General features: G+C 39.9%; 1 protein-coding gene across 2 annotated transcripts; it reads right to left on the reverse strand.

Annotated features, from left to right (window-relative positions):
- Positions 1-14,188: 14,188 nt before the first annotated feature.
- On the reverse strand, positions 14,189-117,782 carry LOC126185412 (nonsense-mediated mRNA decay factor SMG9). 2 transcript variants are annotated; one of them, XM_049928129.1, is made up of 9 exons: positions 117,504-117,782; positions 101,061-101,245; positions 82,416-82,474; positions 81,471-81,666; positions 68,083-68,376; positions 56,405-56,552; positions 46,750-46,897; positions 26,143-26,263; positions 14,189-14,428 (listed from the first exon to the last, which is right to left on the reverse strand). In XM_049928129.1, the coding sequence occupies exons 1-9, from the start codon at positions 117,552-117,554 to the stop codon at positions 14,350-14,352; spliced, it is 1,281 nt and encodes a 426-aa protein (XP_049784086.1). In that variant the 5' UTR covers positions 117,555-117,782; the 3' UTR covers positions 14,189-14,349. The 2 variants fall into 2 exon arrangements, with proteins under 2 accessions (XP_049784086.1, XP_049784085.1); XM_049928128.1 differs by having other exon boundaries at positions 117,495-117,782.
- Between the last annotated feature and the right edge of the window lie 26,397 nt (positions 117,783-144,179).

The raw sequence follows: 144,179 nt of genomic DNA on the forward strand, positions 1-144,179 counted from the left end.
GTAAATAACTAATAAAGAGTTGTTGCATCTTCACCAGGTCCCACCTCTATTGTATCCACAGCCTCCATCTTCAACAGAGAAACCAGCTCAGACCCAGAGAGCCTACCTCTCTTACCATTACAGAATATTTAATTGGTGCCATATTAACTGTTTCCTTCTTCTGCACCCTCGTAGACTTATCATAAAATCAAACAGCTTGGAGAAGAGTATCAAACATCTGTTTGCTTGTTGACAGAATAGAGAAGTCTGGTGGAGTCTCATCAGTGGCCCCTGGTTCATCAGTACTGAGACTTTTTATACCTGCGAGTTATAAAACGCCAGGGAAAGCAGATAATTCTTCAAAAACTTGATGTGGCCAATCTCCAGCAATTCATGAATAAGCTGTTGCCATTCTGTCTATTCAGTCAAGTACATTGTCTGTAAAAAAGTAGTTTGCAGCAATCCAAAACCGTTTTAGAACTTTTGTCTTCCCCCTTTGCTCTTGGATCCTGTGTCACAATAATCTGAAAAGTGGTTTTTGCTGGAGAGGTTGAATGCTTGAACTATGTTGCTTTTCTGTCCTAACCTTGGTACTTATCACGATTTGCAGAAGCTGGAGCAACTATAGATGCTGTTTCAGTATCACTTTCAGACTGCTCCGTTGCTGTGTCGATCCCTTCAGGCTGACTGTGCATCAGTTTCTGAAGACATGTCCTCTAAGTGGATATTCTCATCTAGTGGTTTCTCTAGTCTTATCAAAAGCAGTTCATCTGACATGTCTCCGGTCTCATAAAATTTTACATATTTTCACATCTAACAGAGCACGTCATGTACTCAGTGCATGTAACTGCTTCGTTCAATAGCTAAAACCCAAAAACAACACTTTGTTTATAAAAGCTGTAATATACTTGTACAATGTAAACTTTCACAGCCAGAAATGTCACACTTAATAAAATGTTCCATGCTATTATGCTGTGGTCAAATGGATTTTGGATTTAAACCCAATGTTTTGTCCCCAGCTGTGTGGCACATGCTCAAGGGGGATCTTAGCATCTCTGAATGTTCAATTCACATCCTGTCTCATTACCAATTGCAGCTTCTGCATAGTGGCATGACATCACATTTTGGATACCCAAGTGCATTGGCCATTGTCAATTGCTGTTGTCCACTGATGCTTTCATCCCATGGTAGAAGACTGGTACACATCTTTTTCAGCACCAGGATCCAAATGTCATTCAGTTTCACGACCCCTTCCTCCAAACTAAAATTCCCAGATTGTTTCACAGTCTCTATGGCCTCTCCATATAGCCTTTCATGGTATCTGCCTGTGGCTGCCAGTATTTGAATCCTATCAAAATGAATGTGGTGGTCTCCTGGTTGCAAAGCACATTTCACAACAGCTGATTTGTCAACCTACCCCCTAATGCAATGCCCTTGTGCTCTACTAGTTGTTTTTGTCTCTTCTTTTTGTAGTACCCACATACACCTCTCTGCAACCACATGGAATCCTATAAACCCTTGCTTTCTCAAGCAGTTTGCATGCATCTTTGGCCAATTTTAGGTGATCTTGTATCTTCCGCGTGGGTTTGTAGATTACAGCAGTGTGTGGATTTTTTCTATGCATTCAGTAACATCCTTAACTGAAAGGCAGGAGAACTTTGGATTTTACAGGTGCTTGTGCATCACTATGATTTTTGTGCAGAGGCCTTAACACTCTATTTACCTCAGTGGATGAATAACCATTCTTGAGCAACGCATTGGTGAGAGTTTCAATTCTGCAGCAGCTCTGGTTCGCAGATGTTCCTTGCTTTATTGCCAATGTGTTTATGATGCCTTGCTTTTGTTGTGGGCAGTGGTTCAAATCCCAGTGCAGGTAATTGTGTGCATCGGTTTTCAGTAATCTGTGTTGCCTATTCTACCATCTTCTTTCTTTTAACTGAAATGGAACATACACAGAATACATCCATTACTATCATAAAGGAACAAACTAGAAGAGGAGCATGGCAGTGTTTCAGGAAAGCACACGAAATTTCTTACATAATAACTCCTGTATCACACTGCTTAAAAGCCAATAGGAGCACAGTTCACTTGTGTTTGACTGACAAAAGACCCACAGAGTGCAGTTAGAGATATCAAAGAAAGCACTGCCATATGAATGCTTTAGCATCTTTAAAATACGTTGAAATGTTTCAATAAAATCATGAACATCAAATTTTTTTCCCAGGCATGAGTGACCAGGAGTAAATTTCTATTTACTTTTTGTGCATCGGAAATGGACATCTGCTTGCAATTGACATCTGATGCAGTGATGCATAAGTCTTAAATTTTCTTTAATAGAAGCTGTGAAATAAATGCTGTAGAGGTATAAAAAAACTTTCCTGGTCTGGTACAATAAGCTCTTATGCAAGCAGAATTTTGTTTACTGGAGAACTCTTTGGAAGTTTCCCCTAGCATTTCAAGAACATGAATGCAATAAAATTTCTCTAGGCAACCTCCAAAACCAGGTAATTAAAGTTTCCGAATAGCTTTCTTTGGTGTCTCAATAATAGTTGCATTCTGGGAATAGGTGATTAAATATAATTTTCTTCCATTCATGGAATAAATGATGTACTTTTAATTTTTCTACTTCTCGTACTAAATAGATATTATACCATCTGAAATCAGTGAGTGCAGTAATTCATCTGGAGAGAAGTTTCAGAGTCAGGATCTCTAAGTGTTTGAATACCTTTCACACCTTCTGTCTATATTTTTCATTCGTCATTCAGATCCAGCTTTTGACTGGCACAGACGAAGTTAAAAACAAATTTTTGTTTATTTGTTTTTCTTTTTCATATAGTTTTAGAGACCTATCACTGTACTATAATTGGATAATGCCTCAAAGTAATGCCCTCATCCTCAAAGCACCTTCCTCTGCCAACTTTTCACTATTCTGTGGCATAAGCTTCAAGAATTTCTCTATCAGAGACAGATGAAACTCTACTTCGTTGCCTTGTTACTACTTGGTGGAGAGCATGAGCATTTAAAATGCACATGCTGAGTAAGTGAAAAAGAAAACTTTTTATATAGTTTCACAGTCATCCACACTGATTTGACTGAACTCAGTAGCACGTCAGCACGGTCAACTGTCCCATACTCGAGTTATAACAATACGTTGAGGTTTCTTAATTCTTTCACCGGTACTTCTATCAGTCTTTGCAGTCTAAAACATTTCTGCAGTGTTACAAGTGTCAACATCCACCCTTTCCTCCTGTCACAACACTTTACAGCAAGCATTATATCAGCAGACACAAACTGGGATTCTCCTTCTTTCAGGTCATCTTGTAGTTTTGGCATGTTGTGCTTGTCCCTGAAAACAGTATCACATGTTGTTATGAAACGAGAGGAACAGGTCTGGGCTTGAATACCAATTGTCAACATAAACAGTGTGTCCTCATTTCAAATATGGGTTCATGGGTGTTGCCACTTTCCCCCAAATTGTGGAAGCCAAATGCAGTGTTTTTCATATGGATGAAATGCACTCTGAAATGCTGTGAAAACTTCACCCACAAAGTTTATAATTTTGAATAATCTGTCTCCTTTATTGCTGGCAGAGATGTCACTAAAATGAAGTACTCTCAAAATTAAAAGAAAACAGTCTTTGGACATAACTTTGCTGAAAACTGGTGTGTTCAAGGCAGTGCCCATGGGCCAATACTACCTAATTTTCAGCTTTCTCACATGAGCCATGAGCAGACAAATAGCAAGGAGGGGAAAGAGTTCCTCTGATCCCATTTCTTTCTAACTTGACACATGAGAATGCTCTGATTCTGGCATATTTGCCACAGTGTATAAATAAAATCTGTTTGTTTCATCTGCAATAGAGTTCATCAGGCTTTTTGTTAAAAATATTAACAAAAATGGCAGAATACTGGAATTCTGACCTAATCCACACTTGTGTCCTGGAGCTGAGTCATGATGCATGCACAAATGGATGAAAATAACTTTTCTTTCAGTCAAATATGTCACTAAAGCATGGTCTTTCACCAAACAATTAATTCATTCTCACCCTTACAGACTTCGAATTCTGAAGAACTTTCATCTCTTGTACAGACAGAGGGAGGTATTGCACCTGATGTACTTGGCTGAGGACTGTTTCTTCGAGATTCTGTTGAAGAGTCATCACTATCATAGAGTTCATTGTCATTGTCACTTCTTGTTAGAATATCTGTGATTTCCCCCTCTGTACAGCCACGAAAAAGTGTCATTTTCTCAGTCAAAAATGAAGGTGAAAAATGACAGGCCATAAAATCACAGCAGCACATGCACAAAGGCTAAATGTTGGAAAGTTACCAAGCACTCAAGGTGGCTGCTCTTCCTGGCCATATGTGACTCGTGTATTAACGTGTCCGGAGCACACACAGACCCAAGCATTAACCCATCTTCAGACTTCAGGAGCACAAAAGCACCAGCAAGAGGGCGCACACAAACATGTTTAGAGCATCTGACGGAGTAAATGCCTGCATAATCACATACAGAGCACCTGAGACAGGAGCAGTAGTGCATGTTAACATGTCTAGGGAGTCAAAGGGTTAATGGAAAACAAGGAATCAGTAATTGTAGGGCTGTTATAGCCTCACTGACTATTACTGTAAATAGAAATGTGAAGATAGGTAAGAAGATATTTCTGCTTACCAAGCTTGAGAAGAAACTGATTTCAGATTATCTAAGCAGGCAAAATGAGATTTTTATCTTCAAGACTGAAAATTTTGAGCATAAATAGACGCAATTGAGGAGCCATAGTTTAACAGCCATAACATAAATCTGCTACATTATCAAAGAGAGATTCATTGCAAATTCAAACATAGTCAGTGCATCATTGTTGTTGTTGTTGTTGTTGTTAATGTGGTCTTCAGTCCTGAGACTGGTTCGATGCAGCTCTCCATGCTACTCTATCCTGTGCAAGCTTCTTCATCTCCCTGTACTTACTGCAACCTACATCCTTCTGAATCTGCTTAGTGTATTCATCTCTTCATCTCCCTCTATGATTTTTACCCTCCACGCTGCCCTCCAATACTAAATTTGTGATCCCTTGATGCCTCAGAACATGTCCTACCAACCGATCCCTTCTTCTAGTCAAGTTGTGCCACAAACTCCTCTTCTCCCCAATCCTATTCAGTACCTCCTCATTCGTTATGTGATCTACCCATCTAATCTTCAGCATTCCAGTGCATCATAGACAAACAATAACTGAATTAAGTCAATAATAGCATAACAAGAGCACAAAAAATTCGAAAGTAAAATTCTGTCTACAAATCTGGCAGATATTTTGGTCATGTTAAATCAGTAAATAGATAAAAACAGTTAGTGAAGGATTGATAGGTGGCTCTCAACATAAACAACTTCTAAAAAAATTAGAAGCTTAAATACCTGTGAGTCTGCAACAGGAACTACTTAAAGTGGAATGACCACATAAAACTAACTGCAGTTAACATAGACTCCAAACTGAGATTCCCATGAAGAACCCTCAGGAAGTGTAATACAACCAATCTCATTCAACCAATATCAATATTTGAGTACTGCTTGTCAGTCTGGGATCTTCACCATATAGGATTAATAGAAGAAATAGAAAACATCTTAAGAGCAGCAGCCTGTTTCATTACCAGTTAATCAAAAGCACTATGGAGGAGCTCAGCCAACTCCAGTGGCAGATGCTCAAAAAATTTCATTCTGTAGCATGGCATGGTTTACTGTTAAAATTCAGAGACCATACACATCTTAAAGCGTCAGCTGATATATTGTTTCTTCCTACATATATTTTGTGGAAAAACCATTAAGGTAAAATCAGAGAGATTCAGGATCACACGAGGGCTTGCAAACAATCATTCTTTCTGCAGACCAGTCAAGACTGGAACAGGGAAAAATTGGAGGGGGGGGGGGGGGATGTGTACTGATGGTGATACACAAAGAACCCTCCACCACACATGATAAGATGGCTTTTGGAATATAAATGTAGATGTAAAATGAGCCAAAAGAAACAGTTATATTCCAGTGTCTCCTCCAAAGGAAAATATTTTGCACTACATATCACCTGCAAAACACACAGTGGACATTGGAACAACTGTGAAGAACGTAAAAGAATTGTTTGGAAAACCAGATTGTTATAATTGTCATTCTGTGAACTAAGCAAACCTACATATCGCAGTCATTTTATATGAAAGATCAATGGGACTGTCCTCATCAGAGTGCCAACAAAACAAGACACCCAAATTTTTGCTCTACACCATAGTCTGTGCTGATTTGAAACTTTCCAAAACCGCACACCAGACCAGGACTCCAACCTGGGACCTTTATCTTTCACAGACAAGTGCTCTACTGACTGAAGTATCCAGGCAAGACTCATGACCCATCCTCACAGCCCACTTGTACCAATACCTCATCTCACACCTTCCAAACTTCACAGTTCTCCTGCATATAATGCAGGACTAGCACTCCTGGCAGAAAGGATATTGCGCAGACCTGGCTTAGCCACAGCCTATAGGATTGCTCCCAGAATGAATTACACCTCTGTAGTGGGGTGTGTACTGGCAAATTAAAACTGTTTGCCAGGCTGGGATCTGGATCTGGACCTTTTGCTTTTTGTGGAAAAGTGCTCTACTCTTACTTCACTTGCAAATAGAAAATTCATTCTGGAAACAGTCTGCTAGACAGTGGCTAAGCTGTGTTTCTGTAATAGCCTTTCTACAGCTCAGTCAATAGAGCACTCGTCTGCGAAAGGCAAAGGTCCCAGGTTGAAGTCCCGGTCTGGCACACAGTTTTAATCTGCAAGGAAGTTCCAAAACCGGCACTATCACAAACACAGTTGCAGGATGAAAAGTGATAAAAATGGAAGGTCACATGTTCTGCAATATTAAATACTTTTGCCATATATGAGAAGGAAAAGGAGATAGCTCACCAAATAGCAGACATGTTGAATAGCCAACAGGCACACACAAAATGGAAAGAAAATTTGCTAGCTTTTGGAATAAATCATTTGTCAAGCTAGAGTACAAATTTGTACTCTAGGTCGACAAAGGATCTGTTCCAAAAGCTAGCAAGTTTCCTTTTTCTTTTGTGTGTGTGCCTGTCAATGACTCAACACTTCTGCTATTTGGTGAGCTATCTCCTTTCCTCTTAAATCATTTACATTCCAACAGAACTTTCCTACTATACAGTATTATTTTAGCATTGAATAAAAATGGATAATTTGTCACTGAACTGTCAAATTTTAAGAATGTTCACACAACCTACACTATGTATTCATGACTCTTGTCTTCCACTAATGTTGGGCCCTGTTCTTCAGTTGTTCTTTGGCTATGCAGACATGCTTCTGTTTGTGGCAAGTGCTTCCTTAATTTTCACTCCAAGTTTGTTGCAGCTCTTGAGCTTTCCTTCATTATTCTCAAACAACTGTTGTGCTGTACTGTTCAAGTAAAAGTAGACTATGATGAGATGCATCATGAAATCCCAAAAGTTGTGTTTAGCGACATGGTCAAATTGCTTTAGGCTCTAAACACTGTTAAGTGTCTGATGAGCATCTGACTCACTGATCCTTTTGTATCCAATGGTATCTTCACAATTTTGGCTGTAGGAGGAATGTATTGTTTGCATTAAGATTCTTGCCCATGAAGGTGACTGCTTTCACTCAGCCCTATTGGAGCCAATGCAGGTTTGCCATCAAGCTCTAACACTTTTCTTTTACAGGATGTTCATAAAGCACATATCTGCTAAGTACATATATAACTGAACTGCTTGCTGCAGCAGAGTGCTCCTATTTATATGTATAGAATGATAATAAGTCCCAGAACCTTCTACAAATTACAAATCTTAAATGATAAATAATTGCAAGAGGCAGCAACAGAACTGGTGATCTGCACATCACCAGCCAGTGACTATAATCACTAAACCACCTGAATGACATTCAACATGTGGCAATATTAAAACAGTACAATGTCATTCTATGGAACAAATCCACAATGGACCACAGAAAATCCTTTGAAGTGTCAAATAAAATGCTCCAATACTTATGAGTGCATTTGAGTCTAACGTGAGGCTCCTTACTAATATGACTGGGCAACTTTCATCAAATACTGGCTGCTTTTCTGGGATAATGAGCAACTAATCACAACCCTTGACTATCTGACAGCACGTGATGAAATCAAACCAACTACAAATATGACAGCACAAATCTTAGGAGCCAAAACAACACTAATATTTGCCAAAAATTTCTCCACCAACCTAGCAGATAAAATATGTGGCCGAATTGAACTGACGAATTGTTGAAACACCAAAAATTACACCAACTCAGAATGGCTCTGTGAAGGCTTTTCTAGTGACTAAAAATAACATGGTCAATGACATTAATGAGACAGTCCCAAGGTCATGCTATGAAAAAATTTGCATTTTGATTGACACCCTGACTGGGGAAAACCAAAGTGGAACTTTTTCTACTAAATTTTTGAATTCATTGAGTTTGTGCAGCTTGAAATGTCACTGCACTGTCTTAAACTGAAGACTGGCTTGCTGGTCATTTCATTGAAGAATTTGAACTCACCAAATTTGTGCAAAGAATTAGACTCTGCAACAAAAATCTACAGAATAACATTGTTGAGCCCAATATAATGAACAGTAAAGAAAAAGAGAAAACAGTATTTAGACTGTGAATACCTTTAACCTTTATTGACTTGCCCTTGAGTTTTAAATGACTGTAATTTCCAGTGAAGTTGGTCTACAGTATGACAATCAACAGACCACAGGGCTAAACATTCTGAAATAGCGGCATCAACTTGAAGGCATCATGCTTTTCACATGGTCAAAATTATGTCGGGTGCTCATGAGTTGGATCTCCTGAAAATTTATTCATTTCCATTCCCAACAACAATGCTGTTACTGACTGTGCAGAATGCCGTGGCCTGTAGATGCACATACAGCAGAGCACACGTGGGCAGACCAGTAGTGGTGGGTGTTATGGGCAGGCATTTTAGGGGAAATACTGAGTGCTGGAGGGGTAGCGCTATTCTAAACTGAAGCCCGCACTCACATTTTTTGTAAAAATTAAGTGAGGACCCTTCACTCCCACACTTGCATGGTGACCACTTAAAAAAATCTACTGCCACCTCCCCTTTCATTAATATTTTGAGTAAAACTTACAAATTTCTCTGGTTGCCATGTTAAAATTTGCTTCTTTTGCCGAAACACACCAGAAGTTATACAGTCTCACCTCACTAACATGTTGAGCAGACACAATTCAGAGAGAATTCCGAAACAGTGATTTATTAAGTGAGGAACTGAGGAAAAGTAGGGTCATTAGCTTGTGAAAAACCATATCCTTGGTATAAAAGTAAATGTGTAATGTCTTCACTTATGTTTTTCCGAAACCCAGAGCATTTCTCGTTTCACCAGCTACTGACAGCCCTTAAAAATTACATTCTTTCATCAAAAAATTCTGTAGTTATTGGAATAACATGGTAATAATGAAGTTTTACATAATAATGATATGGTAAAATACTCTCCTCTTTGTACACTATCATTTGCCAAAATCTAATTTTGATATCTGAAGCCGTTTATGAACTATGAGGAATGTTTCCAGAATGAGATTTTCACTCTGCAGCGGAGTGTGCGCTGATATGAAACTTCCTGGCAGATTAAAACTGTGTGCCCGACCGAGACTCGAACTCGGGACCTTTGCCTTTCGCGGGCAAGTGCTTTACCATCTGAGCTACCAAAGCACGACTCACACCCGGTACTCACAGCTTTACTTCTGCCAGTACCTCGTCTCCTACCTTCCAAACTTTACAGAAGCTCTCCTGCGAACCTTGCAGAACTAGCACTCCTGAGAGAAAGGATATTGCGGAGACATGGCTTAGCCACAACCTGGGGGATGTTTCCAGAATGAGATTTTCACTCTGCAGCGGAGTGTGCGCTGATATGAAACTTCCTGGCAGATTAAAACTGTGTGCCCGACCGAGACTCGAACTCGGGACCTTTGCCTTTCGCGGGCAAGTGCTTTACCATCTGAGCTACCGAGGCACGACTCACGCCCGGTACTCACAGCTTTACTTCTGCCAGTACCTTGTCTCCTACCTTCCAAACTTTACAGAAGCTCTCCTGCGAACCTTGCAGAACTAGCACTCCTGAAAGAAAGGATATTGCGGAGACATGGCTTAGCCACAGCCTGGGGGATGTTTCCAGAATGAGATTTTCACTCTGCAGCGGAGTGTGCGCTGATATGAAACTTCCTGGCAGATTAAAACTGTGTGCCCGACCGAGACTCGAACTCGGGACCTTTGCCTTTCGCAGGCAAGTGCTTTACCATCTGAGCTACCGAAGCCTCTCAGTATATTTACTCCTTGATTAAATTTGTCCTAAATAACATATCTCTTTTTCCAACAAACAGCTCAGTTCATACATACAATACCAGGAACAAAAATGATCTGCACAAGGACTTAAAAGCACTTACTTTAGTTCAAAAAGGGGTCCACTACTCAGGAACACACATCTTCAATAATTTACCAGCAAACATAAAAAATTTAGTTACAAATAAAGATCAGTTTAAAAGGAGCCTGAAAGACTTACTAGTGGCCTACTCCTTCTACTTCATTGATGAATTTTTTAACAGAAACAAATGATGTATTGTATATATTCATACTATTAGTATTGTTATTTCAGCACAGATCTATGGAACGAAAAACTAATCTAATCTTCCATGTATGTATCACAATAACTATGATCATTAACAAAATGATGGGCACATCATCATGAAACTGACATATAAAGCTATTGTTGTTGTTGTTGTGGTCTTCAGTCCTGAGACTGGTTTGATGCAGCTCTCCATGCTACTCTTCTTCATCTCCCAGTACCCTCTGCAACTACATCCTTCTGAATCTGTTTAGTGTATTCATCTCTTGGTCTCCCTCTATGATTTTTACTCTCCATGCTGCCCTCCAATACTAAATTGGTGATCCGTTGATGCCTCAGAATATGCCCTACCAGCCGATCCCTTCTTCTAGTCAAGTTGTGCCACAAATTTCTCTTCTCTCCAATTCTATTCAGTACGCCCTCATTAGTTATCTGATCTACCCATCTAATCTTCAGCATTCTTCTGTAGCACCACATTTCAAAAGCTTCTATTCTCTTCTTGTCCAAACTATTTATCGTCCATGTTTCACATCCATACATGGCTACACTCCATACAAATACTTTCAGAAATGACTTCCTGACACTTAAATCTATACTCGATGTTAACAAATTTCTCTTGTTCAGAAACGCTTTCCTTGCCATTGCCAGTCTACATTTTATATCCTCTCTACTTCGACCATCATCAGTTATTTTGCTCCCCAAATAGCAAAACTCCTTTACTACTTTAAGTGTCTCATTTCCTAATCTAATTCCCTCGGCATCACCCGACTTAATTCAACTACATTCCATTATCCTTGTTTTGCTTTTGTTGATGTTCATCTTATATCCTCCTTTCAAGACGCGATCCATTCCATTCAACTGCTCTTCCAAGTCCTTTGCTGTCTCTGACAGAATTACAATGTCATCGGCGAACCTCAAAGTTTTTATTTCTTCTCCATGGATTTTAATACCTACTCCGAATTTTTCTTTTGTTTCCTTTACTGTTTGCTCAATATACAGATTGAATAACATCGGGGAGAGGCTACAACCCTGTCTTACTCCCTTCCCAACCACTGCTTCCCTTTCATGTCCATCGACTCTTATAATTGCCATCTGGTTTCTGTACAAATTATAAATAGCCTTTCGCTCCCTGTATTTTACCCCTGCCACCTTTAGAATTTGAAAGAGAGTATTCCAGTCAACATTGTCAAAAGCTTTCTCTAAGTCTACAAATGCTAGAAACGTAGGTTTGCCTTTCCTTAATCTTTCTTCTAAGATAAGTGGTAGGGTCAGTATTGCCTCACGTGTTTCAGTATTTCTATGGAATCCAAACTGATCTTCCCCGAGGTCGGCTTCTACTAGTTTTTCCATTCGTCTGTAAAGAATTCGTGTTAGTATTTTGCAGCTGTGGCTTATTAAACTGATTGTTCGGTAATTTTCACATCTGTCAACACCTGCTTTCTTTGGGATTGGAATTATTATATTCTTCTTGAAGTCTGAGGGTATTTCGGCTGTTTCATACATCTTGCTCACCAGATGGTAGAGTTTTGTCAGGACTGTCTCTCCCAAGGCCGTCAGTAGTTCCAATGGAATGTTGTCTACTCCGGGGGCCTTGTTTCGACTCAGGTCTTTCAGTGCTCTGTCAAACTCTTCACGCAGTATCATATCTCCCATTTCATCTTCATCTACATCCTCTTCCATTTCCATAATATTGTCCTCAAGTACATCGCCCTTGTATAGACCCTCTATATACTCCTTCCACTTTTCTGCTTTCCCTTCTTTGGTTAGAACTGGGTTTCCATCTGAGCTCTTGATGTTCATACAAGTGGTTCTCTTATCTCCAAAGGTCTCTTTAATTTTCCTGTAGGCAGTATCTATCTTATCCCTAGTGAGATAAGCCTCTACATCCTTACATTTGTCCTCTAGCCATCCCTGCTTAGCCATTTTGCACTTCCTGTTGATCTCATTTTTGAGACGTTTGTATTCCTTTTTGCCTGCTTCATTTACTGCATTTTTATATTTTCTCCTTTCATCAATTAAATTCAATATTTCTTCTGTTACCCAAGGATTTCTTCTAGCCCTCGTCTTTTTACCTACTTGATCCTCTGCTGCCTTCACTACTTCATCCCTCAAAGCTACCCATTTTTCTTCTACTGTATTTCTTTCCCCCATTCCTGTCAATTGTTCCCTTATGCTCTCCCTGAAACTCTGTACAACCTCTGGTTCTTTCAGTTTATCCAGGTCCCATCTCCTTAAATTCCCACCTTTTTGCAGTTTCTTCAGTTTTGATCTACAGGTCATAACCAATAGATTGTGGTCAGAGTCCACATCTGCCCCTCAAAATGTCTTACAATTTAAAACCTGGTTCCTAAATCTCTGTCTTACCATTATATAATCTATCTGATACCTTTTAGTATCTCCAGGGTTCTTCCATGTATACAACCTTCTTTCACGATTCTTAAACCAAGTGTTAGCTATGATTAAGTTGTGCTCTGTGCAAAATTCTACCAGGCGGCTTCCTCTTTTATTTCTTAGCCCCAATCCATATTCACCTATTACGTTTCCTTCTCTCCCCTTTCCTACTACCGAATTCCAGTCACCCATGACTATTAAATTTTCGTCACCCTTCACTATCTGAATAATTTCTTTTATTTCATCATACATTTCTTCAATTTCTTCGTCATCTGCAGAGCTAGTTGGCATATAAACTTGTACTACTGTAGTAGGTGTGGGCTTCGTATCTATCTTGGCCACAATAATGCGTTCACTATGCTGTTTGTAGTAGCTTACCCGCATTCCTATTTTCCTATTCATTATTAAACCTACTCCTGCATTACTCCTATTTGATTTTGTGTTTATAACCCTGTAGGCACCTGACCAGAAGTCTTGTTCCTCCTGCCACCGAACTTCACTAATTCCCACTATATCTAACTTTAACCTATCCATTTCCCTTTTTAAATTTTCTAACCTTCCTGCTCGATTAAGTGATCTGACATTCCACACTCCGATCCGTAGAACGCCAGTTTTCTTTCTCCTGATAACGACATCCTCTTGAGTAGTCCCCGCCCGGAGATCCGAATGGGGGACTATTTTACCTCCGGAATATTTTACCCAAGAGGACGCCATCATCATTTAATCATACAGTAAAGCTATTAGTATAGCAAAATTGATTTTTTTTTTTTATCGAATAGTTGCTGTAAAATTGTTTGAGAAAAATTTCAGGGCATGTGCCTTGATTCTGTCATCACTGAATAGGCAAAAGTTGGAAAACACTTGTCAGCCTCCCCTTCTGAATAAATGAACGAACTTGGGCAGTGCTTTGGACAAAAATTGGTCACTGTGTATCGGCCGCTGTATCCTGCACAGGCTGTTATAGAGTGTAAAAGCAACTGTTGTAGCGAAAATGTAAAAGAGTGACTGTGATGAAACAAAAATAACTCTTTTATTTAATAACAACCAAAAATACTCTTCTTTACCAGTAACCCTTAACTCTACTCTCACAAAACCAGGTACATGCTGCTAGTTAGGTTAATAATAGCTATTTATGTACTACAAAACTGAAAACAAATAAAATAAATAGTGTTGTCATACTGGTAAAAAATTATTTAATGATCTGTTAACATGACCTGCTGTTAACACAATTACAGCAAGTAACATAAATCACATAAATTCTTCCTGAAATACAGATACTGCCAAGTATATACATGTCCAAACTTCAATAAAATTATATCAAGAATTTCATGGCAAGAGCCTGTAATATTCCAGAAAGAATGAATTCTTTTTTATTACATCCCACATCCTTGATGCATACTGGAACCTACAACAGAAAGAAAAGGAAATTTCAGCTGTTGTATGACAGTTGCTTTTAAAGTAAGTTGCAACATAGATTTTTAACAAAATTTTGCAATGACACATCTAAACAAAGGTGGCAAAAATGTTTTGTGTGTTGAATATCTTACTAATAGCATCTCACTATGATAAAGCATGCAAGCAGTCATTGAGACACTGGACATGTATTCAGGAGGAGCAAAATTTAAACAACTGTCTATCAACACACTGTAAGTTGTCTGCAGTTTCTCCAAATTAAATCATATTGCAAGAGAACGTGTTATCCTTACTGATACTCTTTTAAAACATTTAAGTGTAAATCTGTTCTCTAAGAAAATATTAGGATATTTGCGTACTTATTTACTTGAGACAAGGATCATACACATAAGATTCTGTAAATTTACAATTTTGGGTAAGGACAAAGAAAGAGTTTATACATATGCACACATACAAAATTGGGATCAAAAAGTCTTTACCCAGAAATGAGCAACTGGTACAGCATTTTCTTGTGCCTTGAACAACTTCTCCTCACTGCAAAAATAAAGGCAACATAAACACTGATGTTTCATTGTCTCTGCTTCTCCAAACTTCCACACAGCGGCTCTTGCAAGTGTCCTGTTTCACTGGGTTGTCCTTACATTTGCCAGCAGCTGCTCATAACCTGTCCAGTGATCTCCGTGTGGTCCAGTGCAAGTTGCGTCTAGCTGGGAATCATTCTGCTGGATTTACTACTGGCTGGAGATTACTTACTTTGGCTGCCAATAGTTTTTCTTTGAGTTTCTTGGATGATGTATTTAGTGCAGATACTGACTTTAAAAATCTCTTCTTAGACTTCAACCTAGGTCTTGATTGAGTATGTCCATGCAATGGTTGAAACTAACATTCTTTGACTTTTTTCCTTTTGGTATTTGGGGCTACGTCTCTGGGTATGTTAGGAGGAGCACTGCCTGCCATACTGTACAATTTGTCAGCAAGAATTGGTTTCAAACATCTAGTAATTAGCTTTGCAACTTCATTAAGAGCTATGTCTACTTCTTTCATGTAGGTGGATTAAAACCATAATGGGCAGGGAAATTCACCAGCCAAGAAGCAGTGCCACAGCAGAAATGCAGACTGTCTGGCATTGAACATCCCAATTACTACCAACAAGTTTCCAGATGAAGATGTTTCAGGCTGTCACCTCATGTTTGTTATTAAGATAGTACTGCCACTAAGTGCGTTATTTGTCTAAATGCCTTCAGTTGGTTCTTATTATAGGAATCAAAAACGATTTTCAGAGCACTTTCCACCTCCTATTCTGCTTCTTCAAAATCATATGTCAACGCATATATGAAACTCTTGCATGTATTGGATCTTGGATGATCATCTGTGTAAATGCTAAAGAGCATGACAGACAACAGAATTCCTTGCGGTACAATTTCTTTGGTTCCTCCAAGAGTGGTGTCTCAACACAGACTGTTCAATTGTGCAGTAAAGTACCATTTATTCTAGTGAAACTGTAGTTCTAGATCAGACTGTAGATCTTTGAGTAAGGGTGCAGTATTGTCGAAACACTGGACGACAGTGAATGCGTGCATGAAGTGTGGATGGAGCACTGAAACACACACTCTGTTGGTGGATTCAGGAGGTGCTAAGATGCATGCTAGTGCAGTGAGAACTTAGGTACATTTCCTGAAAATGTTAGTTTTGAACTTTTTGATGGATAGGCAATTACATCAAAAACATTGAATTTTTCGGTAAAGTTTGTGTTAATTAAACACAGATTAAAAAGCTGCAAACAAAATAACTTTAACCAGCAGTAGTTACACAGTGCATAGATTCATTAACCAGGCATTATTCTTACCACAATACACTGAAGAGCCAAAGAAACTGGCACACCTGCCTAATATCATGTAGGGCCCCTGCAAGTATGCAGAAGTGCCGCAACACGACATGGTATGGACTCGACTAATGTCTGAAGTAGTGCTGGAGGGAACTGACACCATGAATCCAGCAGGGCTGTCCATAAATCTGTAAGAGTGCAAGGAGGTGGAGATCTCTTCTGAATGGCACACTGCAAGGCATCCCAAATAGCTCAATAATGTTCATGTCTGAGGAGTTCAGTGGCCAGTGGAAGTGTTTAAACTCAGGGGAGTGTTCCTGGAGCCACACTGTAGCAATTCTGGATGTGGGGGTGACACACTGTCCTGCTGGAATTGCCCAAGTCTGTCAGAATGCACAATAAACACGAATGGATGCCTGTGACCAGACAGGATGCTTACTTACATGTCGCCTGTCAGAGTCATATCTAGATGTGTCAGGGGTCCCATGTGCTTCAACTGCACACACCCCACACCATTACAGAGCCTCCACCAGCTACCAGCTTAAACAGTCCCCTGCTGATACACAAGGTCCATGGATTCATGAGGTTGTCTCCATTCCCGTACACATTTGTCTGCTTCATACGATTTGAATTGAGACTTGTCTGACCAGACAACATGTTTAGAGTCATCAACAGTTTCAATGTCGGTGTTGACGAGTGCAGGCGAGGCATAAAGGTTTGTGTCATGCAGTCATCAAGGGTACATGAGTGGGCCTTCAGCTCCAAAAGCCCGTACTGATGATGTTTCATTGAATGGCTCACAAATTGGCACTTGTTGACTGATGGCCCAGCATTGAAATCTACAGCAATTTGTGGAAGAGTTGCACTTCTGTCACACTGAATGATTCTCTTCAGTCGTCGTTGGTCCCTTTCTTGCAGGATCTTTCTCCGGCCACAGCAATGTCAGAGATTTGATGTTTTACTGGATTCCTGATATTCACGCTGTGTCCCATCGCTCGTGCGCCATGTTCAAATTCACTTAAATCTTGATACCTTACAATTGTAGCATCAGTAACTGATCTAACAATTGCGCCAGACATTTGTTGTCTTATATAAGCGTTCTTGAGTGCAGCACCGTATTCTGCCTGTTTACATATCTCTGTATTTGAATACGCATACCTGTACCAGTTTTTTTGGTGCTTCATTGTATAACGTGGAGTCAGATTTTCTTTACAATGTCAAATTTCACGAGTTGTGAACATTAAAAGAACATCTACAACTAATATTTTTGCATTTTCCAATTTATAATCTTGTAACTGTTTTATATGAGTAATTGTCAAATGTGATTGTTTTCAGTAGAGGGACTTCATATTTTGAACTAAAATAAAAACTAATACTAGAGGTACTTTGATTTATGGTTCTAATTTCTGTAGTGTACACCTATTAATAGTATTTAAGCTGAGCAAAATTACAAACAAAAGCAATAGAGTTGTACTACCTGTTGTTAATTAGAGTTGGACATAAAGTGTCTCCTCCAAAGTTTTTGCACCTTAGAAAGAATCTTGCACACAAAAGCTAAAGAAAAACAACACTAAGAAGAAACTTTACCATAGGAGGGCAGAGCTTACAAAGTGACGTTAGCTAGTTCCTTCAGCAGGATGTGGAAGGGCTATAAATGACAAGTCACAGGTAGAAAATGTATTTAATACACATTTCTTAAACATAGTAGAAAGCACAGGGACCAACAGTTCAAGAGAAAGATCACAGCTATATATTAAAGAAGTAACCCTCAGCAAATTACATCATACGTATGTCCCACCAACTTCTACTTCTGAAATTAAGAGGGTCATACATTCTCTCAATAATAAAAGCTCTTCTAGTTTTGATGATGTTTCCAATAGAGTACTAAAGATTTGTTCCCATATAATAAGTCTGGTATTGTCCGAAACATGTAATGCATCACTAACGCAAGGCATTTTTCCAGAGAGACTAAAATATGCCATTGTTAAACCCCTCTTTAAGAAAGGTGATAAGAGAGACATCAGTAACAACTGACCTATTCCACTGCTGACATTTTCCCAAATTTTTGAGAAGGTGATGTATTCTAGAATAGTATCTTACCTTGGTAACAATAATATCCTCAGCAAATCACAGTTTGGGTTTCAGAAGGGTTGCTCTACTGAGAATGCCATTTACATGTTCACACACCAGATATTACAAGCATTAAATAACAAAATAGCACTGGCAGGTATTTTCTGTGACCTATCCAAGGCATTTGACTGTGTGAAATGTAGTATAATCCTAGATAAATTGAAGTTTTATAGGATTGATGGTATAGCCAACCAATGGATCATGCCATATCTAACCAAAAGAATGCAGAAAGTTAATAGCTAACCAAAAGAATGCAGAAAGTTATACTTAGTAGTAATTCAACCAACAGAGTCCAGGGACATAATTCTGACTAGGGAGAAATCACGTAAAATGTACAATAAGCAGATATATATATATATATATATATAATAGAGGGAAACATTCCACGTGGGAAAAAATCCACGTGGGAAAAACTGTCCATTCGCATGAATGGACACAGGCAGACAGTGTTTCTTGGTAATGAGGATCACCCTGTGGCTAAACATGCCTTGGTGCACGGCCAGCACATCTTGGCACAGTGTTACACCGTCCGGGTTATCTGGATACTTCCCACTAACACCAACCTGTCAGAACTCCGGAGATGGGAACTTGCCCTTCAGCATATCCTCTCTTCTCGTTATCCACCAGGCCTCAACCTCCGCTAATTTCAAGTTGCCGCCACTCATACCTCACCTGTCTTTCAACAACATCTTTGCCTCTTTACTTCCGCCTCGACTGACATCTCTGCCTAAACTCTTTGCCTTTACAAATGTCTGCTTGTGTCTGTGTATGTGCGGATGGATATGTGTGTGTGTGCGCGCGAGTGTATACCTGTCCTTTTTTCCCCCTGAGGTAAGTCTTTCCACTCCCGGGATTGGAATGACTCCTTACCCTCCCCCTTAAAACCCACATCCTTTCGTCTTTCCCTCTCCTTCCCTCTTTCCTGATGAAGCAACTGTTTGTTGCGAAAGCTTGAATTTTGTGTGTATGAGAAAACACATTTTGGAACTCCTAAACAACTTAGTTCAGCCACATTTGCACTTAGAATCATAGCAAATTTTGGGGAGAGAGAAATCAGTTGCTTATCTTCATTCAGTAATGTCATATGGAATAATGTTCTGGGGTAACTCATCTTTAAGAAAGAAGGTCTTCATTGCCCAAAAACGTGCTGTGAGAACAATATGTTGTGTTCTCCTGCAATCATTTTGTAGACATCAGTTTAAGGAGTTTAGCATTCTGACTACTGCTTCACAGTATATTTATTCCCTCATGAAGTTTGTTGTAAATAATCCACTACAGTTCAACAGGAACAATAAGGTACATAATTACAATACTAGAAGAAAAAATTACATTCATTACTCAACATTAAGGTTGTCTTTAGCACAGAAAGTGGTGCACAACACTACAACAAAAAATTTTGACCCCTTACCCAGTGATATAAAATGTCTAACAGACAGCAACATAAAATTTGAAAATAAATTGAAACAGTTTCTCCTTGACAACTCCTTCTATTCTGCAGAAGAATTTCTGTTTTTTAATGTGTAAAAGTAATGGGCAGGAACTGCCAACTCAATCTGTATATCCTGTTTTCTTTTGGGGGATTGGGGGGGGGGGGGGGGAGGGATAATTATATGGTGATGTTCAGAGCACAAATAGATGTACAAATTAATTTGCAATATGAATGTAAAATGACTCGTTCCACATCATGATGATTTCTTGTGCAAAATGATCCATGGTACATGACAGTAACTAACTAATTAGTCCTTACATGGCCATGCAAATGACTTGGGGCCTATAAGATACTGAAGTTTGACCAGTTACCACTACCAGCTAATGGACAGTGCAGACATGCCTGGGTTTGCAAAGGGCATGAAGTGTGATATCATTGGTTTTATGAAACTTTACAATTGCTTGACTCTGAACAAGAGTAAATGACATCAAACTTGAGGCCCACAAAACTGGGCATGCATGAATTAAATTGCACATGGAACAAAGAAACATTATGAACCACTAAAAACACAGTGAAGGTCAGTAGCACCATGTTCAACATCTGAGAGAAGAGACCTCTTGGTACTAAGCAGTTCTCTGAGTTAGTTGTGGTTTGGTAATTATTGGCATCAGAAGGCATTAATAAAAAATCAAATTCAGCATAACCACTCCCACATAATGCCAATTTTATAAACAAAGTATCATTTGACTGCACCAGAGTAGTGTTACCAAATGACAGTTTCAAACACTGTCCCATAACTAATTAGCTAGTTACAACTTCCATATGGACTAACCATCAAAGATTGTACTGTGTGAAAGATATTACTATTCCACATCATTTAATAATAGGCATCACTGAGTAACAATTGTTTGGTTAGGAGTAAATCAAATTTTGATTAATGAACCAATTAATTACCAGTTGTATACCAAACCCTATACCCAATCAAAAGTCCAAGAACACAATGTAAAAGCTGGCAAGAAAACAGACAAAATTCAGCTATAACACTTTTTGTAGCAATGAGATTTATATTAATTTTATTCAATACTAACCATTTCCTTACGGCTTAACTTGCTTTGTGTTTGACACATGTATTGCATACTTCTCCTTCACCCCCTCTATGTCCACCTCTTCCTGTCCTTGTCTCTTTTACAGCTTAAATGTATGTTTGTACGGGCCCAAAGTTGTTTAAAAATATGAAACTGTAGGATATAACAGATTGGAAGAAGGAAAGCAGAGAATCTTTACTGTTCAGGAGTAACAGCGTTGGAAGTTAATATTGTATTAAACGCAACAACACACACGGAACAATATCCTGAATCTGATATGCCCGAGAAAGCTTTTTTATCTACCTAAGAAGTAAAGAGCAATTATACAATTTTTACGTGATTCTATAGAAAAAGTAAAGCCATCATCAACACAAGGATTGCACAAAAATGTTCCTGGTTCACTTGCCGCATGAGCATCAGATATAATTCCAAGCTTTCAATGATATCCCCCATCATCTTCATCGGGGACTAAAACTGATGGTGGATATCACCAAAAGCTTGTAATTTTATCTGAATTTGATATGGCAAGTGAACCAGGAAATTTTATGCAAGGACTCCATCACAAAAAGCTTTCTGGCAACATGAACATCAGACTGAACACCACAGTGCATGATCCTTCTGGAGGCAGTATGCTGTCGTCTTCCTCCCCTTATCCTGCTCGTTATGTGGGGTTGAACATGGACTCAGTAGCACAACTTAGCATTTTTCGAGTTACCAACTACTGTTAGAAGTGATAAGTGACTGATAGGAATCCTAAGAATGACTGGTGAAGTAATTTTTATGAGCATTAGAAACTGCATGCATTATGGTTTGCTACAGTCAAGCAACAATCTGTTTTCAGTAAGGCACAGGATATTACTCATTGAGGAATTTGCTCTATTGCTTACAAATTTGGGTCATCAGCAAATGCATTTTGAGAATCAGCTGGGCTTTTTTGTGGTAGCCCACTGATATCACAGCAGGCAGTGAACAAACACCAGAACCCCACAGATTTTCAGTCAGATTCAAAATTGTGTCTTGCATGTAGGCACAGTGGGATAAGCTTCTGCTTCTCATTTTATAGAAATATGTGGATTCATTAGCGACCTATTTCTCAAGCTGTATAATACTCTGACATAACACGGCCCACACTATCAAAGGGTTCTGTCAATCCACAGAATATATTTATTGTTCTCTACAAGTTATAGTTTAGCTTTTGAAGAGCCTCACATGCCAAAGAATAAACTTCACTTCCAGATGCTCCTTCCCTAATATCAAACTGTGAGTCTACATGGCAGAGTAGTAACACATTGCAGTGTGCCTACATAAACCTTTGAAAACACAGATTGCAAGGAAAAATGTTTGTAATTGTTTCCACTATCTCTTTCTCTCTTTTTGTAAAGTGGTGCCTGTAATACAAATAACTCAGGTGCAGAGTAAAGCATCAGTTTATGGTTTACTAATCTTCAGTAACCTGTGTGATATTCCATCATACCCATGTGAGTCTACTCTTTAATTACTTAGTATTTAATCCAGACTACTACTCACCTGTTTACTGTCATGCAACAACAGCTTGTAAATGTTCAGAATACTTGGCTGCACCAATAAATGGAACATGCAAACTGGCAGTGTACTAAGATTACTGAACTGTGTAATTGCATTTCACCCTTGATTACGGTGGTACAGAGTGCTTTTTTATAATTTTTTTACTAACACTACCATAGGTTTGATGATGGCCTTGTAAGCTGAAAGCTGGATTAACTAAATAAATTAATCCTGTAGAATACAGATAATATCATGCTTTTCATTTACAGAAATGAAGAGACAGGCACTGTGGACAACTTTCAGTTCTTAGGTATAATCCTCTCTTCATATATCATCATATGCCAAGATATAGACAAAAGAATACAAAAAGCTTCCAAATTATGTTATGTATTAGGCCAGGTGAAATGAAGTCCCTCCATTCTTACATACAAATAAAGATTAAATATATCATAGAACAGATAGGACTGGAACGAAAACCTGCAGAAGATCCTTCAAGCAAAATTATTACAGTAGTATGTTCACATGAAGAGAATGGCTCCCCATACAACACTAACGTACACTTGCAATAAAATATTTTTAAAAAGAGATCTAGACAAAGACCCCATAAGGGCTAGATGAAGAAGACCGGCAAGGACGTCAAAACTAAAGATGGCAAAGGGCCTCAAACACATGATCAAGAACCACACTCCTCCCTCCTCCTGTTAAGGACTGATTACTGTGTCACCTATCTTGATCTGTGTGTAAATTAGGACTTTCTGCCAGAATAATTTCAGGCTTATCAGCAGCATTTTATCATTATCTTCATCAAGTATTAGTCTTGTTAAGTCAAAATTGGTCTCTATATCTTTTCTGTAGTCTTCCTCTACTAATATTTCCAAGGGCTTTGCGTTTACAATCATACAGTATTTTTCTATGTATGTTATTGGTTATCCTTTTAAGATAATTTAACAATTTTATCGGAACGTACTTCAGTTTATTCTAATATGCTCTTTACATCTAATGAGAATTTTATATCTGCATTTCAGATGCAACTGCCTCTTTTTTTATCCCAAAGTGGAGTATAGAAAGTAGGCTTCCGACGGATGAAGTCTTCATTATTGTTTTTCTGTCAGGTTCGAATACCCTGCTATTTAAAGTATTGTAGAGACTATCATGGTTCAATAAAATTTTATCACTGACTCAACAATATAGCCTGATTAAGATTACTTGATAGTTGACATCTGTCACTTGATGCAACAGTGTTGCCACATCGGCTGCTGGCTACTGCTCAGTCACGAATGTCACAGAAACATGGCAGGTCACTTCACAAATGCTGTTAATGTGTAACGTGGAGCAACACTGGAAGCAGCCACCATGAGGTAATACAGAAATGAGAGATGCTTTGATGAAAGCAGATTTTATGTGAGCGATGACTAAACTGCGGCAAACAAAGCATATTGTAGCTCTGAATTTAAACTCATGTCCTAACCTAACCACAACCTCATGATTTGCAATGTATCTGAGAAAACAGTGGTTAACCATCTGTGGCAGAACTAAAATCATGATCTCTCTGTTCACAGTGATTAAAGCTAACCTCTACAAGCAAACTCAAGACAGAAAAATTTCAGTTTTAGCACTGAAAAAGAAACTGTAATTTCTCATTATCATTCATTGGCTACCTGAAACTATCCTTACACTGGCTAAATGAACTGTTGCTTTACCAGACGATGAGCAGTTCTGTTTGGTACTTGGTTGTAGATTGTACACGATACTGGCAGATTCCAAACAAAACAATAATGATAGGAAGACAAAAAGATGGTAAACAAAAAATTAGCATAATCAAAATGGTGCAGCGAAGTAGTAGCAATTAAAAACTTATATTCAAATGGATTAACTGAATAATGTAATAATGAAAGCCTTTTGATTAGATTCAGAAATAAAACAATTTCGCTAGCTTTCACGAGTTTCAAACCTACGACCTTGTGCACGACAAGTTCATACGTTGAACATTATGTTACAATACTATCATGCACATTTATGACACATATTATGGTAGAAATGATGAATCGTAGCCTTCAAAAATTTGCCTTGACATAATGTTGTGTGAAACTTTTCTAATGTAAGCCAATCTCTGTGATTACAATAACTGTATATGTGATGCTGAATTGTGTCTAGTGCGAAAGGATCCAGTAGGATTTGGTTAGTTCTGTGTGTGAAATATGTTAGGACTGTCGATATTTTTATAAACATTGGGAATACAATATATCAATATTTAAAAATAATCGTAATCAGCCCACGATATAAATAAAAAAAATCATCGATATATCGATGGAAAAAATATCAACGTACCAGCCAAAAGAAACCTTGGCTGCACAGTGTACATATACTGCCAGTTTTAGAGTTGTATGTTTAAGTCTGCTTATCTCTCTTAGAGCAAGAACTGAAAGGAAAACGATGCATGTTCATAACTGACAATAATTACTATGCTAACAATGGTGTCGACTTCCCTGTTTTATCATTTCTGCAAATGCCACCAAACTAGCAGTTGTGTCAGAACTGCATGCTGAAGTTAAATGTTGCAGTTTCTGTTGGTGGCACTCAGTGTGAATAACGTCAGCATTTCCCCTTACATGTCTCTGCCCACCGCAAAGACCAATCTTGTCATTTAGATTTTTGTTCATCAGTTTCACCACCTGTTTTTGCAGAATGCTGATGTGAAGAAATACCACAGCAGTTGCATTAAAAAAACATGCACTAATCGCTATGCTACAACACTACCATACTTCATACTAGTTGTGTTAAAAAAAAAAATTAAAGCAATTGGTGTGCTATTTCTTCACATTGGAAATTTTGCTATTCCATTTACACCGCAACCCCGCAGTTCAACTGGACTACTACTCTGTGCCATCTATACTTGATTCACACAGTCAAAGAGGGAGACTGGATGTAATGGAAACTCAAAAAGTAATAAGACTCTCTCATATACTGAAAGTAAAATTATGTTCTACTGAAATTCAAAAGAACAATTTCAAATGTTCACTGAAAATTGTGATAAAAGTATAATATAAAATAAAAATATAGGCATTCAATGTTGCTCTTTCGATATTGATTGTGTGTGTGTGTGTGTGTGTGTGTGTGTGTGTGTGTGTGTGTGTGTGCGCGCGCGCGCGCGAGCGCAAGGTGATCAGACCAAGTGTTAGAGACAGTTTGGCCATGACGTTGAGCACTCTGATTGGAGGAAACCCCCTCCAACCCATGAAGTGTCGACTATCAAGTGATTTTAATTAGATTATCTCATCATCATCAGAAATTCTTTTAACTGCACTGCGTAAACTAGGGAAAAATTTAATTATGGTGCCAATGTCACTGGAACTGTCTTAAATCAGTGTCATTTTACCTAGAATTATTTATTTTGTAAGCAATCATTTGGTACATGTTGTCTTTTGGGTTGGTGTAACATTAAGGTTCATTCTATAAAATAAGACCAATAAGAGTCTTTATTGTGCTGGCACAATGATATCATTCAAACACAGATTCACACTGTAGCTGCAGCTATTTAAGGTTCTTCTTTTGATCATGTAGAATATGCGAAACAAAAAGAAATGTGCCACTTAAGCCATAAGCAGTGTATTGAATATCTACGAAACAATATCTGAGTGATGCTCTGGATGTTACAAATCCTACCCTTCACCTATATCCAGTTTATCAATAGATTTATTTTTCTTAAAACTTACCAGTTTTTTTCCGTCAGCGGTGAGTGGGTAAGTGCATTGCGCTCCACGCTCAGTAATTGACTACGTAGATTATCAATCAATGTAGTGAGGCCAGGGTGTCCATGATACAGCAAACTTGATTCTGTAGAATTATGCAAAATCAGTTACCAATTATCAACATAGTTCAATGTGTCCTCATATAAGCAATACAGGCTCATCATTCCACCTAATTCTCACAGTACGACATACCATACGAAACAAAGGTGAAAAATGATTTTCATTTAACTTTTTGTGAACGAAGTTAATTAAAATCAATGACAAAGTTTTTTATATTAAATAGATTCTGAACTGTGTAAGGTTTTAGTGAACAGAAGTGAATTTCAGATAACCTGAAGACACATTATCTCCTTTGTTATATCAAAAAGTAGTAATAGATGCATCATGGGTGATTTATGAAGGAAATAGTGATGAGAAAAAGTTACTAAAATCAGATAGTTATTATAATTTAAAATTAGCCTTTAACTAATTAAAAACATTCATTTGATTCTATTTTCAGTCTAAGTCTTCAAAAAGTTTGTGAAGCATTACTCTTTTTAGCACTTTGCATCTAGTATTTTCTATTACTTTTACTATCTTTAGTCTACCCACTTCTGCTACTTTCTAAAGTTCTCCGTCTCCAGAACTCTGTGACTTATGTGTTTTCTAATGGAGCTGTATCTATTCACTCTCAACTTTCAAAAGACTGTAAATAGTAATATGCAAGTTAGTCCTCATCCCCCCTCCCCATCCCCATTCCTCTTTTTCGGAAAATTATTTATGTATATTAATGGAAAATGAGAAATGAATACCCTGAAGCGGCAGCTCCGCACAAGCAAACTCTTATTCACACATTATACACATAGTACATCATAATCACACTTTTGGCAGATTGCCTATGACCACAATTTCAATCTAAAAAATGCAGTCCAGTAACTGGTCTCAGAAGATAGGTCCTAAACTATTATGTCCAGAGTATTTCAGTGTAACTATCCAGCATCAATGGAATGGAAAACATCCCAGTGACATCTATGTGGCAATGTAATTCTGATCAGGCTTAGTCTCTGCAACTCAATCTTGCTGACAGAGGTGCTTACTGTGAGACTTCTGTAATACTGCATCACCTCTGTGTGCAAGTTTTTGGGACTTTAGCTACAAGGCACCAATCAGTTTCAGGAATCCCGTCCTGTACAAACAGGATAGAAAAATTAGCCTTTTTATATATATCATAAAATTCTACTACAGAAACTAAAATGTTATGGCACTGTAGGCATCTTCCTTGCATGGATATAATTGTAAATTATACATACGAAACAAGGGGGTTTCATTAACAAATGATATTACAGGAACAGGTAATGAGGTAACATTAAGTATGGAGTCCTGTAACATTCGGTGCTTGGCTCATTGCTATTCTTGACCTGTAAAAATGATTTACCTAGGATTTTGAACCACTCTTCAAAAACTGTGATGTCTGCAGTTAACACAAGGACACTGATAAAGAGCCCAAACATATCCATAACTCACACAGCCAAGAAAGATACAACTGGTTGACCAATCTGTTTAATTTAGCAAAGACCACCTACAAGCTGTCCATATACCAGCAAAATGTGCTCTATATTGAACATTTAGAGTTATGGGTCCAAATATTCCAATATATTGTAAACCAGCTAAAAAATCATTCTTTTACTTTATTTTGATTATTTGATGATTGTCTATTTCCCATCTGAGTTCTGTCAGTAACCTGTCATACTGCATTGCACCAGCATACACTGATCAGTCAGAACATTCTGACCACCTACCTAATGCCAGTGTGTCCACCTTTGCCACAGACTACAGCAGCAATACATCGTGGTATGCAAGCAATGAGGCCTTGGTAGGTCGCTGGATGGAGTTAGCACCACATCTGCACACACAAGTCACCTAATTCCCATAAATTCTGGGGTGGGGGGCGATGAGCTCTGACACCACATTCAAAATCCCAGATGTGTTTGATTGGGTTCTGATCTGGCAAGTAGGAGGGCCAGCACTTCAGCTGGAACTCGCCACTGTGTTCCTTGACACACTCCTGGGCTTGTGACATTGCACATTATCTTGTTGAAAAATGCCTCTGCCATTGGGAAACATCATTGTCACGAAGGGGTGTACGTGGTCTGCAACCAGTGTACGATATTGCTTGGCCATCATGATGCCTTCCACAAGCTCCACTGGATCCATGGATGCCCATGTCAACATTCCCCAGAGCATAATGGAGACACTGCCAGCTTGTCTCCGTCCCACAGTACAGGGATCACAGAGCTGTTTCCCTGGAAGACAATGGATTTGTACCCTACCATCTGTATGATGAAGAAAGTATCAGAATTCATCAGACTATGTGCAACACTCTGCCACTGTGCCAATATCCAGTGCTGGTGGTCACATGCCCATTTCAGTCGTACTTGCCTTTGTCGTGGTGTTCACACTGGCACATGCATGGGTCATCGGCAGCAGCGGCCCATCGTTATGAGTGTTCGGTACACTGTGTGTTCAGGCACACTTGTATCTTCCGAGCATTGATGTCAGATGCTAGTTCCACCACAGTTTGCTGCCTGTCCTTTTTTACCAGTCTGCCTAGCCTATGATGTCAGACACCTGTAATGAGGGGCGTCGGCCCAGTCCCATGACATCTAAACGTGGTTTCAGCTTGGTTTTGCGACATTTTGAAGATGGTCACCACAGTACTCCTCCAACAACCAACAAGTTGTGCAATTCCTGAAATGCTTGTACCAAGCCTCCAGGTCATCACAATCTGACCTCAGTCAAACTCAGATAGCTCACTAATCTGCCCCATTCTACAAGCGGACAGCACATTCACTGATACGACATGCACTGTGTGTGCGTCTGACTTGCAATCATTCCTTGCCAGATGACGCTGCTATCACCTGGGTGGGTTTACGTTGATAGCAGGTTGGCAGTCATAATGTTCTGGCTGATTAGTGTATAAAACTCCAGTCTAAAATATAAAGAGGTATGCACAGTCTATATGGAAATCACTTTTATGTCTTATATTGTGGTTGTGAACTGCAGAGTCCTTTACAAATTCTTTTTTGTTATTAACTACAAGTATCTTTAGAGAATATATGTATGGGCACTAAAGTATAATAATCTGCAGGTTTCTGTGAGATGTTTGGTTATCAACTTTAAAAACAATATCCACATAGCACACTTCTGTAGAAGAAATACTTTTTTGATCTTCGCTACATTGCCCCAGAAGAATATGACATAGGAAAGTATTCAGTAAATATATACAAAGTATGCTAGCAATTCTGTCTGCAGGTCAACATATTGAGTTCAAAGCAGGCAGAACTGAACTTTTCAGTTAATTTATCCACCTGGATGTCTACAGATTCCACATGTGGAATTCAATTCCATGTGTGCCCATTGATTCCTATTTCTGGTATGTGTGAATAATTTTGATTTGTTTAGAAGTGTAATGTAGGTCTTTAAAAGTGTGATAATGAATTGCTGGTAGTCCTTGCCTTCAGGAGGCTGTTAAAACACATATATAAAAATACGTACACCAGCCTAGCATTCGGAACTAAGATTTTGTTCCTCAGGGTGGTGGTGGTGGTGGTGGTGGTAGTGTGTGTGTGTGTGTGTGTGTGTGTGTGTGTGTGTGTGTGTGTGTGTGTTATGGGTATTCAACAGTGAAGTTATTAGCACCCTTACAAACATTAATTGGAACAAATGTGATTAAAATGTCGTAATACTAGGCAGAGTAAGTCTTACACAAATATACACACATTCAGGATCATCCATACCTGCACACTAGCTCACATCTATTAAGACAGTGTAAAAGTTGGCAGATATTCAAAAACTGCCAATTGAAGATGAAAGAAGATAAAAGGACAGTTAAATAATTACACAGGGAACACGACTGGCTGATCACTTACAAAAGAGCCCGGATGGGACAGCCACCCTAATAACACATTGAAAACCTCTTCCTAAAATTTTAGGGAGCAATTCAAACATTTGACAAAACTTTAAAATTCGTACCATATCCATTTGATTGTCAGTTAAAACAGGTGGCAAATCTGTTGGTAGATGAGCTACTGCTTTCTTGTCTGAAAATAAAACACAGTCTACTAGATAAAGTAATTGGAGCGATGATAAATCTTCTCACCAAGCGGCGGCAGAACAATGCACTTATAGAGGTACCGCAGTTTGCAAGCTTTTGGAGCCAGTGCCTCCTTCTTCTAGCAGAAGGGTTGAAGGGAAAAAAGAATGATGAAGAAAAAGGACTGGTGAGATGTAGGAAAATAGGTAGAGTTTGGAAAAGTCACCCTGAACCCCAGGTCAGGGGAGACCTACTGGATGGGATGAAATGGAAAGACTGATTGTTGGGGACAGCACAGGACAAGGCTTGAAAACCTGAGAGCTTAAAGGTGGAAGACAGGGTAATACAGAATACAGAGATTACTGTCAGAACATCGTGCACGAGTTAATAAGAGCTGAAAGCTCAAAAGCATTGTATGTGATACGAGGTCGGAAGAGGATGGCAAAAAATAGACAGGTCAGCAAATGAAAGCTATGGGAGTGAAGAATTGCTGAGACCAAAGAAACTAATGTAAGAAGAATTATGTTAATTAAGAAATTAACATAAATTAAGACCAGGTGCGTGGCAAGAAAATATGACATGTTACGTCAGTTCGTACATGTGGAATTCTGAGAAACTGGTGTCTTAGGAGGAAGAATCCCAATGGCATGTGTGGTGAAACTGGCATCAAGGTCTCAACTGTCGTGTTGTGGAGCATGCTCTGCAACAGGATAATGTATATTGCTAGCAAACATGCTCTACCTATGCTCACTCATCCTAAATGATAACCTGATGCTAGTAATGCTGATGTAAAAGGCCAAACAGTGTTTACACAACAGCTGTTATAAGACGTGTCATTTCACAGGTGACTCTCCCTCTGATAGTATACATTTTGCCAATACAGGACTGATGTAGTTGGTAGTAGGAGGGTGCATAGGGCAAGTCTTACAGTGGGGACAATCACTAGGTAGGAAGATAGGTGCAGAAGGATCACAGGGTCTCGCAATAATATTGCGGAGACTGGGAGGGCAACAGGAAAATACTCACCACAACTAGAATGGCCTCAGTTTGTCATGAAAGACTGGAGCTGAATTCAGAACAATGACGCTCTCGTGCACTTGACACAAAATTGAGGAGTTGAATGGTGAGTGGTGGTTCTCCAGCCTCATCACAGAGACCGGGTTTTGGGGCTGCTCCTGTAAGCACATGTGGTCAGTATTATCCCCTATTGGTGTCCTTCGTGTCCTTTAGGTGTGGCAACCACAACAGTTTGGAATAAAAAAGATGAGTCCAAGAAACTTCACCACGTCTTTAAAAAGGTAGAATGATGTCCTTCATATGCAAGTCAGATAAATTAAAAATGTGATGAGAATGAATAAAATTATAATACACTCATGCGCGCGCGCTCCCACACTCACCCCCAAGCATGTGCGCACTCCCACGGTTGCCCTCAAGCGCGCGCGTTCACATGCACACATGAACACCCGCGTGCGCTTGCGCACATCACACACACACACACACACACACACACACACACACACACACACACACACACACATCCATGCACGGGCACTCGCACGCACGCACGCACGAACCTATGCGCGCGCGCACACACACACACACACACACACACACACACACGCACCTGTGGAAAATGTTGCTGCCCAATCCTCCAATCTCCTCATGTAAGTTGCAACTGACGAGTCACCATTCCAGTGTTGGTGAAGGAACACAACACTGCAAAATCAGCCACAAATAAGGATCACTGCACAGTGCTTCTTACCATACATTTTACGCTGTTTATGGCTATGGCAAAGAGGATAAAACTTAAAACACTTCCTAGTGAACACTATCCTCCTACTCAAAACTATGCAACGGCATGTTAATAACTTGGTGCCTAAAAATGTGCTTATATAAGAAGGACTGAATGAATATGGGGAAGTGAGCACAAAGGCCCCATCGATGGGGCTGTATCTCGAAGTAGTGTCATATACCTCATTAATGCGAAATAATATACCTATACAATGAGGTTTGTGTGGGAAGCTTGCTGGATAGACGCGCCTCTAGCAAGGTTAGGTTGTCAATAGTGGATTGAGGTCTCCTGAAATCAAACTGAGAGCAGCTATGGAACTGTCTAGTCTCTTAACATCCAGAACAGATGATGGTTAATCTTTCACTCCAAGGTCTTCCCTACACAGCTTGTAAAGGCAACACTTCGATAACTACAGGACAAGTTCAGTCTTTTCCTGGTTTAAGGAGAGGTATCAAAATTGCTCCCCTCAAGAATTGGGACATTGGCCTGTCTACCACATTGAATTAACCCACTGTAAGAGGATTTCCTGTGACACGGATTTCAAGTTTCATAGCATGTTGTACCATATTTGGTCATGAGCAGGCATATCAGGAGCCTCAGACAGCCTTATTCCAGCTCCCACATGGAGAATGGGGAGTTATAGGACTCAGAATTGTTAAACCTGAAGTCCAACTCACCCGTTTCCATGGTGGCAAGGTAATCACAGAACTCTGGATCTTGGGTGGCAGTGGCAGTAGTCATCACAAAATGGTTAGCCATCGTCTGGATTATGTCTCTGGATGTTGTTCAGGGTGTGTACACAGACAAAGTTAATTAATTAATTAGTTCCCAGATTTTACCCGGACTTTCTGCCCCCCCCCCACATGAAAATACGCTTTTTCCATGTTAAGTGGTAATATACTTTCCCTTGGATCTGTAAAAAACACAAATCCTTTTAATGGTAAAAGTATTATATACCAGCAGAGAACTTTAGGAAATGAAACCCACCAAAAAACAAAACGTTTTGGAAACATCTTTGATGTGTGGCAAAACGTACACTGCAAATTTTTGTTTTACAGAAGTATAAATACAAATTCCACCAATCACAGCATGGTAATTTCCAATGTACTGAAATCGAGACTGTGATGCACTTTCGTCAGTCAATCATAGCTCAAGTTATGTTATTCATCAGCCAATGTCAGCAGATATTCAGAGCAGAGGACTTGTGATGTAGTCAGCCAATGGTAACATCACTGTTAAGTAGTGCGAACACACAAACAGGAAAAATTAATGGTTTAAATTTATATAAATTCAATACAGCTACATGACAAGCTAACTTTCACCTATAATTCTGGTCATCAAAACTTCTTTGCTGTTTCCTCCAAGGGTATGGTTAGGCTTGATCCTATGAGGACAGCTTAAATTGCAGCAGCTGAATTTTCTGACAAGCCCGATTATAAATTTCACTGCTGTGTACTGAACATTTTGTGGGTTATCTGGCTGAAGTAAGTTCTGATGAGTACTTCAGTTTTCTACAAGAAAGTCAGTTCCACGTCAAATTTCTGAAGAATTCACCTTGCACTTTTTGTCTAGGATAATTATAGTTTTTGTCTTTGTTATTGCATACTTTTTAATTTTTGAAAGAACTAAAATAAATATGAAAAGCTTATCTTGAAGCTTGGTCTTTTTCAGCATGTTAACCTTTAAAATAATTACATCAAACACAAATATGCTTCTAAGTTATAAATAATGACATAAATGTCTGGTCTTCTGGGCCCAAAATTTTTCTAAGTAGCTGGTTCTCAAAGTGTTAAATTTTGAATGAGGGTCAAATGCTCCATGACTTAAGAAATTAATTGCACATTCTCCCACGTAATATAAAACAACTTGCGTAAAAGGAAATTTACTTTGAAAGTAATGCTCCTCAAATGATCAATCACATTATTTTCCCATGAGCTGTTATAACAGTAAACAACTGTGATGTAACTTTCAACAAAAGCAGTATGTTGTTATGAAGTGTTGCATAATCTCCATCCTACGGCCTTTGCCCCATCTTGCTGTCAGCAGACACTTGGATGTGCAGTTTGTTTTGTTGTATTTTCTTTCAACTGAAAGTTTATTTTGGTGTTATTCTCTCATTTACATTTCCTTGCTGCAGTGGCAAAGTAAAATCCTTTGTTAAAGTACCAGTTATTACCAGTCAAAATGAGAAAAATTGGATGAAAAAATTCCAAGGTTTTTCCCTGATTTCCTGGAGTTTATAAGCCTGACTATTTGAAGGCACCCCTGTTTCAACACTGCTGCCATATGACTGCTTCTGCCAGAAATTTTCCTGATGGCTTCCCATACTTCCATAGAGCAAGTGGAGTGGTTGAGAGTCCACAAACACTTGCCATGACCTTTTACTGCTCCCCTTGGTGCAATGAGCTTTGACTCTTGCTAATCAAAAGACTGCGAGGTTTTCTGCCATTGGGCAGCAGAGCTGCATGTTTGACCTGGATTGCTGAGTGGCGATGCACAGCTCCTGAGGCACCATGAAGCACTCTAAAACTTGACTCCTGGCACAAGTAAAGTGTGAGCCCCATAATACATTACAAGCACTGGAATCTTCCAGTTGGAGAAAAGGGCAGGGGAGTTGCTCTATAAGTCTCACAATATGTAACTATCTGTGGTGGTAAACAGAGAGCAGATTGTAATCCATTGACCCATGACAGGTGGCGTTCCTGAGCTAGGAGTTTCAGTTCCTCCACATTTATTGGCATGTGTATATTATGAGGGGGGGGGGGGGTACTTTACCCTGTCTCTCTTGTGGGATGAGGAGTCTGCTACAGTTGGAGCCTCAGTCTGGTGACAAAATGGTTGCCTCAAGCAGAACTCATACTCCATTGGCTCTAAAGCCCAATCATAAGAATCATCAAATAGAACGGGTTCTACATGGTCTGACAGTTTATGACCTGTCTTCTTCTGAAGCTGATGCTTCTTGTTTGGTCCGTTCACCACAAAAGGTGTTATAGCAACAAACATGAGAGGGGTAGTGTCAGTGTTGGTCTGTTTACTGGAGTCTGTCATTTTGAGATGCTGAAAGACCCTCAATGTTGGCAATCATGGCCTTTTCTGATGTCCTGGGATGGAGCCATGGGTTCCAAAATAAGAGCCCTTTTAAAACAGCACTAACAAACGCGCGTAGTAGTACCGACATTAGCAACCTCCTTTTATGTAGAGGCATTGTGTTCATAACATTATTGCATGGAATGATATACAATGTGCTACTTGATGTATATATTCATTCTTGGAATGACATGATATTGATATAATTGTTCAAAAAATGACGATGTCCAAGACTGTAAAGTTAACATGGACAAATAAACATTATTGTTATTTCTCTCCCCTCTCAGACACCACGTCTGGTCAAAACTGGAAAGTGATGCGGACCTTGATCAAGCGCGACTTCCTTTTAACTGTACGGTATATGTTACATTGCATTTAGGAACTTTCAGGTAATTGAGCATGTATCAATAATTACAGATTTCTGTAGTTGTATATATAAGTTTGGATGTAGCTGTATTGCATTGATGTACTGGTGGATATTGTGTGGTATGACTCCTGTAGTTGATAGTATAATTGGTATAATGTCAGCTTTATCCTGATGCCACATGTCCTTGACTTCCTCAGACAGTTTGATGTATTTTCCAATTTTTTCTCCTGTTTTCTTCTGTATATTTGTTGCATTGGGTATGGATATTTCGATTAGTTGTGTTAATTTCTTCTTTTTATTGGTGAGTATGATGTCAGGTTTGTTATGTGGTGTTGTTTTATCTGTTATAATTGTTCTGTTCCAGTATAATTTGTATTCATCATTCTCCAGTACATTTTGTGGTGCATACTTGTATGAGGGAACGTGTTGTTTTATTAGTTTATGTTGTATGGCAAGTTGTTGATGTATTATTTTTGCTACATTGTCATGTCTTCTGGGGTATTCTGTATTTGCTAGTATTGTACATCCGCTTGTGATGTGATCTACTGTTTCTATTTGTTGTTTGCAAAGTCTGCATTTATCTGTTGTAGTATTGGGATCTTTAATAATATGCTTGCTGTAATATCTGGTGTTTATTGTTTGATCCTGTATTGCAATCATGAATCCTTCCATCTCACTGTATATATTGCCTTTTCTTAGCCATGTGTTGGATCCGTCTTGATCGATGTGTGGCTGTGTTAGATGATACGGGTGCTCGCCATGTAGTGTTTTCTTTTTCCAATTTACTTTCTTCGTATCTGTTGATGTTATGTGATCTAAAGGGTTGTAGAAGTGGTTATGAAATTGCAGAGGTGTAGCCGATGTATTTATATGAGTGATTGCTTTGTGTATTTTGCTAGTTTCTGCTCGTTCTAGAAAGAATTTTCTTAAATTGTCTACCTGTCCATAATGTAGGTTTTTTATGTCGATAAATCCCCTTCCTCCTTCCTTCCTGCTTAATGTGAATCTTTCTGTTGCTGAATGTATGTGATGTATTCTATATTTGTGGCATTGTGATCGTGTAAGTGTATTGAGTGCTTCTAGGTCTGTGTTACTCCATTTCAGTACTCCAAATGAGTAGGTAAATATTGGTATAGCATAAGTATTTATAGCTTTTGTCTTATTTCTTGCTGTCAATTCTGTTTTCAGTCAATTCTGTTATTATTATTATTATATTATTATTACTATTATTATTATTATTTGTATATGCCGATAACAGTCCTCTTTCTCAAGGACATGGTGCAAAATGATGAATGAGGCTCTCAGTTTTATATGAAACTTTGATTATTTCAAATGTATTTGCTACTTGGTAAGTGATGTCCTGGCAATCTTTCATGCACATTTAATACAAAGGAACCAGTGTAAACTGTTATGAAGTTTGTTAATGTAATGTTTCTGGTAAAGTTTCACACATGACACAGCATTGTTTGGCTGTTTTTGTATGTTGTATTTCCATCTTAGAACTGCTGAAGACAGAATTGTGTTTGTAAATCATAGCTGTGTTTGTAATTGTATCAGTCAAGGGACCTGATGTGTTAGTAAAAAAGGAACTTCTCATGTGTGTGTTCAGAATCTAGAAACTAACGTATGACATGAAGGTCTTAATGTTCATGTACTTGTTTCCATTTACCTCATCAGAACCACTCGAGTATGTAAAAACATTAAAATCTGAAGGTGTCGCCCTAGCTTCACTGTAAATAGTTACAAACTGTACTCAAAGACTGTAACACAGACAGTTACATTAAGACAAAGACTGAAAACACAAATGCCCACTGTAGCATTCCACATCAGTTTTATTTATCTGTGGTCATGTAATTTTTAAGCTCTCACTGTTAAATGAGTTAAGTAATCCTATAAAATAAATAAATGTGATTGTGAGCTGTTCTGTTTAGTTGACACAAAAATCTGTCCACTTCTTAATAAATACCAGTAGTTACTTCTAGTTGGGCCTGCTGATGCCTGCCCCATTCTAATCACAAAATACCTCGCTGACCACACAGTTGTAATCATATGACTGAGGCATCCACAGCCATATTTCTCCAAATTTGCAAGATTTCATTACTCCCAGGAGCATGTCAAATGTGTACCAAAGTTTCCTACTCTCTGTAAGTATTCATGAATGATAATATGACACAGCACAGTTAAGTTGGCAGATATTTTTCTCACTGAGTGCAGACAGTATGTTGTTTGGTGTTGGGAATGAGACAGTTATTTATTTCCTTAGGGCACTCATTTTGATTAAAAGATGAATACTTGTTGGCACTGTAATAAAATGGAATCATAGATCAGGCTTCCAAGGTATTACTTTCCAATGTATTTGAAAATCTCTTGAACAACATTAAGTGATAAGTTCACCTAGTTCAATTGTGATGACATTGTAGTTAAAGGATAATTTGACAATGCTGCTACTGAATATATTCAGTGGCTTTGCTTCATGAAGGCTTTTTCAATTCCAGTCACTCCATAGTATTGTGACTGCATGTACTAAGCAACCACTAACTAATAGGTCATGTTTAACTGAAACCATACCACACTGTCAACACACTCTCTTGGAATCTTCTGTCACAATTACTGTGACGTCTTAGAGAATAACATATTAAAAGTAAATCAAACAATGGAAAATCCAGGATGGAATGTAACAATATTGTGAAAAGAAAAGTTGCACCATATAGTGGAGATGCTCAGTCACAGATAGGCATCACAAAAAGACTGTCACAAATATTGCTCTCGGCCAGTAAGGCCTTCGTCAAAATCAGATGACAAACACACACTCATGCAAATGCAACTCACACACACAGCTGCAGTCTCAGGCAACTGAGGCCACACTGCAAGCAGGAACACTAGTGCATGTTGGGAGTGGCGACTGGGAGGGGGTAAGAAGGAGGCTGGGTCAGGAGGGGGGGGGGGGATAGTAGGGTAGGGGTGGCAAACAGTGACGTGCTATTGGGGACCACTTAGGGACAAGGTGGAAAAAGGGTAGGGTAGGGTAGCTATGTGCAGTCAGGAGGTTAGATGGAGGGGAGCAGAGAGGTGGGGGTGGAGGGGGGGGGGGGGGGGGGAAAGAGATAGCAGAAAAGGAGAGAAGTACAAAGACTGGGTGTGATGGAGGAATGAGGGCTGTGTAGTGCTGGAATGGGAACACAGAAGGGGCTGGATGGGAGAGGACAATGACTAAATAAAGGTCGAGATCAGGAGGGTTACAGGAACGTAGGATATATTGCAAGGGAAGTTCCCACCTGTGCAGTTCAGAAAAGCTGGTGTTGGTGGGAAGGATCCATATGGCACAGGCTGTGAAGCAGTCATTGAAATGAAGGATGTATGTTTGGCAGTGTGCTTGTTTCTTGGCCACAGTTTGTGGCCATTTATGCACACAGATAACTTGTTGGTTGTCTTGCCCACATAGAATGCAGCACAAAGGTTGCAGCTTAGCTTGTAGATCACGACTGGTTCCACAGGTAGGCTTGCAATTAATGAGATAGGTGACATCTGAGACTGTACTGGAGTAGGTGGTGGTGGTGGTGGTGGTGGTGGTGGTGGTGGTGGTGGGAGGATGTATGGGACAGGTCTTGCATCTAGGTCTATTACAGGGATAGGAGCCAAGAGGTAAGGGGTTGGGAGCAGGGTTGTGTAAGGACGAACATGTAGGTTTGGTGGACGGCGAAATACCACTGTGAGAGTGGTGGGAAGGATAGTGAGCAGGGTGTTTCTCATTTCAGGGCATGACAGGAATTAGTCGAAATCCTGGTAGAAAATGTAATTCATTTGCTCTAGTCCTGGGTGGTACTGAGTTATGAGGGGAATGCTCTCCTGTGGCTGGACAGTGGGGCATCGTGAGGTGGTGGAAAACTGGAAAGATTGGAAAGATAAGGCACAGGAGATTTCTTTTTGTACAAGTTTGGGATCATAATTACGGTCTGTGAAGGCTTCAGTGAGACCCTCGGTATATTTCGAGAGGGACCATTCCTCACTGCAGATGTAATGACGATGAGTGGCTAGACTGTATGAAAGGACTTTTTGGTATGGAATGGGTGGCAGCTGTCAAAGTGGAGGTATTGCTGGTGGTTAGTAGGTCTCATACAGACAGACGTACTGATGTAACCATCTTTGAGGTGGAGGTCAACATCTAGGAAGGTGGATTGTTGGGTTGAGTAAGACCAGATGGAGCACATGAGGGAGAAGTTGAGGTTCTGGAGGAATCTGGTTAGGGTGTCCTCGCCCTCGATAGAAGTTACACAGATGTTATAAATAAATCGGAACCAGGTGAGGGGTTTAGGATTCTGGGTGTTTAGGAAGGATTCCTCTAGATGGCCAATGAATAGGTTAGCATAGGATGGTGCAATGCGGGTGCCTACTGTCGTACCCCAGATTTGTTTGTAGGTAATGCATTCGAAGGAGACGTAATTGTGGGTAAGGATATGGTTGGTCATGACGACTATGAAGGAGGTGGTTGGTTTGGAATCTGTCAGGCATTGGGAAAGGTAGCGTTTAATGGTGGTAAAGCAATGGACATTAGGGATGTTAACTCTTTGCCATCCACGTATTTCGTACAAACTGATTCACCTGGTGCCGGCAGCACTAATTCAGATTACTTGGCTTGTCGCCGGCCGTTCTTGATGTTATCGGGAGATTATAAATTGTTAAGTGATACTAATCTCATCGTTAGTTCTTATAAGTTGTCAACCCTCTTCCCCTACTTTTGTGGAATTTCGAAGATATTCATAAGTAAATAAATACAAAAATTCTTTGGTCAAATATTTGTTTATTTGAACTTTTTGGAAAAATAATCAATTACGCATTGCACTTTGAAAAGCCGGTCAGGATTATCCAGTTTATTGTTGTTGTCGGAAAAATGTAAAAATGATAATATTTGACTGAATCGGATGCGGGACATAGTTTTGCGAAATATCGGTGCGTCTATGAACTGATTCAGTGACCAATAATCATTGACCCTTGCCTTTTTTACAATTCCCATACAGATAGCATGCCCAAACCATTTTCTAAGTTCAGGTGCCATAACGTCGACAAATTTGGCATTTTTTATTCATTTTCTTCTATTGCAATTTTGACTGTAGTACTTGTTGGTTTCATTACTAATATATTCAAATAGATTGTTCCTAATATATAATTCGACGATATCCTCAACGTTCTCTGTATCTTTGGGAAATATGTTTGGACCTGAAGATCCTTCAAATTTATTATTGGTCCTCAGTAAATCAAAGTCTGACCACTGTGCACTGTCTTCTTTGTCTGATTCAACCGAATCAGTTGGCAACCGAAGAGTTTGCTGAATTCTTCTTGGACGTATTTCACTATCTTCCAATGCTTCTGCTCCACTTTCATTTTTTCAATATCCAATGTATTGTTCCCAATTGGCCAAGTCGTCCAGAACATCAGACAAGACATTCACGCATTCATCGTAAATGATCGTATCGTCTCTTTCGTCTGCCATTATGAATGGGCACAAGTACTTATAAAAACAAAAAACTTGTTGATGTGTGTAACTTATTGTTACCTAAACAAAACACCAACAGAATGCAAAAGATACTAATGTGCTGTCACCGACCACTGCACGATACTATGCTCACGACACCACTGTGGTGTCGCCGGCAGTTGACTGCTATTTCGTGCACGACACCACTATGGTGTCGCCGGATGGCATAGTGTTAATGTAAAGGGAGGTGGAATCAATAGTGATGAGCAGGGAATCATGTGGTAAAGGGACAGGAACTGCGGAGAGTTGGTGGAGAAAATGGTTGATATCTTTTATATAGGAGGGTAAGTTCCGGGTAATAGGTTGAAGGTGTTGGTCTACAAGAGCAGCAGAGATTCTCTCAGTAACTGGCCACTTGGGGGCATCCTGGGTGGTTGGATTTATGAACTTCAGTAAGCATGTAGCAGGTGGGAGGGTAGGGAGTGGTAGGGGTGAGCAGAGAGATGGGCTCCGGGGAGGAGTTCTGGGATGGGCCTAAGGATTTGAGGAGTGACTAGAGATCCTGTTGGATTTCTGGAACGAGGTCACTGTGGCAAGGTTTGCAGGTTGATGTATGTGACAGCTGGCGGAGTCCTTCTGCCAGATAATCCTTGCGGTTCAAAACAAAAGTGGTGGAGCCTTCATCTGCAAATAGGATTATAAGATCAGGATCAGTTTTTAGATGGTGGCCTTTGGTTCTTTCAGCGGACGTAAGGTTAGTTCGCATGTTGAAGGATTTGGGGAATGATGGTGAGGTATGGTTCAAGGTTAAGAAATTCTGGAAAGTTATTTTCAGGGGCAGATTTGGGAGCAGGGGGGATGGATCACAATTGGATGGAGGAGTGACTGAGTTAGGCAGGGTTCAACATTGGTCCTTAGTTGAGTCTGATTGGTAGGGTTGGTGGCAAAAATGTTTTTCCACTGAAGGGACTGGGAGAAGGAGAGAAGGTCTTTAACAATCCTGCTTGATTGAATTTGGTAGTGAGACAAAAGGCGAGGCTTTCGGAAAGGACTGATATTTCTGTGGGGGCTAAGAATTCTGGAGGAAAGATTCGCGGCTGTGTTTCAGATCTGTTTAGGGTCTGGATTCTGTTTGGTGGTGGGAGGAAATTTTGGAGGGTGAGGTAAATATAGTAGGTCTGCGAGACAGGGTTTGGCAGCTATGGGGGAAGGGGGGGGGGGACGTGGAGGAGGTTTGGAGGTTGTTGTAGAGCGGATGGATAGTGGTACTCCAAGACGGGAATAGGGAGTGAGCAGGGTGGAGAGATTTTTGAGTTGGCCTTGTAAGTAGAAGTAAAAGTATCTTGACCCTATCATGGCTCCCAGTACAGTGAGATGAAGTATTTTAGTCTATCCTTTCTTGCATTATTTTACAAGGGTCGCTCCAAAAGAAATGCACACTATTTTTTTTTTAAATATCCATCTTTTATTCTACATGTATGAATGTTTTACAGTGTGTAGATACATCCTTTAGGAACAACATTTTCATTTCCAATCCCTCTCAATTGCCTTATGCCATCTTGGAACCAGCGCCTGTATACCCACATGGTAAAATTCTGGACCAACCTGTTGGAGCCACTGTTTCACAAGGGAGTCATCATCTTGAAACCTTGTTCCATGAAGAGAGTCTTTCAGTTTCCCAAAGAGATGGAGCAGGGGCAGGACTGTAAGGCGGGTGTTTCAGTGTTGTCCATCCAAGTTTTGTGATCGCTTCCATGGCTTTTTGACTGACATGTGGCCATGCATTATCATGCAACAGCAAAACATCCTGCTTTTGCTGATGTGGTTGAACACGACTCAGTCAAGCTTGAAGTTTCTTCAGTGTCGTCACATATGCATCAGAATTTATGGTGGTTCCACTTGGCATCATGTCCACAAGCAAGAGTCCTTTGGAATTGAAAAACACCGTAGCCACAACTTTTACAGCAGAAGGTGTGGTTTTGAATTATTTTTTTTTTCTTGGGTGAATCTGTATGATGCCACTCCACTGATTGCCTCTTCATCTCTGGTGAAAAATGATGGAGCCATGTTTCATCACCTGTCACAATTCTTCCAAGAAATTCTTCTCCTCCATTCTCGTACTGTTCCAAAAGTTCGCTGCATACCGTTTTTCTCGTTTCTTTGTGAACCACTGTCAACATTCTGGGAATCCACCTGGCACAAACCTTTTTTAACGCCAACACTTTCAGTATTCTGCAAACACATCCTTCCCCTATCCCAACATAGCATGACAATTTGTTCACTGTGATGCGTCTGTCAGCAGTCACCAATCCATTAACTCTCTGCACATTGTCTGGAGTGTGTGCAGTATGAGGCCTGCCGCTGCGAGGACAATCCTCAATATTGCCGTGCCCACTTTCATTGAGCAACCTGTTTGCACACCGACTAACTGTACTGCGATCGACAGCAGCATCTCCATACACCTTTTTCAACCTCTTGTGGAAGTTTTCCACTGCCTCGTTTTCACAGCACAGGAATTCTGTGACAGCACATTGCTTCTGACGAATGTCAAGTGTAGCAGCCATCTTGAAGACATGCTGTGATGGCGCCACTCACGGGAACAGGTTGAACTAAGTTTGAAAACAAGTGGAAGGATGTATCTAAACACCGTAAAACTTTCACACATGCAGAATGAAAACTGTATTTTTACAAAAATAGTGTGCATTTCTTTTGGAGTGACCCTCCAGTTTATTCCTGATGCACCAATATGTCATCCCCTTCAGAGCACTGAGTGAGTGCCCAAAATGCATGTGGTTCAAATCTTTCGGGCAGTCAGAACATTAACAATCTCCCACTCTCCCTCCCCTCCCCCTCACATCTCTCTCTCTCTCTCTCTCTCTCTCTCTCTCTCCCCCCCCCCCCCCCCTCCATCTCCTTCCCCCAACTATTGCTTGTATCAAGACGAAAATATTTAATATTGCAATAAATGTCTACACTATTGTTTATTTCATAGATTTACTTGCACATGGATTATATTTTTCATCATTGGGTAATTCCGTGACAGGATACAGAACTACATTTTATTTCAGCTATTATCTTAAGGTTATGTCCAAATACAGTATAGCGTTTATCACTGTCCTCATCCCACAACATGTTACAAGGAATTTTTATTGTTCACTCCATATCTTATTCGGCATAATTCATCTGAGACAGCAGACACAAATTGTATTGTAACATAATATATTTGCAGTTTTTGAGGATTAATTTACTTAAATTGTTTTACAAATTTTATTTACAATTTCAATAGTTTTGTGACACGAAAACACAAATTTTTCTCCAACTTGAACAACCTAATTTACTGAAGACATTGCATTCTCTATGTGTGGTTTTAATGCTTAAGTACTGAAAAAGGGTCTAGTCCACAGTGAACAAGGCCCCCTTGTGTGACACGGCTCCATGACATTACCTATTACACAAGTGTCCTAAACCCTTGCCAGTGGCTGCCACTTGAGTGATTTGGTCTTCACAGGCCATACCACGGTCACTCTGCAATCCTGTCACCTCATCACCGTGACTCATCAAATCACACTACCATAACACGGGGCTTCAAACCCTTGCACATGCAAGAAATAACCAGCATCTTTTAACTCGTTACCAATTACACCCTCTTTTCGACTAAATTATGGGATTGTTGAATACACTTAATATCCCCAGCAGTAAGCCTCCTCACCTCATGGTTCTTTTGAATTGTAACTTCATCCTGCCCCAGCCGTTCTGTGATCTTTAGGTCCCCAATTTGGACAACACATCTCTCCATGAGTGTGTCATAATCTTTCATCAATGTAGTCAGCAGTTCCATGGAATGGGGAAGCTTTATACAAGCTACCATGCACTTAGTGGGTTACCAGGACTAGTGCATACATAATTTTAAAAAAATCTCACTGCTGGTTTTGCAGTCCATACCTGGCACACTTTCCCATGACCTAAATGCCAAAGTCAGCCTGTGTTTAAGGATAGAAGCAGTTAATTCCAGTTGGGGCTGCTGACAGGCAACACTTTTCCAAGCAATATCTGTAGGCAACCATAGGATGTGTGGGAAGTGACTCATGTGCTGTCTGCAGTGACATGGTGATAGCAGCCAGTGAGAGGAGCTTGGTCCTTCTGGACTCGGTTTCCAGGCTGGCAGGATGTGATTCTTCCTCTTGCTCCTTTCCTACTTTTTAGACTTCAGTCCATCTCAGTACAGCTGCAATGGCTCTTCCAGGTGGTTTGTGGCTTATGTACCTTCCCTAGGATGTGCCCCTTGCATTCTATCTGCTGAATATATAAGTTTTTAATTGTCAAAATCCATGTTTAATTTTAATAGAATTTGGATGCCTACATCCTTCAGTATGCTATCAACTATTATTACTCAGCTCCCCATGCACTGGTACACTAGCGACAAAAACTGGAGAGTAAAATCTGACTCACAAACAAGGAAACAGCTGTATATATGGCTGTTTCTGGTTATGCTTATTCAATACAGATGCAGATATCCAATGAGTAGAACAATGGTACTTTGCTGGGCACCATCATAATAAATATGAAACAGCAACTACTGATTGCTAAACTGGAATATATATTCAACAGCTTTTTGAAAGAATTTAAGATAAGTGGCCTAGGGCAGTGCTGTATGGAACTCTTTACACCACGTTCATGTTCCTGATCACAAAAGAGCTTAAGCATGCCAAACAGCGACCTGTGATTTCTCTTTCTTAGGGAAATGAAATGATTGTGTGGCACTGTCGACTGGGAGGCCCTATCCACAACAGAACTTTGGTCGCTGGGTTGCAAGTCTTATTTCAGATGACGCCACATTGGATGACTTGCGTGTCAGTGGTGATGAGACGATGAGGAGGACAGCATAACACCCAGTCCACATGCAGAGAAAAATCTCCAACCTGGCCAAGAATCAAATCCGGGCCCACTGCATGATAGGCAAACATGTTACCACTCAGCTAAGCAGGCAGACACTTTCTTAGGGAAAAAATAGTTCATAGTTGGGAACCATTTGGAGTCCTCGGAATAAGCTATGAAAGGTAGAATCATTACATCTAGTGTATAAGGAAGGACTTCACAAATTTGAAAATTCATACAAACTTATTCATATGAGTTATAGCCTTCGTCTTGGTGTCATCCTGAAGGAAAATACATCAAGTTTTGATTCAGTTGGTACCCTAGTACAGAATTTTGTGTCTCAAGTGGTAGCGGCAGTTGCAGCAAAGACTCTAACATGCCTCTAACATGCCCAAGCATGCTCACTGTGTGTTTTGGATTAGTGTGCTCAGGTATGCTGGAAAACCTAATGCTGATGACCAAGAATTGAGAACACAGATCATGCAAGATGTAGAACTCCATGCTACCTCTCTGAAGTTCGGGATTTCCCAAATGTTCACTTTCCAGGCCAAGAGGATGCCAATTGCATGGCCCCCCACAGCTACTGGACCGAAACATTTGACTTTTTCTTTTGAGGATTCATCAATGATACCATGTTTGTTACCACCCTTATTGGCTTCTCTACCAGAGATCAGAGCTAGAATCTGTCTTGCAATTGAACAAGTCATGCCTGACATGCTGCACCGAGTTTGGCAATAAATCCGCTTCAGATGGTAAGTGCACCACATGACCAATGGAAGTCACACTGAAACTTTATATATTCATTAATAATGACACAAACTATTTCTGCAAGTTAAATGACTAAATCAATACGAATTTTCAAAGTTGTAAAGTCTTTTTTGACACAGCCTTCATAATTAAAGTATTACCTTCTTCATCAAGATCTGGCAGAAGAAACATGTTGGTTGGTTCCCCACAGACCTCAGGAGACAGTATATTGATGACACTTCCATTAGCAATACCCAGGCCACTCTGCAATTGTAAATTGGACCTGGCAAAGGTTTGGCTGTATACATCCTGAAACAAAAAACAATGTGTATGTAGGTCTTTACTTTTCAATATTCTTTTCTGTTCAGTAGCTCAGTGCTAGAAAACAGAACCAAGATTAGAGGTTCAATCTGAGTCACTCCAGAATTTTCCTGTGTCATTTATCACTTCTGTCACCTCTGGTAATGATTATTAATGTGAAAAATGCCCAATTGCACCATAGTTTGGAGTTCACATTATATCATGTGTCCCTCTACCAATGGCAGAACAAGTCAGTTCAAATGTCAGGGGGAGGCAATGGCATACCATTAGCTAAAGAGCCACACCTAGTAAAGCACTGAGGTGTTCAAGCCAACCTTCAGTTTGGTGACAGATTTACTTTATACAGAGATGCTTCACTCAAACATGAGAGAACAGGTACTATTGTCTATTTTATGGATCTAGGCTATTTGTATGCAATTCATTTATTTATGCCTTGAGCCACTATCCTACCTCTTTTTTACACTGTCTAAATTACAGTGGGTACAAACAGTCAAATTTCCAAAAGTACTGCACAGTAGTTTCTCCTCCCTCCACCTATACTCCCAAACAGTATTTCTGGGAACTCTTTCTAAAATTAAAATAATACATAATATAGCATTTGTAGTACATGTATTCTGTTATAAAATTACATCATTATGTCAAACAGTCAATATAGTGATAAAATTGGTGGAATTGTGTGATATGGTAGAATCCATGGGATCAGCATTGAAAAGTTGTTCTTTTCAATTAACTTTTTTTTCCTCAGTGCAGCTTCAGTAACCTATGCTGCTATTATTATCTACATCACTATATCAGAATGTTAAAAAGTATGTAATAAGTCAAGAAAATAGATAAACCTGTTCGCAACTCGAAGTCTAGTTTGAACATTGCAGCACTTTACTAGGCTTCATCCAAATGCAGGTGGTACCCAAGATGCCACTACTTAGATACCGTATTTACTCGAATCTAAGCCGCACTTTTTTTCCGGTTTTCGTAATCCAAAAAACCGCCTGCGGCTTAGAATCGAGTGCAAAGCAAGCGGAAGTTATGAAAAATGTTGGTACGTGCCGCCACAACTAACTTCTGCCGTCGAATATATGTAGCACTACGCACGCATGCTCTGTAGGCACAAAGATAAATACTGGCGCCAAAACCTCTGCGTCAGTAAATAAATTAAAAAAAAAAAGTGGAAGACGAGTTTTTTTTTCTCCGTCGCGAGTTTCGACCACTGCATTTTCATACATTATCCAACGAAGTAAATACAAATTCCGTATTGTTCATCTTCGAATGTAGCACAATTTCAGTGTACTACGAAAATCTGACTGGCAAGACTGTTTGGGATGTTTGTCAATATGGCCAACTCTACATTCTGAATTTTTTCCTATCTGTGAGAAGAGATGGTTGCTAATAGGAACCTGATGAAATTTGAATCACATACAGTATTCTCTTCACCATAAGAATAATACGGATATAAACATTTTGCCATGTATTCTTTCGTGTTTGCTGCTCTCTCATTTAAATCCTGTCTGCCTAATAAACTACGAAACTAGAGTGAGACAACAGCAAACGCGGAAGAATATACGTATCGTGTCATGTTTATGTTCGTATTATTCTTATGCCTAACAGCGATACAGTCAGAAATGAAGCACGGTAAGTGACTAGATTTTTAAATCTAAGATGACTCTAATTTCTGTGCAGAATTTGATGTAATAAAGAAGAGGCCGCAAAGATTTTCAAACGGAGAAAAATTTTCGCCTAACTCTCGTTCAGAACATGTTCTATCATACGCAGTCTATTATTTGATTCTTGTTGATCATTATCAAAGAAAGCAGCAGTGTAAGTAACAACAAATAGCAGTCTCTTGCCATTGTTTCGCTAATGAGACGATTCCTCACTTTTTTTTAATTGTACGCGGCGGTAGCGCGCACAAAAGCAAGCCATGCCGTGAGCCGCGACAGGCCGTAAACACGCACTATCAGAATGCGACAAACAATGCATGACACAGTGCAGTAATGCATTTTCAGCTTAAGAGTGACGCAAACACCTATAACAAAGAAAACGGCACTTGTCAGCTCAAAGCAAAATAAGCAATCGATTCAAACCAGACGAAGCACGTGAAAAAGGAAGGGCACCCGTATAAATACGGACGGAGCGCCTGACGCATAGCAATGGCTACGTAGTAAAACTTAACTGCTAAGCTTACGACTTGAACCAAACTACTGTAGCAGTATCGTAATTCATTCGACCTAAATTGTGTCTCATATTACAATGGACCAACTTTGTTTCGATTTGGAGGTGCGGCCTAAAACTTTTCTCTCCCCTTGAATTTCGAGTCTCAAATTTCAGGTGCGGCTTAGATTCGGGAAATTTTTTTTCCCTTTATTTCGAGTCTCATTTTTCAGGTGCGGCTTAGATTCGAGTGCGGCTTAGATTCGAGTAAATACGGTAGTAAAGTGAATTTACTCCCCCACTTTTAATGGGACATTAGATGATAAAGGTAAAAAGAAACACAACAGCAGAGCTCCACAAATTTCCTTGTCTTGTGCAACATCAAAATGAAACTGCAATGAAAACTCAATCATTATAAAATGTAAGAGTGTGACATGTGATGTGCATATACCGTATTTACTCGAATCTAAGCCGCACTCGAATCTAAGCCGCACCTGAAAAATGAGACTCGAAATCAAGGAAAAAAAATTTCACGAATCTAAGCCGCACCTGAAATTTGAGACTCGAAATTCAAGGGGGAGAGAAAAGTTTTAAGTCGCACTTCCAAATCGAAACAAAGTTCGTCTAATTGTAATATGAGACACAATTTAGGTCAAATGAATGACGATACAGCTGCAGTAGTTTGGTTCGAGTCGTAAGCTTAGCAGTTAAGGTTTACCAGGTAGCCATTGCTACGCGTCAGGTGCTCTGTCCGTATTTATACCGATATCCTTCCTTTTTCACGTGCATCATCTGGTTTGAATTGATTGCTTATTTTTCTTTGATCTGATAAGCGCCGTTTTCTTTGTTATAGGTGTTTACGTCACTCTAAGCTGAAAATGCATTACTGTACTGTGTCATGCATTGTTTGTTGCATTCTGATAGTGCGTGTTTACGGCCTGTCGCCGCTCGTGGCATGGCTTGCTTTTGTGCGTGCTACCGCCGCTTACAAATAAAAAATAGAGAGGAATCATCTCATTAGCAAAACATTTGTTGTTACTTTTCACTACTGCTTTCTTTGATAATGATCAACAAGAACCAAATAATAGACTGCGTATGATAGATGATGTTCTGAACGAAATTTTAGCGAAAATTTTTCTCCGTTTGAAAATCTTTGCAGGCGCCTCTTTAGTTCATTACATTCTGCACAGAAATTAGAGTCATCTCAGATTTAAAAATCTAGTCAGTTGCCGTGCTTCATTTCTGACTGTATCACTATTAGGCATAAGAATAATACGAATATAAACATGACACAATACGCATATTCTTCCGCGTTTGCTGTTGTCTCACTCTAGTTTTGTAGTTTATTAGGCAGACAGGATTTAAATGAGATAGTAGCAAACACGAAACAATACATGGCAAAATGTTTATATTCGTATTAATCTTATGGTGAAGAGAATATTGCATGTGATTCACAATTCATAAAAGTTCCTTCTCACAAGTAGGAAAAAATTCAGAACGTAGAGTTGGCCATATTGACAAACATCCCAAACAGTCTTGCCAGTCGGATTTTCGTAGTACATTGAAATGCCGCTACATTCAAAGATCAACAATACAGAATTTGTATTTACTTCATTGGATAATGTACCAAGATGCAGTGGTCGAAACTCTGGGCGGAGGAAAAAGGCTCATCTTCCACCCCCTTTTTTTTTTTAATTATTTACTGACGCAGAGGTTTTTGTGCCAGTATTTATCTTTGTGCCTACAAAGCATGCCTGTGTAGCGCTACATATATTCGACGGCAGAAGTTAGTTGTGGCGGCACTCACCAACATTTTTCAGAACTCCCGCTTGCTTTGCACTCGATTCTAAGCCGCAGGCGGTTTTTTGGATTACAAAAACCGGAAAAAAAAGTGCGGCTTGGATTCGAGTAAATACGGTACTCAAAGTTAGAGACATTGACACTACTCAGTTGTTGGAGAAAGTTGTCCTGAGGTTTATGAAGGATGACTCTTTTTGTCATCTGTGGTTGTTCAAATGATGTCATTATCAATGAAGGTTTCCATGCTGTTAATGCCTTAAGAAAAGCTCCACAAAACTGAAACATACAAATACAGTTTTTCGACATGCTCCACAGTATGATGTAATTCAAGCTCCATGTGTTGACACGGCAGTAATAATTGCAAAGTAAACATTATTCAGGTATCTCCAATAGTTTTCAAATTTTTAGTTGACATACATACAAAAATTTAGTGGTGAACTTCACACTAATCATAGTCTTCACCTTAAAAGGCACAGAAAAAACTTTTCATTAATTCAGGTAACAAGTGCCTCAACAGTAAACATGTTTTGAACAGATGGCTCATCAAAAGTCAAGAAACTTTTTAGGAAAAGGCAAGCTATCTTGGACAGGTGGCTTATGAGAAAACAGTGTACTGAAACTTTTTACCACTCTTCCACTACATGCAAACAGGCAATTTCAACAAATGGTTGACAAGAAAAAATAATACAAATACCCCTCTCTAGTCACTAATCAAGAGTTTTTTAGAACATTAGAAGCCTTTGCAGTAATGTCAATGAACTTACAATGGATGTCTATGATCAAGAAGATTTTGATTGCACCAATATTCTACATTTCAATGAGGACCATGTTACTCATGGTCTAGGAAAATTAGCAATGAATACTTCTAACTTGAAAACTTCATTCTGTACAAAAACTGAAGAAACAGGTGGTGTTGCTATCTATGACAGGAACAGTAACAAGTGTAGTGCACTAAGAGCAACATTTCAAAGTGTATGTTATAGACAGCATACACATATTCTTATTTACTGAATGTAATAGTGTATGAGACACTTTCAAGATATTTTAGCCTCTTTTTGAAGCAATTAGACACACTACTTGTGTGCATGTATAGATGTGACAGGTGTGATGGTTCTTGGGTATTTTGTTGTCAATTTTCTGACACATTCTAGTGGCAGATCAGACTCAGAAAATTTGATGTCCACATTTAACCTTACTTCCACAGCCAAATTGTTTACCATAATGTAACACTGTGGTACACTAATTGACACTGTATATACAGCTAATGTAAGTGTTAGTCAAATTCTGAAATGTTTTTCTAATCACAATGGACTAAAACTCATTATTAATTATGTAAATATTAGGAAGAATCTAACTGAGCCTACTGGAATATAGTATGGAGGATAACTGAGGAAACTATCCAAGCCTTTAAATCATATATACAAGATGCATATTGTATGCTTGCATATGATGAACACAATTCCAAGTACTATTTCTTCAGTGATTAAATGACATTAATACCTAAATGCACTTTTTCTCAAATAGGATGTGTAGGGTACAAACCACAGAATCCACAAATAAGTCAGGGAAGAATACAGACTTCACATAAAAGAAAGTAGGATGTGAATACCAGAGCAAAAATTTCAGACAATCCAGCATAGCTAAATCACTACAAAAAGTATTGCAAAATACTAAGTCAGGTTATTAATATATCTCAAAGTTTGTATTTAAGCTGAAAAATAAATAACTGTATCAATAAAATCAAAATTATATGTAAGGTAATAAATAGTCAGATTGGTGCTGCCCCTTTAAAAAGAGGTGATGCTGCAAATGTTACAAATTATTGTCCTATTCACCTTCTTGCAGCATTATCTAAAGTCCTTGAAGAATAGCTGTATGCCATGATTATGAGACCTCTTGACAGCTTAAACATTACTAATAAAAACCAATACAAGTTTCAAAAAGATATCTCTACAACTGAAGCCATAAATTCATTCAAAAATGATGAGCTGGAATGCCTAAACAAGCAGACATTGCCAGTTGGTATATTCTGAGATTTTCCAAAAGCTTCCAACTGTGCTGGTCACAGGATATTTCTTGAGAAAACAAGTCACTTCAGATTCAGCTGACAAGTGTATAGCTAAGTAAATTCTTACCTGCAGGACAGTCACCAAACAGTAGTTTTAGATGTAAACAAACTGGTGGAAGGGTATTCTGACTGGGGAATGGTACTTTTTTCAGTCCCACATGGATTTGTCCTTGGTCCCCTACTATTTATCATTTATGTTAACAGCTGTCTTTGTCATCCAACAAAGCACATAAGTTTGCAATGTTTAGCAAAAAAATGAGCGTTGTGATTGACAGCAAAATATTCGCTAACTTAAAATACCACAGACAACCAACTGCTTACTAATAATCAGAAGTGGTTTACAGTACATCCACTAGCAATAAACCTATATAAAACTGATTACATCTAGTTCCATTCTGACCATAAAAGCTCCCAGAAGACTGTTATTGCACATGGACATCAGCAGACACAGTAAGCATATTGTTCAAAATTCTTAGGTGTCCATATAGGTAGCAAACCTTAGCTGAGACATCACATCGTACCTTGCAAGGACTGGACTCATCAATATTTGTGATCAGGTTAACTTCCAGTGCAGGGATTTCAGTATCTCAAAGCCTGCCTCTTTTCATTAATTCCACCCACTTCTGAGAGATAGTCATAAAGTTTTAATTATCACCACAAAAAATTAGGCTGAGACCATGAAACATGATGACAGTGTTAGTCATGCTACATGTTCACCGTTCAATGCAGCACATCTTTCACAATGATGGATCTCGGCTGTGGAAATCTATGTCAAGGCTGTTCAGGAAATGTTCCATCACAAAAATCACCTTGTTGTCATTCTAGAAATGACTGCCACATGAATGGTTTCTTCATATTAGGAAAGAGAGAAGTTGATGGGTGCCAGGTCAAAAGAACATTTGCAGTAAGAGCTGGGGAATTGTTGAGGAGCAAAAGCAACCCCTTGGACAGCTTTCAATAACCCTTCATATTGACAGCCTCCCATAACGTCATCAGGAGATTTCAGTAGCATGCTACTGTGATCTTTTGCCCCTTGTGAGCAAAATCTGTTATCATTACATCATGGCACTCACGAAAAATACTCAGAATCGATTTGCCTGATTATGGTTGGGCCTTCATGTTCTTTGCTGCTTGTGAATCCACATGTATCCATTGCTTGTTTTGCTCCTTGTCTTGGTGTCATAGTGATGCACACAGCACTCGTCCATGATGATTAGGTGGTGGCTAAAGAAGTCATTTGGATTGGTGTGACATTTCACTGCTGCTTTGCACCCTCCCAGACATTTTTCACCAGCTTTTAGAACTACTAGTGACAGTTTCTTCCATTTTTTATCATCACAGAAAAGTTATCCAGCAAGGAATGATATATGATGCAGACAGAGGTACAAGCTGAAACTTTCTGGCAGATTAAAACTGTGTTCCAGACCGAGACTCAGACCCTTTCATGGGCAAATGCACTCCTGACTCAGCTACCCAAGCACGACTCATGACTTATCCTCACAGCTTTAAGTTCACCAGTACTTAGTCTCCTATCCTCCAGACTTCACAGAAGTTCTCCTGTGAACTTTGCACGACTAGCACTCCTGGAAGAGAGGATATTGCAAAGACATGGCTTAGCCACAGCCTGGGGGATGTTTCCAGAATTAAATTTTCACTCTGCAGGTAGGGAGGTAAGAGACGAGGTACTAGAGGAATTAAAACTGTGAGGATGGGTTATGAGTCATGCCTGAGTAGCTCAGTTTGTAGATAACTTGCCCACAAATGTCCTGAGTTTGAGCCTCGATCCAGTAAAAAGTTTTCATCTTCCAAGAAGATGCAGAGTGAAAATTTCATTCCAGAGATACAAACTGTTGACACTCAAGATCTGCATTTTTATCAGAATAATGAAGTTCTGCCTCTGATGGTTATGAAAAATTATTCCAATACATGTATGGTATACAGCTAAGCATTATTGTGCATCTGATGAATGTTTTCAAAAACATGGCTATACTGACTGCGGCACACAATTCTACGACACATTTGTGTAAATAATATTGGATTTGGGCATACATTTTATAATCAGCACTCACTATCTGCTGCAAAAACACAATACTTAAGATCTATGTTCCAACACATTGTCACAGCATTGTCTTTTTTGACAACAATGAGTACTTTTACTCCACAGACTTGCTTTTCATTTTACTTATCAGGGGCTACATCAATGTCCCATTCCTCACTAACAACATGATCCAACAATTTGTCACTACATTCAGTCCAGAAGAACAGTGCAGCTGAATGTTTGCCATCTAATAAACAGCGAGTCCCACCAAACAGATCATTTAATATTTCCTTCTGTCATAGGTGTGTACACAGTACTATCAAAATGCCCACTCTCACAGACATCATGTGTTTGTGAAATTTCTGATAAGTGGAACACAGAATATTCTCTCAATCTGTCCTACCCAATTCTCACTCACTTTTGATAGCACTTAACATACATTTTTATATACTCAACTAAAAATTCACATCCATTTACGGACTAATGAGCCACTAAATACCTCGTCCCTGTAAATCTCTGATATTTGGTGGAAATTTCTGTTTGTCTCGTTCAAATGTTCAAATGTGTGTGAAATCTTATGGGGCTTAACTGCCAAGGTCATCAGTCCCTAAGCTTACACACTACTTAACCTAAATTATCCTAAGGACAAACAAACACACACACACACCCATGCCCGAGGGAGGACTCGAACCTCCGCCGGGACCAGCCGCACAGTCCATGACTGCAGCACCTTAGACCGCTCGACTAATCCCGTGCGGCCCTGTTTGTCTCGTATTTTACATATTTTTTGTTCATATTCACAAAGACATAATCATTACACATTGCTCAAAACTACAAGTAAATAGTGTATAGTTCTTGCCAAAACATTCACTTCTGTGTGGCAAATGCCCAAAATGGCAATCCCACTGTAGTCTCTCATGTTTCTTCGGTGGTATATGCCCCACTGATCTATTATTCTTGAATATTTTTGAGGTGATTTAGAACAAGGGATGGTAATCTCAGTCTGTGTGGGAATACTGCCACTGAAATCAATACACTCCATATGGCCTACCAAATATAAATTACAAGCATTCATTTGATTGGTGAAATTAAAGAAAAATCTTAGATATTCAAAAAGAATCAAGAACAAAGAGTTCTCAAAACAAACAGTTTTTGAGATACAAAAAATTAATTAAACAGAAAAACACACACACACACACACACACACACACACACACACACACACACAGAGAGAGAGAGAGAGAGAGAGAAATATGCTGCTAGTGAAAATTTATTAGCTTTGGTTGAAGAGGAGTGGAATGTAAAATGCTGGTGGTGGTGGTGGTGGTGGTGGCAGTATAATTTTTTTTCTTGTAGTTCTGATTCATGGTTGACCCATTATTTAAGTACAAACTAGATTCAGAAAGTTTTGTGAGTGGCACATGAATAAATTGATTATTACCTGCATCAGGCTTACATTCCCTGGATTATAATCATCTGGGGATGTTTTTGTATGAACTAGCAAGAGATGAGGATAATATTCTACTAGCTCATCATCAGCATTGAAGACTGTTGTTGAAGGTTTGAGCATCTCTGCTGTCTGTATAAACCTAGAAATATAAAAATCAGTAGTGCATTAGAGGTATAAGAAAATATTAACTGAAACATTTAATTTTCATTTACAACGATAAATACACTGCTCTGAAAAATTTAAGGATGAGATGGATAAAGTAACATAACACACTAATTATTTTCTGGAAATGAATGAAAGTGTTCAAGTATGCTGCCAGAAGTCTTCCAGTCATGTACGGATAGCTGGGTGTCACATGGTGTGAGGTGGACGTGTGTCCACGTGTGACTACAGCACCAAATGGGGCTGGTCCCACAACACAAGGCAGATGAAGGAATGGGAAAAGACAATGGGTGTAAATTAGTGAGAAGTTTTGGTGCACTGGGGTAGTGTTCTTATAATTACAACATTGCCCGGAGACAACATATGGATGACTTCCCGTGGGGAAAAATCATAGAAAATTGGTCACAATAAATTCCATGGTATACAGTCACTGTAAAGAAACTTCTAAAGAAACAGAGATTACTGCATAATAGATGTAAAACAAAGTGTACAGCTACAGGTAGAGATATGCTGAATGAAATGCATTTGGCTGCCAAGAAAGCAATGCATGAACCTTTGTAGGACTACCGTAGCAGAATATTGTCAAATGATCTTTCACAAAAGCTGAAGAAACTCTGGTCATATGTAAAGGCTGTTAGTGGCACTAAAGTTGGTGTCAAGTCACTCACAGACAAGGGAGGAACTGAGATTGAGGGTACCAAAGTAAAAGCAGAAATACTTAATTCTGTTTCTAAATGTTCCTTTACAAAAGAAAATCCAGGAGAACTGCCCCAGTTTAATCCTCATAGCAGTGATAAGATGACTGAAACAAGTGTGTGTCAGTGGCATTGAGCAACAGCCAAAATCATTAAAATTGAGCAAAAGCTCCAAGGCCTGACGTAATTCCTATCAGATTCTATACTGAATTTTTGGCCATGATAGCCCCTGTTTTAAATATAAACTGAAGTGACCCAAGGTAAAGAACCACTTATGTGCAGGGTGGGTTGTGGCAATGAATCATGGTGAGGGTGCAGCCATTATCATCTCACAAAAACAATATCAGAAAGTTAAACATTTCATCAAGATACATGTTAGTACATTCGCAGCACTGCAGTGTGGCAGTGATACCCCCTTTTGCACTTGGCATGGTTTACTCTTGTTGTGCTGCAATTGCCAGCTTTTGGCCAAGATGCCCAGAAGCCCACTAGGCAGCAGGTGCCCTATACAGGGCAAGGTGTGGCTTCTCACAGAAGGTGCCAATGGCATGGAAGCCTGCTGGGACTCTTGTATGGGATCACAGCCTCCAGGAGAGGAACTTGCCCCTGCAAGTGAAGTGGCAAGTATAGGAGTGTGGCAGCTGTACCACCATGGGCTCAATCTGCTGTCCCCCAGGGCAGGAGACTGGCTGCTGCTGAAGTAAGCCTGGAGCCAGCTCACCTATAGAAAGACACCATGTGTAGGGAGGACGACTTGGTGCTAGAAGACAGCCCGGGAGTGACGGAGGCTCAAACTTTGGATGGCTGTTAGCTCACCCATTGCACTCTGGCACCTAGCATAGTCCTCTCATCATAGTAGCTGCTGCAGGACTGTGGATACCTCTGTGAGGATTGAAGCTTATTTATACTGGCCGTGTCAATGTGCTGTTTCCAGCCACAAACGAAATTACAAATCTGTGGTTTGACAGAGTAAAACTTGCTGGACCCACCCTTCAAGAGCCTGTCCTCTGCATCGACAGGATTACAGTGCTCAGGCTGGCGTGCCTTGCAATGCACAAACAGCCTCATTGCTGCAGCCAGCATGCCAGCACTATGGCGTCTGCTGGCTGCTTATGGCTTCTTCAATTGTTGTGCCTGAGCTGCCATTTTCCACAGCAAGGCCCAAAAAATTATGATGGCACTACAAATCTGTTGCAGATGCCTTGAACAAAAAACTGTGTCCTGTAGTTGGAAAAAAATACAGGTCACACCCAATTGCTAGAAAGGTAGCAGAAATGATCCACTAAAGTACCATCCCACATCCTTGACATCTATTTACTGCAACATCTTAGAACATATTCTGTGCTCAAACATAATGAGGAATCTGGAACATAATTAGCTCCTCGATTGCAATAATAACTCAGACTTTTTACAGATGATCAGTTCTCTACAACGAAGTACTATCTGAAAGAAGGTGCATAAATATTCAGTCAGATCTTGATAAGATTTCAAAGTGGTGCAAAGATTGGAAACTTGCTTTAAAGGTTCAGAAATGCAAAACTGTCCACTTCATAAAATGAAAACATAATATCCTACAACTATAGTATCAATGAGTCACTGCTGAAACTGGTCAACTCATACAGATAGCTGGGTGTAACACTTTCTAGGATGCAAAACGGAACAGTAACATAGGCTCAGTCACAGGTATAGCAGGTGCCACACTTCGGTTTATTGGCAGAATACTATGGAAATGCAAACAATCTACAGATGAGATTGCTTACACACCACTTGTGTGACCCATCCTAAAATACCACTCAAGTACGTGGGACCCATACCAAATAGGACTATCAGGGGATACTGAATATATACAAAGGGCAGCAGGAATTGTCACAGGTTTCTTTCAGCCATGGGAGAGAGTCACAGAGATCCAGAGAAAACTGAACTGGTAGATTCTTGAAAATATATGTATACTTTCGCTCTGGTAGGATTGTGAGGACAAGATCAGACTAATTCCAGCACATATGGATACAGCTATATTTCCTGCACTCCATATGAGAATGAATGAGAAAAGCTGGACTAACTGCTACAGTGGGATGTACTCTCTGCCATGCACTTCACAGTGTTTCGCAGAGTACAGAAGTAGCTGTAAATGTATGACTTCTTAGCCTTTCCCAGCATAATAAGTCTTTAAAGTCTCCGAGGATTTGGGTTTGCGGCTGGGTACTAAAATCAACTCGATTCAATATTTCAGCAATCCAACTGTTCATCATCTTCAGGACAACGCTGCTGCTGCTGCCGCTTCTGAGTCCCGCTGAGAACTGATCAGTTCTCAGTGGGACCCCACAGCAGCAGCAGCAGCAGCAGCAGCATTATCCTGAAGACGATGAACAGTTGGATCACTGAATATTGGATCACGTTAATTTTAGGATCCGGCAGCAAACCTGAAAAGACTTTCAAAAGCTGTGGATGTAGATTTAGTTTCACCCAAGGGGCTTTCATTAAATCTGTGCTGATTCTTTGAGAGAAGTCTGTTTTTCTCCAGGAACCTCATGATGTTTGTGGTTAGACTATGAGCTAGGAGCAGCAAACAGTTTGACAACAGAGCTGTTGCTCTGTAATCCTCTTTATCTAATTTTTACCTTTTTTGTAAACATGATTGACCTGAGTTCTTTTTCAGTCACTTGAGTATGGTTTGTCTTACTTAGAACATTATTTATTCTGTTAATATGAGATTGGTGCATAACTTCACTCTGTTTTTAATTTTGCATGTTGGTATTCTGGCTGCTATGATTTTATTTATCAATTGTAGTTCACTGTTGCTATTTGAGTTTACATATTGTCATTTTGTCATCTGGAGATAGTGAGTGGAGCTATGGATGCTAGAAAATGGAGTGCCAAATGGAGAAATCACAATATTTTTACATATCTTTCTGTTGGAGTTCAATAGAGGAGTGACAGCAGTGGAGACAGCCAGAAACAATTGTGCTGTGTATAAGGATAATGCTACTGGACAGAGCATGGCAAGGAAATGGTTTACTCATTTTGAGGAGGAGCATTTTGACATTAGCGGCTCCATGTTCGGAAGACCTTCAGGGTTTGATGAAGATCATTTAAACACATTAATCCACAATTATCCACATCAATGTACTTGAGAACTGGCAAATGTGATTAATCCATCATTGTGTGACATCTGCATGCAATGAGAATGGCTCAAAAATTGGGTGCATGGGTGGCACATGCTCTAAGCCAAAATCACAAAAATTTGTGGGTGGTCATATGTGCACCTCTGCTTGTGCATTATTAACTGGCCCGTGAACAATACCGACCATTCCTATCTTGTATCATTACTGATGATGAGAAATGATGTCATTATGCTAACATAAGGGAAAAAAAAGACCTGTGAACATCCACAAAAAATAATGTTATGCATCTGGTGAAACAGCAAGGGTGTGTTGTACTATGAAATGTTTCCCCAAGGAGTAACCATCACTGCTGGCATATATTGTCAATAACTGAGACATCTTACAGACGCATTCCAAGAACAAACCCGTCTGAATTCGGCTAGACCAATGAAAACCACTATACAGGAGTTGGGTTGGGAAGTCATTCCACATCAACTTTATTACACTCCAAGATTTTCACCTTTTCCGCATTCTATCAAACAATCTTCAAGGAACTTCCTTTCCAGATGAAAATCCACTCCAAATAAGACTTGGTGAGTTCTTGCCTCAGAACCACGTGATTTCTACAGTCATTGAATCAAAAAGTTACCTCAGTGTTGTAAACAGTGAAAGAGCATATATTACTCATGACTAAAGTCTCTGTCATGTGTATTAAACTTATAGAAAAAACTATGAACTTATGCACAAACTCAATATAATATTGTATTTGAGCTCCAAGGTTAAGATTAATGCTCTTAGGTGGCAACATAGATTGCTATTGTGGTGGACAAGAAAGCAGTACGTGCAACTGGAATGATGGTTGCTAGGCTGGCAATACCATATGGCACTGAAAGTATGCCAGTAGTATGGGACGACTACGTGAGTCGTGATGGTGAATATAACTTGGTAAGTCTAAACGTTGGGGAGCCATTGAGACTTGTGTGCGGTGCTGCTACCTTTCTTACAAAGTGACAATTATTGAACCAAGTGAAAAAAATGTAAATTAGTTACAAACTACAGTGTGCACATACTATTCAACATGTAAACATCACTATACATATTCAGATTTAAGTTATGACATGTTCGATATGCTTGCCATCATTGGCGATAATTGGTGCAGACAAATAGCGAAATTCTGCATGACCCGCTGAAGTGTCAGAACATCAATGCTCTCGATGACCTCCTGAATGGCTGTTTACAGCTCAGCAGTGGTTTTGGAGTTATTGAAGTACACCTTGTCTTTAATATAGCCTCACAACATGGAGACATGTGTTCAGATCCGGAGAATATGGCAGTCAATCAAGGCCCATGCCAGTGGCCTCTGAGTACCCCAGAGCCAGAATGTGGTCCCAGAAGTGCTCCTCCAGGACATCATACACTTTTCTGCTTTGATGGAGTTGACCTCCATCTTGCATGAACCACATCTTGTCAAAAGCAAGCTCACTTTGGATAATGGGGCTGAAATCATCTTCCAAAACCTTCATGTACTGTTTAGTGGTCACGTGCCATCAAGGAATATCACACCAATTATTCCATGACTGGACACTGCACAACACACAGCCACCCATTGAGAGTGAAGAGACTTCGATCACAAAATGCGAATTCTCAGTCCCCCAAACATGCCAATTTTGCTGTTGACTATCCCATCCAAATGAAAGCGGGCTTCATCGATAAATCAGACCATACGCATGTGCATCATAATTCTCATCATTCCTCATGGTCAACCATGCAGTTTTTTATTTCATAAAGTTCAATAATTGTCACCCTGTATGTTAGATGTTGTTGGAAACCAATACTGACATAATAATTGTTACGTGCAGTCCTAAAGTGATTAAAGCTTTGCTTCCATAATTTTATTATGCAGTAAACTATATTAAGAAGCAAATGATATTTAATATTCTACCAACAATGTACAAATAATTCCTAAGTTATGCAAAGGTTACTAGAGCTTTCTATTGCAAACCAAGCATCTAAGTCAGCAATAGGATATCTGATATCTGTCTCTCCAACTCCCCCCCCCCCCCCCCCCCCCACACAATTTTCCATTATCTTTGAGATTAACTGTAACAAACTGTGTCGTTTTGCGATATTTTTACAGTGTTTGTTAATAACTGCAGCAAAATGGCATCCCGGAATATTATTTAAAGTAAATTACTGACCTGATTTCTATTCATAGTCACATAAGCAGACTTTGCATCTCTGATTGACTCCAATCCACTATAAGATTTGCTCTGGGAGACTACATCTTTAAGAACAATGCAAAGATCACGTGGGAAGAAGTCCTACATGACAATTCACTAAAGTAATCAGGGAAGATTAGCCTTAAAACTTCTGGTTCCAGGTGAATAACACTGACCAGTTCCACTGGACTTTGTCTCTGTCACCTACTACAAATACGTAGCTAAACTGAGAATTATTTACAGAGGTTTAGCATGATTGGCGGATCCTGCAACACAGCACTGACTTCAGGAATAATTTTCAAAACATCTATCTTTAGGATAGGGGATGTGTTTTTAAAATACTTATGCTGAAGATAAGAAATACAAAAAGTGTCACAATAAACTGTAAAGTTAGGACTGCACAAGAAGTGACTTTGAATTAAAAGTGAATGTAATAGGTAGCTTGCGGAGGGCTACACAAAAGTATAATGGCATGTGCCATGGAATATAGTAAGTTCACGTTGCAAAAAATTTAAGGTCATGTGCAAGGGTTATGAACATTTTGTGGATGAAATATCATGAACAATCATGATGAAGGCAACATGAAGAAGAAGACAGACAGCAGCAGCAGATGTGGTGAAGCCAGTCATGCACCCTGAGGTAAGAATCACATTTTGTAGAGACATCATGAAAAGTAGTTCAAAGTCACTGAGAGTCGCATGGGGGTGCAGGTGAGGCACATAATGCAGACAGCCGGCATGCGGGCATGGTGCCAAGACATCCTGAACCAGCTACTCCACCCAGAAGGTGCAAAAACTTACTGAAAGTAAGTCAAGGATCATATTAGTTACAAGAGAGGATTAAATTATTAGAATTAAATACTGTGGCATATGCTCTTACTCAGAAGGCAAAGGGGACACAGGATGAGTGATTTAGAGTAAACTGAGGAGCAGGATGGAAGAGAGTATATTAAAGAAACTATAATAAACCTCAAAAGTGAACAAGACTGAATTAGCAATGATCAATAAAAGTTGTGTATTGTATTATACCTCTAGAGGATGGGCAGTTGGCCGCTGCAGTTTTATTCGGGCCACTACCAACAACCAGAGAAGGTTTTAATTATGTTTCTGTGATCATGGAAGCTTTTTGAATCTTTTGAGAGTCTATCCCTTACAGAGAAGTTCTGGGACTAGTCAACTGAGGAAAAATTACTTATCCACTGTATACAAACCTATGAAAATACTTAGTGATAATGGGCCTCAGGCTTAGTCCAAATCTTGGAATGACACACTGGAAAAGTTAAACATAAAGGCCATATACATGTAAAATTAATTCTGTTCCATTCTGGTCGGCTGGTACAGTAACTATTTTGAATTATTAAAAATTGAAAGATTGTCTGGATTGAAAAGTTATTTAATTTCAATCACACTTTTGGGGTATCATCAGACTCTGCAAAAGTTATGAAATCTATCCATCATAGACTCAAAAAGAATGAGAGGTGGACCTTAAGCACACCAGCAGACACCGCCGCAACAGCACAGCCCACAACTGCTCTTAAAAAGGTATAAATGTTGTATCAGCTGTGCACATCACAATTGATCCATTTAGTAGTTACACAAATGTTACAAATATGATAGCCTAGAAACATGGAAAAAGGCAAGGCCCCATGACGAGATGACCGTGTGTGTGTGTGTGTGTGTGTGTGTGTGTGTGTGTGTAAGGGGGAGTAGAGGAGGAATGCTTGGGGGGGGGGGGGGAGGGGGGGATGCCTTCCCATGTGAAATTTTTTGTGTTTGGCATTAAAAGCACTGGAACCGAGGGCACTGTGGATAATAATTTTGTGTTTATGTGTAATAATAGTAGGTAGCTACACAGTGTTCATACGAATTACTATCAGGCAATACCCTGGCAACAGAAAAACGTGAATGTAATGTTCATCTGCATGTATAAAAGAAGATAGAAAAGAAGGAAGATTAAGGTTAAATGTCCTATGACAATGAGGTCATTAGAAACTAAGCTTGTACTGTTCCAAGGATGAGGAAGAAACTGGTGGTGCACTCTCTTAAAAGAAGCATCTCAAAATTTGACTGGAGTGATTTGGGAAAATCACAGAAAACTTAAATTGAAAACCTAAATCAAGACGGTAGAATGTAGATTGGAGCCATCGATCTTTCTGATGCAAGTCCTACGTGCTAAGCACTGTACCATCTCACTTGTTTCTGCAAGCATAAAACATTATCTAGGTAAAGGGTATTGTGTTAATGGATGGACTTGAAATGCTGGATATTCTTTGTTATTCTCATTATATTAGTTGTTTATTATGCTAAATTATGGTAAAGGATATTAGTATTGTGAAAGCATGGCAAACAGAAATTGAATTTTAGCATAATCTGAAGAAAAAGGAAGTTAGTTTGAATTTGATGCATTTTGTAATTTTGGAAGCTTTGGTCATTTTGTAGCAATGCACCAAAAAAATAAATTAATGAAAAGCTCTTGTTCAAGGAAATCTGTGGTGAAAAACCATTTCTCAATTAACATAATTCAAGGAGCAAGCAGAGAGTTTCATTCAAAACTGTTTTTGATGCTTGGGAAACAAAGTTTGCTGCATAGAGACAAATGACAAAAATATATACACTACCCTATGTACCATAATTCGATGACCATACTAATTTCAAAATTGGAATTTTGATATCCGAAATCTCAATTGTGAAAAAATGGGGATATGTAAGTTTTCTCCTATTTTGAAAACCTTTTATTTTGTTAGTTCAACACTGTATGTGAGCACTACAGTTAAGATGAATTAGTCACTCTCCTAAGTAACAATAGAGATTTTGCTGTGGCAAGTAAGAAAGCAGTTCCCATGACTGGAATGCTGGCTGCTAGGGTCAAAATGCCATAAGGTGTTGAAAATATGCCATAGGAAGACTATGCGACTTGTTAGTGCAAATCTAACTTGGTGAGTCTAAACACTGGGAACCCACCGACATTTAAGTGTGGAGGTGCTACTTTTCTTATATACTGAGGCACCAAAGAAACTGGTACAAACATCTGTATTCAAATACAGAGATATGTAAACAGGCAAAATACGGCACTGCAGTCAGCAATGTCTATGTAAAACAACAAGTGTCTGGTGCAGTTGTTAGATCGTTACTGCTGCTACAATGGCAGGTTATCAAGATTTAAGTGAGTTATAACATGGTGTTATAGTCAGTGCATGAGCAGTGGGACACAACATCTCAAAGGTAGCAATGAAGTGAGGATCTTCCCGTACAACCAATTCAGAGTGTACTGTGAATATCAGGAATCCAGTTAAAAATCAAATCTTCAATACTGCTGCGACCAGAAAAAGATAGTGCAAAAACGGGACCAGAAACGACTGAAGAGAATTGTTCAACATGACAGAAGTGCAACCCTTCCACAAACTGCTGCAGATTTCAATGCTCGGCCATCAATCAACAAGTGTCTGCATGCGAACCATTCAACGAAACATCATCAATATGGGCTTTGGAGCCGAAGGCCCACTAGTGTAAATTGATAACTGCATGACACAAAGCTTTATGCCTCGCCTGGGTCCGTCAACATCATTTGACTGCTGATGACTGGAAATATGTTGCCTGGTCGAACATGTCTCGCTTCAAATTGTATCAAGCGGATGGATGTGTATGGGTATGGAGACAACCTCAAGAATCCATGGAATCTGCATGTCAGCAGGGGACTGTTCATGCTGGTGGAAGCTCTGCAATGGTGTGGAGCATGTGCAGTTGGAGTGATATGGGACCCCTGATACATCTAGATACGACTCTGACAGGTGACATGTACTATGTATCCTGTCTGATCACCTGCATCCATTCATGTCCACTGTGCTTTCCAATGGGTTTGGACAATTCCAGCAGGACAATGTGACACCCCACATGTTCAGAATTGTTGCAGAGTGCCTCTGGGAACACTCTTCTGAGTTTAAACACTTCTGCTGGCCACCAAACTCTCCAGACATGAACATTATTGGGCATATCTAGGATGCATTGCAACATGCTGTTCAGAAAAGATCTCCACCCCCTCATACTCTTATGGATTTATGGACAGCCCTGCAGGATGCATGGTATCATTTCCCTCCAGCACTACTTGACACATTAGTTGAGTCCCTGCATGTCATGTTGCGGCACTTTGTGTGCTCATGGGGACCATACACAATACTAGGCAGGTGTACCAGTTTCTTTGGCTCTTCAATGTATTAAATATTGGTAGCTACAAGATAATATTATTTCTCAATACATGTGGTATTAATATAAATAACATTCGCGAGTCTGTCTGCTGGTGAAACATTGGTACAGAAGTATCCTCAAACATAAATACATTTTTAAACCTGGTATTTAACATTTCTGCTTTTAATCTACTGTATTCAGTTTAAACATGAGAGGGATCCACAAGAGATTGAAAGCAAGGTTTAAACTGATTCATTGACCTTCCTACAGGTTCTGACAGATCTTTCACCATGATCTGAATGTCAATGTGAAAATTATTGTAAGTGCAGATGAGGGAACTTGTGTGTGCAAGATTGATTCTTGTGCATCTGCCACTCAGGACCTTTACTAAGTGGGGAGTAGTGAGAGTAGTGACATATTCTTACATACACTGTTTTGTTTGCAATAAACACTCTGCTGCTCAGTGAATTTTCAATGTTAGTCATTAATGTGATGAATATGAGACTGTATCATCACCTGCAACCAGAAAAGAGAAGTCTACTTAAACTTCATACTACCTGCTCAGCTTTCCTTCAGTGCTCAAGGCCGTTGTTCTGGAAGGTTGGAGTTTGAAGATTTGGGTCCACTAGTGTTTATTCTCCACTGATAGTGTCTCACACAATATTGTGTGCAATATCACAGTCATAGCCATTATGAATGCTGTGTTGTGGTGTCAATTTTCTTGTGGTGAAATGACTTCTGTCCATTGCAGGTGCAAACAACAACTTCTTTCCAGAAAAGAAATGTTGTTATAGTAACTTTCATAGATGATCAGTTCAAAGAATAAAATGTAATGATAGAGACTGCTCTGCTCAAAGAAGACAAAATTTTCACTATTCCCAACACTTGCTTCTTTGCTGCAGTGTATATGCTGAATGGAGCTTGCTTCCTTCAATCTTTGCACCTATGCTGTTCGTGCTCAAGAAAAAGAGAAACACATAGTATACTTTTTCTCTTTCATATGTTTATAACAACATTCATAGATCTACAAATGCAGGAGGAACTGTCAGACTTTATTGAGGTTTGATGTGGCAGTCTGCTAAACTAAGAATGTGTGTAATTTGAAGTAATGTATTCAATATGCTCCTAGAATTGAGGCAAAATCATAAATTTGTTTATTATGTGTTAAACCAAAAGTTTATTTCTCCACTTTTATACAAAACCCAGAAAATCTGAGAAAATAAGTTATACTACAAACGGTACAACAAAGAATTAAATGAGCTTATTAAATTTACAAATGGATAGAACATTATAAGAAACATTTTCACAAACCTGACCACAGTTGGATCGAAGAACCAATCTTGAACTAAAATTACAACATGGCAGACAGTCATTAGAAATGCCGTAAGCTGCAATGACTGTGTCTCAACAGCACCCTCAGCCGAGATGAAATCATGTCGTTTCGTAGGATCCTGTGCAGCCAAACGATCTGCTGCTGCTGGTGATAACATTGGTTGTGTGTCAAGAAGAATAAGACGATCTGGTGTAACAAAGACATCCACTCCAAGTGTGCCCTGTCCACCCAATTCTTGCTGCTGAACACGCTGTGGTGCAAATGGTTTTGATCTAAAGTATGGAAAAAAGACAGACAAAATCTGTATTCAACACAGTAACAGCACACTGCAGGCACATGTCATCATGTCATATGTTGCTAGGATACCATCATACTATTTTTCAAATAGCCAACCCTGTAGGTATGAATAAACATCCACCTGAACAAGGGAACCCAACCTGCACGCTAGAACTTTGTGGGAACTTACTCTCTCTTTGGTTTCAAAGTGTTAACCATTGCCTAGAAGTTCCTGAGGCTGAGACATCTTACTATATCTGTATGTTATCACCAGTTGCTGTCAGTCTTCAGCCAGTTACCTAGCACTTCCTCTTAACCTTTATGAACCACCATACCTGCTTGTCTAAGTGAGGCTAACACAACAAATTAATTGCTTTTACTGACTCCATAGAAAAAGCAAAATGGCATAAATATACCATTTCCTTTAAAGTTAAGTAATCTATGAATTGCTTTCATGGCCCCTTCCTCAAAACACTGTAACTCCAACAGTGAGGCTCACCTTGATAAAGACTTCTGATGTCTGAATAACACTATCATTAAGAGGTTAACTGAAACTATATAAATCATCATCACATTCGTCTTTCACTATATGGAACCAAAGGAAAACTAGTAAGTGTTGTTAGCAAGGTGTACAAAGTGTATGTCATGACAAATCTGTACTACAAGGACCTCTGTTCAATAGCAAACTGCAATACATCTTCTGATTACCAAAATTTACCAATCCATCTATCTTTCGACTATTTGGTAAAAGGGGGTCTTCGGGATCAATATATTGTTTGGAAACATTCATTTGACATTTCATTCCTTTTCATATTTTCTACAAGATTCTGTGAATCCACTTTATGTCTTTGATGTCAAAGAACATTAATTATCCTATAAAATTCCAATTGTTCCTTTTATGAGTAACAAGAACAAATTTTAGTATTTTGCATTATTTGGGCATGCCAATTCCACTCCAAAATTATGTTAAAAACAAATAATGATAATATGTCTATATTTTTTTATATACTGAACACTGTTTTCTTCATAAATGTTAACTCATGCTAGCAGTGAAAACATATCACTGATGTTCAGCATCATGGAGTTTTAATGTCTTTGTTTGGTTTTTCAAGGGACGGTTGTCAGGCAGTTGTGTTGAATCAAGTCCTGTCAATGATGTGGACTGGAATTTTACTTTCGGACTGATTACTGTGAACACTGTGTGTAACATGAATGTCAATTTTTTATAATCCTACAACTATGAAATGCAATGTCATCATCTGTGAGACCAGTGTCTATTAAAAGGGACTCTCTTTCTCAAGTTTACAAAAATTTAAAACATGAAGTCAGTTGTTGGAAAAGTTGAATAACACAATGAAATATTATGTTTTTTTTAACTGCAGATTAATATCTTCACTGAAACTATATGAACCTGGGACCCCTAAAGAATCGTACCCCAAAATACATTTTCACAATGAGCTAGGCCACAGATTCTTCAAGTGATTGAGACAAGTATTAAAACTGTTAACGGTTAAGATAACAACCATTTTGGAATTTCTATTCTACAATGCCATTTCCTATAACATACTGTTATACATTTACATGTCAGATAGTTCTGACAAATAAATTCGAAAACTTCGATTATATCATTTTAATATTTTCTCGTTGACTGGACAGTTGCGATGGGACTGTTAGAATGTCTTCAGCTCAAATTGAAATCTCTGATTATTTGGCATAGTGTCAGGTGCTTTCTTTAGAGTGATTTCAGAAACATACTCCCATCACATAATATCCTTTAGACTGTGGTGATATGTACTGTGATCACACATGCCTGAAACATGAGAGAACTTGATTTCATCATTTTACTGAATGACAACAGACTAAGATGGTGTTTTATTCACACACACTGTCTTACAGACACATGTTCTCCACAGACGTCAGATTCTGGTTAAATCATGGGGAAAAATATTTATATTTCTGAAAGAGTTAATTAATGTCACAGGCATCACATAGCACTGGTTTTCACCACTTTCTACAACAAAAGTGTGGGATAATAGTCATTCTACCCTTGGAAAGCTGTCACTGTTTTGAAAATACTGCAATAGGATTCTTTCTTTGTATTATAGTGAAATATCCATCATCTATTATGTAGTAATGAAGGCAGGAAACATTTTTGAGTTGGCAATTGGCTGATGGGTAGTTTCATGTCAGTTCAATGCAGAAAAGTAACATTTTTAGCCTGACCATCTCAGATTTCTCTCAAACTTGTTGCATCCAGTGATACACATAAGAGATGCCAAACTACCAATTTGCAGAGGTATATGACGGTTGTGAAGAAAGTTACAGGTCTGCAAAGTTTGGAAATTGTTTACAATTTACATGTGTGTCTCAACATAAGTACAATTCTGGTTCTAATCCACATACAACAATGAAACTTTTGTCATTGAAAAACTGATGAGTAGAGCTTTACATTAATATGCAACATGGTGGATTTCTAAGAATTTTAACAGTCAACATCACAGATCTTAAGCTTTGATCTCAAGTACTCAAAACAACCTACCCTCAATTTTTTCGGAAAAAAAAGTATTATATTGTTCCAATGTGCTACTATAAACATGGTAAACATCAAGATGGCACATCAAAGGCATCCTGCCCAAAAACGTATTTTGTCAACTTCAGTACACTATCAAAATCCAAAAGATAGCACAAAAACAAAGAGCACAGAAAAAAATGTGTTTTCTCCACATTATCAAATTGTTCAGGAGAGCAATTTTAAAGTTTGAAACTGAATTTCATGGATACTAATGGACAAAAGTAATGAATACAAAAGTAATTTGGAGTGACATGTAATACACATTAAATTTTATATTAACTGATGCGTTAAATATTTAAATTGTGGTTTTATTGGTATAATATTTAAAGTTATTTCATGCATCACCCAGAAAAAATGTGCTACTTTTATACAGCAGAGTAGAAGGTGCTGCAAGTAAAACTGTTTTTCATTAAATATTATGGGTCAGATTATTTTGTAATGAAAAGCAATGTTTGAAACAATAAAGATACTTTTCAATAAGCAGTTTCTCCTTGCTATTTTAATTTCATGTGATAAACTGCTAAAAGAATAAAGTACAATGTCACTTTGTCCCAATGTGCAGTTCTCTGACTAGTGCAAAAAGTTTTATATAAACAATCTAGTTTCTTGTCTGTAGCCCTCCTTTAAAACCTGGTGGTACTGATACTTTTCTTTTGATGCTGCCAGAGGACTTGTAAAGACAAATTACTACTACTTACTTTCATCAGCAGCAGCAGCACCAGCAGCAGCAAGCAAAATTATTCTAAAATAATATTTTATTGTACTTTTTATGTTTTACCTCTGTAAGCTGGGAATTGATATTCTCCAGGCTGCTGCTCTTGAAGTCTCTGTTGAACTCCCATCATTGATAAAACCCAAGCTCCATTATTAGTTTCTCAGTACTGAATGAGGTGGGGATATTTTTTGTGATAACTATCTCTCTGATGGGCCTTGATAAGAAAGGACTTTTCCTCAAATATTTCTTCCTCAGAAATCTTATCTTGATTGCCCACCATAACATCCAAAAGCTTAGGTTTACATCAAGCCTCAATCACAATCTCCATCCAGTCCACTGGAATGACTGCTACTGGTTAGGAGTTAATCAGTCCCATATTATTATCACAACCCACAACAGTGTCCTCTAATAGTGATGTTGCTTTCACTGCCTCCAAAAATTTCAGTTCACTCACAAGACAATTAAGACACCTTGGTACAGTGTAATTCTTGTTCTGTGCTGAACACAAATCACAAAAAACTTCTTAGAGGTTTCACTTCCTTGTGCAATAATTCTGTCACGAAGTGATTTAAAAAGGAAACAACTTGATTGGCCCCTTTTGTTCCAATATCTTTAGTGTAAATATAGTACACTGAAGTTGCATTTGAAAGTTGAACAGTGAGAGAGTAAACAGAGAACTGCCCTTGGAAAAGATGTCATTAGTACTTATATTTGGTAAACATGCATTTTTTGGTAGTCGATGCAGATTGCTTCAGTTTATCAGACTTTTGGCTTTTTAAATGAGCGTTTCTCTTTCTGGTATAAAATGTTTCAGCTTTCACTTTGTGTACTTTCTTGTCAATGGCAACCTTCATAATTTCTTTCAAGATTTGTTTCTCCATGTCATTGTCTAAATTTGACGATAACATTGCGATCACGACTTTTATCTCAGCATGTCAACCATGTATCATGCCTTGGATACTCCAAAGCTATATTGAATTTGGTGTTGAATGCTGTTCTGTGCATTTCTTATGAAATGAAAAAAATGGGTATTTTCATGGAACATTTGAGGCAATCTTTTTCATACAAAGTTCTTCTGGGAGATAGTTCTTGGTCTTGTCGTCACTTTAATGACTTTATCTATCCTTAAATGAATGCATGTGATCATCAACTGCCATTCCTACTGCTTCTTTAATTTTCCATGACCTACTTCAATGCTTACCCCTTCCAACATGAACAGACTTAAGAAACTTCAAAAACTTCTTAACTGTCATTAACTATCACCTTGCTACTCCATGTACTGCCCTGCAGGCTTTTCTGCATACAGGCTTTGCGTGTATGATTTTGTCACCTTTTATTCTTACTCTGCAGTTGAAATTATACTCTTGAAGTTGTGCTTCATCTTTATTATTTCTTGGTCACCTTCTGTGAAGTAGAAGTATTGTAACGAGGCCACTCATATACAGTGATTGCTCATTCCAGTCTACCATATCACTAAATTTTCATAGCATGTTTGATCTCTCTTCAGCACATACTATCACAATACACTTTAACTTACATTGCAGTCTTCTCAAAGTCCATGTGACTGAACCATTAATGTCTTCATGACTGTACTCATTCACCCTTGTACTCACCTTTTCCTAACACTGTTGGAATCTGCAGGTCTCTGTCTTTCAACCTAGATGAATTACTCATCGTTCAATGTAAATAGCAAACTGTTGTTGTTGTTGTTGTTGTTGTTGTTGTGGTCTTCAGTCCTGAGACTGGTTTGATGCAGTTCCCCACACTACTCTATCCTGTGCAAGCTTCTTCATCTCCCAGTACCCTCTGCAACTACATCCTTCTGAATCTGCTTAGTGTATTCATCTCTTGGTCTCCCTCTACGATTTTTACCGTCCACGCTGCCCTCCAATACTAAATTGGTGATCCCTTGATGCCTCAGAACATGTCCTACCAACCGATCCCTTCTTCTAGTCAAGTTGTGCCACAAACTCCTCTTCTCCCCAATCCTATTCAGTACCTCCTCATTCGTTATGTGATCTACCCATCTAATCTTCAGCATTCTTCTGTAGCACCACATTTCAAAAGCTTCTATTCTCTTTTTGTCCAAACTAGTTATCATCCATGTTTCACTTCCATACATGGCTACACTCTATACATATACTTTCAGAAACGACTTCCTGACACTTAAATCTACACTCTATGTTAACAAATTTCTCTTCTTCAGAAACGCTTTCCTTGCCATTGCCAGTCTACATTTTATATCCTCTCTACTTCGACCATCATCAGTTATTTTGCTCCCCAAATAGCAAAACCTTTTACTAATTTAAGTGTCTCATTTCCTAATCTAATTCCTCCAGCATCACCCGACTTAATTCGACTACATTCCATTATCCTCGTTTTGCTTTTGTTGATAACAAACTATTAAAGATGAAATGAATCACTTACATCTGCATTACTAAACATAGTGTCTCAAAGTAAAGTTCTCACTAGTACCAATGATGCACAGTACAGAAACATTCTCTGTTCCTTGCTTCAATATTGCTTGCCAACCCACAATGAATTTAAAACTTAATACACAACATTAGACAAAATACATTTATTCCCTGTAGCAGAGACATTAGCACGTCCTTTCCCTGCATGCCTATCCTAAAATGGGTTATAGGACATGGACCATCCATATAGTCAGACTGGCCGATTAACAATATTACACAAAAAAGAATCCTACATCGCAAGGCATACATACCCCATTCTTGCGGGGGGGGGGGGGGGGGGGGGGGGGGGGGGAATAGGGCAAAGCACTTTCTTTTTTATATTATTGTTGTGATATTATGAACCATTTACATTGTAGCTTCAATGAAAGGGCAATAAAAAGTAGCTACATCTTGTTTCACAAGTCTCCAATTAAATCATTAATATTCACCAGATTAGTGCAAGGAGAGATTATGTCCTTCCAGAAGGTGTTACTATATCCAGTCTAGTGGGAACATCACACCTTTCAGTAACATGAGTGACAGGTTTGGCAGGAGAAACAAATTTTGAACAGGGTCCATCTAGATGCAAGAAGCAGGCCTGCACTTTATCTGGTTCTTCATAAGTTTGTAAGACATATGCTACCTGTCAACTACAGTCATACATACAGGTAACAAGTCCATTTTTGTCTGTTAACAGCATTTCTCTCTACATAGCAATCACTGATTCCTCTCTGCTCACTAAAGAAGCAGAATATGTCTGGCTATACCTTTGTTAATATGTATTATAGAATGAAGCTTATGACTACATGGACTCAGTACTTGTATCCTTGAAATGTTGCTTCAGCTTGGCAATATCTAAGTCACAATGGAAAACAAATGTATAGTCGAAGACACGTGAAAGAGTGCGAGTCTCGTCCGGCACAAAGTTTTAATCTGCCACGAAGTTTCATATCAGCGCACACTCCACTGCAGAGTGAAAATCTCATTCTGGAAACATCCCCCAGGCTGTGGCTCAGCCATGTCTCCACAATATCCTTTCTTTCAGGAGTGCTAGTTCTGCAAGGTTCGCAGGAGAGCTTCTGTAAAGTTTGGAAGGTAGGAGACAAGATACTGGCAGAAGTAAAGCTGTGAGGATGGGGTGTAAGTCGTGCTTGGGGAGCTCAGTTGCTAGAGCACTTGCCTGCGAAAGGCAAAGGGCCCGAGTTCGAGTCTCGGTCTGGCACACAGTTTTAATCTGCCAGGAAGTTTCAACTGTCATGGTGACAAAATATGGTTTTCATGGGGCCACATGAGCCTGACTACTGTGGCTGGTCTCTTCATAGCCACTGCACCCGCAACACAACGTCTTGTACCATGTGCCACAGCAAAATAATGCCATTCAAAATCTTCCTGATGGTAGAACAGATTCATGAAATGTTTTCTGTTTTCGTACTGGGCAGTAATTTCATCCGAAATATGGTAAATGTACTTTGAATCTAGAAAGTGACATTTTAAAAAGCTGATGAAATTGTACTGGAAAGAACACACACACACTGTATAATGATGAAGGCAATCATATTTCCACATACAACACATGGAGTATTTAATTATTATTTGTGTCTCTGTACTAAGCTACAAATGGGTGGCTTGTAACCTGTGAATTATTCCAGTGAAATCACTGTACTTCATCCTGAGTGGTGAAGGAGTAATTCTCTACAAAATCACAGACAACAAACTATTCATTTACTTTGAGTTCTTCTTTAGTGATTTTAAAGATCTGTGACTGCTGCTAAGTGACAAATTAGGGTGATAGGAGCTGCTGTAGACTTAACACAAACACTTCAATGAAATCGTCTCTTGATTTTGGCATAGTCTCTGGGACTATCCTGCCTGTAACTAACCGACACTTCCCCATAATTTCGCCAACACGGTTCATACCAACAGTTTAAACAGACCACCATCAGTCTTACCAAACTTGTACAATAGGGACATGCGCAGGGATGCTTGTAGCAAATGCTACACAGTACTTATGTAACTGTAATACGTGTTCTTCATACTTTATTAGTTCTTTCAGTTTAGATCTTTCAACCCATCATCTTAAAATTCTGGTGTGAAACACACAAAAAGCATTGATCCCATTGGCGTAGACAAGAACACGGTACTTTGGCCGCAATTAACAAAATTTTGAGAATCCAGTATTTACAACTGCGAATGTATTTTTTAAATATGCATGCAATTCACTGAACAGTTTTTTTTTCACATTTCTTACCTGCCTTTAGACTTGGTATCACTAAGAACAATACACAGATACCTACATATTTATGCCACAACGGGCAAAGCACCATTGATATCGCATTAACAAGAGGAGAAATAAAAGGAAGTATTCAACCAATATGGCATGACTCCATCACTCCTATACGAAAGCACATTCCAATGGAGACAAAAATAAATAACGTCATGTCACCGCCAGCAAGAAAGACCCACCAAATCACACAAAGAAAAATAGATAAAGAAAAATTAACAAACCAGCAAGAACAAATAATACAAATAGAAACTTTAATAGAGGAAGGAGACCTTGAAAAAGCAACCGACAAAATAGAAGCCCTCCTAAAAAATTCAGTGATACAAACAAACCCTAAAACAAGGACAGCAAAAAGATGGTTCAATGCTGAATGCTACAGCAAAAGGAACACTGTTCTAAGAATGCTCCACAGATTAAGAAACCAGCACGACGAGGAAACACAGAAACTGTATGCAGAAGAGAGAGGAATCTACAAAAAACTAACAGAAGAGAGGAAAAAAGAATACATAGAAAGAGAGGTAAAAAGAGATGCGGATGAAGCAGAGAAAGATCCATACATAGCAGCAAGACCAAGAAAACTGGCTCATACATCAAATATAAACATGAAGGAATGGGAACACCACTTCAGTAAGATACTGAACAAACAAGGAATCAATACACCCCCAAAGAAAGACAAACAACATCAAACTAAGGAAAAAGACAATGTATGAGAACCTCTAAATGAAGAAGATGTAAAAGAAGTAATAAAAGCACTGAAGAACAAGAAAGCAGCAGGACCCGATAATATATATATAATGAACATATAAAAGATGCAAAAGAGGCCCTCCAACACGTATGGATCAAAGTATTCAACAAATGCCTGGAACTTGGAACAATTCCGACCCAATGGAGACACTTGACAATAAAAGTTCTCTACAAAGGTAGAGGAGACCCAACGGACCCAAACAAGTACAGAAGCATAGCCCTGGAAAATACTCAGTTCAAGATGTTTTCAGAGATAATTACACAAAAAATCAAAGCCTGTGTGGACAGTCATCTCCCAGAACGACAAATGGGCTACAGATCTGGAATAGCAACACATACGGCAGTCAGGCTGCTTCTAAACAACATCGACGAAGCGCTACAAAAGAAACAGATGTTCTACACGTTGTTCATAGACTTTACCAAAGCCTTTGACCTACTGTAAAGAGATCTCATAGTCCCCAGTATAGCGAGACAACTAGTAATTTCATGAATGTGATACATCTAGGACTAGAATTACTGAATCTGAAAAGTGTATACAAACAATTTAATATAACAATAAGACAGTTGGCAAGTTGCTGCCCATTAAACACAACCGATAAATAGTAAAAAACCAAACAATGGAAAATCCAGGATGGAATGTAACAAAATTATGAGAGGAAAGTTGCCACTCACCATATAGCACAGATGCTGAGTCGCAGATAAGCACAACAAAAAGTCTGTCACAAATAAATAAAGCTTTCGGCCAGTAGGGCCTTTGTCAAAAATAAATGTGACACACACACACACACACACACACACACACACACACACACACACACACACACACACACACACACAAAATAAAATGCAATTTACACACACAGCAGTCTCAGACAACTGAAACTGCGAGCAGCAGTACCAGTGCATGATGCGAGTGGCGACTAAGTGAGGGTAAGGAGGAGGCTGGGGTGGAGGAGGAGGGATAGGGGTGGCGGACACTGTACTGCTGCAGGTTAGACAGACGGCAGGGGAGAGGTGGGGAGGGGGAGGGGGGAGTTGCAGAAAAGAAGAGAAGTAAAAAGACTAGGTGTGATGGCAGAATGACGGCTGTGTAGTTCTGGAATGGGAACACGTAAGGGGCTGGATGGTTGAGGACAGTAACTAATGGAGGTTGAGGCCAGGAGGGTTATTGTAGGACATATTGCAGGGAAGGTTCTCACCTGCACAATTCAGAAAGGTTGGTGTTAGTGGGAAGGATCCATATGGCACAGGCTGTAAGGCAGTCATTGAAACGAAGGATGTCATTTTTAGCAGTGTGCTCAGCAACAGGTTGGTCCGCTTGTTTCTTGGCCACAGTTCTTCGGTGGCCATTCATGCAGAAAGACAGCTTGTTGGTTGTTATGCCTACATAGAATGCAGCACAGTGATTGTAGCTTAGCTTGTAGATCACATGACTGGTTTCACAGGTGGCCCTGCCTTTGATGGTATACCCCCACTCACTCCTACCACTCCCCGCACTCCTACCTTGTACATGCTTCCTAAAGTCCATAAACCTAACCACCCAGGACACACCATTATGGCCAGTTACTGTGTCCCACTGATAGAATCTCCACTCTCATAGACCAACACCTTCAACCTATTGCCCAAAACCTATCCTCCTATATAAAAGATACCAGCCATCTCCTCCACCGGCTCTCCACAGTTCCTGTTCCTTCACCACATGGTGCCCGCTCATCACTATTGATGCCACCTCCCTTTACACTAACAATCCTAATGCCCACAGCCTTACTGCTATTGAACACTACCTTTCCCAATGCCCGACAGATCCCAAACCAACAACCTCATTCCTAGTCGCCAGGTCCAACTATATCCTCACCCACAATTACTTCTCCTCTGAAGGCATTACCTACAAACGAATCTGGTGTATGACTATGGGCACCGACGATGCACCATCGTATGTCAACTTTTCCATGGGCCATCCAGAGGAATCCTTCCTAAACATCCAGAATCCTAAACCCCACACCTGGTTCAAGATTCATTGATGACATTTTTGCGATCTGGATCGAGGGTGAGGACACCCTATCCACATTCCTCCAGAACCTCAACAACTTCTCTCCCATGTGCTACACCTGGTCCTACTCAACCCAACACGCCACCTTCCTAGATGTTGACCTCCACCTCATAGATGGCTACATCAGTACCACCGTCCATATCAGACCTACTAACCACCAGCAATACCTCCATTTTGACAGATGTCACCCATTCCATACCAAAAGTTCCTCCCATAAAGTCTAGCCACCTGTGGTTGTCACTTCTGCAGCGGCAAGCAATCCCCTTCAAAATATACCGAGGGTCTCACTGAAGCCTTCACCTTGTACAAAAATGAATCTCCCGTGCCTTATCTTTCCAGTCTCCCACCACCTCACAAAGTCCCACCATCCAGCCACAGAAGAGTATTCCCTTCATAACTCAGTACCACCCAGGACTGGAGCAACTGAATTACATTCTCCGCAGGGTTTCCACTACCTCTCGTTGTGCCCTGAAATGAGAAATGTCCTGCCCACTATCCTTCCCACCCCTCCCACAGTGGTATTCCACCATCCACCAAACCTACACAATATACAGGCCCGTCCTTACACAACCCTGCTCCCAACCCCTTACCTCATGGCTCATACCCCTGTAATAGACCTAGATGCAAGGCCTGTCCCACACATCCTGCCACCACCACCTACTCCAGTCCAGTCACAAGCATCACCTATCCCATCAAAGGCAGGGATACTTGTGAAACCAGTCCTGTGATCTACAAGCTAAGCTACAATCAGTGTGCTGAATTCTATGTGGGCGTGACTATCAACAAGCTGTCTGCCCAGATGAATGGCCACTGGTGAACTGTGGCCAAGAAACAAGTGGACCACTCTTTTGCTGAGCACACTGCCCAACATAGCATCTTTCATTTCAACGAAATCTTAAAAAGCAGTTTAGATGTCTTCAGAACCTAAGTATAATGAAATTATGACTCACTAAAACACATTTTTTATTATGATCATAGCATTTAAAATGTCTTTTTCAGATTTCAGTCTCTGTATATTATTTTTTGTGTTCCATAGCTCTGGTCGCAGCTGTACATATCACATGGAATTCAGGGTTGTCTCATTTGCCCACTTCTGCGTTCTTGTGCACAACAAACAAATTGAGTGTCTCCACATTCACATGCCAACTTTCATACTGAAGCAGAATAATACTGGTCCACGTGACTAGGCACTGCATCACTGTTGGCGGGGGAAGCAGATAAGGACGTAGAAGATATATCCTTGATGGACAACACCAACAACAACACCAGCAACACCTCAATACTACATTGGCCTGTTCCTTCGGCACTATTATTCAACCATACCAGAATACTGCCAATTATAGCTGCCATATTGCAGCTACATTGTTGGCAATACTGCTATGGCCACAAATTGCCGAAAAATACAGACCACATAAATGCATCTTGAATGGCTTCACGATGGGTGAGGAGTGGATGTTAAAGTACGTGCTACATGCACTTAGTATAGTACAAACAGAGTTTTGGAGATCCACTATCTGAAGCAGAAACACTATTTTCATCAACAGCCTGTAAGTTCAAGGTCATGTTACACAGGATTAATAATGGGTTGTCTGATCACAATACAGTTTTAAACCTGGAAACAAGGTATAAAAACCTAAAAAGAAAACTTATACAAAGAAAAAGACTGCAGAGCAACATTATCATACAAACATCTTTAGATTAATTTGTTCATATCCATATCTCCCACAATATAAAAATTATAGTAAATTCCATAAGCTGCTGAAAAATTATTGTCCATTATCTTCTAATCACTTCTTGCAAACCTAATCAATAAGTGTTTCATTACAATATAATATGTCAGCTGCAGACAAGCTACAATTCTTGATGACAGTGCAAGAAAGAAGTCTTTGTTTTTGCACCATAATTGTGCTTGAAATCTGTATTATTTGTAAAAACAATTACGAAACTCACCACACTATCAGAATTATTTACTTATGATAAGCAGTCTCGTTGTGATCTTACTTAGTTGTTATCAGTGAACTGGAGATCAAATTTTTGATACATTTTATACATGTTTCCTTGCAAGATATGTAACATACTGCCACCTAGAAGCTTGCCTATCATTTATCTCTTTTTTTTTTGCGCACTATTATATGGTTCCCAGGCATTTCAGAGCTAAATTAACAATTCTGAGGAAAGGTTATATCACAATGTAAACAAAGTCTCACAGCACATCATGATTAACACATATGAAACTAAATTAACTCTTTTAATAAAAAAAAGATCTGTCACCTACTGTCCACCAGCTAACAGCGACATGAGGGTAGATTTACCAACACCCAATGAGCCCACAACACCTACAACAAGGAACTCATTATTGCCCTGGTCCAGAAGATATTCCAGTATGGCATCCTGCAGTACTTGCAAATTATCATCCAATAACTTCACAGACCCTCGCATTTCAGGAGGCTGAGATAAAGTATTGCTTATGTCTGAAACAAAAATACCTAGACAAATCAGAGACACTGGACAAACTTGGTTACATGAAAAAGTGATGCACTTCTAATTCAAAAACAAAATTTTATTTCCACAAGTGTTTCAAAGTGTTGTGTTTGTAAAAGACAAATTACATCATATGCCATAACAACAGCAGTAAAGTATTTTATAATACTGAAAGTAAATGAAATATATAATGATCACTCGCATCCACACTATATGTTGTTTATCAAGGTAAACTGAAACAACAAATTATTTCTAAGAACTAATATCCTAAATCATGAATCACTGCACCTGTCGCAATAGTTAAGAGATGAATTATGAGAACTTACAATACCGAATAAAAGCAAGTAATAAATAAAATAAATATCAAAAATCTAAAATGATATTAAAACTGAAACAAGAAAGTTTGATAAAGGCAACAGAAGAACTTACACTCTCATTGCTCTAACTAAGAACACAAGGAAACACATGGCCATAAAAGAGATACAGTTTATTGGGGCACAGACTGACATCCACAATAATGTAATGAAAGTAGTTTACATGTCTCAAATGTATTTAACAACTGAGGTCCCGGAGGTTTGTGCATGCCCATTTTGAGAGCATTTGCAACAATGCTTATGATCATATGAAAGGTTGCTACTGTATTATAAAACATGAAAGCAGGTTTCAAAGGCTTAATTTACAACATTATTCACACAATGTGATTGTAATTTATGCAATTCTACCACACAAAAGAACTCACTTTCTCCTGGTGCATGTTTTGCAGCCAGCTGGTACAGCGGTTGAATTTCAGTTTCCTTTCTGCAAATCAAAGAAACAACATAGTCAAGTGCAATCCACGTAAAAAATGAACAGTTTTATAATTATAAAACATCAAGTTAGAAAGAGAGTCAAAATTAGAGTATCAAAAATACAATGATGAAAAGTGTTCTTTTGAACACGTAGTCCTTATTCTCCATTTAAAAATTGTCAGTTAACATAGACAAGTATAAAGCTAATACTTGGGATGGAGGGCTGATGATATGTATAATTCTTAAATCTGAATGAATCTCACTGTGGTCATCTTAATCTGAAACCCTGCTCAACCATTCAACTACGGATGCAAGTGATATTGCGCACATCTCAGAAGTATCAAAAAATCTTCTATACCTCAAGAAAATAGAGGTGCATTACACCATGCACCTGCACTTGCATCATACACAGAAAAAGGCATATTCATTCTCTCTCTCTCTCTCTCTCTCTCTCTCTCTCTCTCTCTCTCTCTCTCTCTACACACACACACACACACACACACACACACACACACACACACACACACATTCATTCTCTCTCTCTCTCTCTCTCTCTCTCTCTCTCTCTCTCTCTACACACACACACACACACACACACACACACACACACTCTTGCGCACATGCACGCATCATATCTAAATATATGCACAAACATTACTATGTTGTTCAAGGTGCCCACTTTACTAGCACTAACTACCATCATCATGGCTTGTTTTATTTTGAGGTACAGAAACAATTTTCAAGAGTTCCTGAATACTTATGGATGCCAGGAAAGCTCCCTTAGAGGGTGTATTGGCACAAAAGACAAGGACCAGATGGACAGAGAGATGGGGGAGGAGGATTTGGACACAAAAAGAGGGGAGGAGGATTTGGACACAAAAAGAAAGGAAGAGGGGATGGACAGAGAGATGTGACGGGAAGAGATGAACAATGACAGGGTAGGGGAGGAGATGAATAGTGAGAGTGGAGGGGACGAGATGGACAGAGAGTGGAGAAAGAGGAGAAGGAGATGGAGATGGAGATGGAGATGGAGAGAGAGAGAGAGAGAGAGAGAGAGAGAGAGAGAGAGAGAGAGAGAGCAGGAAGAGGACATAGACAGGCTGAGGGGGAAGAGGAGATAGACAGAGAAAGGGGGATGTCCTGTCATGCAATGTTCGTAATTCAGCTAACATAATGCAATATACTGTGCTGAATAAAATAAAATATACAACCTATATTACAAATATTACATCAGTTTTGATTGAAAAATTGACTTTTGCTAAAAACATGAGGAGGAAAGGCCCTACTCATTTGCACACCAGCCTTCTCATAGCAGCTTTGCTTGCGTTAGCATTCAACACATATATCGCACACATCTCCTCCTCCACACCACCCTCTGTGTCCACCTAATCATCCCATCTTTCCCTTACCATCCTGTCCTCCCATCCCCACCCCCCACCTCTCTCTCTCTCTCTCTCTCTCTCACTCTCTCTCTCTCTCTCTCTCTCTCCCCCCCCCCTCCCCATCCATCCATCTCGCCCTTCCCTCTCTCACTTTATGTCTGTCCAATGTTTTAGGAGGAGAGGCTGAGAAAACAGACAAACAAACAAACAAACAAACACACACACACACACACACACACATCTCACTTTCCATCTCCATGCTCTCCCTATCCACCTCCTTCTCCCCACCTCCCTCTATTCATCTCCTCCTGTCCACTCACACAATCTCCTCCTGCCTGCATTTCCCTATCCACCTCCTCCTCCCTCTTTCTTTATCCATTGCCTCATCCCTCCTTTCCCTATCCCTCTTCTCCTCCTGCTCCTCCCTTCTTTCCATGGCCATCTGCTCCTCCCTCTCTCTTTCCCCTCTTCCACAATCCCCCTCTCTTCCTATCCATCCCCTCATGTCCCATTGTCTCTGTCCATCCACTCATCTATCCATCTCAGCCTTCCCTTGTCATTCCATTTGCACGTGCAGTGGCCAATATTACTTTCACAACATTCTTGTCATTCTGTGCAGCCTACACGTCTGGGCTATCAAAATTTTTTTTTGCCTATGACATAGAGGATACAATGCTTTTAGGCTGATAAAGCAGACCAATACCACTCTCTCCACAACATGCCTGTTGTGCCAGCCAGCCTATACAGCAGGGACTAATAAAAACATTTTTGCCCTATCTCTGGTCCTATGAGAGCTAAGAGGTTATGAAACCTGTAGTGCTAATACTCCTAGAATTTGCTGTTTGTGTGCCAAATTTAGTTTACACAGATCCAGGGGTGTGGGAGGAGAACACCCCTCCTCCTCCCCCCCCCCTCCCCCACTCACACACACATTTCAATGTGTATCTTCAAGTGGCTAAGAGCACATGTCCACAGATGTGCTGTGATCAAAAGCTTGAGTTCCTCAAATCAATTTGGCACAAATATTGATCAGTCAGTATCAAGAGACATTATAGCTGAAAGAAGAAAGGGAAAAGACAAGAAGTTTTCGAATAGACATTTCCCTGAGGACCTTTAAAGTAACAGATTGTTTAAAATGTTTAGAAAATCATCCATTTCATTAAACAGATACTTTATTTCTTCCTCCATTAATCAATGAAGAAAATGTTAGGTAGCATGTAAATTGTTGGTGCAAAATCAGTTTATATATCAAATCAAGAAACAGAGGAATGCTTTCCTTTGTCTGAAATTTAGAAAGTCTTTCCACAAGAACATTTTAATATGAGGAAACTTCATTATTTGCAGAAACTACATTCCTCGACAAAGAGACAAAATTGCACATTGTGCCAATGGCGAAAAAAAGAAAGGAAGGAAGGGAAAAAATTGTGCATATTACTGTGTGAGTAGCACAGCTACAGGCAATTAAATCTGGTTTCATTATGATAATATTCCAAGCAGATTACTACATAAGTAGATAAGGATGCATGTTCCCAAATTTGAAAATTCTAGTCTTTGAGGAGAGAATGGAGACCTTATTCTTCAGTGCAGTAAATCAACAATTTGTCCACATTATTTTCCTTTAGATGGCCTCCAAATTCTTAAGAACCACCCCTACAGCTCTGTTGTCACCACAGGTGACTGTCTTGTTTTTACATAAAGGGACTGCAATCAATAACAATCAGCAGAATATATGATCTGTAGTAAATTTTTTTTACAGCCAAAAGATGAGAATTTATTTTACACATGCATACAGGTATCAGTGGTTGCTAATTGACATTACAATAAATTTAGTCCAGAAAGAAAATAAATAATTTTGACTATTTTAATAAAAACTGTGTAAGAAAGCGTGTAAACAATTATGTATGAAATGAGAAACAATCATATACAGGTACTCAATGAATGTGAAATTAAGATGTGCATTTGTTAACACCAAGTGTAAAAAACCTCATGTAACAACGTATGTATTGTACAAATAACATGTAACAACGTATGTATTGTACAAATAACAGAGTCCACTGATGGTGGTACAGCAGTACTGAAACACTTCTGAATGTCCAGAAGAATTTTCTTACAAGTATGGATACATTTACACTGAAGAAACTGGAGTGGGTGATGGTGACATGTTGCCACACCAGTTTTATTAGGTGGTGGAGGTGGCTGTAGTAGAAGCAGCAGCAACTGTGATAGGGTTAAGTGGCAATGGCATATGTGCAAGTGGCTAGGGCCTCCCATCAGGGAGACCAATAGCCAGGTGCCACCCTGCCAACATGTGTGTCAATGAGGATTAAGTGATTATGAAGAGAAGACAACACAACACTCAGTCTCCGAGGGGGGAAATCTCTGACGTGGCCAGGAACTGAACCTGGGCCCTTCACAAGGCATTCTTGCGTGCTGACCACTCAGCTATGGAAGCAGTCAGCAGTAGCATATCAAATGCACAAACGTTTTTAATATTAACAATGTTCCCCAAGCATTATTCAGAATCAATTTCACAAATACTATTATTTCTTGTATCTGTGAAGTCCAGTCCTTTACTCTTAATGAGAATTTTGAGCAGGAGGTAGGTGGGAATAAGGGAGAGTGGGAGGAGGCAGGAGGGTTCAATATGGTCATGTTCCTCACAGAGATCTTGTAGTTGAACCATGAAATTATGTAAATAAATTATGCAGATAACTGCAGTAAGTGCTTGTGCAGATCAGTGACCTGCTTGTGACATCATAAATTGCAGACAAAGAAACGGAAAAATTCAAACAACTAGACACTATGAGCAGATGCCTCTTAAAAGTCACCAAATGGACCAATGGGCTCAACATTCCCCTACGACAAATGAATTACCCTCAACAGTGTCTTATGTCCTTATTCTGCAGGAGACTTCATAAATATTTGGATTTTAGTTGAATATTGACACAAGATTTGGTGAACATGACTTTTCCCCTTCCCTATAAAATTCACACTAGAGGTTTATTTAGAAAAACCACTTCAGTGTTGAATATCACAATTATTTAATGCATCTGGGCAAGGAAAGAAAGTTTAGCCTCCAATAATGATACAAATTCTAAGGCACTCCTCTCAATTTTTTACAATTTTAGAATGAGTATGATTCAAACATAACATTAACCTATTCTAACATTTTTGACAACTAAGAGTGTGTGAAGTGTATGTGCAAACTCCCCACTTCTCTTACACGAGTTGACTTATTTGGGAATGTGCAGCCGATCTTGTTCTCTGGATAGCTGGCTTCTGGAATCTCTACAAACTACTCCTCCGAAGAATGATGCTAGTCACAGGAACCTCTCTCTCTCTCTCTCTTTGTGAAATAATGAGGTACTCGAAGAATACTTTTCAACAACTATTGGTATATTTTAACTTCCACAAAGAACAAAATTCACACTTCTCACATAAACAATTGACTTCTTGTAAGTCATCTGTGTCATCTCACATTAGAAACAATTAGGTTACATTTACAATAGAGTTGGCTTGATAACCACAACTCTATTATACAGGAATCATACACATGTCTTGCCTCTAGCAAGTTCAAGTTAAAAGTTACTTAAAAGTCTTCTCAACTAAAATGTACTTGTCACTAACAATAGTCACAGTTATAAAACAGCGCAGAATAACACAGAAGCTCCTTGATTCCGCCGTGTGCTTTCATTACAACTTCCAAGGCACAATTGACAAGTACTTTTCGGTGCCATTCGACCGCCATATCTACCATCTTCTCAAGATAAACTTCGGACCTGCACACACACAGACAGGTGATGCGCAATACACACGGTTCCTTTCTCCCATTCACATCTAAAATATCATGTGTTTGAGATGGTGGAAGGTCGAGTGGTTCTAGAATTTAAGTAGAAATTCTCGAATCACTACATATCTCCCCCCCCCCCCCCCTCCCCAGATCGGACATGTGATATTTTATACATAATCATTATGTACATAGCATCACTCACAACATTTCATATCATAACAATGTACTTTCCTCATACATGTTTCTACATACATTTTTCAGTTCAACAACAATCTTTTTTCTCTCTAGAACAATCTTTAGCTGAGCATTCTTTATTCTGTTATTATTTCACCTTGACATCAAAACCTGAACATTTTTTCCTGTTTTTAGTCATCTGTTCTAATATTTAAGAATTGTGAGGACTCTTTCCTTATTTCCAATAGTAAACTGCAGGTATTCATGACACTAGAGTATTCTATTATTTGTATCCTTTGTACTACCTTTTCTTTAGTATGTACTACCTTCATTATCTGTTGTGTATGTAGGAACTCTGAGCAAAATGAAAGTCTTCTTTCTGACACTTGTGAACTTACATAAATCGTTATAATGCTCGTTGCGCCTAGAATTCGAACTTTCCAGAATAATTGCTACAAAATTTTGTGACTTTCATCACAATACTGTCCCTCTCCCCTAGGATCAGTACCTATACATTTCTTGTGGGTTGACCTTATGAGAGCGCTTCCTCTTTCCACGTTGGTAGGTAAGCCCCTTTACAAAACATTCCTATATTTTCAGGCCACAGGTCATCCTATCTCCAAGTAGGTACGCCTGCCCCATGTTGTTGTTGTTGTTGTTGTTGTTAGTTGTTGTTGTCTTCAATCCACAGACTGGTTTGATGCAGCTCTCCATGCTACTCTATCCTGAGCAAACTTCTTCATCTCCCAGTACCTATTGCAACCTACATCCTTCTGAATCTGTTTAGTGTATTCATCTCTTGGTCTCCCTCTACGATTTTTACCCTCCACGCTGCCCTCCAATAGTAAATTTGTGATCTCTTGATGCCTCAGAATATGCCCTACCAACCGATCCCTTCTTCTAATCAATTTGTGCCACAAATTTCTCTTCTCTCCAATTCTATTCAGTACCCCCTCATTAGTTATCTGATCTACCCATCTAATCTTCAGCATTCTTCTGTAGCACCACATTTCAAAAGCTTTTATTCTCTTCTTGTCTAAACTATTTATCGTCCACATTTCACTTCCATACATGGCTACACTCCACACAAATACTTTCAGAAATGACTTCCTGACGCTTAAATCTACACTCGATGTTAACAAATTTCTCTTCTTCAGAAACGCTTTCCTCGCCATTGCCAGTCTACATTTTATATCCTCTCTACTTCAACTATCATCAGATATTTTGCTCCCCAAATAGCAAAACTCCTTTACTACTTTAAGTGTCTCATTTCCTAATCTAATTCCCACAGCATCACCTGTTTTAATTCGACTACATTCCATTATCCTTGTTTTGCTTTCGTTGATGTTTATCTTATATCCTCCTTTCAAGACACTGCCCATTTCGTTCAACCGCTCTTCCAGGTCCTTTGCTGTCTCTGACAGAATTACAATGTTGTTGGCAAACCTCAAAGTTTTTATTTATCCTCCATGGATTTTAATTCCTACTCCAAATTTTTCCTTTTGTTTCCTTTACTGCTTGCTCAATTTACAGACTGAACAACATTGGAGATAGGCTACAACCCTGTCTCGCTCCCTTCCCAACCACTGCTTCCCTTTCATGCCCCTCGACTCTTACAACTGCCATCTGGTTTCTGTACAAATGTTAAATAGCCTTTCACTCCCTGTATTTTACCCCTGCCACCTTCAGAATTTGAAAGAGAGTATTGCAGTCAACATTGTCAAAAGCTTTCTCTAAGTCTACAAATGCTAGAAATGTAGATTTGCCTTTCCTTAATCTATTTTCTAAGATAAGTCGTAGGGTCAGTATTGCCTCACGTGTTCCAACATTTCTACAGAATACAAACTGATCTTCCCTGAGGTCAGCTTCTACCAGATTTTCCATTCGTCTGTAAAGAATTCGTGTTAGTATTTTGCAGCTGTGGCTTATTAAACTGATAGTTTGGTAATTTTCACATCTGTCAACACTTGCTTTCTTTGGAATTGGAATTATTATATTATTCTTGAAGTCTGAGGGTATTTTGCCTGTCTCATACATCTTGCTCACCAGATGGTAGAGTTTTGTTAGGCCTGGCTCTCCCACGGCTGTCAGTAGTTCGAATGGAATGTTGTCTACTCCCGGGGCCTTGTTTCAACTTCGGCCTTTGAGTGCTCTGTCAAACTCTTCACACAGTATCATATATCCTATTTCGTCTTCATCTACATTCTCTTCCATTTCTGTAATATTGTCCTCATGAACATCGCCCTTGTATAGACCCTCTATATACTCCTTCCACCTTTCTGGTTTCCCTTCTTTGCTTAGAACGGGGTTTCCATCTGAGCTCTTGATATTCATGCAAGTGGTTCTCTTTTCTCCAAAGGTCTCTCTAATTTTCCTGTAGGCAGTATCTCTCTTACCCCTAGTGATATGCCCCTCTACATCCTTACATTTGTCCTCTAGCCATCTCTGCTTAGCCATTTTGCACTTCCTGTCGATCTCATTTTTGAGACGTTTGTATTCCTTTTTGCCTGCTTCATTTACTGCATTTTTATATTTTCTCCTTTCATCAATTAAATTCAATCTCTCTTCTGTTACCCAAGGATTTCTATTAGCCCCATTTACTTAGCAAATCCTGGGTATGCCCCTTTATCCTGTATGAGTAGGCCTCATGGTTCATTACCACAGTATACATTCCTATGTATACTACAATTAAGTATTTTCTGGTAAACTTACAAATCTACTCTACAGCTCACATATACTTCATAATACTTTATCTAATCCCTAGTGTCCTCCTCTACTTCTCTACTTCTCAACTTCTATTCTAAATACTCACTTTTCTTAGATGAGTACCATGACCAATTCCACTCCTGCTTGCGGGTTTTTTTTTTTTTTTTTCCCCTTCCCCGTCCACACCTCTTTCTTCTGTACATTCCATGCAGAATTGCCTTTGTTTTTAGATACTCATGTATGTGCATGATGGTTTTTATATATATATATTTCCCACATTGCAACAGGTTTCTAGTCTTTAATATCAATGTTTGTGTTTAAATGTCTTCTTGTGTGTATGTGGATGTGTGTTCACGTAGTCTGATTCTTCAGCTTTCTTATCTAAAGACAAGATTTATGTTGAAACCAAGGAAACCGGGAAGGACTTCAGCGATAGAAGTTAGTGAATATGGAAAGATAGGTCCTCAAATGAGAAGTAAGAAAGGAAAAAAAAAATAGGTTTGCTTGCTAAGATCGAAGCAGAGAAAGGAGATAGCTGCCAGGACAGGAAACCCTTCCCACAACCCCCTTCCCTAGGATCCCTACCTCGCAGGTACTTGAGTGAGATGCCGGAGGAGGTTCGGTGTTGAATCATTTCCTACAGAACAGGCATTCCTACCTTTTCCCTTGAGGTCCCTGAAGGAAATCTTAGCAACTCTATGGTTGGTTGGTTTGTGGGGGTTTAAGGGATCAGACTACAAAGGCCATCGGTCCCTTCTTCCATGACCATGAAACACCCTTAAGGATGAAAAACAAGCAACGGAGATGACAAGGGACGAGACAGAATAAGAAAGACATAGACAAAGACCAAAAAAGAGGAATTAAAAATACACAAGGTGTTACAGTGGTTGGCTGACCATGGAAAAAAAGATCCAGCCACCAAGAGAGACACTAAAAACCCCAATCTAAAACCGTAGGCCAAAGGCGATACTCAACACAAAAAGGACACAAACTCTCAGATCAAGCAATAAAAGCCCCCTGTGCGAATAAAACTCAAAACTAAGCCTGCCATAGCAGCATCATCTATTAAAAGTGCAGGGAGAGTATCAGGCAGCGCAAACGTCTTTCTGAGCACAGTTAAAAGCGGATAAAATGTGAACCACTGTCAATGCTGAACCACAGTGAAAGAGTTGGATCCTCACGGTGCAATAAATAACCATGCGTCAGCCAGGTGTGGCCCATGTGTAGCCGGCAGAGGACAACGGAGTCCTTGCGAGAGGCTTGCAAGGAGGAGCGCCACATACCGGTACACTCCTTGACGACCCAAACTTTGTTGGGAGAAGGCAGGGTGCGCCATTCAGCACCCCCGGCGCCAAGGACCTTCTGCTGCAAAACTGACTGGAGATCACACTCCGAAAAGCCAATCTCCAGGGCTGGTGCACAGATAGCCTGATTGGCCAGCCAGTCAACCATTCATTACCCGGGATGCCGACATGACCCGGGGTCCACACAAAAACCACGGAGCACCTGCAATGGGCAAGAGTATGGAGGGACTCCTGGGTAGTCATCACCAAATGAGAGCAAGAGAAACACTGGTCAATAGCTCGTAAATTGTTCAGGGAGTCACTACAGATGAAAAAGAACTCACCTGGGCAGGAGCGAACATACTCGAAGGCACAAGAGATGGCTACCAGCTCTGCAGTGAAAACACTGCAGCCATCTAGTAACGAGCGTTGTTCAGAGTGATACCCAGGAGTAAAAGCAAAACCAACTCGACCAGCAGCCATTGAACCATCGGTATAGACTATGGTGGAGCTGGCAAATGCAGCAAGGATGGAAAGAAAGTGGCGGCGAAGGACCTCAGGAAGGACTGAATCTTTCGAACTTTGCGCCAAATCCAGCTGAAAACATGGACCGGGCACACACCATGGGGGTATACGGACATGGGCCTGGAAAGGAGGTTGAAGAGGGAAAAACTCAAGCCCAGAGAGAAGAGACTGGATGCAAATCTCAATCGGACACCCCGACTGGGGCCGCCGTTCCGGAAGATGGACGACCGAGTTGGGGAACAGGAGATGGTAATTGGGATGCCTGGGCAAGCTACAAACATGCGCAGCTTAAGTGGCCAGCAGTCATTGGCGCCGGATCTGCAACGAAGGGACACCAGCCTCCACAAGTAGGCTGGCAACAGGGCTCGTGGGGATAGCTCCAGTGGTGAGTTGGATGCAATCAAGCAACCGCAATGCGGAAGGCGATGCCAAACCATAAGCCAGACTCCCATAATCGAGATGGGACTGAATCAATGTGTGATACAGTTGGAGAAGGGTAGACTGATTGGCACCCCAGCTGGTGTGACACAAGCAACGAAGAGCATTAAGATGGCGCCAGCACGTTTGTTTAAGCTGCCTAATATGAGGTATCAAAAAGCAAGCCTAAAAACCAATGAGTCTCCACTATGGCAAGAGGTTTGCCATCAAGATAAAGTCGTGGCTTAGGGTGAACAGTGCGATGCCAGCAGAAATGCATGATGTAAGTCTTGGCAGCCGAGAACTGGAAGCAAATGCCATATGGATGGCAGACTCCAGGCAAACCAGATTATCGGTGGCAGAGCCGCCCTTATGGAACCCACCCTGAGACGGAGCCAGAAGGCCGCGAGACTCAAGTAGCCAACTCAACCTCCGGCTCACCATGCATTCGAGCAACTCGCACAGAATGTGGTGAGGCTAATAGGGTGGGAGCTGTCCATCTCCAGTGGGTTCTTGCCAGATTTCAACATTGGTGTGACGATGCTTTCCCACCACTGTGATGGGAACTCACCCCCAACCAAGATACGGTTGAAAAGGTCTGGGAGGTGTCGCTGGCAGTCCACCGAGAGGTGTTTGAGCATCTGATAGTGGATGCGATCCGGCCCGGGAGCCATATCAGGGCAAGCAGCTAGGGCATTTTGGAATTCCCACTCACTGATAGGAGCATTGTATTATTCGGAGTGGCGCGTATGGAATGAAAGGCTCTGATGTTCCAACTACTCTTTCAGGGAGTGGAAGGCCAACGGGTAATTCGTAGAAGCAGAACTCTGAGCATAATGTTATGCTAAGAGTTTATGTCTGATTCAGTACAGACTGCTCCTTTCAGTGAAAGCCCAGGTATGCTGAAGGGGGTCTGATATCCATAGAGTCGCCTAATCTTCGTCCAAACCTGCAATGGAGAGGTACAGATGCCAATGGTGGAGACATACCTTTCCCAGCACCCCTGCTTCCATCGGTGAATAAGGCACACTTAAAGGAAATAAGGTGGCCCAGGGATGGGTGCCTCTTATGACACTGGAGGGCCTGCCTGCGATCTCGAATCACCTCAGAGATCTCCGGTGATCATCAAGGCACAGTCCTCTGCCGAGGGGACCCAGAAGAGCACGGGATTGCAGATTCCGCCACAGAAATGATGCCGGTGGTTACCGTGTGACCCACTACATCAATGGCGTCATGAGAAAGAGGTGCAATAGCGGCAATAGAGGCAAATGAGTCCCAGTCAGCCTTATTCAAAACCCACCTGGGGAGACGCCCAGAAGAATGATGCTGCGGCAGTGACAGAAAAATCGGAAAGTGGTCACTGCTGCACAAGTCGTCGTGCACCCTTCAATGGATAGATGGTAGAAGGCCAGGACTGCAGACTGAAAGGCCGATGGCCAAGTATGTGCCATGTGCCGCACTGAAATGTGTGGAGGCATCATCATTTAAGAGAGAAAGGTCAAGCTGCACCAACACCTGCTCAATAACAGTGCCTCGGCCCGTTGCCACCAATCCACCCCACAAAAGGTTATGGACGTTAAAGTCACCCAACAACAGAAAAGGTGGTGGCAGCTGGGCCACCAGTGCAGCCAATACATGCTGCAGGATATCACCATCCAGTGGAAGATAAAGGCTAAAGACAGTAACAGCCTGTGGCATCCACACCCTAACAGCAACAGCCTCTAAAGGTGTTTGAAGAGGGACACGCTCACTGTAAAGAGAGTGAAGAACATAAACGCAGACTCCACCAAATACCCTCTCATAAGATGACCGATTCTTATAATAATACCAATAGCCACGAAGGGCGGGGGTTCGAAACACTGGAAACCAAGTTTCCTGGAGAGTAATGAAGAAGAAAGGGTGGAGGCTGAGAAGTTGTCGGAGCTCAGCAAAGTGGTGGAAAAAACCGCTGCAATTCCACTCGAGGATGACACTGTCCATGGCCGAAAAAGGTGTGAAGGGAACAAGGAGGCAGATTACACCGCTGGGTCATCGACCACCACTGAAGGAGAGCCAGAATCTAGAATCAGTGCATCAGAGGTAGGGCGAGATTGAGGTCGTCGGGGGCGCCAAAATCTGCAAATCATCCTCAGACTCAGAGCTGGTAGGAACAGGGAGCACACAGGCAACCTGAACCTCGCCCGTCTGACCCAGCATATTGTTCTTCTTCCCGTTGCTCCTAAGGAGCAACCTGGGAGGGAGACTCAGAAGGAGCGTCAGGGACAGATGAAGAGCAGGAAGCTCTTCGATCCGCCACTGACTGATGTCAGCTGTCGTGCTGGAGGCGGCCTTAGAAGGCAAACTTCCAAGGAACCCTTTCTGCGCGAGAGAAGCTGGAGGAGGCTGGTGTACCTCCGGCTCGGGGGGGGGTCCAATATCCCCATCAGTTTGGAGGGGTTGGTCTCCAAAAGGAGGCACCTTGGGAGTGCTAAAAGAAACAGCATCCCGTAAGGAGAGCCGTTGCCACCAGGGGCAACAAAGTTGCAGTTGCAGCATACGACGTAATCATCTGCACAGGATGAAGTCATACATATTTCATCTTTTTCATCCTGATAGGTGAGCCTGTCCAGAGATTTTACTTCCATGATACGTCACTCCTTATGTAGAACAGGGCAGTCAGGCGAGCACGGGGAGTGGTGCAGCCCACAGTTGACACAAGTGGAAGGTGGCACACATGGAGCCCCCGGGTGCAGAGGACAACTGCAATCCCTGCGTGAGGCACTGGAAATACAACGAAAAGACATGTGATCAAACTTCCAACATTTGAAGCACCCCTTAGGGGGAGGGACATATGGTTTCACGTCACAACGGTAAACCATCACCTTGACCTTTTCAGGCAACGAGTCACCCTCAAAGGCAAAAATGAAGGCACCGGTAGCAATCCTGTTGTCTTTGGGTCCCCTATGCACGCACCAGACAATGTGGACACCTCGTCACTCTAAGTTGACGCATAGCTCCTCATCCGACAGCAAAAGGAGGTCACAGTGGAAAATAAGACCCTTGACCAAGTTAAGGCCTTTATGGGGAGTAATTGAGATGGGGATATCACCCAGCTTGTCACAGCCAAGCAACGCCCGCGACTGGGCTGGGGAGGCCGGTTGGATCAAAATCGCCCCACTGCACATTTTAGACAGCGCCGCCACTTCCCCAAACCTATCTTCAAGGTGGCCTATGAAAAACTGGGGCTTCATTGCCTGAAAGGTCTCTGCATCAGTCCTGCAGCAAACTAGGTACCAAGGCGAATACGGCTCATGAGATTGAGTCACCCTACAGTCCTCCAAAGGTGTGGCCAGTGCAGGGAACATCCGAGAATCATAAGTCGAAGTATCCAATTCATTTCGTAAGTGCTCTGAGACTGCTGGGGCCGAGCGACCACCAGCTTGAGTCGATTTAACTCATTTTATTGCGGATCATCCTCTCTGATGCCACCCACTCCGATCACAGGCTTTCCCCACAAGTGCCACCTAGCCGCAGCAAGGGCCACCTGGTGGGATGGCCATTGCTGGGAGCCCCGGTGCCTCAGAAAGGATGGGCACCTACTCCTTGGCAAATGTGGGGAGGTCGTAGCTCATGCATCAGCGGCGCAATCCCTGTGTTGTCAGGGGACTACCACCAAGAGGGTACTGGACAACCCCACCACAATGGACTGGCTACCGCAATGGATTTCGGGTGCCAAAATGGTCCAGAATTATTGGATGCGTAAAGGACAGTACAGCGCAGGATACAAGAAGTAGGCAACCTACAAGACTGAGGGGGCCAAGCCTGCCACGACAATAAGCAGCATGCAAGATCTCAGCGCGCAATGGACAAACAAAGAACACCATGTAAGGTGTCCTTCTCCAAATGGCATGCACTATCAACAGAAATTTAGAAAAGGTGGAGGTCAAACGCAGAAAAGCCGAAATGTTGGAGACTCCTTTCAGTCGCCTCTTACGACAGGCACGAATACCACGGGCCTATTCTTACCCGGATCCACAGGGGGTAGCAACCCTATGGAAACGGCAAATGGTGTAGTATCAGGCACACTTGTTTGCGAGGGTTGTCTGTATGTGTGTTTTGTGTAAGTAATGATTTATCTGTTGGTGTAAATCATGCTTTACAATACCCACCCCTTTCAAAATTGATACAAACCCTCCCATTTACATCACATCTCATAAAAAGTATCAAATATTTTTATATAAAATATAAAAATCTATACGCTACTGTAAAATAATTATTTAGCTCTTCATATTATATAACATTTTATACACATATAAAATATTCTATTCATTTCACTTCATTTCTATAGATCACTTTCTTGCTTATTCTGTGATTCTCAAAAGTTGTAGTCATATCCAGTTTTCTAGGTAATAAGATTATTCAATAGCTTAAGATTTTAAAAATAGATGACAGAATAGTTTAAGATTTGAAGGGAATTCAGTAAGGAAAAACTATTTTCGAAGAAACACCAAAAACAACTCGGGATCCAATGATCATCACTCCGCTCGTTAACTCAGAACGTCCCTGGGGGATAAATGCCTCCGCCCGGATCCCATGGACCTGATATTAAATTCACTTGGGCACTTGCAGACCAATACTTCTCTGTAAATTTCTTTTGAAAATCTCCCCAAGACGAAAAGTTATCAATATTTCTGGTTCCCCATTAGGATGCTTCTCCTAGATGGTAACCCACAGCAAATTCAAACTTTTTAGAGTCGTCCCAATTTTTCGGCAAAGCTTGGTTAAACCTCTTCAAGAAATGTGTTGGGTGCACGTCTCCATCGGGTTTGAATTTAGGGAATTCTCTCGATAACCCTGAATTCACTCCCCATTGTAAATAATTAACTACTTCACTGGTTAACACAACATTGGACGAAGTTATCCTGTCCTGGATAAGTTCAAATTCTTTCTACAAGTCATCTATAACCTTTCAGGTATCTGAAACTTCAGAAGAAACAATAGGCGACATGTTCCCAGATGTTATTCTCTCGGTGACTTCTCAATCTATAACCCCTTCAAATTGTTCCTTCAAACTACTTGTTGTTGTTGTGGTATTCAGTCCTGAGACTGGTTTGATGCAGCTCTCCATGCTACTCTATTCTGTGCAAGCTTCTTCATCTCCCAGTACCCTCTGCAACTACATCCTTCTGAATCTGTTTAGTGTATTCATCTCTTGGTCTCCCTCTATGATTTTTACTCTCCATGCTGCCCTCCAATACTAAATTGGTGATCCGTTGATGCCTCAGAATATGCCATACCAGCCGATCCCTTCTTCTAGTCAAGGTGTGCGACAAATTTCTCTTCTCTCCAATTCTTTTCAATACCTCCTCATTAGTTATGTGATCTACCCATCTAATCTTCAGCATTCTTCTGTAGCACCACATTTCGAAAGCTTCTATTCTCTTCTTGTCTAAACTATTTATCGTCCATGTTTCATTTCCATACATGGCTACACTCCATACAAATACTTTCAGAAACGACTTTCTGACACTTAAATCTATACTCAATGTTAACAAATTTCTCTTCTTCAGAAGCGCTTTCCTTGCCATTGCCAGTCTACATTTTATATCCTCTCTACTTCGAACATCATCAGTTATTTTGCTCCCCAAATAGCAAAACTCCTTTACTACTTTAAGCGTCTCATTTCCTAATCTAATTCCGGCAGCATCACCAGATTTAATTCAACTACATTCCATTATCCTTGTTTCGCTTTTGTTGATGTTCATCTTATATTCTCCTTTCAAGACACTGTCCATTCCATTCAACTGCTCTTCCAGGTCCTTGCTGTCTCTGACAGAATTACAATGTTGTCGGCGAACCTCAAAGTTTTTATTTCTTCTCCATGGATTTTAATTCCTACTCCGAATTTTTCTTTTGTTTCCTTTACTGCTTGCTCAATATACAGATTGAATAACATCAGGGATAGGTTACAACCCTGTCTCACTCCCTTCCCAACCACTGCTTCCCTAATAGCCTTTCGCTCCCTGTATTTTACCCCTGCCACCCTCAGAATTTGAAAGAGACTTATATTTACTATATCACAGTTTACTATCTTCTCTTGGGAGCTTCTTTCTACATTATCCACTCACGTACTTACACCTATAATTTGCGGTTGGATTATTGGCATTAACTTATCTTGCTTTTCAATACTCTCTTTTAAAGTATTCAATCTCTGATTTACTGTATTAAACTTAATGTTACACACATTTTCAAATGATCCCAACTTTTCATTAATTTCGGACTCAATCATATTACTTTTTCCCCAATATCAAATTCTAATTTTTTTGCCAAATCTGGAATTGATCAATTCCTTCTCTAAGTGTTAATTTCAAATCCTCTACTTTAATATTTAAGGTGTCAAATTCAGTCCTTAAAGCATCCATCCCTTCACATAGATTACCAAATTCTTTGCTCTGCGAGTCCACTTTGGTATTTAACAAACCTAGATTTGTTGCTTGACTATTCAAGGTGTCACTCTGGTTATTTAGAACTTCACTCTGAGCATCTAAACTAGAATGTATCAAACCTAATTCTTTTCTTAGAGTTTCATTCTGAGCATTTGACTGCTGACTCTGGTCATCTAACTTAGCATTTAAAGTTTTACTTTGATCATCTAATCGACAATTCAGTAAGCCTAATTGTATACGCTGAGCTTTGATTAGATTTACTAATTCAGACCAGTCATGCCCTTCTTTAGTAATTCTCATAGCCATGGCCAGTTCTGACGCCTCTCCAATTTGCTGAACATGACCCATGATTCTACAAGCTTCAGACCTTGTGAGAATTTAAAAATTAACTGTAAGTGTAATAACTACACTAACGAAGTCCATTAAATGGTTTATATCACTTCTTGATAAGGTACTAAAGTTCTATTTTGCGCTCACCCGGCGTAGAATTCTCACAGCTTAGGTGAGTGGATATGACGGCAGGTCAGCACCGGTGATAAGCAGCTGGTGCCGGCGGCATCAGTTGTTGGTTTACGCGTAGGCGTCGATGAGCGGAAGTGGAAGCATGTCAGCGCTGGTGAACAGCAACTGGCGCCAGCGGCATCAGATGTTGGTTTCCACATCTGCATCTCCGCGAATCATGTGAGAGCTGTATACTTCCTACATCAGATCATCTTAATCAGAGTGATCTCGGCGTATTTCTTCTTAGAGTAACACACTGGAATCTTCTTCACTATTTCTCAATTCAAATTTTTTCTCTTGTGAATACTTGGTCATGTTCTGAAGTCTCAGAGCAAATTCTTTACCACATTTGGTTTTGTTGCTATGACAATATACAACATCCACCTTTCTTGTTTTTGGTCTTAAAATCCCTGTTTTTCAAGTCCTTTTTCACCATTCACCGCATTCTAACATTTTTGACGACAAAGTGAGTGTAGTGTATGTGCAAACTCCCCACTTTTCTTACACAAGTTGACTTACTTGGGAATGCACAGCACTCTTCTTCTCTAGATAGCTGGCTCCTGGAATCTCTACAAAATTCTTCTCTGAAGAATGATGCTAGTTACAGGAACCTCAAAGACACTCTCACCACTTGCGAAATAATTCGGTACCCGAAGAATACTTTTCAATAACTATCGGTATATTTGAGCTTCGTAAGAACAAAATTCACATGCTGCACATAAACATTTAATTTCTTGTAAGTAACTCGTATCGTCTCACATTAGAAACAGATCTAAGTCCATTTAGAAAAGAGTTCACTTAACAACCATGTCTCTACTACAAACATATCATAAAATATGTCTTGCCCCCAGCAAGTCCAAGATAAAAGTTACTAAAAATCTTTTTTCACTCAATTGTTCTTTCGTCATTAACAATAGTCACAGTTACAAAATAGCACAGAATAACACAGAAGTTCCTTGGTGCTGCCATGTGCTTTCATTACGGCTTCCATGGCCCAACCGACAAGTACTTGTCAGTGCCGTTCTACCGCCGCTTCAACCTTTTGCTCACGACTGATTTCACACCCGCACACACAGACAAGCAACATGCAGCAGATAGGGTTCCTTTCTCCCACTCACATCTAAAATATCATGTGTTCGAGACAGTGGAAGGACGAGTGATTCTAGAATTTGCGCGGAAATTCTTGTAACACTACACTATTAATTACTTTCTTCCAATGTGAACTTACGAAATTAAATTAATCATTATAACAGCATATTATTCATTTTGTAAAGTTAAACAAATGTAACAAAAAAACTCAATGAAAAAATAAATAACAAATATTCAAAGCTACATCAGCTACTTCAAACAGGACAACGCTGTATTGGTGACTGCTGTTAGAAAAAATTCATACCTTACAGCATTGCTGGAACTGGGTCGCTGGGTAGGAAATGAGTTACCCTCCCTGTTTCGAAGAATAATTGTCGTTTGATGCTGCTGCTGTGTTGGCTGCTTATTTTTTTCTGGCACAGAGTCCCGATCAGGATTTGCCAATATAATAGGTGATCTTCGTATTCCTGGTCCATATTCACGTTTCTCCTATTACAGGGATAACATTGATTCACAAGAATGCACTAACACTTACAAAGAGAAGACATAATTACACATTAAACAAACATTTTTAATGTACGCTTTAAATGTGGAAAGCGTACACAAAGCGATTTCCATCAGATACTTCTACAACATAGCTGATTCTATATGGGGTGCACATAAGGTTTGTTTCTTTTTTATACATACATATTTTTTTTATTAGGCAGCACTCCATCCAGTCCTGATAATGACTGCTGTAAGAGACTCTGACGTATTAATGTGATACACACGGAACTGCTGTCCACAAATAAGAATATTTAAATCCTAGAGATCAATCAGTGAGGTACTTGCAGTTAAGTGGCAAAATATGGAGCACAGCTAAACAGCATGGAGCTCACTTAATACTAGATACAGAAGACTGACTAAAACCCAAAATTGATAGTAGTAAGCTTTTATGGTAAATGTAAGCACATATGAACATAATAGGCTAATGTGAAATGCAAGTGGTATATTGTTTTGACCTGTACTGCATGTGTTGTGGAATAGTGGTTACTGTGCTGTGGATCACCAGTTCATACCACATCACCAATAAATATTTGTTATTTAATTTTTATGATTTTCAGTCAGTTCCTGAAATTCATTATGTTGTAACATTGTTGTTGTAACATATTCTATGTCTGAATAAAAAGCAGCACTCCCCAACCAGGAATTCTGTTCTGGCTGTAAGGTGATGGTTTCCATGCTAAGTTTGGTACTTTACTGAAGACCCTGCTTTCAAATTTGGACTCAATTGTGGTTATGGTGCAACACTGTTCGGTGGATAATTGGATTAGAGATTAGATTTACTTTCATTCCAATTGATCCGTAGTGAGGAGGTCCTCCAGGATTTGGAACACGTCAGAAAAATAACAATAAACGACAAATATTTACAACTAAGACAAGTAAGCTAATGTACCATTCCACAGGTCCCAAGTGGAATGATCGTCATTTTTTAATGAACACTAAGAGTCATTTTACAAATACTAATGCACTGAATTTAAAATAAAGAAGTTTTTATTTATTTCTAAGGTAATAAACCTGTAATACAACTACTGTAATACTTATTTACAATGAACACATTACTGAACTGAAATGGTGCAGAAGTTAGATTATACTTACACACACACACACACACACACACACACACACACACACACAAATTTTCAATGAACACATTACTGCACTGAAATTGTGCAGAAGTTATGTTGTACTTATATACTTGGTTTTACTAAGAAATTCATCAATGGAGTAGAAGGAGTTGGCCACTAATAAATCCTTTAGGCTTCTCTTAAACTGAATTTCATTGGTTGTTAAGCTTTTTATGGCTGCTGGCAAGTTATTGAAAATGTGTGTTCCTGAATAATGCACACCTTTTCGTACAAGACTAAGTGACTTTAAATCCTTGTGAAGATTATTCTTATTTTTAGTATTGATTCCATGAATTGAGCTGTTGGTTTGAAAAAGTGATATATTTTTAATGACAAATTTCATTAAGGAATAAATATATTGGGAAGCAGTAGTTAGTATCCCTAGTTCCCTAAACAGGCTTCTGCAGGATGTTCTTGAGTTCACACCACATATTACTCTTACTGCACGTTTTTGTGCCCGGAAAACTTTAGCTTGGCTTGATGAATTACCCCAAAAAATAATCCCATATGACATTATGGAATGAAAGTAAGCATAGTATGCCAGCTTTTTCATTTTTATATCTCCTATGTCTGACAAAATTCGCATTGCAAACAGAGATATGTTAAGACGCTTCAGCAGTTCTGTGGTGTGCTCCTCCCAGTTGAATTTATTATCAAGCTGTAATCCCAAGAGTTTAACACTGTCCACTTCTTCTATCTTCTTGTCATCATATGTTAGACATATACTCTTGGGACACCCCTTACAAGTTCTGAACTGCATGTAGTGTGTTTTTTCAAAGTTTAGTGACAAAGAATTGGGTACTTCAAAATATCTACATCGCTGTATCTCCAATTAGGCAATATAAAATCCATCACTGACATGGGCAAGAACTGGAACAGAAGCAGTATACCATTCCATTGTTCCATACATTCAGGAAACCAATGAATTTCAAGCATCCATCAATATTTTCCAGAGAGGCTGGTCAGGATGCGATGAAATGCCTGACACAATATGACTAAGTCACCAAATACAACAGGCAAATGTGTACTTTTAGTTAGACGGCACAGCCCAGCAATGGCTTGAGAACAATGAAGAGAAGCTCTATGATGGGGACAAATTCCAGGCTGAAATGAAGGAAGTATTTGCTGAAAATCTACACCTAGTCCACTAAGCAGAAAAACAACTGAAGAACAGGGCCCAACATAATGGTGAAATGACACAGTCTATAGAGAGTGTTTGGTATGTGTGCAACATTGTGAATCCAAATTTGACAGAACCCAATAAAATCTCATATTTGATGAAAGGAGATGAAGAAGAATTGTACTTAGCTCTCCACATAAAGAATGTCACAACTGCAGAGGAATTCATCAACTGACACTAGTAAAAGGCAATTCAACAGAAAAAGTCAGACAAAAGAGGTATGATCGAGTCCCAAAAGTGGTCTCTGTTGCAGATGTGGAAGAGCACCATGACCTTGCCTCTCCCATACACTAAGTAGTAAGAGAAGAGGTAGAGTAATTTATAGCAGCCAGAAATGTAAGAGCAAGAATACAAGAGATAGCTGCCATTAATGTTGAACCCATATATCAGCAGGTAATGGAGAATGTCAAAGAATAGGTGCATCAATCTTCAGCACCAATCTCATCCACCAGTTGAATGTGCTATGTAGAATGGACTCTTGCCAACTCAAACTTGTGCTACAGCCACCACATGACAATCCAGGTTGTGACCAATGCAACTACAACTGACACAATACAACTAACTCCTCTGTCAAATGTAATGCACCACCAAAGAGCAGACATTTGGAGGACAGAGAATAATATTCCAGTTTCTTTCAACTGTGGATGCCCTGGATATGCTGTATACTACTTCACAGAAAGACAACAAATGTTCAATGACTATTATGCCCCAAGACTTCAACCATCACAACAGCTCCATTCACACCAGCCAATTGCCAACGATTATAATCAACCTGTGGGATGAAGCCCATTCTTGTACCCTGGATGAGATCAAGCCCCAATCTGCCATAACTGCACCCTGTTATCATGCAAAAGTATCAGCCACTCACCTAGAAGCTGAATTCAGGAAATCTAAGCAGAAGGTGAGGCCACCACCCTGGACAACAGTTAGTAAGCCATCAGGAAATCTTATTGAAATTATCATCAATGGACACCCAGTCGACTCAGGGGCTTTCTTTTCTCTAATGTTGAATGCTTATTTACCACCGGCTACAGAAAACTATGCTCCATGATATGAAAGTAAGTATCATGGGAAATGCATCCAACTGACAGGAACATACATTGCAAGGATAATTATCAATGACAGAATTTTGTAATTTTAACAGACTGTAGTCATAATGTTGCTCTTGGATGGGACTTCTTGGAGGTGTCACAATCAGTCATAGACTATGGAATTTCAGACTTCCACATTGATGAAGCTATTCCAATAAGAACATGTAGCAAAGATTCCGCTAGGCATTTCTTTACCATTGAGGATGACATTATCTTGCCATCATCAATGAGGCGAGTTACAGCTATCAATCTAGATACTCAGTTAAACTGTGAAGCTTTTGTTGATTGAAAAGAGCTATGCAGGCTCACAAAAAAAATCTACATACCACCGATAGTCGGAAGTATTGCAAAAGCTTTAGGAGACCCTTGTATGAGTATCACTAGCTGCCATGACCAGCCACATCTCATCCCTTAAGGTATGTGACAAGGAACAGATGAAGTAGTCCAGGATGGGCAGCTCAGTGCTATCAATGAAACATTGTGCTCTGCAACCACTACAGACAACACAGTGAAGAAGCTACTATCAAACTGTCAACTGGATCTGGCTTCACTGAGGAATGCTGTTGGCAAGTGTTAGCCAATCTTCGCCAATTTTAGGATAGTTTCTAATTTGGAGTGGGGAAAAGACAGACCAAGTGTCAAAACATAAAACACCGTATCAACAAGGGGATCATCCACCAACTAGCCAGCTTTTGTGTAGGATGTCATTGGCTGAACACTGAACTCGGGAGGAAGTAAAGAACATGCTGCAAGCTGACATAATTGAAACTTCAGAGAGTACTTGGTTCTTCTCTGTGGTCCTCATGAATAAGGACAGAAAATAGCATTTCTGCATTAACTAATGACAGCAGAAGAAAGGCATGAAAACAACATATCTACCAACTGTCGTGCAATGAAGACAGCCTAAACTGTTTGAAAGGGTCTAAATATTTCTCAACTAACAGCATGCAGACAGGCTACTGGCAGACTGAGGTTGATGAGGCACGTCGAGAAGAGACTGCCTTCCACAACATCTGAAGGACTCTATGAGTTCAAAGTCGCACCATATGGACTATGTAATGCCCCAAGCCACCTTCAAGTGTACGAAGTCAACCTGCTCCAACACTTTAAATAGATGATTGTCTTTGTTATCTTAATGACACTGTCAGTTTTTCCAAGACATCTGAAGAATTTTAAGAACTGAATTATGCAATACATAGCTGTAACAGCATATTTTATTAGAGACAATCTATTTTGGTCTAGGGTCAGACCATAATTGGTTCCACAGCACCAAAGAAGAATGTGATGATATGTAAATGCTCTTTATACATTTGGTATGGCAGAATACAGACATCCTTTTCAGTAATATAATATATGATTCAGTACTATGTTAAACAGAAAAGGTTCTAGAATTGTAGTTCTAACAATGAAAATGGTTAATAATGATTATTAAACTATGTATCATATGTGAATATGTAACCATGTGGGAGGCAGAAAAATATTTTTTTAAAAATAAAAAAATTAATTTAGGTTTTAGCTGACACTGCATGTCATGACAATGTTATCTACGTGACTAGTACCTCTATTACTTCCAGAGTTAGTTAGATGTGTGTATGTCTGTTTTTCCATTATGTTATATAGTAATCACAAAATGCAAATTGATTGTAACTGAATTATTAATGCTGATATTAATAGATGCATTTTGTGTTTGTTATATGTGTAACATTAACACCTATGTGCTACTGAGAGTTGATCTAATCAGTAACTGGCATATCTTTGCAACACTTCAAATGCTTTAGTGAATAATCTTTGAACTACTCTGTTCAGTACATAAATATACACACATGAATGTCAATTAGGTTAAATGGATCTAATGTTACATACATAAAGTTGCTGTCAGTGATGGAACAATTTACTTCTGATAACACAAACAATAGAAAATCCAGGCTGGAATGCAACAATATTATGAAAAGGAAAGTTCCTACTCACCATATAGCAGAGATGCTGAGTCACACATAGGCACAACAAAAAGACTCTCACAATATAAGCTTCCGGCCTAGGGCCTTTGTCGAAAACAGACAACACACACACACACACACACACACACACACAAAAGCGCGCACACAAACGCAGCTCTCACACACATAACTGCAGCCTTTGGCAGCTGAAGCCACAACTGAGTGGCATTTGTGTGTGTGTGTGTGTGTGTGTGTGTGTGTGTGTGTGTGTTTGTGTGTGTTTTACATAACAGCTTCATACTATAACATTACACACTTTGTTATATGTGTTTTTGTTCTTCTTTGGTACAGGGGAGCCTATGATGGTCTCATCCTAGACCGAAATCAATTGTCTCTAATTTAAAGATATACAGTCATATATTGCATTATGCACCTCTTAACATTCATTAAAGCTGTACACCACCACCTCATAAAATACACCTGAAGAACATCTAAGTAGCCTATCTGAAGAACATGTAATCAGCCTGTCAAAATGCTGAAGTGCGTTTAAATTGCAGGGCTTTGTATGAATCCAAAAAAGTGGCCCTTCATCATCCAACAAATAAAAATCTTGGGGCACCTAGTTAAGGGTGATGGATTTGGTCTCAATCCAGAGAAAATAAAAGCAGTCATCGATTTTCTGACTCCTTGGTTCATTTGATGTGTGTAAAGCCCTCGCTGGAAGTGCTTGTACTACTGCTGATTCATAAAGGGCTTCTGTACCAAGGCATGTCCCTAGCAAGAACTACTGCAGAGAGGCACCAAGTTTTCCTGCAATAAGGTGCAAGGAAGTTCATTCCTTGTCCTTAAGGAGGTACTGTCATCTTGCCCAGTTCTAGCACTGTGTAATGAGAATGCCAAGACAGAACTTCACATTGACACTAGCAGGTATGGGATAGGTACAGTTCTAGTATAAATTTAAGAAAGTGCTGAAATGGTGGTAGTTTATGCTTCCAGAATACTCTCCAAGTCAGAGATGAACTACAGTACAACCGAGAAAGACTGCCTTGCAGTTGTTTGGGCCATCCACAAGTGCCAGCCATATCTATTGAACAAACCATTTACTGTTGTGTTGGGCCACCATCCTCTATGCTGATTGACTAGCCTGAAGATCCATTGGGTCAACTGGAGAGATATGTACTGAGGCTTTGGGAGTATGACATCACAGTGGTATACAAAAATGGATGCAAACAACAACAAAGCTGCATGCTTTTCAAGGAAACCTTGGCAGCACAAAGCATCATGTACAAAACCTCAGTCATTGCTCCATTAAATGATGATGTTGCTGAACAAAGGGAACATCATGCATTGATTAAAACTGCAGTGGCCTTGAAGGAGGAGGAACTAACAAAAGGAGAATTCTAATTAATAAATGGAACATTGCACAAGAGGAACTGTGATTTGTTTGGGCAGAAACAGTTACACATCATCTCACCTGGTCTTTCCAAGACTGTCCAACATCAGATCACCAGAGATTCATACAGACTCTATAGGCAGAATCAGACACAGGTATCACAAGTCAGGTGTATTGCGATCTGTCAAGACACTGTGTGAGCTACTGTAAGGAATGCCAGTGCCAGAGGCATGTGCCGCTATTACCAGCATTGCACCTGATACCCATTCAGACTGCAGCAGTGCCTTTTCACTGGTTTGAAATCGACCTCTTGGGGAGATTCCTGAAGTTGACAAATGAGAATTGATGGATATAGTCTCCATTGACTACCTGACCTGCTACAGTGTCACCGAAACTGTGCTTACTGCTCAAGCTCTGGTAACTGAAGTGTTCCTTGCAGAAGACATCACGAAGCACCGTGTATGATGATCTCCGATTGTAGCAAAGTTTTGCTATCAAGACTAGTGTCACAGATAATTTCATGTTGTGACACCCTCCACAGGATGGCAACTCCCAACCACCCACAGAAGAATGGCCTCCCAGAATGCTGCAATTAGACTTTGGCAGTTGTGCTTCCAATATAAGTTTATGTCAGACAGAGAGAATAGAATACAGTACTGCCCATCGTGGCATTCACATACAACAACAAAGCAAAACACTATAAGTTTCATGCTGTTCTTCCTGCTCGATGGTTGTGAAGCCAAAATGACAATGGACACACTGTTCCTGTTTTAACTGGATGCTACTCCACAAAACACCTCATCACCAAAAGTGGAGAAACAAGACAGCTGGCTTACATACAATGTTTTACATATTGCATACATTAGATCTACTGCAAAAAAAATAGGGTTGAACTCTCTGAGGGTGTTCACACTGAAACTGATATCAATGAAAATCAGACATTTGTACAGATAATGATAACCTAAAGGACAATTGAAAGAAATATTAGAAAATTGTTTGTTCATTCAACTTGACAAACAGAACTGTCATGTCTCAAGGAAGAACTCATAACATTTACCTTTGGCCACAAGCATGTAGAGTTATGGCTTAAGGTTATAAAATAGTTGACTAAGCACTGTATATGTATTATCTGGGAGAATAATTCATGATGGGAAGGATGCTACATTGTATACGGTCTTTGCAAAACAATTTTTAAAGCAATAATAACTAATGCTCAATGTGTAAAACAAATTTAGTGATATAGAGATATAAATGCTAAACGTGTGAACTCTAGTGAAGCAGAATTGTATCAAAAAACCTCTTCTATAATCCATCTAAATTCTTGTCATATGTTAAGTAACACAGTTTGTGGCCAGGCACTTGGGTGCAGCAGGAATCAAAATTGAGGAGAGAGTAGCAAATGCTGTAATGCTGAATGTCATTTTCAAATTTTGCTTTATAAAGAAAAGTCAGAAGTACTGTACCAGATTAATTTTTACAGCATTATGAAGATGAGTGACACAAATAGTGTCTCTGGCGCTGAGAAACAATTGAAACTGATAAAACTGAACAAGGCCCCATGTCAAAGTTAAATCCCTGCCAGGTTCTATATGCAATTGATAACTGAACTAGCCCTCTCTTAACCATAATATAATGTAGAGCACTTATACAAAAGACTGTGTCTGGAGACTGGAAGAAAGTAAAGCTCACACTCTTCTGCAAGAAGGGTAGCAGAAGTGACCTGAAAAACTCCTTTTCAGTATTGGTGACAGCCAGCTAATGTAAAATTTTGGAACACATTAGGAATCTACGTACAATGCGATGTCTCAAACATAATGATTTCCTCCATGCTAACTCAATGAGTAAGGATTCCAAAAACACACACATCTTCTCACAAGACATCCTGAGGACCTAAGTGGATCTCAGGTCACCAATGATCAAATTCCTGATGTTAGAGATAGGAGAACAAGAGCAGTTTTAGGCTGAAAGCAGATAATAGCACCAGCAGCATAAACATCAGAATCAAAACAACCAGTATGAAGGCAACCACCAGCAGAAGTGGTAACGACCAGTACATGAGAGAAGAGCAATACTTTGACCACATTTGGAGGTGTTTTTTGTGTCAAACAACACTAAAGAATTACTAAGATAAACAGAGGGGAAGGGATAGATTGAATAGATTCTTTAACATTCCTGCACAAAAAAATACAAGCTTTAAAAAGAAAAAGGGTGAATTAAAAATACTTCTAAATGACATTCGTAAGGAAGTCCAAGTTCTTTGCACCAATCAACAATGACCGAGTGAAACAGCTTCAAGCACTCCTACAGTTACGGATTCTGAAATGATAAGCTGCTTCTGCAGACAAAACTATACACTTGGTGGAGCACGTGTATTTGTTAGAAAACTAAAACAGGTGAAACGCATTGAGAAAGACTGAATACAATCTTTGTGAAATAGCAAAAAAGATACATCATCATCAACAGTTAATTTTTTTTTCTTTAGAAAATATGAAGCTCCTTTTAATGTACTGCCATCCCCTTCAAAACAACACAGAAATGCTAGATGATTTCAATGTAAATTTTAGAATTGGCAAGTAGTAAAAGCAATCAACTGATGAACTTTTAATCTCTTACGACATGTCTGTTGCGGGACTAGTTGTATTTACTTAATTGCAACATAAAAACACACCATAATTTATACAATGCCTTTACTGGAAAATTAAACAACAGAACAGCATAAAAACAAATAAGGAAACATAAGTCAGAGACTGTGCCAGAGATAATAATTACAAATGGCAATCACTTGAACCCAGCATTACACTGCATGTAACACTGCACTTCATCTGTAACAGCACAAGGAACCACCAGATATGGTTAGGAAAGTAAAACAATTGAACAAATATTTTACTGGCACACACACATATGCTTAAGGTTTGAGATGACAGGCACTAGTTCTTAAGATAACAATGCAATTAAATTGGTGCTTAGAAATGTGCTTCATAATAACTGTAGAAACATGTCACAGAAATCATTAATAAAAATAGCAACAGGATTTTCAGTTGTTTGCTATAAAAAGTAACTAGGTATAACGTATCCCAATTCAATGAGAACAATGTGTTTCACTCTTTTTTCTGTAACTATAAACCAGCTGTCTCACTCCACCTTTTCCCAAAAAATTTTTCATGCGAATATATTCATGCTTGTTTAAATATGTGACTCACCTGTCACTACCACCAGCTCCCCTAACCATAACTCACTCACACTCGTTAGGCCATCACTGTAAGCCATTCATTCATACCTATCCACTCCATGCTTGCTCACTCATTCAGGCCAACACATTCTTGTTATCTCATTCTGCTTCTCTTAACTGTCATTGTCTCCTGTCTTAGACCCCACAGTCGCCTTCATTCTGTCCTACTACTACTACTACTACTACTACTGTCTCCTCTCACTGTTGCTCCCTCCCTCTTGCTCTCTTTCACAGCTACTATCTCATTCATTCTTTCTCACTGCTGCTCTCTCTCCTCATTCACACTATCCTTTTTCCTCAGTGCCACTGTCACAGATTCTGTCTCTCATGGTCACTACCACACCCACTTCCACTTTCTCCTTCTTTTTTTTCCTCTCCCACTGGCATCATCTCCACTTTTCCCCTTGCACTGTTCCATCACTGTCAACTATGTTCCACTGCCACTGTGTCTCTCTCTTTCTATCACATTGCCCCTGTTTCCTTTGTACTTTATATACCACAACCACTGCCTACTATCTTCCAGTATTTATTACTTTTCTGACTCTTTCCAACTGCCAGTATCTCCTCCTCTCAAAGCACAAATAATGACATATACACAAAAATTTTTGGAAGAAATTTTAAAGGTGCTGAGGAAGGGAGAATATGGCAGTTGGTAGCCCATTTTTCAGTCAGAGTCTTTTAATTACACAAAAGTACACTAATCTTTTTTGTGCTCCAAAAGGAGCATTTTTTTTGCTGATTTCCTTCTTTTCCCTGCTACAGCAAGGCACATCACTCATGTGAAAATAACTTCACAGGTCAGTAAAATTTTGATAGTTTACTTGTGTGAAACTGAAATACACAAAACTAATTTTACACCTCAAACTGCATTTTATGTGCACAAAAATTGTGCATGTGTTTCAGTAGGCCTTCTATGAAATGGGGTGCCCATAACCCTTCTGATAATAACAGACACACTTTACAGCATATTTCTCTATGCTAAGTCAATTAATAAACTATGTTTTTACCTCACACTGGATTTTACCTACGTAGTTCAATTACGGTAATTTTGAACCTCTTTATCTTGAAAATGGACAATGCCATCACAAAAATTTTCAGGTTGTTCAAGTTCAGGATCTTAGGTATATACCACAAAAATTACAGCCACTTGCAGTGCATAGTCATCTTGAATCTGCAGCTCGGTTTTGGAATTAAATACCATGTTCTGGGTTGTTTCTCAATATCAGATAAAGATTTTTGAAACTGAGATGTTACTTATAGATAAATGCCTAGAGAACATACGATTAAAACTCGAGAAATTTGCTGCGGATAGTTATTTAGATAGCCACTGCTGACGGCAAAAAACTGTGAAAAACACTTTTTACGGGTGTTCAGTTGAGTCGCCTCTGGACTAAATGGAGTCCCATAAGTTACTTAAGGCACACTACAGACCACGTCTCATGCAAAAAGAACCAACCAATTTGCTCAATTTGCCTAAGCTGGAGAAAGTGTGTAACATCCAAACTTTGACCCTGTACTTTAGGACAGTTACAGTAAGATGATCCTCCTGCTGGATATACAATTAATCTCTAGCCCAAGGACTGTCCAGACACCTGACCCTACCTTTCCTTTGTGTCGCCAATAGAACCCAAAGCATGAGCCCTGGAAACATCCCATTTTCACATGGGGTGTTTTGGAACATATCGGTAGTGCATACTGTCACATGCTTACCGATACTGCTCAGATGTTGAATTTCTAGTGAAAAACATTAAATATGACATACATGGATAACATAGGCTATAGAAAATCATCAGAAGCTCTTAGAAAGCCCTATACAGCAGCAGCTTTGAAACCATATGCAAGAATTTATGGGTTTGTATCTAGGGTGAATCTGAACCACACAGATAAAATTTCCATGGTTGTACAGAGATATTTTCTGATTATTTTGATATAACTGTAGTATTCATTGACTCATTTTGGAGTAAACTGCCTATATGATTTATTCAAGTTTTTACCTCAAGTACTTTTGTTTCTGTGAAAATACCCTCACAACAGTGAAAAAGCCTAGGTACATGCTGTCACTAAAACACACAACACAGAATAACCACAGAGCAATTCATCCACCGTCAGGCAAAACAAGTTCACTTCTGTAACAGTGTGTTCAGTCAGTGTATAGTACAGGCAGGATGTGTACATCAGCTAACTCTTCAGCAGAAAGCCTATCCATACTGCTGTGTACTACTGTTAATGTATGACTAGCACTGTCACGTAAACAAACCCTAGACTAATGGAAAAGTACTGAGTGCAAGCTTGATAACTAAGAATTAAGTGGACATTTCTGTTTTCAACAGCAGGCACCATGAGTGAATGAGATAAGTATGTCTACAAACAAGAAACACGGCGCATACGGTTGATATTTGCACTGTTGTGCAGATATTTTCAGTGCAATACACACACAAAGAAAAATACAGGCTAGATATTAAACGAAAATGCAGTTGCCTTGTAACCAGCCACTGTAGACCAAGAGTGTCTTACATGAAAATACTCAGAAAATATTATTGAGCAATCTCCAGAATTTTCTTGGTGGAGATCAGGTTCACCTTGTACAAGAAAGTTATAGCAGCAGCAAAACAGGTATCAAATGGCAAAGAATCAAACAATGAAGTAACAGAATGAACTCAATCTCAAAAGTTATTAAAAATAATGCAGGCACAATAAATTCATCACAGAAGTGAAGGGGCAACTGTTGAAGATCTCACACAGATTGCTATCTTATTTCATGAATGCTATACAAACATAGCACAAAATTTAATTAAAAACTAATGTAATCTAAATAATGATATGAAAGTTACCAAAAGTGAAAATACAATGTTTCTATATCCAGACTGTAACAGAAATAAGAAGCACAATCAGTAAACTAAATGCTAAAACATCCTGTGATCATGAAATCTACTGAAACAGCGGTCTTTGACTTCTTGAAGCAAGTCCTCACACAGTGCTGTAGACCAAGTTGAATTAAGATGGATCTAATCAAGTCATCAAAATCAAAGTTATTTTTCAAGATATAGGAAAGTTAACTATGGATTATCTCAAGACTGTAAGACCCTCTCCCTGCTATTCTTGATTTTTATAAATCATCTTCCAAACCATTTGTCAGCAGCAGATATGGTATTGTCTGCAGATGATACTAACATTTTCATTACATTACACCACAAATTTAATTTATAGATAATGACAATTTGTTACTGTTGTTATTATAGGTTTGATGAAACTAAACAGCTTGGTTGTCAGTCCCTCATTCAACAGAAAGTTTCCATAAAAAGATTATGTGAAACAAGAAAAGAAGACTAGCCTGCTCCAGGGTCCTTGATCTTATTGCAAAGGCTAAAATTTGTGGAGGTAGTGACCAGAAACACTAGAAAGTTAGGAAGTTAGGGGGAGCTAGAAAGAGAGGAATTCCATGGAGAGGTGGACCCAGCTGGTGGGCTCATGGGATAAATAGCTATGGTAAGAGAAGGACCCTTCAAAGCTGCTTCACACCAACTGCAATATTGGATATACTAAAAAGGATCATTTGTCTAAAACGAAGTGAGAAAATTAAAACTTGCAGAGACTATAGTAGTTACTACCTTAAAGAGTTTTAAAAGATTAGAAATGTCCTGTTCACAAACAAGATATATAAGTCAGAAACTGCAGCTGAGATCAAGTTGTTTGCAATTGACACTAATGTAATAGTAAGCAGTGTTAAGGAATATCTGTCTACAATAACTGATGAAGTCTACAATAACTCCATACATTCATGTTGAATGGCAACAGGTTGACCCTTAATGCAAACAAAACAAATTACATTCCCTTTGGAAAAATGAATCAAAACCCAGACCTCCAACTGGTATTGGTTGAAAATGACATGAAACTTATTCATAGGCTGCAAATTCATTAGACATCGACTGTACTAGGTACAGATATACAAGCTATTAGTGACACATGAAAATTCATGTTGAACCAGGACTCAAAACTGGATTTGTGGCTTATCATGAACTCTTGAATCTTGAAAACACTTGAGCTATACATGCACAGCCCCTAGACCAATTCAAACTTCCATATGCCACATTGTCCACATCCCCTAATACTGGTACATCATGTGGTTCCCACAACAGGGAGACAGCAATGTTATTAACATCATTTTCAGCTCATCTAGACATGTAATATTATTTTATTTTGCATATCCGAAGGAACAGACATTGCTGCCGATCCACAGGTTTTAAATATTAGGAAACTTATTCACATATTGAGAATTCATTTGATGTCAGCTGTACTATAGATATACTCTCTACAGGAGAGGCACTTTCATGTGTCAATAATAGATTGTGTATCTATACCTACTACAGCTGAAGTCAAATGAATTTGAAATTAGTGAATAAGTCCCATAATATTTAGGCCTAATACAGCTGTGGATCATTATCAATGTCTGCTCCTTCATACATGCAAGACAAAAGGGCAGAAATGAGTTAGGAGTAGTTTGATTTATTTTACATTCAAAGCTTTTAGGAGTGTACATTGATCAAGACAAACTGGAAAGACTATGTAGCACAATTCTCCCAGAGATTCTATTCAACATCTTTTGCTCTGAGACTCATTCCAAAAGTATGCCACTCAGAAGTTGCTAGAATGGCTTACTATTGTTACTTCCAGTTCCTTGTAGCTTATGAATTAGCTTTTTGGACTAAAATTAATAATAGATTAAATGAAATTATTACATTGCAGAAAAGGACTATCTGAATTTTGTTACACTATGGCTCATTGCAAGCCCTATTCAAAAAGTTGTGCACACTCTCTATACCTTTCTTATACATAAACAAATGTGTGCTCATGACGAGAGGTTATAACACTTGCAACTGTACGCCCTCCATAGAGCACACAAAGGACAGCTCATTCTGAAAGCTATGTGAGCCACTTTGGTGTCATTCTTTGTAATGCAATGTCAACATACATAAAAATGTTAGAGATGGAAACAGCTTTTAGAACAAAGTTAAAGACATTCTTTGTTGAGAAGTGTTGCTACAGTGATGTTTTCTCTTTTCTCCACCTCAGATGCAGTGCAATAACCTCCCCAGAGTAGGAAATCAGTTGCAAGAAATGTAGGCCTAATGATGGATGTAGTGTAAGTGGGTGTTTGAGTGTTCATATTTTTCATATGTGTAATATTTTTGGAAAGGTAATATAACATAGTTTCATATTCTAGTCATATCACTCATCACACTTCTTGTGCATGATGTTAGCCCCTTGTTACATTTTGTTTTGTTTTCTAATCATATGCTAAGCAGTGCGTCAATGCATTTGACTCACATTCACAAGGGGTTGGGTTCTTACCCCATCTGACCATCCTGACTTGAGTTTCCCACAGTTTTCCCAAGTTGCAAAAGTGAATGCTGGGATGGTTCCTTTCACAAAGCCTTAATTCAGGAGTAAAGGAGACCACTCACTGAAAATCAGAAGTGTCAAGTTGCCAACGGGCACACACAAAGGGAATGAGAACTTTGCTAACACACACACACACACACACACACACACACACACACACACACACACACACACACACACACACACGGGTGTTGGAGTTGGTGAGGTATGGCACATGACGAAGATGATAGGACTGTTCAGTAAAAGGTGTGGGGACAATGGATTTGCAAAGACTGAGGCCAGGAGCATTACAGCTGCAAAGGATGTGTTGCAACAATAACTCCCATCTATGTAGTTTTGGAAAGCTTGTGCTGATGGCGAGCAGCCAGGTGGTATGGGCTGTGCAACAGACATTGAACTCAAGCATTTTGTGCTCATAACAGTATTGTACCATTGGGTGGTTTAACTTCGTTCTTTATCACAGTTTGGCAGGGACCATTTATTCTGGTGGACAGTTGGTTGGTGATCATGCCCACACACAATTCTCCAAGGTGACCGAAGATCAGCTGGTATATGATATGATTGCTTTCAGAGAAGGCATGCCATTTTTGATGGGAACCATCCCTTGAATTACCATAAACTACTACGCCGTCCGACGAATTCATCACCGAATTTTTGGATTGTTTCGGTAATAATTGGTGGATTTCAAACGCTGAGGTCATGAAATTACATCAAAGCATTCGTGACAGCAGTTGCTATAGTTTTCAGCCATGCCAAAACAAGATCTAAAATTCTATGGAAACAATATAAACGCAATGCACGCCAAGATCAGACTAAAAATCTTAATAAATTGTATACGTACCTTACTCACAGAAAAATATCTCTTTGGTCTGCCTTCACGTCCTTTCTCAAAATCTGACATACTGAGCCGTGAAGCACAGCTCGCGTGTGCAAATTTACACTGAACTGGTAAAAGTTGAGAAACTATGTTTACATATTTATATATGTGACTTATTGATCACATAAAATAACGTGTTGGGGGTTATGCCTTCTTCAGAAAGGCAAAATTCCTCTCTTTAAACCGTTTTTCTTGGTCAAATTATCCGCTTCTTTTCTTGCACTTTGTTGACAAACACACCAAAGATAAATATGCACATGCTTGACGTCTCAGCATACATGTGGAGTGAGTATGACACAACCGGCGTTCGGTCCATTTGGTTGCAATGACTCACTGATCTGTATAGTATGCAGAGGAGTAGGTTACTTGAGCGTTAATAATTTGGTTTTTGGTTGGCGAAGCTAATATGTGAATGCCAAATAAAAGCTATGATTAGAGACTGACCAGTAGCATAGCGCAACGTTTAAGTTCACGCCATATTTTTATTTATTTTCGAGTTCCGTGGATCTTTGACGCGAATATATCGCTAGGATGTAGAACTTGTCAGATTATCACAGTAATAGCCACATGCAGATGATCATCAGGCAATCAATTTAACACATATAAGCAGATACATGAAAAAGGACATCCACATGTCAAATAATTACACACAAAAATTCAGATAGCAACACAGATAATAGTACAGTAATGACATAGATGATTCCATAAATAATAGTGCAGTACTGTCATAGATGATTACATAAACAAATTTAAAGTAATTCATCTAAAAAAATATTCTGCCAGCAAGTGATATGCTAATCTACATAATCAGTTCTATTAGGAGTGCATGAAATTTAACACAAAATTCAAGAAATATTAAACATTGTCAAAGAATTCCTACAAGGAATAAAAATAATTATCCAAAAGATAAAATTTTAGCTCTTTTTTTAATTTAGTAAGATCCCCAATGACTGATTTGATATGGACAAGAAGTTTATTGAACATTTTTATACTTGAATAATGAACTCCTTTCTGTACCATGCTGAGATTTTTTAAATCTTTGTGAAGATCACGTTTTCTTCTAGTATTGTGATCATGGCACACGCTATTCATTTTGTAAATTGCATCATTTTTGTTCACGAAGCACATTAGTGACAAGATGTATTGACAAGGCATGGTGAGGATCCCCAGCTGTTTGAATAAATTTCTGCAAGAAGATCTAGTATGCACTTTACTCATAATCCTGATAACTCTCTTCTGTGCAACAAAGACTTTATTTGGTTGTGGTTGATTTCCCCAGAATATAATGCCATATGTCATAAGTGAATTGATATAACCAACATATGCAGTTTTGATTGTTTCCATATCACAAACAGATGCAATTGAACGAATGGCAAATGCTGCTGAATTCAGTCTTTTACATAGGTCAGTGATGTGGACAGACCAGTTTAGTTTGTTATCAATATGTAAACCCAGAAATTTGGAAGATACAACTTTCACTATTTCTTTGTCTCCACATTTTATTTTAACATTTTCCATTTTTTTGTTTACTGTTTGAAGCTGAATGAAATGAGTCTTATTAACATTGAGGGACAGACTATTTGCAGTGAATCATTGTAGAACTTCTTGGAATATAGTGGTCGCAGTGTTCTCTAGACTGCAGTTGGGTACCTTGTCAATCATAATGGTTGTGTCAACTGCAAATAGGGTGAAGTATGCTTCTTGGGTCACACACCATGGGAAGTCATTTACAAAGATTAAGAAAAGCAAGGGACCAAGCACCGAGACCTGCGGCACTCCACATTTTAATATACCCCAATCAGACCTGGCAGGCGCCTTTGCACAATTGTTTAATACTACCTTCTGATCTCTGTCATCTAGATACGACTCAAGCCACTTCCCTACTTTATCAGAAAATGTTCAAATGTGTGTGAAACCTTATGGGACTTAACTGCTAAGGTCATCAGTCCCTAAGCTTGCTCACTACTTAACCTAAATTATCCTAAGAACAAACACATACACCCATGCCCGAGGGAGGACTCAAACCTCCACCGGGACCAGTTGCACAGTCCATGACTGCAGTGCCTTAGACTGCTCGGTTAATCCTGTGCGGCCCTTCTTTATCTTTTAAGCCATAATGTTCAGCCTTTTTTCAGTAGAATCTTGCGATCTACACAGTCAAATGCTTTTGACAGATCACAAAAGATTCCAACTGGTGACATTTTCTTGTTTATTGATTCAAGGAGCTGGTTGACAGATGAGAAAATGGCTTGTTCAGTTAAAACATCCTTTTGGAATCCAACCTGAATTTTATTAAGGATGTTAGATTTATTAAGGTGAGCCATGATTCTATTGTAAATAATTTTCTCAAGGATTTGTGAAAGACTTGTTAACAATGAAATTGAGTCGTAGTTAGAAACCTGTGCTTTATCATTCTTTTTGAAGAGTGGTTTAACAACTGCATATTTTAGTCTATTAGGGACAGTACCTTGATTTAGAGATTCATTAAATATGTGACACAGAACTTTAAGAATATATTTGTGGCAATGTTTCAGTACTTTGATAGATATAGTACTGAAACATCTGTTGATTTCAGCCAAACACAACTAGAACTGTACTCATTTAGTTGATTTTCTTTTTTAATTGGGGCCCCCTCATTGCTTGTGGTTTCTGCTTTTCGATGACAGGTAAAGGTTTTAAGGTGCACTTTATTTTTTATTCAGGTGGAGAGGACTTGAAAGGGCCAGGTAATCAACTCGCAAGAGTCTCCCTGGATGTATAGTTCACTTACTTTTCCATTTGTGTGTAGACTTTGGATCCTTATTAAGTAGAGCCTTGGAACTTTAAACTGATGCTATTCTTGTACCTGAGAAATTCCTAATCGTGGATGTGCCTGGCCTTTGCCAAAATGGTCATTTCTTTGCTAAGGAAGAACGGTATCAGCTCTTTGGCGACGCCATAAGCCCTTTGCTAGAGATCCTGTACATGTCGATGACAGAACAACTGCGCGTCGAAAGTCGCCCTCAAATACCTGACCACTGGGTTCCAAGGATAGTTCCTCCTGTAGATGGTAAGTGACTCTCGTAATTGCGGCCGTTCTCTGCTTAAGTATATTGCTTTGGTCTTATTTCTCCTGCACCCTAGTACGATGGCATGAAGTTGTGCTTGCAACCTCCCAATATTTGCGTTGTGGCGCCGTCCACTGGTGAAAAACACGGTATCGTCGAAAAATTCGGCCAAGTGTACATGAATTACAGTTGGCATGTCATTAACGTAGGCGGTGAACAGCAAGGGCGAGAGTATGGAACCCTACGGTATTCCTGCCATGGCTGTTTTCACATTTGACTGTAACCAACCCACCTTGTTCGTCTGTTATCCAAGAATTTCGCTATCAGCTTGAAAACACTTGTCGATGGTGGTGTCTTCTCGAATTTTCCGCTGAAGGTTTCCTTCCAGACCTTGTCACAGTTTTAACAACGAGGAAGACGTCAGCAGTCGACACCATAGTACTGAAATGTCTGGTAACAAACTCAGTGATCCTCAGTACTTGCATGTCTGCAGAAATTTTTCTTTGAAACCCGAACTACTCAGGCCCGATAGTTTCGTCATACACAAGAGATTATTGAAGTTTTTTTTTATTTTTTTTATTTTTTTATTTATTTCTTTCGTATTCCATTAATCCGTATTGTGATAAATCACAAGGATGTGGAATGAGTCACGATTACATACAACAGATATAATACACATATATAAAATGACAAAAATGTACCATAAGATTATGAATAAGTTTGTAGGTTAAAATCAAATCAAAGGTATAGCTCAAGTAATATAAAACAATACCTAAAAAGGAAATATAGTACATTTTCCAAATTAAACAAATAATACACATATATAAAATGACAAAAATGTACCATAAGATTATGAATAAGTTTGTAGGTTAAAATCAAATCAAAGGTATAGCTCAAGTAATATAAAACAATGCCTAAAAAGGAAATATAGTACATTTTCCAAATTAAACAGTTAATGTGATCTATAGCAAACAAATTTTTATCAGTATAAAAAATCATTGCTTTATCTGTAGATACTCATCAGGAGAATAGAAGGAATTTACCATTAGGTATTCTCTCAATTTACATTTAAAAGTAGGTAAGACATTAATGTGATCTTTAATACCTGATGGGAGGGAGTTGAAAATTTTTGTGGCTGAATAATGAACACCTTTCTGAACAAGACTTAAATGTTTCAGATCCCTGTGTAGATCATTTTTAGACCTAGTATTATGATCATGACATTCACTATTAGTTTTAAAAAGAGATAGGTTGTTAGAAACAAAAATCATCAAAGAAAATATGAATTGAGAGGTAAGTGTTAATATTTGTAACTTATGAAACAGACTTCTGCAAGAATATCTTGGATGAACACCACTCATGATTCTAACAGCTCTCTTCTGTGCAGTAAATATTTTTTTGGCTAAAGGCTTGTTGCCCCAATATATTATGCCATACGACATGATAGAATGAAAATAACCAAAGTAGGCAGCTTTAGTAGCGTCCTCATCACCAATGGGGGTGATTACACGCAGAGCATAAGTTGCCACACTGAGCCTTCTATGTAGGTCTAAGATATGCTCAGACCAGTTCAGCTTGCCATCAATTAGAATGCCCAAGAACTTAGATGATTCACAGTGTAGTATATTTTGGTTACCACAGTTTAAGTGGCATACTTCATTTTCTTGTTGAGATGTGTGAAATTGCATATACTGAGTTTTCTGAATGTTTAGAGTTAGTCCGTTGCACTTAAACCAGTGTAGGATGTCAACGAGTACAGCATTACATTTATTTTCTAGGTCACTGTTAGTTCGACTTTCAAGCAGAATAGTGGTGTCATCGGCAAAAAGAGTAAATTTACACTCGGTGTCTGTGCAAAGTGGGAGATCATTGATGAAGATAAGGAAAAGCAAAGGTCCTAGGATGATCCCCTGAGGCACACCACACTTTAATGTGCCCCAATCAGAAGAAATGGGACTATCATTGGCACCATTAATTATCACCTTCTGTTTTCTGTTTTGCAGATATGATTCTATCCATCTACCAATGCTACCTCGCAAGCCATAAAAATTAGCCTTATGTAAGAGAATGTTGTGGTCCACACAGTCAAAGGCCTTAGACAAGTCACAAAAAATTCCAATAGGTGACATTTTATTATTTATTGACTCTAAAATTTCATTTGTGAGAGAAAAAATAGCCTGCTCAGTTGATCTACCTTTTTGGAAACCAAACTGGTTTCTGTTGAGTATGTTGTGGCTGTTAAGATGTTCTACAATTCTTGTATACATTAGTTTCTCTAATACTTTTGAGAAACTACTTAGTAGTGATATTGGACGGTAGTTAGATAAATTAGTTTTGTCACCATTCTTGAAAAGTGGTTTCACAACGGCAAGCTTTAATCTCTCTGGGACAACACCTTGCTGGATAGACTCATTAAAAATGTGACACAGGACTTGACATATGTGGTCACTACAATGCTTCAGTATTTTTGGTGAAATGTTGTCAATACCAGTGGAATTTTTATTTTTTAAGGCCTTGATGGTATTTTTAACTTCAGTAATAGTAACTGAGGCAATACAAATTGGGTCATACGTGTTAGGGTTAGCTCTGTGTAATAAATGCGTAGCAGCATTTAAGGAACCGTTACAACCTACTTGTTCTGCTGCAGTTATGAAGTGATTGTTGAATATGTTGGAAACTGTTACAGGATTATGAATAACCTCATCCTTATAGCTTATCTCTGTGGTAATAACATTCTTGTTACTCTTGCCACACTCTCTCTTTATTAAGTCGAGTTTCGATCATTCGTTCGAAGTTCTTTCCTGTCCCCCTGAGAAGAGGTACGATGTAAGCCGAGTTTAGGCGGAAAATACGAATTTCAATTATTTTAGCGAGGCGCACAACACGAAGCCAGCTCGAATTTTAGCGCCGACAAATACGTTGTGTTGTTATTGAACGAATATGTAAGCTCACAGAAATTAAATACACATACAAAAGAAAGTTCTTTTGGGTAGCAGAAGTGATCCACAAAACTACTGCCTAATATCCTTGAACTGTGAGAAGCATCGAATCAGAATAATTATTCCATCTGTCCATATCTTTAGCTGCACTGCTCCCAACACCAACCGGGGGCGATTACATCCTGCCTTATTAACCAGCTTCGGTACATATTTAGTGAGCAAAGGTGGCAGCCAACTCACAGGGTCCAGTAGAAAAATGCACACCATAATACTGTGCCCCACAAAATTATTATTGTTATTACCACAATTATTAGTATTGTTATTATCATCTATAAACGTAACTGCTTTTGTACAGGTTCCTGAGAGCGCGCATCCTACAGCACTTCTCCAGTTTTTTTGGTAAATTTTGCACAAGTGGGTTACATACATCATTACTCTTCATATAACATGCTGCATGAGAAACGGCAACTACACTCTCATCTACGTAATTATATGACACGAAATACGGTTTAAAAATGTAAAGATAAGTTTGGGCTCGTTATCGAGGCTTTGCGTTAACACTGCGCCGTATTTATGAGTAGACCATAAATACATACATCATCACAGAATCACAAATGGAAAGTAACACTTCCATCAGGGATTTCCGCATTCTACCACGTTGCCAGTTCGTGCAGCTGGCTGTTACATGATTTTATTTCAGTGATTAGAAAATCATGTCAAAAGCACGAACTGGGTAGCCAAGGCAGCTAATGAAACGAACAAGGAAATGAATGTATCGAACAGGTTATAATCAACCTCCAGGGAATCAGAAATCTCTTTCTGTGTGGAGCTTCATTCCTCACGATACAATTAGGCACCTATGTTCTGTGTATGTTGGTGGTCTTTTGGACTGCTTTTAATTACGTATTCTTAGAGTCTGGTTTCGATTCCTGCCTCAGGTAGCCGTTTTTAATGAGAACAGACAGACCATCTTCACCCCTGGTAATTCCAGTTGGATAAGGCAGGGTTGCATGATGGTTCCATATTCACATTAAATTTGATGTCAATTCGCTAGCTACTGGAGGAGAGTCGGTGTAAGTTGGCGGAAGTCACGACAGGTTGATACTCTGTCACCAGTATTGATGAGCTAATTGCCATGTAAGGCCACAGGATACTTAATTTTGTTGTGTCTGAACTTGAAATGTTTAAAATATTGATACTGGTCCGGGAAATCGAACTCAGATCTCTTCTTTGGCCAACTCTGACCACTTTGAGATGATATAGTTACACTGTTTCATTGTTTCCTGAAGATTCCAGCGCCTTTATGGTATCTAAGAAAGGCGCGCGTCTGGGTTCGAAACATTTGCTGCCACAGAATTTTCAGTCATGTCATTTCAAGCTGTAGCATGCGCACACCAAGCTACAGATAACAAATAATTATTATTTTTAAATATGTGCTTTTGAATAGTAACGACTGGTGATAGGTTTGACTCCTAGTCAGACATAGAACTTTTTGTAATATCATTTCAGGTTCAAACATTACAGTGTCAGTGCTCCTTCATGTGCAGTCAACAATGATTGTATGTGCAGGGTTCACCTCCAAGTCACTAGAGAATTGTACAACGTGCTATTTCCAGTTCAGACATGTGCACATCTCGCTATTTGTAAAATAAAGTGATTTTTAACGTTCCTGACTAGAAGTCAACGATGATAGGTCCTGGGTTCGAGTACCAGTAAGACAAAACATTTTTGTTTAGTCATTACAGTTTCAGTCATCTTGCTATTGGTCGAACATTACGATTTGTGACATTTGATTGTGCTAGTTACCAATTCGATTAGGTGCTGCATTCGAATCCCTGCCCAACACAAAACTATATGCTGTGTCATTTCAAGTTTAAACCAGTGTACACTGTATTACTTGTGATTCAAACCATATTTAAGATCTCTTGTGTTTCGTTAACAGAAACAGTAGTTGCAAAATTGGAGTCCCAGCCCAGTACAAAAATATTCATAATGTAATTTCAGATTGACATTTGCTTTCTGAAATATCATTTACTTTAATAAATTTGGGTTTACAATCATAACAGCTACAACATATCTAATAGCATGTTTTCTGATATTTGCATCGTTGTGGTATTAATTTACATCTGGATTGATAGCCACACAGGGCAGTTATCTGTTGTGCCCAGTTCTAATAACCATTTTCTATAGTCAAACGACTGTACTGAAAAGAGGACCAGCAAATGTTATGTCATCTGGGTTACATACAAATCAGGTGAAACCTATTTGTATAATTCCTTCATGGTGAGTTACTTTTCTTGCCTAGTGCATAAACAATAGGAGCATCACAATCTTTTCGATTTTGATTTTACATAAGTTATTCACAATAATATACATTCTCATGGATTTAATTTTATCATATTTTGAGTCCTAAAGGAGACAGGAAATTTGTTTTTTAACAGGAGAATTAATTTGATTATGGAAAACGATCAAAGTCAGTGATGTATTTTAAAAGACCATATGCTAAGTTATATACTGTTTGTAGACAGAAATACAGAAAGAGACTTTAAAGTTGGGTAGCAAGCTGTTACTCAAACCATCAGAGCTCATTTAGTGGGGATAAAGTAAATCAATAAAGCCTAGCATCTCACAGGAATACATATGTTTATAAAATCTCTAACTTTTGCGAAGTGAAGTTAATTTTCTTATTTATACCCTTATGGTAACGTGTTATTATCACACTATTAAATGTTATAGTCCTATAGGCTTACTAGAACTGCTTAGACAGTGTTTGATTTAAAAATTTTCAAATGTGTGTGAATTCCTAAAGGACCAAACTACAGAGGTCATCGGTCCCTAGAGTTACACACAACTTAAACTAACGTATGCTAAGAACAACATACACACTCATATCAGAGGGATGACTCGAACCTCCGGTGGGAGGGGCCTCACACTCTGTGACATGACACCTCTAATCGCACGGCCACTCCACACAGCAGTGTTTGATTTAAATACAAGCTAGTGTAACCCAGAGTTGCGCAATGATCACAGTACGGTATTATTACATCCAGGTGCCTATCATCAGCAAACATTCGAATGATACCAAAGAAACCCAGAACCGACTAATCTCAAGTGTACATACACTGATCAATCAGAACATTGTGATCTACTATCGATACAAACCCATCCAAGCGATAGCAGCGTTATGTGGTGAGGAATGACTGCTAGTTAGACACATTCATAGTGCATGTAGTATCAGTGCTCATGTGTAGAGCAGGGAAGCTGTGCATCTACCCGAGTTTGATTGAGGACAGACTGTGATGGTCCAGAGTCTCTACACAATCGTTTAAGAAAGTGTACAACTTTTCGAGTATTCAAGGAGTGCTGTAATGAGTGTCCTAAACAAGTGGCGAAACTATGTCCAGATCATAACAGATGTTGGACATCATAGTCTAGGCAGACTGGTAAAACAGGACAGATGGTGAACTGTGTCAGAGCTAACATCAGACTTTAATGCTGGGCAGAGTGCAAGCGTGTCTGAACACATAGTGCACCAAACACTCCTAACAATGGGCCTCCGTAAGTAATGATCCATGCATGTGCCAAAGCTAACACAATGACATCAGCAGCTACGACTGAAATGGGCATGTGACCATTGGCATTGGATGTTGGCGCAGTGACAGAACGTTGGATGGTGTGATAATCCAAATATCTTCTTCATCATGCCAACAGGAGGGCACAAATCCGTCTTTTCCCAGTAGAACAGCTCCTTGACTCTACTGTACTGTACTGTACTGCACTGTACATCCCATGGACTGTGAGATGGAGACAAGCTGGCTGCGGCTCCATTATGCTCTGGAGAACATTCATATGGGCATTCATGAGTCCAGTGGAGCTCTTGCAAGGCATCATGACAGCCAAGGAGAGTCATACACTGGTTGCAGACCATGTACACCCGTTCATGTCAATCATGTTTCCCAAAGGCAGTGGCATTTTTCAACAAGATAATGCGCCATGTCACAGGGCCAGTGGTTCAAGAAACGTTGTGGCGAGTTCCAATTGATGTGCTGGCCCCCAACTCGCCAGTCCTGAAGCTGATCGAACACATCTGGGATGTGATTGAACATGGCGTCAGAGTTCATCACTCCCCTCCCCAGAATTTAAGGGAATAATGTGACTTGTGTGTGCAGATGTGTTGCCGACTCCCTTTAGGACCTACCAAGGCCTCATTGCTTCCATGGCATGTTGCATCACCACTGTTATCCATGCCAAGGGTTGACGTACTGGTTATTACCCAGCTAGCACTCAAGCTTATTTCAAGGTGGATATTGAGTTTAGGTTCAGTTGAAAATTCAAGATTGAAAAATCAGCCTGTTACACAGCTTATTTCAAGGTGGATATTGAGTTTAGGTTCAGTTGAAAATTCAAGATTGAAAAATCAACCTGTTACAAAGTTTACATCAAGCTGTAAAAATTTAGCTTGAATTAAAATAATTTTCCCAAGCTTGAAATAAACTGTAATTTCCCTGGAAGCCTGTACAGCAGATGCGCGCACAGCATAGCTTCCATAGACGTCCACAGGAAGCGCCACAAGCGTTTATAAGCCTTGCACTCACTCTGCTAGGTTTACAGCCATTTTACTTTTGTGACGCGCGTTAATGATTTTTGACTGTTGTGAAGTTTGTTTTATACTGGAAAATAGTTCAGTAAGTGTGTGGCGTCTCCTGCCTTACTGCTACACCGGGTCTGAAGAGGACATATAGTGTATTACAGGTACGTTGGTGCATTTTTCTCTGGTGGTACGTTAATATTACAAATGTTAAATATTATTACATAACGTAGAGAAATATCATATTCTTTTATGTAGAAAAATTGAGCCTGGATGAAAGTGAAATGGATTACCAGCTAAGAATACATATTACAAGTTGCACAGCAAAAAGAGGTCATTTTAAACTAGCTCTCTAGTACGCGGCACCAATAAATTAAAACTTAATGTTATTTTTACCTTTTTAAAATCTCGCCTTTTTTTGTTCTTTTACATTTCAGTTTCCCAGAACTGGTAATTTCTTAAATTCATTTTGATTTCATCTTTTATTTCATTTTGATTCAGTTTTACTCACCAAAAAATAATTGTGGGTAGAATAAAAGTCTACATTTTTCTAAACAGTAGATTCCTTATAAGCTTACAGTATGAGGTGTATATCATTTCAAGTAATTGTTTCTTTATAATTCAGATTAAATGGCCCTGAACCTGTTAGAAATAGTGATGTGCGGCTTCTTCATGAAGTCATCGCAAAATTACCCAAATATCATCTTTACTTTAAAAATTTCAACCAAAAAGTTATTTCAAATTACTTTAAAACTCTTTGGAATGAAGTCACCAGAAGCAGCTGCTTACTCAGTGACGTTTATACTAGTTAATGATTCTTACTACATCAGTGAGTTGGAAGTTATTTTGCTAATCTGGGGTATAAATTATATTTAGGTTGATCAGTTTCAACTTTTTACATTTTTTATGTTTAGGTATGGCTAACATTTTCTTTTACCTGTTACAGGATCATTATACCGGCAGAAGTCAGCGATATTTGATCCTTCTATGGTCTGTGTGCTGGGGCTGGAGGGGCTTCAGAATAATTAAATTTTAAAATAAAACAATTTTAAATACTTTGAAAATAAAAAATTTTAAACATACATGTCTTGATAATTTTTTTCACACCATTTCCATTCTGATGTTTATTTAATTAATTAGGTTCAATAAATTCAGATTAATAATTATATAGCTTAAAACAAGCTGTAAATACCAGGCTGTATTCCACGTGTGTAGATACAGCTGGAGCCAAACTTGGTAAGTCAAGCTTGAAATATAGCTTGAACTCTGCCAACATTGATGTTTGTTTCAAGCTTGAATCCAACTACCAGGCCTGAATATTCCAGCTTTGATCAAGCTTATATACTTGAACTTTATATCTGGAAACAAGTTTGAAACCGGCTTACTGTGCTATCTGGGTAGGAAGGTGGTCATAATGTTCTGACTGATCAGTGTATTAAAATGCAGTCAGGTACATTAATAGGTCATTCAAATGCATGGTTGAAGAATCTATACCAGTAAGTGGGCAGTAGCAAGAATTCTGCTTACAGGCTCATAACTTCTAGTTTACTGGTTCTTTTAAGTAAAGTTTCTTAACACCCACAAGCTGTAGTACAAAACGTATGGAGTAGCATGCTGCACCTTAAAAGTCCTATCTTCTCTTTTTTCCACTAGTTTACTATCTGAAACCAACTTATCCACCTTTAGTTGAACTACTTGATTTACTAATGACTATATAGCCTCCTCTCTGGTGACACTTTGTCTCTGAATTGCCATTGCCTCACTGTAACTCAGTTTCATGCCTAAAAATCAACAATCCAAAAACAACACAGAAATAATAATCCAACAATAATGCAGATAAAATACTTCGCTATAGACTCAGCACAGGGGGCAGGAAGCCTAAGCAAACTGCACTGTGTACAACACATGGGCTCTAATAATTCATCTCTAGAATTACCATTGAAGTCTCCAGTTTTACAAAAGTAACCACACTATTATCATGTCACATAATCCTCAACTCCATGTTTGTCACCACAAAAGAAGAAAGTAGTCTCACTCACCTCAAACGACAGTACTGTAGGCTCTGGCTTGGACATCGAACTCATCAAACTGTGGGGAAGTGGTGGCATACCCTATGCTGTTGACTGCAGTGACATCAGACATCAGCTTACCACTCTGAAGAGAGCAGTTGCACTCAGTGGGGTGAATGGTTAGTGGTGACGAGCTGGAGGCCCGAGTGGAAACCCTGCTGAAAATATAGAATGTTTTATTCAGCTTCGGTATGTGCTTCGTCATGGCACAGTGATGTAGAAGACCCCCTCACACTAGATGCGCTGATGTATAGATGTATGAATCGTGGCTTCCACCCTAGTGAGAGGATGCTGCATAGGTGGCTTGTGTTGCTGATGGTAGGCCCATGGGCGGCTGGTAGCTTCTGTAGGTAATGGCCGAGACATCATTGGTGCACTGTTCTCTGTCCACAATGTCGTCAGGAATGGATGGCAGGCTGATGGTGCTGTGGCACAAAGTCTTATGAGGAACTCAGTGCAGGCAGCGATAGGTGCAGCCCAGTCTTGAACCCTTGGCTGCTATGTCGTAGTGGCACAACTGGACTCAAAGCTCAAACATATTTATATCGCTCTGGGTCACGTATATTTAACTAAAACCTGGTACCTAGTCACATAACCCATTACAAGACAGTTTCCATGGTGTGGTGACATTGACCTGCCTGTACAGTTTTACTGCTGCATGGTGCAGTTTTCCACTGAGTGCAGCTAACCTCGTTTTGAAATCCACTTACATACATGTTATCCTGACCCACATGTTGTCGAACTGCAGCCACTAGCATGCAGCTGCCAATGCAGTACTTCGAGGTAGCTTTCTCACTACTTCTTATTTTACTTTCGCTAAAAGACTGGGTAAACGACACTATGATGTGGATACAGGCAATTTCATCTACTAGGTGGAAGGCTGTTATCAATGGGAAGTAATAAGATGCGACAAATAATCCCTATGGCATTGCATCTCAACACAATAAGGTTATCGGCCTGATGAAAGAGAAGGTGAATGGGTTGCAAATTGTGTTGTTAGTTGGACTCAGACCGAAAGTGTATGCATACTATACAGACACTGGCGCCACCCAAAAATGGGCTACGGGTGTGTATCATGCAGCCTCAATGGCTCTAATAGTCAAAGATTATAAGTGTGCTGGATGGTGTCGGTGGTACCCCACCTCAACCTCCACATTTGGTAGTCTTTCGATTGTGAGACGATGTGGTACGTACTGTATTGCAGCTGAAAGTTGGTCTGTCATGTCATGATGACAAATGGTTCATCTGTGGGGACAGGACTGGGATCCTACTGTTCTCACATTATTCACTTGACTGGTTGAATGTAGATGGATATTTACAGTGTATGTGTACATGGAATACTAGTATGAACATTTTGTCATAGGTGTGCATGCATATATGTGTCTGAGTTAACTGATAGCACAGTCTGCCTCGTTTGCCACGTACTGTATACGACTATTTAAAAATGAAACTGCACAGAAAAAAAATGATTGTTGTAAGAAGGAGAAAAAATTAATTGTGTAGAAAGCTATGTAAATAACCAATCAGGAAAGATAATGATAAACATGCTTGACTAGTATTAGTGTAAATAATATCTCTCTCTGTATATAAGATATACCTTGGCAGCAGTATTAGTATACCAAGTGATTATAATTGAACTGGCGATGTTCTGAGTGCTGGAATGTTGACTGTTTACACTGCAGCATTCTGAAACATCATAGATATGTTCATTAATCGTTGTGCTCATGGACTATTCTACAAAGAGTAATTGTTCCACTTTCTGCCATCAGGTGAAAATATGTGTACAGTAACATCTGCACATTGTAAGGAGCTTCTTGCGCAAAATGTGATTCCAGCTTTGCAAGAACGCAACTATGTCCACACCACAGTTTTGATGCAAGACAGGGCAAACCACATGTCGCTTGGCAGGTGAAATATTTGCTTCGAGAAACCTTTGGTAAGAACTGCTCAAGGAAATTTCAAGATGTGTGGCCTTCCAGATCCCCTGACCTAAATTCATGTGACTTATGGTTGTGGGGATATCTAAAAGATCGTGTTTGTCAAAGATATATCCAGACTCTTCCTGCACTGAACGATGGCATACAACAACATATCTCTCTGATTACGCTAGGTATACTGCGAGCAACTGTCGATCATGCCATGTTACGTATTGAGTTGAGAGACCATATTGAACACATATTTTAACCTGTGGCCATACCTTAATTAATGTGCCAGAACCGCAGTTATATTTTTGTTTGATCATTCCTCCCCTTTTCCTGCACCCACACTACATTCTGACTGTACTGCTTACAATTTGGTACAATTGCCTGATGGCAGAAAGTGGAACTATTATTTTTTCAGAGTACTCCATGAGCATACGATTCTTTTGTGTTTTGCAATGTATACAGCCCACACTACAGCTCTCAGAACACCACACCACCAGCTTAATTATAACCACCTGGTATAAGTGTACATATAATTTTTTTTATTAAAATAGAAACAAGTAACGCATAGTAAAATAACTTTCAAAAAGTTATTGGCAAAAAAAGTTATCAAAAATGTGTTGTGAAATAGCGTTTAGAAATTACTGTTAATGAACTAGAATTTTGTTATATATCAGTCATTATTAACAAAGAAAGACCCAAATAGACATTATCCTTTCAGCACAGAGTATGGAGCACAAATGACAGGACTCTTGCACTTGCTCCCGAAAGAGAAAAGGGTAGAATGGAGAGGTTTTCACCTTTTTAAACAGAAACAATTGGTCCAGATCCTTATCTGGGCTTAAAGTCCAACAGTGAGTGGGTAACCTTCATTTTCCCGCCAATTTGGGGCATGGATGTAAATTCTACATGTAGATTCTTATCTCGTCAGCAGACATCTCATCTTATCATGCAGACTTGAACTTACCACTTGAATTTGTACTGATACCCTACCTACACTATTCATTCATAGATAGAGACAAGGTATTTAAAAACAGCCCAGCTAAATTGTGTAAGAGGTCAGAATGTCATGCACGAAATTTGCAAGTGGATGTGGAAATGAAGTTCGACAGTCGATGGTTATGATAGTCATACATAAACGATGGAAATATCCCTGAAATGCCAGTCACATCTCAGGTCATCATTTCACATGGTCAAAACTGATGATCACCATTGCCATATTTAATGAGAAAATTTCAGCTACGAAAATAGCGCAATACTGTTATGAGCACATGAGTTGTTTTGAGGTTCTGACAGACACGGAAGTTTGATTATTTTTCAATGTATTTTCAGTTTGGTGATGGGATATATGAGTATATAGAGCAATTTAAAGATATCAGTCACCTCAGCCAAATGAAGCCACTGATCTGTACCATGGACGGGAACGCCAAGTTACCATTGTGGTTTAGTTGAAAATGGTGTGAAGCAAGCATTATTTTACAGGAAATCCATATTGGAATTAAATATGGAAGTGGTAAACAGACGTGGCAATCGATCTATGTATGAAGGGAGGGCTTGTATGCAATCTATTGTAGACATACCAATAATTAACATGCATGTGGTCAGGAAGATCAGAACCTGGAAAGTCGAAAGAGGCCTCACCATTAGTTTCCACCCAACGAGCTAGAACCAGAGTGACATAGGCTGGCAGGTGACAACGATGCTCTCTCAAACCAGGGCTGTTGTCCACTGCATGCACTGCGGACTGTGGCAGACGAGAACTGATGTTACTATAATAGTAGGAGACAGCAAAATTTTGTATAAGGTGGAGTTTTTATTAATGGTAGAATTACTTTTGGTGATGGGAAGTAGTACCGTTTTGTATATAATATTGTAGATTGTACAATTAGTTGCCAATCTATAGAAAAATATATTTGTCGATAGCAATAATTTGAGTAAGTAATTTAGATACAGCCTGTGTGTAAATTGTAGGTAACAGGCTACAATACAATAAATAAATAAATTCATTAACATTGCCTTAGATTCAGATGTAAGTATGCTCCACTTTATTGCAGCCAACTCGCCCATTACAACATAAGGTGAATATGAAGTAACAGTTGACCTGTGTTTCTGTCATCAGTTCAAATGTGGGTTTGTACTACCAAATGTTATTGAGCCAATATTGGGAGTGGATTTCATTCGCTATCAAGAACTGCAAATAAACCTTCCTACAACACACATAAAGATGGGCAGTGGGATGTACATAGGTAATACAGACAAAAGTGTTACAATTGCAACCACTGTACCCTATAATTCTGTTATACCAGAGACCAGACAGGAAGTTATCAGCCGCTTAGGCAAAGTTCAAAATAGTTAAAATGGCTCTGAGCACTATGGGACTTAACTACTCAGGTCATCAGTCCCCTAGAACTTAGAACTACTTAAACCTAACTAACCTAAGGACATCACACACATCCATGCCCGAGGCAGGATTCGAACCTGCGACCGTAGCGGTCACGTGGTTCCAAACTGAAGCGCTTAGAACCGCATGGCCACACCGGCCGGCTTTAGGCAAAGTACTGCATACCACAATGCACTACCCTAAAACAACACTTAGCCAATCAGTCTCTCAACAGCCGTGGACATTGGCACCCAACTGCTTATCCACGGCAAAAGCAGAATTTGAGGAAATCTTACAAACAAGTGTCATACACATTCTCACAGCCTATTGGCGTGATTATTATATTCAGAGGAGAAGAAGGACGTTCGATCTCCAGCAGGAATCTACAATTAGCTAGTATGAGGACATGCTGAGAGGCAGTGCTAGGTGGGCATGTAAGTCAGCTATTCCTTTCTTTTCTCCCCCCTCCACCTCCAATTTACATAGAACGTAAAAGTAGTGACATATTACCAGCATAGGGGCCTACCCATCATATGGAGCCGAATTACTACCATAGAGAACCACATTAGGACTAGTGTGCAGTGGAGAAAATGCACCAGCTGTGGTGCCACCATTGATTGGAGACCAGATGTACAAAACGAACAAGCTGTTGCCCATTGTAAGCGACCAGTGAGGGAGAAGGTCTGGCCAGGCAGTAAGTAGTAACATGGTTAAAAAAACTTACAAGACCAGAGGGAACTTTACATCAACAACACAAATTCAATGCTTAAGCAAAATGTTCTAGCCAAATCAGGAGTCTGATGGTGTGAAAACACACAACAGCATCATCAGTCTGGCTAAACGGAGGACATAGAAAGAACTGAAACTATTTCCAAACTAAGACTTAAAATAGAATCTGTTCCTTATTTCTAAATCGAAAATTGTACAGAGGAGTGGAACCTAAAGGAACTTGTCAGCTGCTGTGTAACAGTTTTACTCTGCGTTGGTTTTGGTGCTGAATGATTCTTTCTGAGTTTTGCTGGATCTATTACAGGAGATGGTATAACGCCATCTTTATACTTGGTTAAGCAGTCCAAATGAACTACAATGTTCTGATCTGGGAGCTGTAATTCGATTTTGACAAGCGATGAGATATGCTGTCTCTAAGATTGTCCATCTCTGGGCCAGGAGAATTTGTCACATCTACCAGGTTCCAGGGCGGTGTGTCATAACATCACATAATATCCTACTTGGTATAGCGACATTCTAGCATTCTTTCAACTACAGAACTGTTGTCTCCACATCACAACTGCATTGTTCAGCTTAACAATGTTCCAAATAAACTTAAATGTTTTAGCCGGGTGCTTTACTTTGCTGGAATTCATTTCAGGTGGCAACTTCTTAATCTTGAAAGCTAAACCCATTTTGTAACTTAAACAACCTCAAAGGCTCTCAACCCTGCCTCGTGGTGTTGTGTGATGAAAAACCTTATGGTAATAGACGATACCTGTCTGAGTGTGAGCTGTTCATGTGAAGTTATAGTGGCTAGTGGACTCTCAAATGGTGGTGCTAAATGAGTGACAAATGCTTTTACAGCTGTCTCTGTCGCCACGTCTTCAATTGAGATCATAATAAGATAGTGAGAAAAATGGTCAATGATAGATAAAACGTATCTCTTATTTTAGGCCATTATGGGAAACGGTACCATGATATCGACTGCTACGATTTCAGAAGGTCCTGCTGCCTCAGATAGTTCGAAGAGGTATATTTGGTCTCCATCCTTGCCCTGTCTCAGTGCAAGGGAGACAATTTTGAAAGTATTCTTCTACATATTCTTTTTGTTGAGGCCACGAATAATGGCCTGCTATTAGTGCTTGTGTGGGGCTTTTTCTGTCATAACATGCATGTATGCTGTCATGGCTTTGTTGCAGTTTTTGCTTGCGATAGCCTTTGGCTTTATCTATTCTCTAAGAGGTGTTTTCTTACATAAAAAGTCATCTTTTGTTACAAAATCCACTGAAGTAGCAAGTGTCTTTCCTCAGTATCAGATTCTTGTGCGTTTTTTAATTCCTCAACAGGTACATAATCTATTTGCATGATCTCAATTTTCCCTCTCAAGGCATGAACATTCTGATTTAACTTGGCAGGCTTGTGTATGACTATGTAGTCATACTCACTGGGTTTTAAGGCCCATCTAAATAGTCTACTGCTTGGATCTTTTAAGACATCGTAAAGCCACATGATCTGCAATGGTTGTAAACTATCATCTGTATAGACAACACTGAAGTAATAGGTGGCAAAAGCAAGTGCCAGAAGTTCCTTTTCCTTGGTGCTGTAGTTTTACTCAGGTTGACTTGGCTGATGTGGTGCGTAACCAATTGGCTTTTGTTTACTGTTTATTATTCCATCTAAAATGCAGCCAACAGCGACGAAGCTAGCATCATAATGACAAGATAAAAGACCGTGCAACTTCCAGATAAACAGGGACAGACGAACTTGTAAGAATGTATTCAGTTTCAAAATGGCACTCTCACAGTCCGCTGTGATTGGATGAAACTGCACTTTTCTAATTTCATGCTTAGATTAGCGCCACTAGCACAAGTTAATATGTTCCCTAGTTGCTCTGAATGTACTCTCATCATACTTGAAACGATTGTTATATCATCCAGTTACAATGGACACATGGTTGGCTTCAAAACACGTGAAACAAAGTCAGCAAAACGTTCAAATGTAGAAGGACCGTTTCGTAGGCCAAAGGCCATCCTAAGGTTTTCATAATACCCAGAAGGTGCAATAAAACTGTCATTTGCCAAGGTCTTCCAGAGTGGCATCAGCGCTTAGAAGGGGATAAGTATCAAGTCTCATGAACTTAGTGGCTGTTCTCATGTCCACACAAATACTATAAGCCTTTTCTCCAACTAGTTTTCTTGGGGACAAACACTATAGGTGAAAGCCAGGAACTAAAAGAATATCGATGTGCTTGTGCTGCTAGCAAATCTGAAATATTTTTCTCTACTACAGGACGCAACTGACAGGGAAACAATATGGTTTCTGGGCTACACTGATCGACGCTCTGGTGTAGGGTGAGGCGACAACGGAGACGTTTTCTGTTCTACTGCCATCTCTATCACTGCGGTAGCCACCCTTGCCCCTCCAGCACAGCCTATTTCCAGATCGACATTTTGCGAAAGTTTTGGGTAATTTACCTTCTTTCCCAATCCGCACAGTCTACAATGTGGCGGTTTTAATTCTCAACTGCGAGTAAATTTTAAGAACAAAATACTTATTTGTGAATATGTATCAGTGATAGAGGTAGCCTGTCTACCGTTGATTTCACCTTGCCAAGTTAAGTTTTCCTCCTGAGCGAGGCCTTCCTCTCTTACTGGATCCGCTTAACAGAAGGGGTGCGAAGCGCAGTGGCAGAATCACTCCCATATGTGCTTCCAACATTTGTGTTCCTTTGAACACATTTGTAAAATATTTGTTAGGCCAATCAATGCAATAAAGATGAACATATTGCTCTTTCGTGTCTGGCCTTTCTACAATAGGCACATGTCAGTGTAAAATACATAGGAGTTTTGTTACCTGGGCGTTTGTAAAGAGTGCAGCACGTCTAGTGGTAATTTACCTTGGTGAAAGACTGGACGGATTACCGGGCCTCCTCACATATACACTCCTGGAAATGGAAAAAAGAACACATTGACACCGGTGTGTCAGACCCACCATACTTGCTCCGGACACTGCGAGAGGGCTTACAAGCAATGATCACACGCACGGCACAGCGGACACACCAGGAACCGCGGTGTTAGCCGTCGAATGGCGCTAGCTGTGCAGCATTTGTGCACCGCCGCCGTCAGTGTCAGCCAGTTTGCCGTGGCATACGGAGCTCCATCGCAGTCTTTAACACTGGTAGCATGCCGCGACAGCGTGGACGTGAACCGTATGTGCAGTTGACGGACTTTGAGCGAGGGCGTATAGTGGGCATGCGGGAGGCCGGGTGGACGTACCGCCGAATTGCTCAACACGTGGGGCGTGAGGTCTCCACAGTACATCGATGTTGTCGCCAGTGGTCGGCGGAAGGTGCACGTGCACGTCGACCTGGGACCGGACCGCAGCGACGCACGGATGCACGCCAAGACCGTAGGATCCTACGCAGTGCCGTAGGGGACCGCACCGCCACTTCCCAGCAAATTAGGGACACTGTTGCTCCTGGGGTATCGGCGAGGACCATTCGCAACCGTCTCCATGAAGCTGGGCTACGGTCCCGCACACCGTTACGCCGTCTTCCGCTCACGCCCCAACATTGTGCAGCCCGCCTCCAGTGGTGTCGCGACAGGCGTGAATGGAGGGACGAATGGAGACGTGTCGTCTTCAGCGATGAGAGTCGCTTCTGCCTTGGTGCCAGTGATGGTCGTATGGGTGTTTGGCGCCGTGCAGGTGAGCGCCACAATCAGGACTGCATACGACCGAGGCACACAGGGCCAACACCCGGCATCATGGTGTGGGGAGCGATCTCCTACACTGGCCGTACACCACTGGTGATCGTCGAGGGGACACTGAATAGTGCACGGTACATCCAAACTGTCATCGAACCCATCGTTCTACCATTCCTAGACCGGCAAGGGAACTTGCTGTTCCAACAGGACAATGCACGTCCGCATGTATCCCGTGCCACCCAACGTGCTCTAGAAGGTGTAAGTCAACTACCCTGGCCAGCAAGATCTCCGGATCTATCCCCCATTGAGCATGTTTGGGACTGGATGAAGCGTCGTCTCACGCGGTCTGCACGTCCAGCACTAACGCTGGTCCAACTGAGGCGCCAGGTGGAAATGGCACGGCAAGCCGTTCCACAGGACTACATCCAGCATCTCTACGATCGTCTCCATGGGAGAATAGCAGCCTGCATTGCTGCGAAAGGTGGATATACACTGTACTAGCGCCGACATTGTGCATGCTCTGTTGCCTGTGTCTATGTGCCTGTGGTTCTGTCAGTGTGATCATGTGATGTATCTGACCCCAGGAATGTGTCAATAAAGTTTCCCCTTCCTGGGACAATGAATTCACGGTGTTCTTATTTCAATTTCCAGGAGTGTATATTTATATATATTTACCAGTAGGTGAGTTTTGTTAAATTTAATTTCCTTGATGCAGTCTGGTCTATAGAAACGTGCATACAAGAACATGAAGAATATATTCGTTTGGGGCAGCGCAGAAGTCTGCAGTGGATAAACACCGACAAGATTGTGGCAATGAATTCAAATTTATTGAAACCCATGTACTTGCTAAGCAGGCATCTTGAACAGAAAACAAGATAATAAAACACCTAACAAATGAACATGGATGGATACAAGCTTGCCCCTTCCTGATTGCCAGCCCTCAGAGCCCAAGAGGCTGTACCAACAATACATGACGCGAGTTCTAGCAGCGGGTAACTGCCGCCGCGCTGCCTATATCCAGCACGAGGAAAGCAGGAGCCCACTCCTCATTCGCTGATGGGCGCCAGTCTTAGCAAACAGTGCAATAAACAATAGACAACAGCTGATCCCGACTCCCTCCATTGTAGCAACCTATTATGATAAAGTTTTCGCTCCTTCCGCCTCGAGTGGCCAATCACATCAAAGACACATCAGTGGAGCCAGAAGAAGGTCACTGCAACCATGGCCAAAACGTTGGTTTCTCCAGTATAGTATTTTACTTTGCGACATGGTATGATAATCGAAAAAGCCTACACAATTGTATCCTTTATGTATTTTAGACATAGAGATACCATTGTAACACTTGATATAAACGTTGTATTTGTCGCTTACGTATTTTTTTCGTCGACAAGATGAGGAAATAACACTGACATGCTGATAATATAGAGTCTTGCACCGCAAGGAAGCAAGGGAGAGTGTGTTGTTATGGGTGGCCGGTATCCTCTTCCTACAACACAAATGCGCACGTTGATTAATACTGTTCTTCATTTACATGAACTGGATGTATTTACTTAACTTTACTGGGAGATGAAGAAGCTTGCACAGGATAGAGTAGCATGGAGAGCTGCATCAAACCAGTCTCAGGACTGAAGACCACAACAACAACAACAACCATTTTCTTGAAACAAAGATACCCGATTAAGCTGTATATTTCCCCTTCGTGAGAGCTAAGGGAGGGGCGTCTCCCGTGACTACAGGTATGGACACACTTGGTTGTGAATGGTTGTCATCCCGACTTTTCTACAATAGTGGTTTCCAACCTTTCTCTGATCTTGTTTTCTGTTCAAGATGCCTGCTTAGCAAGTACATGGGTTTCAATAAATTTGAATTCATTGCCACAATCTTGTCGGTGTTTATCCACTGCAGACTTCTGCGCTGCCCCAAACGAATATATTCTTCATGTTCTTGTATGCACGTTTCTATAGACCAGACTGCATCAAGGAAATTAAATTTAACAAAACTCACCTACTAGCTAAGCAGCCGGCTTTGACGAAACGCAAGATCAGAGAAGTCATAGAAATAATAAAACACCTAACAAATGAACATGGATGGATACAAGCTTGCCCCTTCCTGATTGCCAGCCCTCAGAGCCCAAGAGGCTGTACCAACAATACATGACGCGAGTTCTAGCAGCGGGTAACTGCCGCCGCGCTGCCTATATCCAGCACGAGGAAAGCAGGAGCCCACTCCTCATTCGCTGATGGGCGCCAGTCTTAGCAAACAGTGCAATAAACAATAGACAACAGCTGATCCCGACTCCCTCCATTGTAGCAACCTATTATGATAAAGTTTTCGCTCCTTCCGCCTCGAGTGGCCAATCACATCAAAGACACATCAGTGGAGCCAGAAGAAGGTCACTGCAACCATGGCCAAAACGTTGGTTTCTCCAGTATAGTATTTTACTTTGCGACATGGTATGATAATCGAAAAAGCCTACACAATTGTATCCTTTATGTATTTTAGACATAGAGATACCATTGTAACACTTGATATAAACGTTGTATTTGTCGCTTACGTATTTTTTTCGTCGACAAGATGAGGAAATAACACTGACATGCTGATAATATAGAGTCTTGCACCGCAAGGAAGCAAGGGAGAGTGTGTTGTTATGGGTGGCCGGTATCCTCTTCCTACAACACAAATGCGCACGTTGATTAATACTGTTCTTCATTTACATGAACTGGATGTATTTACTTAACTTGAATAGCCTCCATGTGTTGTGGTACAAGCTTATCAGTAATAGTCATCTTGTAGACAATATCGGTAATCTCGCTATTACAAACTGTAATCTCATTGCTGGTAAAGTACAAGTCCCTCTATAGTCACTAATGTGGTTGCTATGCACTGTCATACCCTGTGATGAACTGAGCCCACTCTGCAAGTATACTGACAGACGCCAAACAGTAAGAGTTAGTCTGTGAGGCCCTTGGTCAGCGGCAGAGGCCTAAATACTTGCTGTCGAGAGGGCGTTGGCGGCGCGTTCCTTGTCGGTGTATCTCTAGCCCATCTCATTATAGGCACACTTGATCGAGCGCCTACTAATCGATCTTTGCCAACCGGTATACCGATGACAGCTTATGCCAGCACATTCCTCCCCCATGAAATGCCGCACCGTTGTTGTGTAGAGAGGACACGAACGCAATGGGGGGGGGGGGGGGAGGCAAGACGCTGGACATAGAGATGAGCTGGGAGCTGTGACAGTGGAGGACAGCATACTCCTGACTGTACCCCACCATCTGGCTTGTGAGGCAATAGGAACATCCTCCAGAAAACTGCTGCCAGGGCAAACATCCAGACATGAGTGAGTCATGGGGCGATGACGGCGACAGCAACGACAGGTCCACATCCATCATATCAGCAAGTGGGGACGGCATGAGCGAGGGCGCATCGTCCATCCGCTCCTCCTGGGGTGCCCTGCTGGCAACAGAGTCTCTGAATGTGGGGGAAGAAAAGCAGTAGAATTGCAGGGCATATGACATGCACAAATTTGGTTCTGGTGACGGCACTGCAAACCATTGGGACCTGCAATCAAGTACATAAAAGAGTCAATGCATTCCTGGATCACTCCCTTCTCCCAGCGCCCACAGTTGCCATAAGCCCTGAAAAGAAAAAGATCGCCCAGCGCAAAGCGATACTTGAAGACCATTGACAGTGCCGGATTCTGCAGTGGGTGTAGCAAATGTAGCAGCGTCTGATGGCGACGGCCATGCAGAATGGTCCATCTCGTGGGTGGAAGCAACAGGAGGCAAGAAGTTGCAGCGCTTGTTCCCATACGTGGGTGGCGTGAAGCTTTATTGATTGATTGATTGATTGATTGAGAGGGGTTATTGAACAAAACGGTGAGTTCATCAGTCCTGCGATTCCGAAGTTAGTAACAGAAGAAAGAGGGTCCACTAAAAGTGTGTGGACTCAGTCAGGGGAGTCAAATTGTAAGATAATAAACATTAAACACACACAATAAAAGGCATAAAAGGTGAGACCAAATCTAAAACCTTGAAGAAAGGGGCGGTCATGAGGTCACAGGCCAAGATGACTGGAAAATAAGTCCCAATCACAACCATCCTGCCGCTGCTCCAAGACTAAAGTAGAACCTTATACCTGGAAATAAAAACTACTTTCACACAGTAAACTGAGGACCAGTTCAACCGTCCATGTATCGTCTGCTAATATTAAATTTAAGGAATCAGGAAGACGATACTTAGCACAAAGAGCCGAAAGAAGGGGACATGCCACCAATATGTGGCATACCATCGGTCTGGCTCCACAACTGCAGGATGGGGGTTGGTCTTTACATAGGAGGAAACAATGAGTGAGCCTGTTATGACCAATGCATAGACAGCATAATACAGTGGACTCCTTCCAAGAGGAGCAGAAGGAAAAGTGCCAAACTGCAGTAGACTCCTTGATTGTGTGGAGATTATTACTGTGAGGAGTAGCATATCTGATGTCATTCCATTTTTGGGCAAAGAGACATTTGTCGAAGATTCGTATATCCACAGCTGGAATTATCTAAGGAAATGGGGGTAAATATCTGCTTCTCTAGGCAAAATGTCAGCCAGTTCATATCCTGGGATGCCCACATGACTTGGAACCCAGAGAAAGACAACGGAGCAGGCGGCATGGCCAAGGGCAGAGATAAGGTCACGGATAGCAAAGGCCAAAGTGTGATGAGAGTAGCATCAGTCGATAGCCTGCAGACTGTTCATTGAGTCTGAACAAATTAAAACACTGTGGAGAGAGTCCTGAGAAACAAAAAGGAAGGCTCTGTGAATGGCTAAAAGCTCTGCTGTGAACACACTGCATGATATCGGCAATAAATGGTGTTCTAAGCCAGTAGGAAATGTGAAAGCGTATCCCACCTTATCGATATTCTTAGAACCATCAGTGTAAAAGATGGTGGCACTCTGGAACTCTTGAAGAATGGCACATACAAGACACCAGAAAACCATAGGAGCGACAGAGATCTTAGGACCCTGGAATAGATCAGTCCTAATCCGTGGTCTAGGCACCATCCAAGGAATGGGGGGGGGGGGGTGGCGATGGTATGGGAGGAAAGACATGGGGTGCATACCAGTGAGTGGAGATGGAGATCCCGATAGAGGGTAGTGAGATGCATGCCAACCAGCAATCCCACCCATGGGCAGGTATCAGGAGGGAGACATCCCTCGTTGGCACAGCATACATGGGATGGCCAGGGAATTGGCGATGGCGATTCTGTAAGAAACCAGGAGTTAGCTCCATCGTGTGTGT

Source organism: Schistocerca cancellata, chromosome 1 (assembly GCF_023864275.1).
Source record: "Schistocerca cancellata isolate TAMUIC-IGC-003103 chromosome 1, iqSchCanc2.1, whole genome shotgun sequence".
Classification (NCBI taxonomy): Eukaryota; Metazoa; Arthropoda; class Insecta; order Orthoptera; family Acrididae; genus Schistocerca; species Schistocerca cancellata.

Coding starts and splice junctions, on each gene's coding strand:
- LOC126185412 (XM_049928128.1), bottom strand. CDS start 117,554: ATGTCAGATTTTGAGAAAGGACGTGAAGGCAGACCAAAGAGATATTTT. Junction 82,475..101,060: donor AGTTCCAGCAATGCTGTAAG/GTATGAATTTTT, acceptor TTTGATTTGCAG/AAAGGAAACTGAAATTCAAC. Junction 68,377..81,470: donor TCGCTGTTAGCTGGTGGACA/GTAGGTGACAGA, acceptor TCCATACTTTAG/ATCAAAACCATTTGCACCAC.